This window comes from Aquarana catesbeiana, linkage group LG07 (genome assembly GCF_042186555.1).
Source record: "Aquarana catesbeiana isolate 2022-GZ linkage group LG07, ASM4218655v1, whole genome shotgun sequence".
NCBI lineage: Eukaryota > Metazoa > Chordata > Amphibia > Anura > Ranidae > Aquarana > Aquarana catesbeiana.
In genome coordinates, this window is record NC_133330.1 from 267,163,750 (window position 1) to 267,307,928 (window position 144,179).

Genomic DNA, 144,179 nt, shown 5'->3' on the forward strand with positions numbered 1-144,179 from the left:
TTGTCAGAGTTTCCAGAAGGAACGCTTCGATTGGGATCATCGGGAAACGCAGACCTCAAATGCCGGCTAGGTAAGCTGCCCTTAAGCTTGCTATATTTCTGACTTTTCCTATGTATCCTATCTGTCGGTTCTCAAGGAAACCAGACCACTCTTGGACCTTTCTGGTTGGGTAATGTGTGTGTGTGAATGTGTTTGTGTCCCCCTTCACGGGTTGGACTGTGTGTGGATAGGGAAAAGATATGGGAATTTTTTTAGTCGTTAAATCGTTGGATTTCCTTATTTGAACTTATTTTGTTTGAAATAAATTTTGGTTAAAAATATTTTAATGTGGGGGGCAGGAGGCGGAGCCTAGTAGAGCAGACATGCATTGTTAGAGCTCCACACCGCTGAGGAGAGAAGAGAAGGACAAAGCGGAGCCTGCAGGCTCAAAAGGTATCCATTTGAACCTTTTTGCCCCTGGGAACAAACTGTGAAAGTTTGGGAAGGAAATATGGTACTGGGAGGAAACCGTGGCAGAAATAAAAATCACCTCACAAAGAGCTCACAGGCACTCACTGCAGCTGAAGCAGCTCCAGTCACCTCACAAGATACAGCATCAGGGCGCTCTCACAGACAGAAAATGTCACAGCAAGACTCTCCATTTGAGTCAGATACAGAACAAATCCTCTCACAAACTTCTCCACAAGCCTCCTCAGTATCCCCAGTAATATTATTACAATTTGAAAAGATGCTTCATAAGGCTTTAAAACAAACCTCAGACCAAATAACAAAAAGCCTAACCAAAGAAATAAGAGATCTGGGAAACCGCACCGCAGCCTTAGAAATAAAAATGGATGAAATTGAAATTACAACCCAAGAAAATATAACAGAATTGGAACAATTAAAAAAAGAGAATTTAATACTTCAAACTAAGCTCGAAGATTACGAAAATAGAGCCAGACGTTCAAACTTACGCATAAGGGGAATATCTGAAACTGTGACAGACCTGCAATCTACTATTACTGCTCTATTACAAGAACTAAAGCCAGATATCCCTATTGAACGTTTAGAACTGGACAGAGTACACAGAGCCCTCACAGCCAAAAAGAAAGATGGACCCCCACGTGATATAATCACAAAATTTCATTATTACAGAACGAAAGAACAAATACTAATTGCTGCAAGAGAAAAAAAGGAACTTAATTTTCAAGGACACAATTATCAAATTTTTGCTGACCTATCCCAACTTACTATTACTAAAAGACGATCCATGAAACCCCAACTAATGGAACTGCAACGCCACAACATTATGTATCAATGGGGCTTCCCCTTTTCAGTCAGATTTAACTACCAAGGTACAATTTACAGAAGCAGATCAGCAGATGAACTACAACAAACCCTTTTAAAATTAAATCTGACAGAACCCACAAGCAGCAACTCTCCCACACGCAGAAGAATGGCATCATCTTCACCTTCAGGCAGCACCCAGAAAATTTCAGACCAAAATGGGAATCATCATTCTCACAAAAGAGGCCGTTATGCCACATCATCCATGGACCAAGAAGATTCAATGGACTGACATCCTAATTCCTGATATCTCTTCATTTATTATACTAAGAGATGGTTCTCTATAAAAAACCTATATTTATAACTGAATGTGTGGGATCATGTTACATTCCAGTTATATTTCTTATTACTTCTGATTCATATAGCCTTAGAATATATAAGTGAAATAAGGAAATTCTTGTTCAGTTATATATTATCAGGTAATAACAATAGATTTATTACTTTTTAGGACAAATATGTTCAATAATCCAGAAGTAATGGAAGCTTTTTCTTTCTTTTCTTAAAACAAATATATTATTACCTAACTAGTTCCTAGAATTATGTTTTTGTTTATTCTAATCTGAAGCAATACAACCTCAATTTTATGAGTTAACATATCTAAACAGTTACGTATGAATAAAATATGTAATTGTTTACTCTAAAAGGGTTAAAATCCCAAAATAATTCAAACTATCTTCATCAATACCAAAGTTATTAACAGTACCTTTCTAACTGAATTATTTAGCCCAGGGCAAGACTAACCATATACAACCACCCTGGAATAAATAATTTCAACAAAAACTATATTCTGCACTCCAATTAATGAAACATCATTTTGACATAGCACTTCTCTCCTGTAAGCGGAAGATCCGTGTACCCCCATTAGCCCTCCTCATTCTCCCAACCATATTATGTGGGAGTGTGACGAAGGCACTTATTCCCCTTAGAGAGATATTTATTCTCTTTCACGGGTAAATTGTGATTACTTGCAAAAAATAATTTATACAATGTATCATCTAATCTCATATGTTTTTTGTTTACTCTTTACTCCAGAATTCACTGGTTTCTTTTCTATCTATTCATCTCTTCAGTCCACACAGGTTGATCTGCGAAGTCAGCTCTGCATAACAAAAAGTAAATCAAAACTATATGATCTATTGCCATGGCACCACTGAATATACTTTCCCTGAATGTTCAGGGAATAAATGTCCCACAAAAAAGGACCAAAGCCTTCCATACTTTCCATAACAAGAAGGCTCACATAGTATGCCTCCAAGAAACACACTTCACCAAAGATTCTACTCCAAAATATATTTCTCCTTTTTATCAACAAATTTACACGGCTTCTGCCTGTACCAAGCAAAGGGGAACTCTAATTGCATTTCACCGATCCACACCATTCACCTTATCATCAGAAATTAAAGACCCAGAAGGTAGATACCTGATACTCATGGGTTATATAATGGATACAGCAATCACAGTAATTTCCTACTACGCTCCTAACAAACAACCTACACCATTCCTCTCACATATATTACAAGTGATTAATACACACAAAATAGGAACAGTGATAATGTGTGGGGATTCGAACCAGGTCCTCCTCCCATTTCTAGATAAATCACCTTTTACACCATCCAAAATAACCTCTAGATTACCTTTTTCTCAACTTCTTTCCAAATACAATCTGGTAGATTCATGGAGAGAAAGAAACCCAATGAAAAAGAAATTCACTTATTTCTCGCACCCTCATCAAACCTTCACCAGAATAGATCATATTTTTCTAACAATAGGAATGATACCAGAAATTATTGCATCAGATATAATTCCAATTCCGTGGTCTGACCATAATGCAGTATACACTACTATAGCCTCAGCCATACCAAAAGCGCATGACCCAACGTGGTACTTACCGGACATAATACTCAAACACCCACTACATCAGATGGCCATTGAACAAGCTTTAAAGGAATACATATCAATTAATAATACAACAGACATCTCCCCAATAACACTGTGGGAAGCTCATAAGCCTGTCTTGCGTGGTACAATACAAAGACAAATGGCACTATTTAAACGGGAACGCAAAAATCTAGCAAAAAAACTAGAACTCAATTTTAATGCAGCCTACATATCATTTCAAGATAATCCATCTCAGAGTACAAAATCTCATCTGGAAAAATCTAGATTGGAATACGATCTATTTCTCACTGAGTCAGTTGATAAATCCCTCAAACGCTCCAAACACAATTTCTACATGAATACAAACAAACCAGGTACATATTTGGCTCGGGCATTAAATTCAACTAACAAATCTTTCAAACCAATACGTTTGAAATTATCAAAAAATGTTTACACTTGTAATCCAGTTAAAATAGTCCATAAATTTCACTCACATCTCGCAACTTTATACAAGACAAACAATGAATTTAATCATACAGAGGCTGAATCCTTCTTCTCAAAAATAACCTTACCTGAGTTATCTCAGAATCAAAAAAGCAGTTTGGATGAGCCTATAACTATAGATGAAGTTGCTAACGCCATAAAAGACCTAAAACTTAACAAAAGACCAGGCCCAGACGGCTACTCGGCTTTATACTATAAAACATTCTCAGAAATACTCTCTCCCATTCTCACTGAAACTTTTAACAAACTTCTAGATGGACATTCTTTTCGGCAAGAAACACTAATGGCAATTGTTTGTATGATCCCAAAACCCCTTTCTGATGATACTTCCTGTGTGAATTATCAGCCTATCTCTCTGTTAAACCTCGATATTAAATTATTAGCAAAAATAATAGCAAAACGCCTCAATAGCATTATAGGAAAATTAATACATAAAGATCAAGTAGGCTTCATGCCAAATAGACAGGCAGGCGATAATATACGCAGGGCAGTGTTATTGGCACATATTGCTAAAAAACGGAAAATCCCTTTATGTTTTCTATCTCTCGATATTAAGAGGGCATTTGACACAGTATCCTGGCAATATATGCAATATTCATTACAAAAATGGGGTTTTGGACCCCACTTTTTAACATGGATCAAAGCATTATATAATAAACCCAAAGCCTATATAAAATATGCTGGATACAAATCTGAAGCCTTTAATATCGAAAGAGGTACCCGACAGGGTTGCCCATTATCTCCCTTATTATTTGCCCTTATACTCGAACCCATGGCCCAATACATCAGAACAAACCAAACTATAACTGGCATTGAAGTAGGAGGTATTACACACAAATTATGTATATTTGCAGACGATATATTACTTTTTCTATCATCACCACAGGTCTCTGGTCCTAACTTAATACCAGCTCTTGATGGGTTTGCAGCCCTATCCGGCCTTATGATTAATCCTAAGAAATGCCTAGTGCTTAATATTTCACTCACAAACATGGAATTGATCCCGGCTAGGGCTGCACTCCCATTCACATGGGCAGAAAAATCAATCCCATATCTTGGAATTCATTTAACAGCATCTCATTCTGACTTATTCTCAACCAATTATCCTCCTGTATTAAGACAGATCACAAATCTAATAAAACAATGGTCGCAACTTCCTTTATCCTGGATAGGGAAGATTAATGCAATCAAAATGACTATTCTACCCAAATTGCTTTATCTATTCAGAGTCCTCCCTATTCCAATTCCTTCCTATTTTTTGAGAATAGTACAAAAAAGAGCAACTTTGTTTATATGGGGCTCTTCTAAACCACGTATACCTATACACACACTACATCTTCCCAAAAATAAAGGAGGCCTGGGATACCCTAATTTTACTAACTACTACAGAGCAGCACATTTGGCCAGTCTGTCCAAATACCATGCAAAACAGGAAATCCCATTATGGGTATTTATAGAGGCTTCAGAAAATGACCCTCTATTAATATCAAATTTATTATGGCTTGATCCTAAAGACCGCTTTAAAATTCATAATCCCATAACTAAACACTTCTTATCTCTCTGGGATAAACTAAAAACCAAATATCAGTTACAATCTCCACACAATCCTCTCCTTTCTTTTATCAGAAATCCGGCCTTTTATCCGGCATGGATCTACCCAAATTCTTTTAAAGCTTGGACAATATCAGGCATTCAGACACTAAATGACTTCATAGCATCTAAATCATTCCTTTCATTCCCATCGCTTAGAGAAAAATATGATCTACCAAACTCTGAGATATTTAGATATCTCCAAATCAAAAATTTCTATACACCATTCCTAAAGGGGGATACACCATTATCCCAATTATCCATTTTTGAATCAATCTGTACAAAAGATCCATTTGCTAAAGGTAAAATTTCATCACTTTATAATCAATTATATGGAGTAGCAAATCTTAATAGACCCTCTTACGTTCAGAGGTGGGAGGAGGACCTGGGACGAACTTTAGAAGACACGGACTGGTCTAACATATGGCTCACATCTAAGTCATCTTCACCCAACATCTTAGCACTGGAGACAAATTATAAAGTCCTAACTCGCTGGTACCTTGTACCCGCTAGAGTGGCAAAATATTCACCTAATACCTCAGCTCTTTGTTTTCGAGGATGCCCAGAAATAGGCACATATTTACACATATGGTGGACGTGCCCAGTAATCCAAACCTTCTGGAAGGAAGTCTTCGTGATTGCATCTAAAATATTTAAAAAAATAATACAACCAGATCCATATTTAACTTTACTTAATCTAAAACCGGAATGGTTAACACTCTCTCAATTCAAACTTATGATCCAACTAATAACGGCTGCAAAACAAACAGTGGCCAAGGCATGGAAATCTCCTACATTGGTACTAGCAGAAACAATTCACAGAATGAATAATACAATGTCCCATGCTAAGATGGTAGCCATCGATCAAAATCAAATTCCAAAATTTGAAAAACTTTGGCATCCTTGGATAAAACAACAGTTCCTGTCAAACTTCAATGACTCTGTCCTGTTGCTATGGTAACAGATTAAATGACTTACAGAGACACCCATTCTAAGGCTTCAAAGAGAACTAAAAAGAATAATAAACTGACGAGCGGGACAACCTTGTGGACCATACCTCTACCTTTCAACCCTTTTTCTTCTTTCTCTTTCCTTTTCTCCACCTTACGATTAAAGCTCATTATCAGAATTTATTTGACCTATATACACTCTACTTGTAAACAATATGTATAGTAGGTATAAATCATTTAAATAACTACAAAAGTAACTAAGGAAATGATATATATCTTTAATTTAGGTTTACGTGAACCCAATGTTTAATATTTGAAATTTCATGATATTTACCTATATAAACCCTACTGTAAAACAATGAGCTTACTTTATAGATCCTTGTAAACTTACTTTATGTATCTTTATAACATTGTATACTCAATAAACTTCTTTTGACAAGGAAAAATATTTTAATGTATAGATTGGAGGATTGTATTTGATCACAATATTTATTGAATGATATATTATTTTATATTATTGAATTATAATTGTTTTAGAAATGCCCCTGAAAAATAAGTAGCTCTTACTTTATAGACCAATTGGCTTATCTGATACAGATATGACAATATGCAAATTAGTCATATAGCTAATTCTAGATGATCACAACTGGATCAGTAAAAGATGAATTGCCTTGTGACATGCTTTACACAGTCATCGTTTTTGTAATTAATACGCTTACACAAAGATCTGTTGCAAGCACTCATCTGACTCCACCTTGGCCTGATTTACTGAGGATGATTTACTAAATCAGCTCCCCCGCCCCAAAGCATCCACCCCCCCATGTTGAGGGCATGTAGCCTGGTATGGTTCAAGAGGGGGGGGCGCTCGCTTATCCGCCCTTTCCTGGCCTGCCAGGTTGCATTCTCAGATAAGGGTCTGGTATGAATTTTGGAGGTACCCCACAATGTTTTTATTTTTAAATTTGGCCTGGAGTTCTCCTTAAAATCCATACCAGAGCCTGGCATGGACGTGGGGGGGGACCCCACGCCATTTTTTTCTTTATTTTTTTTTAATATCTAGGCCGACAATTGCAACCGCAAGTTAATTTTAATGTGATTTGATTCTTGTAATTTTTTCTGCAGCAGGTTCTATACATGGTACAGATGCGCCACTTTACAGGCAGACTAAGGGGACCACCCAGGCACTATATTTAACCACTTCAATACCGGCGTATAGTCATATGACATCCACAGATGGGATCTCCCATCCTGGGTGGATGTCATATGACGTCCTGGGATTCCCGGCCGCCTAGGGGGCGCGCGCGTGCCGCTGGGAGCGCGCGCACGCGCCCGCCGCGTTCCTCGGGACCCGGTGCATGTGCCCGGCGGCCGCGATGTCCGCCGGGCACCCGCGATTGCCGGTTAACCGGGGTAAACCGTGGATCTGTGTGTGTAAACACACAGATCCACAGCCTGTCAGCTCTGAGGAGAGCGATCTGTGTTCCCAGAACGGAGGAACACTGATCGGTCTCCTCCCCTTGAGCGTCCCCTCCCCCTTCAGTTAGAATCATTCCCTAGGAAACATATTAACCCCTCCCTGCCCCCTAGTGGTTAACCCCTTCACTGCCTGTCACATTTACAAAGTAATCAATGCAATTTTATAGCATTGATCGCTGTATAAATGTGAATGGTCCCAAAAATGTGTCAAAAGTGTCTGATGTGTCCGCCATAATGTTGCAGTCACGAAAAAAAATCGCGATCGCCGCTAAAAAAATAAATAAATATATATTTTTTAAAAACGCCATAAATCTATCCCATATTTTGTAGATGCTATAACTTTTGCGCAAACCAATCAATATACGCTTATTGCGATTTTTTTTTACCAAAAATATGTAGAAGAATACGTATCAGCTGAAACTGAGGAAAAAATTAGTTTTTTTTTTATAAATTGGGATACTTATTATAGCAAAAAGTAAAAAATATTGTGTTTTTTTTCAAAATTGTCGCTCTTCTTTTGTTTATAGCGCAAAAAATAAAAACCGCAGAGGCAATCAAATACCACCAAAAGAAAGCTCTATTTGTGGGGAAAAAAGGACGTCAATTTTTTTTTGGGTACAACGTTGCACGTCCGCGCAATTGACATTTAAAATGCGACAGCGCTGAAAACTAAAAATTGGCCTGGGAAGGAAGGGGGTGAAATTGCCCTGTATTGAACCGGTTAAGATCATTTTTCATTTTTATTGTTTCACTTTAAGTGGGGTATTTACTTTATAATATGAAAAAGCACTGAAAGGAGATAAAATATGCTGTACCGAAGCCAGAGAGGAAGTAGGGTTGGTTAAGATGAGAATGATATCCTCTGCAAATAAACGTATTTTATGTTCTTTGGAGCTCATACATATGCCAGAAATACTTATATTTGATCTGATGCTTTCTGCTAGGGGTTCAATGATTGGGTTAAAAATGAGAGGGGAGAGGGGGCACCCCTGTCTGGTGCAGTTTGATATATAAAGGGGTTTGGTAATATCAAAGAACAATAAACTTTAGCATAGAGGCATGAGTAGAGGGCCATTATTGAAGAGAAGTTGTGACCTTGAATCTGAGTTAGTGAAGATACCTCCTATGGACTTTATAGAAATGTCTGCGTCCAAAGAGAGGTGCAGAGAAGGCATTCCATGACGTTCTGCATGATAGATTATATTGATCATACTGTCTGTGGCGTCAGACGTTTATTGACCTATGGTGAATTCAGACTGATCTGGGTGAATGAGGCTCGGAAGCAGGTCAATTTGCTACCACTTTGGCATATAGTTTGAGATTGTGATTTAGTAATGAAATTGGGTGAAAATTTTGGGGTGAAGTAGGCTCCTTCCCTGGCTTCAGTATTGTCACAACTAAAGCTTGCAACAACATTTCTTTTGGTAAAGAAGAGGAGGTGGCAGCAGCATTGAAAAGTATAGTTAAATGGGGAAGGAGAATATGTTTGTATTGTTTAAAATATTTGCCTACAAAACTGTCTGGTCCCAGGGATTTGTTGTTCGGGAGGGAGTCAATAGCTTTACCTATTTCTGAGGCTTCGGGGTCTTAAGGCGATGACCTTTAATTTGTTGGGCCAGAAATTTGCCTACATTATTGCCCGATTCATAAAAGGTCATTCTCATACGTTTCTGCAGTTTTTCAAATCTCTCAAGTAATAGTGTCCTAAGCAGCCGTAGTAGCACCATTTTAGATTGAAGGGTAGGGTGAGGTCATTTTATATTTAGAATATCAATGGCTTGGATTTGGGATATTAGTTGATCAATGTGCTGTGCCCTCTGCCTCTCTCCTCTTGCCCCAAATTGTATGAGTAGACCACACATATAAGGTTTGTGCATGGCCCATAGAGTGGTACTGATTCTAAATTGTGTATGAAAAATGCATGCAGATGTTTCCGAAGGTCATAGATCCACACAATAAAGGGCAAGACCAAAATCATCTTCATCTCTAGTTGTCCATTTCACCTGTCCTTTCCCAGATCATTAACAGCATGAGCCCCAGCACAGCCCCTAGCTTGAAGGGGAGAGCATGAGCACTGTCAGGAGGCCTTCTTTATCTCTATCTATCTAGCCCAGATCCCCGACTCTAACCACTTTAAATAGGGATACCCAGGAAGCACTCCACCAGTAGGAGGAGCAACCCTTAAGGGAACCTTTATATACAGCCACCTGTCTACAAAAATATTGTACACATCGCAGGAATTAGCATTGTGTCTCAGTTATAAAAAATTTCCTAACAGCTCCCAAGATATCAAAAGGTTAGTGCCTAATTTTCAGGTGTATAGGCCAAAAAGTGGGAACCAGTAGTGTCTTATCAATCACAGTGAACAGTCAAACTTAATGGCAAAAAAGGAACATAACCACAAAGGAAGTATAAGACAGATAGCCTTTGTAAAATTCCAAAAACCTGTGCTAATACACAAATAAAAAATGTATTATGATGAACAGCTATGCAATTGTTTATAAATAGAGCCCTAAGTGAAGATTCCTACAATCCAAACAATCCTGAAAACCAGCATAGCCAGATCCCCAGGCCTCCACTGCAGTAGGACAATATCAGGAAGCAGTGGAGAGAGGAATCAAAATTTGGGAGAAAGCCTGCCTTAGTCAGACACATGCAAACTAGTAGCAACTTCCTAAATTCATTCATATGTAGCACCCTTCTAGATAGGTGATAAGATTAGTTAGATTTAGTGCTGGCTCATTGTTTTCAGTGGAGCTGTGTGTGTATTTTGTTAGGTAAATTTAGCTTGCCTCATTGTAACCAGTGTGGCTGCAATTGTTGTGTCAGGTAAATTTAGCTGTGCTCACTGTAACCAGTGCAGCTGCCTTTAGTTAGTTAGATCTGTACAGTGTTTCAGCTGCTGCTAGGTTGACTACCTCTACTGCTTTCCGGAGAGCTGTAGAATTCTCTGGAACATAGGTGTGGGGTAATGCAAATAGCAGCATGAACATTTATACAGCCCTGGTCAATCCCAGGGAGGATGGCCCTGAAGGCTGTTGGGAGTCTGTATAAATACCCTGAGGATCTGAGCTCCTGGGTCTTTTCCTGCAGAGGATCAGTCCAGCCTGGAGGGTTGCTGCCCTCCAGGGGAATGCTGCCATGTGCTTGCTGTTCGTGAAGCCTCAGGTGGGTGACCTGAGGGCCTAGATGCTGAAGCTACAGCAGAGAGAGCTGACTGAGGGGCTGTCTGCTGAAGATCTAGTGGTATCACTGGAGAAAGGTGTGGCTTGGAGGTTGGAAGGAGGCAACCAACTGTCCCTGTACATTTTGTGAGTATAGACTACTGTAAGAGATCTTAGAGACTTTTAGGATGCTGCCACCCATCTTGTGTTAGAAAGCCAGCTGTGTGTTTATCTAAAGGTGACATTGGCTGGTGTCCTGAAGAACTCAGTATATTTGATTCTGTGTGAAGGGACTTTGTTCTTTTTGCTCTCAAGAATGAAGTCTGTATTTAACTGTTTCCACTACAAAGTCCACAGTTTGCTATAAGCAAGGACCTCTTACATTTTTCAGAAAAGAGTTTATTGTCCTCAAGCTGTACATAGTTTTATTTTTGATGTATCTCACTCAATTCCCTCAACCCTATCCCAGTTACTCCAAAAATAAAAACAAAAAAAAAACCCTAGATTGGTTATTGAGGAAAAGAGTGACTGTGAGCGTGAGCCTGGCTATGGAGCAATCCACTGGAGAAATGCACATTGCTTGTGTGAATGCAGGAATCTGCCAGTTTCTTTGTTTTTTTTCCATTCAACTCGCTGGTTGAATAAAAAACTGTTACATTGCAGAATCTGTCTCAATAATTCATCTTCATCACAGCCACAACTCCATTGTTACTATGCTCAGTGCTCCCCAGGGCCATCGAGTTTACAATCTATACAGACCAGAAGAGGACCAGAAGAACTTAGCCTCTATGATGGCACAAAGGAATGTACAGAAGGCTGAAGAGCTTATCTATTAAAGCAATGGAGGAATAGCACAGAAGAGGACAGTTGATAATCCAATACTGTATTAGGGATACACAAAACAAAGACAAGTTTATTATCTGTGTGTTAGTAATGCATTTAATTTCTCTTATTAAACTATATGCATGAAAAGGTATAAGTGAAGAGGACAGTAAAAGTTTGATGAATCTTTGAAAAGAGTTGTGTCCAGATTTTTTTTCCTATAATAGAAACCAGTCCATCCAGTTCAACCTGAGTGCGTGTGTGTGTGTGTGTGTGTGTATGTTTATGTCACTATTAATTTCTGCATCCCTGTACATTGTGCTTGCTAAGAAAAATTTCTAAAAGTTGTTTTTATCTGTACCTACACTCCACCCTGATATCACCAACTGTGGAAGGGTGTTTCACTTCCTTATTGCTCTAACAGCAAAGAATTCCTAACTCAATTTGAGACTTAACTGCTTCTCATCCAACTTCATTGTGTGGCCGCATGTCTTCTTTAGAGACCTTCGATTAAATAGTTTCCTTCCAATGCTAGAGTCACCATGCAAAGATTGGTATATTTTGGTCATATCTCATCTTAATTGACTCTTCTCTAGGGACAATAAGTTTACTGTTTGTAGTTGTTTCTCACAACTGGGGTCCTTCGTCCCATAATTAGTTTTGTTGCCCATCTCTGGACTCTATTTAATTCCAGCATATTCTTCCTGAGGCTTAGTGACCAGAACTGGACTGCATACGTGCATACTTAAGATGTGGCCGAACCAGAGTTTTGTAAAGTGGTATAATTATAGTTTTATCTCTTGAATAAATACCGTTTTCAATGCAAGATAATAGTCTGCTTGCCTTGCTTATGGCAGCTTGGCTTTGCGTGCTATTGCTGTGTCTGTGATCAATTAGGATCCCCAGATCCTTTTCCATCCTCATTTCACCCATATGTTTTCCCCACTGTGAGTAACTTGCATCCAAATTTTTAGCTTCCTAGTTCATTACTTTACATTTTTCAATATTAAATACCATCAGTCTTCTTGTAATGTTGCTGTTTCCTTTAGTGAAGTTGCTGACTTGCTTAGTTTTGTATCACCAACAACCACTGATATTGAACTATTTATTCCAACCTCCATAATGTTTATGAACACGTTAAACAGAATTGGACCCAGGACCAATTCCCTTTTCCACAAAAAATAGAAGTAAGTTGGCAATCCTTTGAAGAAGATGATTCATTTTGCCTTTTCGTGCTGTCTCTCTTTCTCTCTCTAAATGTGAAGTCTCAAGTATGAAATGTATGAAACTGATATAAAGACAATAGATAGTAATTCTTTTATCAGTAAATAGTTAAAATTGTGTGCAGAATAATATTGCAAAATATAATATAAGGAGGTGTGTGCTCCATCTGGACCATACCTGAAATTGTGACTGATTTACTAGAGGAGGCTAAAATATTCATTCATTGTTTATGTTTATTGGATTACACTTGCCAGCAACATTACGCAACAAGCTTCAGGCTTCCCAGACCACTGCCACTGTGGCATGGACATTTCTCTGCAGCGATCGCAGCTCTTCCCTGACCAGCCTAGACTGCAGGTACTCTTTCCTGCTATCGTCGCTCAGTCCTGGTGCTGTCAGGCCAGGAACTATAGCATTGTGTTCTAAGCATTTTCCAGTAGGCCTGCTTGTTTTAAGGGAGCCGGAACTACTAAACGTGTGGACAAGGCATGTACTGTTTTTCACATTCTGACAGCTTTCAGGTGGAACATTCTTTAGCCGTGCAGAGGTGTAAGGTTATGTAAAGGTACCAGGCAGGTAAGAGACGCTTGATACAACTGTGATACCATAGTTACCACGGAACAGATGTTGAAACAAATTAAGCTTGTCATTTTGGTGCAGACTGTTGCACAAAAAATGTGAGTGCATGTAGCAGTGGTGTTTGTGTTTGCAATCATAATTAAAAGGTGTCTTTAAAGGTATAATGCTATTTGGAGCACTGCATATCATTTTTACATAGGTGGGTGATTAGACACAGCACAAGCTGATCAGCGACTAATTGGCGGCAAATTGATGTTCATCTGTACTCCAATAAAACTTCTAACAAAGTGTAATGAAGAACTCTAAATCTGATCTGCTCCTTCAGGGTCAGAACAACCCTCCTGAATGTGAAGGTTAATTAGATTTCAAACAGGAACTCCTCAACAGGAATATAGTCCTAGATGTACTGCAGTAAGCTCTCCCAAATAGAGCAAAGAAAAGTCTCTGGAATCCACATGACAGGTACTCGCTTTGTCCTGTATACTGTGTTGCCTCCTGCGGTACCAGTCATCTTCTGTACTTGTTGCCTGTGTCCTGGATCCTCTGATGTGCTTACAGGAGGCTAGGCCAGAAGTTACTAAGCCCAAGCAGGAGTTGGAACCCAAAAATAACTATTTGAAGCTGTAGGTATTCTCTCAGGGATGCCACAACCCTCAGGGTGGGTCTTACTCCCCCAAGAACAAGAGGAAGCTGTTCCGGGTCCTAGCCTATTTATACCCCTCTCAACCCCTTGCTGGTTTCCCACTCTCCTGACCAGGGATTAGCTAAAGAGGCATGAATACGCAGACCAGGGTCAAAGCTTTTCCACACATCATATCAGAGCTCAGCAGGATGCAGGGGTAAAGTAGCTGAACCTGCACCAGCAGAACCTAGAACAAAGGATTACTGCCTCCCTTAGCCAAAAATCTAAATTTACCTAACACTAATAGCCTACTGGATGGACTACTTAATAATAAGTTATTGCAGGCTTAAATGGGAGCAATGACAGGTATTTCTGAGGCCTGCCAACAGGCCAAGTTCAACCATGGGGCGGCACAGTGGTGTAGGAGCGGCACAGTGGTGTAGTGAGTAGCACTCTCGCCTAGCAGTAAGAAGGGTCGCTGGTTCGAATCCCAACCGTGACACTACCTGCTTGGAGTTTGCATGTTCTCCCTGTGCCTGCGTGGGTTTCCTCTGGGTACTCCGGTTTCCTTCCACACTCCAAAGACATGCTGGTAGGTTAATTGGATCTTGTCTAAATTATCCCTAGTATGTATGAATGTGAGTTAGGGACCTTAGATTGTAAGCTCCTTGAGGGTAGGGACTGATGTGAATGTACAATGTATATGTAAAGCGCTGCGTAAATTGACGGCGCTATATAAGTAACCTGAAATAAATAAAATAAATAAACCATGTGCACTGCATTGAATAGCAAGAAGTCCATTGGGAGAGTGTTGGAGGCCAGGGCCGATTGTGCTCTGCTTCTGTATCCAGTGCCTATAGTAGACATGTGCAGTTCATTTAGTTTCAAATCAAAATTCAGACACATTTTTTGTTATCTGGAGATTTGGATGTATTCGAATTTCCAAATTACAATAGTAATTAATTTAAACGAATCTGAAATAATGAAACAAAATTTGTTTCAAATTCTAAAACAAATTAGAAGACAAGTTTGAAATCAAATTTAAAAACAAATTTGAAAATAGATTTGAAATCGAATTTGAAACAAGAATAGAATACTATAGAATAGGATATAAAGGAATATAATAGAAAATAATATAATAGAAAAGAGTAGAATAGAAAATAAGAGAATAATATAGAATAGAAAAAACAATAGTATAGAAACAATTTTGAAAGAATATAACCATCTTCCAAAATTTGAATAGAATAAATTTGAATTAGAATAGAATAGTTTAGCATAGAAAATAAGAGATTAGAATAGAAAAAAACAATAGACTAGAATAAATTAGAAAGAATATAACCGTCTTCCGAAACTCAAATTTCAAATAGAATAAATTTGAATTCAATGACAACAAAACAATTTCTGAAAACAAATTAAATAAATTTAACTAAACAAAATTATTTAAATAATAGATCGAAACAAAACAATTTGTTTTGTTCTGCACATGTCTAGCCTATGGAGACCATGCAGAAATGTTCAAATTGTGCTTGGTACCATTGGACATTATCTGTGGTCTATTATCTGGGGTCTATTATCGGTAGTATGTTATCCATAGTTAACTAAACCTGACTTTGAAAAATAATTATTATTGTGATGTGTATTTGAAATCTCCTTACATAACGTAGTTATATACTGCTAATTTATTTACTGCTTATTTATTTATGACTGCTAAGGGTAAATTCTATGAGAGATGTTAGGCAAGACTTTCATTTTTAAATTAAAACTTAGGGACAGTTAAATTATGTCAAGAATCATGTTAAAAATATAGTACAAACCTTATACTGAAATATCCAGAAGTTAGCCTTCCCAAATAATAAATGTTATACTTTACATCATATTCTAAATATTCTGGGTAAAAAATAACACAACTACACACAATATAATAATTTGAAAGACATTTATTGCTTAGAGAATAAAGTTACAGATAAGAACATTGTGCATATAAAAGAAATAAAATCAGCAAATGTATATTTCATAATTTGATTTTATATATTTTGTTTGTTTTTCATGCATGCTGTTCTATTTGCTACGTTTGAAGTCCAAAATGCACCTAGAAAATACATTTAAATTAGTTATATCAATAAACAACAAAACAAAAGGCATTCAGTACTACAGCATTAAAGTGGTGGTAAAGGTAAAATATGTTTTACCTTAATGCATTGTCTGCATTAGGGTAAAAAAAAAAATTTAATAGTAGCTCCCCCAGCAGCCCCCCATATACTTACCTTAGCCGGATCTCGAGCCAGTGTGGTGCATTTCTGCAGCAGCTCTTGTCTCCTCTCCCATTGTGACAGACCCCCGTACTCAAGATGAGTCTGTCCACTGTAAATGCTTCCTCTGTCAGCTACCACACGGGCCAAGATCCCTCAGAGCACCCAGTCATTAGCTGTAACTCATTGTAGGGTGAAAACAGCAGACTATTTATTCAAACACATGTACAAACACATATACAAATCAGGGGCAATGCCCCCTCCCTTGGATTCAGGATGGGATAAACTGTCCAATCCAACATTTGAACAATAGAGCACCTTATCAGCAGGGAGGGCTGTTGGAGGGATTCCCGCCCCCTCTCTGCCCTGCCCCCGGTTTACATGCCAGGAACACAAATACAAACATTCATCCCATAATACACTTCTCCTAAGACAGACAGACACAACAGAACAATGGGACACAGCCACACACCAAAGGATCCCAGCAAAGAGTCCAACAGCATGAGACAACATACAATATATACATATATACAACATTCCAGTGTGGCTGCACAGCGAGTCCAACTAGCACAGATCAGACTGGGGTTCATGGACACAGGGTAACTTACACATAGGAGGGGCCAGGGCAGCTGGACACAGAGTTTCCAGAGCTCTCCAAGGTAAGCTGGGTTCCACAAACCCCCCACCCAAAGTGACTCCCGCCACACTCATGTCTCACAGGCTTGGCTGAGAACAGAGGGAACCATTGACTCTTGCTGCTTTCAGTCAAAGCCTCTAAGCAACGAACGGGGGGAGCGGCCAAGCTGGGCTGTGTATCTGAATCAATATAAATGGCCTGGCTTGGGATTAAGGCTGTATGTGTGCTTCCGTAGGAAGCGGCTTCCTATGGGGGGACTTGGCAGGGCAAGGGGCAGAGCCAAGAGCAATAGCAGGATATATCTGAAGAAGAGTATTAGGATTGCTTTGTGCAAAGCCAATGCACAGAACAGGTAAGTATGACATGTTTTTAATTTTAAAGCATAACATGTTAGGTATTTATTTACTGGGCGTAACATCATCTTTCACAATATGCAAAAAAATTAAGCTAACTTTACTGTTTTCTTATTTTTTAATTAAAAAAGTATATATATATTTTTTAAAATTGCGTTTGAAAGACCGCTGCGCAAATACCGTGTGACATAAAATATTGCAATGACTGCCATATTATTCTCTAGGGTCTTTGCTAAAAAAATATTGTTTTGGGGTTCTAAGTACCATATTTATCGGCGTATAACACACACTTTTTTCCCCTTAAAATGAGGGGTAAATCGCGGGTGCGTGTTATATGCCGATCCCCGCCGATCCTCCCCCGCTGTTTGTGAGCGGAGCGAGCCGGCCGCCGATATGCATAGATAGCCGAGTGTACTCGGCTAGGTTCGGCTAGCTCCGCTCACAGTCACGCCCAGTCCTGCCCTATGATGGATATAACACAGGGACTGGGCGTGACTGTGAGCGTAGCTAGCCGAACCTAGCCGAGTACACTCGGCTATCTATGTATATCGCGGCGCTCGGCTCCAGGTGGACACTCATAAGGCTGAAAATGTCACTGATAAGGCTGCAGATGACACTGACAAGGCTGCAAATGACACTGGACAAGCATGCAGATGGACACTGACAAGGCTGCAGATGACACCGACAAGGCTGCATTGATGGGCATTTAAATGTAAGTTTTTTCCTTAAAAAGTTTTTTTCCTTAAAATTCCCTCCTAAACTTGGGGTGCGTGTTATACGCCGACGCGTGTTATACACCGATAAATACGGTAATTTTCTATCAAAAAATTCCGATTTTAACTTGTAAGCAACAAGTGTCAAAAATAGGCTTGGTCCAAAAATGGTTAAAGAATTTTGTCAGAACCAGGACATAAAACAGTCACATAGTCACGTAGAAATAGAGATCTCATTTTGTCAATCAGTGCTGCTTCAAATACACTGAGTTCTCTTGCAAACTGTCAGTAACAAGCTCTAATACAACAAGCAATGATAGAGGAACAACTATTTTTGCATGAATAGTTCCTACTTTTAATGCAAGGAGTTCAAAAAGATTATGTCAGCTTTTAGCCATAAAACAACCAGCTCAGGACAGCTCTTGGTGGTATACTATGCATGAGAATACTGCGTGGAGACAGCAAATGCTAGTGTGTCAGGCTGGAACTCAGTTGGATGGGAGAAATACCAGAAATCAACAACTATAGATCATGAAAGTGGTTCTAAACCCTTAACCACTTCAGCCCCGGAAGGATTTACCCCCTTCCTGACCAGAGCACTTTTTACAATTTGGCACTGCGTCACTTTAACTGCTAATTGCGCGGTCATGCAATGCTGTACCCAAACAAAATTTGCGTCCTTTTCTTCCCACAAATAGAGCTTTCTTTTGACGTTATTTGATCACCTCTGTGGTTTTTATTTTTTGCGCTATAAATGGAAAAAGACCGAAAATTTTGAAAAAAAATTACATTTTCTACTTTTTGTTATAAAAAAAATCCAATAAACTCAATTTTAGACATACATTTAGGCCAAAATGTATTCGGCCACATGTCTTTGGTAAAAAAATGTCAATACGGGTGTATTCATTGGTTTGCGCAAAAGTTATAGCGTCTACAAACTAGGGTACATTTTCTGGAATTTACACAGCTTTTAGTTTATGACTGCCTATGTCATTTCTTCAGGGGCTAAAATGGCAGGGCAGTACAACCCCCCCCTAATGACCCCATTTTGGAAAGTAGACACCCCAAGGAAATTGCTAAGAGGCATGTTGAGCCCATTGAATATTAATTTTTTTGTCCCAAGTGATTGAATAATGAAAAAAAAAAAAAATTACAAAAAGTTGTCACTAAATGATATATTGCTCACACAGGCCATGGGCATATGTGGAATTGCACCCCAAAATACATTCAGCTGCTTCTCCTGAGTATGGGGATACCACATGTGTGAGACTTTTTGGGAGCCTAGCCGCGTACGGGGCCCCGAAAAGCAATCACCGCCTTCAGGATTTCTAACGGCGTAAATTTTTGATTTCACTCCTCACTACCTATCACAGTTTTGAAGGCCATAAAATGCCCAGATGGCACAAACCCCCCCAAAGTGACCCCATTTTTGAAAGTAGACACCCCAAGCTATTTGCTGAGAGGCATGTTGAGTCCATGGAATATTTTATATTTTGACACAAGTTGCGGGAAAGTGACACTTTTTTTTTTTTTTGCACAAAGTTGTCACTAAATGATATATTGCTCACACAGGCCATGGGCATATGTGGAATTGCACCCCAAAATACATTTAGCTGCTTCTCCTGAGTAGATGTGTGAGAGAAGCAACAGAATGTATTTTGGGGTGTAATTTCACATATTCCCATGGCATGTTTGAGCAATATATCATTTAGTGACAACTTTGTGCAAAAAAAAAAAAAAAATGTGTCTTTTTCAACTTGTGTCACAATATAAAATATTCCATGGACTCGACATGCCTCTCAGCAAATAGCTTGGTGTGTCTACTTTCCAAAATTGGTTCATTTGGGGGGTTTTGAACTGTCCTGGCATTTTATACACAACATTTAGAAGCTTATGTCACACATCACCCACTCTTCTAACCACTTGAAGACAATGCCCTTTCTGACACTTTTTTTGTATGACACTTTTTGTCAAAATTATTTTTTTTTGCAAGAAAATTACTTTGAACCCCCAAACATTATATATTTTGTTAAATCAAATGCCCTACAGATTAAAATGGTGGGTGTTTCATTTTTTTTTTTTCACACAGTATTTGCGCAGCGATTTTTCAAATGCATTTTTTGGGGAAAAAGCACACTTTTTTAAATTTTAATGCACTAAAACACACTATATTGCCCAAATGTTTGATGAAATAGAAATAGATGATCTTAGGCCGAGTACATGGATACCAAACATGACATGCTTTAAAATTGCGCACAAACGTGCAGTGGCAACAAAATAAATACATTTTTAAAAGCCTTTAAAAGCCTTTACAGGTTACCACTTTAGATTTACAGAGGAGGTCTACTGCTAAAATTACTGCCCTCGATCTGACCTTTGCGGTGATACCTCACATGCATGGTGCAATTGATGTGTACATTTGACGCCAGACCGACGCTTGCGTTCGCCTTAGCGCGAGAGCAGGGTGGGACAGAGGTGCTTTTTTTTTTTTTTCCTTTATTATTTTTTTGCTTTTTTATCTTATTTTTAGGCTGTTCCTTTCATTTTTTTTTAAATCATTTTTATTGTTATCCCAGGGAATGTAAATATCCCCTATGATAGCAATAGGTAGTGACAGGTACTCTTTTTTGAAAAAATTTGGGTCTATTAGACCCTAGATCTTTCCTCTGCCCTCAAAGCATCTGACCACACCAAGATCGGTCTGATAAATGCTTTCCCAATTTCCCAATGGCGCTGTTTACAACCGGCGAAATCTAAGTCATGAAATGCTCGTAGCTTCCGGTTTCTTAGGGCATAGAGATGTTTGGAGCCACTCTGGTCTCTGATCAGCTCTATGGTCAGCTGGCTGAATCACCGGCTGCATTCTCAGGTTCCCTGTTAAGACAGGAGAGCCAGAGAAAAACACGGAAGATGGTGGGGGGGCATTCCCTCCCACTGCTTGTAAAAGCAGTCTAGAGGCTAATTAGCTGCTAGGATTGCTTTTACATGAAAGCCGACCTCTGGATGAAAAGAATGATACCAAGATGATACCTAAACCTGCAGGCATCATTCTGGTATAACCACTTAAAGTCATGAATTGCGTACCTGAAGACAAAAAAATGGTTAACAATAAAACACAGTAAACGGTAAAGCATAAAAAATTGCATACCTGAAAAGCAAACATGATAAAACATAATAACAATAAAACATTGCAGAATAGAATACAGTAAAAAAGAGCAGAACAATAGAGAGAGAATAGAGCGATAGAGAACAATAAAACGACAACTATTTTTTTTTATTTTATATTTTTTTTGTGTTTTTTTTTTTTTCACTTTTTTTTGTAACTGTAACTTTTATAACTGTAACCGGTTCCAGGTTCGGGTCTCTCAAAATGCGATGGCATCTTGGGAGACCCTGTGAAAGTGTGTCCTAGTCTGTGCAATGCTGTACCCTACGCTAATACTCAACTAGTGCATGGTAGCGTTCAAAACATTCACCAATGCAAAGACCAGGATTGTCAGGACAGGAGGGATAATAATAGCGGGTGTCACCCTATATCCGCGCTTGCTGCAGACACAACATCTTTTTTGGGGGGGTTCGTTGGGTAGGGGTACTCGGGAGGACATAAAAATGCCTCTCATGCAGCCGACTGCATTTGGTTGGGGATGTGAATGGGGGAAGTACAGGTGCTGCAGAAGTGGTGGGTTCCCAATTATGATTGGCGAATGCAGCAGGAAGGGCATTATGGGCACCACGGGCCTGTGTTTGTCTTCTTCTTGGTGGCAGCGGGACACTACTTGTGCTTGCCATCTCACCAGCTTGAACTGCACTTATGGGACTCGCCACGTCACCAAGTGTTACCGCAGTGCTGGTTTGACTACGACCGGGGTGTACTAGGCCGCTGATGCTTGCCAGTTCACCAAAACGCTACCAAAAAAAAAAACTGTTAGCGATCGCAGGGATCAGGCCTGACTCTGCGAACGCTGCAGTTATGCATTTAGTGTTTTATAAGTGACAGTGATCGATCGATACTGCACTTGGGTGGGATGGGCTGGGCTGGGTGGAGGGGCAAAACGCAGGTGCTAGCAGGTATCTGGGCTGATCCCGCTAACACTGCGTTTTTGGGAACCCTAAACTGCTGGGGATGCTAGTATAGATCTGATCGGATCAGATATTGATCCGTTCAGATACTATACCACTAAGGGAGGTGTACGGTGTGTGCATGGGTGTTAGCGGTACTGGCGCTAACCTGACGCCGCCTGGGGCTGGTGCTTACCAGTTCACCAAAATGCTACGAAAAAAACTGTTAGTTAATCTGTTAATCTGACGCTGCCTGGGGCGACGCATATCACCGCCGGGCGATCAGGGGGCTAAACCTTTATTCGGTAATAAACTGCGGGTGCCCTGACACTATAAAAATAAACGAACTAACCAGCGTCACCCATAACGGTTATACGGTGATCAGTGGTGAAAGGGTTAACTAGGGGGCAATTAAGGGGTTAAAACATTTATTAGGTAGTATATGGGGGTCCCTGTCGCTATAAAACGCTGATGGCGAACCTAAATATTTACCTCCCTAACTAGCATCACCAACGACACTAATACAGTGATCAGAAGGGGTTAAAACTTTATTAGGGGGGGTTAGGGGGGTATCCTAGACCTAAAGGGGGCTAATCCTAACTGCCCTACCACACTAACTGTCACAAACTGACACCATGCAGTAATCAGAAAAAAAAAACTGCTTGGTGTCAGTGTGACGGGGGGGGGGGTGATTGGGGGGGATCGGGGGGGATCGGGGGTGTTTTGTGTGCCTGGCATGTTCTACTGTATGTGTAGTGTGTTGTGCACTCACATTGATGTCTTCTCTCCTCGGGAAATACCAAGCCGAGGAGAGATGACATCATTTCCTTTGCTTACAGCATACAGCATACAGCAGCAAAGGAAGAAGCTGAGTGACTGGGAGCGATCGCGAGGGGGGGCCACGAATGGATGGTCTCCCCCCTCGCCTCTCATCGCTCCCAGACCAAAGCCGACCACCTCGGGCACCGGGGGGGTCCGATGGGACCCCCCGCCCGCGGGAGGCAGATCACGTACAGGTACGTGATTCTGCCTGCCCGTGCCATTCTGCCGACGTATATAGTCGTGAGGCGGTCGGCAAATGGTTAAGGTTTTTCACCTTAATGCAGTAGTCAGGTGCTAGCCCAGCTCGCATGCTGTGTATCATAAGGAAATGATTCTGCATGACTTCACTTTCAAAAATCCTTTTATTGAAGCATCATATGATCAGTGGTTGACAGATGGAGCAGGAGACAAAGAAGTAGATGCGTTTCACGCAAATGTTAGCGCTTAGTCATTAGTCATTAGTCATGAAGCTTTAATAAAAGGATTTTTGGAAGTGCAGCCATTAGGAATCATTTCCTTATGGAACTCAGAAGTCTAAGTCATGCACCTAAAGTTGTCACTTTAAATAAAAATTTGCTTGTACAAAGTTAATGCATTACTAACTGAAAACAAATACCAGTAACATTTCACATTTATTGATGGAATCTGAGGGTAAGCATTCATTAAAATAAAGTTTCAAACCTTGTCATGTTCTGATATTGGAATCTTTGTTAAAGGGAAACCTAACCCTCCAATACTTACCTCTGCTCCAATGTTGTCCAGGAACTCCCTCACCAGCATTGACATCTTCACCTGGTCTTCTACAAGGTTTGTCATCTTTAATCACGTGATTGGCTGGGTCAGGATGATGTAATTCCCACACACATGCACAGGAATTAATTATTTTCAGCACTGAGGAAGTACACTGAGCTGTGCATTTAAAGCGGTGTTCCAGCCGCAATTTTTATTTTGTTAAAAGTCAGCAGCTACAAACACTGTAGCTGCTGACTTTTAATAAGGACACTTACCTGTCCAGTGAGTCCGCGATGTCGGCCCCCGAGGCCGATCCGTCCATCGGATCGGGTGCCGCCGACGCCATCTTAACGAAGGGAAACAGGCAGTGGAGCCTTGCGGCTTCACTGTCTGTTTCCTACCGCGCATGCGTGAGTCCCAGAAGACAGAAGACAACAGGGCAACTCCCGAAGAGGAGGAAGTGAAGGAACAGTGCCGCGGAATAGGAAGAGGCAGATTAGGAAGACTGCCTAGCAACAGGGGTTTCTGGTAAGTAAAAACATTTTTTTTTCAAATGTTTTTTTTATATATTTTTTTGAGAATATTAATATAATATTTTTTTTTTTTTTAGGGTGGACCTCCACTTGCATTTAAAGAAAGTTTGTGAGCAGGCAGGTATGAATGTTTTATAGAAGAAGAGACATAGTGGGGGAGATTTACTAAAACTGCTGTACACAGAATCTGGTGCAGCTGTGCATAGTAACCAATCAGCTTCTAAGTTCTATTGTCAAAGCTTAAAGAGTAACTCCACTTTTGGTGAGGAAAAAAAACATTCCCCTCTGGGTGATCTATGTACATTGCAGGGATTTTAACAAACTTTGTTGCAGATTCCTACCTTTTGTTGTTCTGAGTAAATTGCTGTTTGTTTGTCTGTGTCTGTATGGAATCTTTATTCCATGCACGGCTCTAATGAGGAAGGCTGCAGGACCTGCATTCCTTTAGACGTGATTTCCCTTTGAGAGTATCACACCAAAAATGTAATTTTTGTTGCAGGGGATGCTCAAAATCTGACTTGTGTCTTAGTGCAGACTTCTGAGAAAATCAGTAAGCCAATCACACAATCAGGAATCTACATTTCTGGGGGGCATTCTGTACACCATCTGTGCACAGAACAACTCCAGGTAGCCATATTGCATTTTACAGAAAATGTCAGTGCTGCAGATTGATAAGGAAAGGTCAGTTTTAATAACATTCAATTACAATATGACTTGTGTCACAACTGTATATGTTATATTATTTTTTTATTTGATATTTTTTTTGCCATGAAAGTTACCCTTTAATTGAATACACTGAAATTAGAAGCTGATTGGTTAATATGCACAGCTGCACCAGATTATGAGTGTCCCAGTTTTAGTAAATCTCCTCCAGTCTCTGCAATAAAAAGTCTGGATGCTGGAAAATGTTTGTTCAGGGGTAAAGTTCTGCTGTAAAGAGATAGATGACCTCTCTGATGCACTGATACTTACCTTGTCATCACTCTACCTACCCTCACCCACTAGAGCTGCTACTAGCCAGTGAAAATCTCCTGTGCTTTAGGTATGAGGGATGTGACCTTCTACCAAGTGACAGTGCTTGGCTCTAGCAATTAATCATTACAGAGGAGTGATATCACTGCTCCCCCTAGTGTCTCACATGGAGGATTGTGAGACAACTGTGATGGAGGAAGAAGTGGAGAGGGAGGCAAAGTGAGTATCAGTGTGTCGGGGAATTCCCTTTGCACAGACATTGTCACTTTGCCCTGAATGGATATGGTGACAGTTTGTCCTTAACCACTTGCCGACCGCCTCACGCAGATATACTGCGGCAGAATGGCACGAGCAGGCAAAATCAGGTACCTATCGGACCCCACCCCAGTGCCCGAGGCGGTCGGCTTCTGTCCGGGAGCGATCAGAGGTGAGGGGGAGGCCATTCGTGGCCCCCCTCACGATCGCTCCCAGCCAATGAAATCCTTCCGCTGCTGCTGTATAGTAAACAGCGGCAGAGGAAGTGATGTCATTTCTCCTCGGCTCTGTATTTTCCGTTCCGGCGCCGAGGAGAGGACACATCTGAGTAAGTGCACAACACACACACACAGTAGAACACGCCAGGCATACTTTTCACCCCCATTACCCCCCGATCACCCCCTGATCACCCCCCAATCACCCCCCCCCACTGTCACACTGACACCAAGCAGTTTTTTTTTCTGATTACTGCATTGGTGTCAGTTTGTGACAGTTATAGGGCGTACACACGGTCGGACTTTGTTCGGACATTCCGACAACAAAATCCTAGGATTTTTTCCGACGGATGTTGGCTCAAACTTTTTTTGTCTACACACGGTCGCACAAAGTTGTCGGAATTTCCGATCGCCAACCACGCGGTCACGTACACCACGTACGACGGGACTAGAAAAGGCCGGTTCAGAACCAAGCACGGCACCCTTTGGGCTCCTTTTGCTAATCTCGTGTTAGTAAAAGTTTGGTGAGAGACGATTTGCGCTTTTTCAGACTCGTGGCTTTCAGATCGTTTTCTGCCGTTCAGTTTGTGCTTGTGGGTTTGTATCTGCTCTTCAGTGCATGCAAGCAAGTTCCGCGTGACTTTAAGTAGTCATTGTATTCTTGTTCGTTCGTTACTGGTTTTCAGGTCACTCTTCACAGGCCTTGCTGTTCTTCAGTGTGTTCTGTTACTTCGTTCTGAGTAGCCGACCGTTTTCTAGCCATGTTTCGTATGCGTACTCCTCGTAGAGTTCGTGCTGTGCGGGGGCTTGGTGTTGGGGTCCTGACCTTGACACAAGTCCAGTCCATGAACAGGGTGGGGAGGAGTTCATGGACCAAGAATTGGTTGCTTCAGCATGACCAGTTCTCTCATATGCCTTTGCTCTGTGAGATCCGTGAGAATAATCATGATGATTTCAGGAACTTTCTCAGGATGACGGACCCCGTGTTTCACAGTTTGTTTGCTTCGCTGACCCCCTATATCAGCAGGCAGGATACCTGCATGAGGCAAGCCATCACTCCGGAGCAGAGGTTGGTCGCTACCCTGCGGTATTTGGCGACAGGGAGAAGCCTGCAGGACTTGAAGTTCTCGACAGGCATCTCCCCCCAGGCTCTGGGTATCATCATCCTAGAGACCTGTTCTGCCATCATCCAGGTCCTGCAGAAGGAGTATATGAAGGTAAGATTTTTATCCTTTTATATCACATTTTATTGTATTTAATGTTTGCTAATATATTGTATTTCTTTCCTCATTCCCTAATTACCATGATTGTAATATGCTGTGAATGTCCCCTTTGTTCTCATGCATGCTGGATTTTTATGTAATTATTATTTTAGGTCCTTCATACATATTTGCCCTTCAATAACCTCCCCAGCATGGTGTCTCCTGGCCTATATTCACCTCATGTAGTCACTTAACAATGTATTTTATCAGCTCTATAGTAGTGCTTTACCCCAAACACCCCCTAAAATGTTTGGAAATGTTATTTTTGATTTAAATTCTGGCAGAGTGCCAGAGGCTTTTTTTTTGTTGGTGTCCCCAAATAATTTTTTGTAACCCTCCCTCCCCCAACTGCTAAGTCAGCTGATCCCAATTCTCTATGTATCCTCAATCATCTATCTGCTGACTTTGCCAAACCCATACACACTATACCCATCTCTTTACTGGTCAGATTTATGGATGAATTGCCCAAAGCATGTAGTGCAAGGGCCTGCCTGTATACTTTCCAATGGTACTGTTTCAAGTTTTTGTATTCTATTATTATCTTGATAGGTAATAGCAGAATGTCCAAATGTCCTCAAATGTGTACAATGTGTATTTATATCTTTGTATTATGACACTTCTTACCTGTCCAGTGGTCTGCCATTAGCGTAACTAAGGAGGGGCTGTTCCAAGTAATACCCATTATTTAGTAATGTTTATTGTTTTTTCCTCAACAGTTTCCTTCCACGCCACAGGAATGGCAGACTGTGGCCTCCCACTTTGCCCAGCGGTGGGACTTTCCTAACTGCGGAGGGGCAATTGATGGGAAACACGTCCACATCGTCCCACCACCCAACTCGGGGTCGTACTATTATAATTACAAGGGGTTCAATAGTATAGTGATGTTGGCGGTGGTGTCGGCTAATTACGACTTCCTGTATGTGGACGTGGGGAAGAATGGCCGGATGTCCGATGGTGGAGTCATCGCCCAGACGGAGTTTTACAGGTGTCTCCAGAATGGCAGCTTGGACTTGCCAGCTCCAGGGGACAATGTTGAAGGACTCCCATTTGTGTTCGTTGCTGATGAAGCGTTTGCGCTGGGGGACCACCTGATGCGGCCATTCCCAATGAGGACCCTCACCCCGGAACAGAGGGTTTTTAATTACCGGCTGGCCAGAGCCCGAAGAGTGGTGGAGAACACATTTGGAATCCTGGCCAGCCGGTTCCGACTATTTCTGACACCCATCCATATGGCGGAGTATAAACTGAACCATATTATACTGGCATGCTGTGTTCTCCATAACTTTTTAAGGAAACATTCGGCCAACTATGCTGGCTCAGTTGGGCCTGAGGCCGGAATCCTACATCAAACCACACTGACGGCGCTTGAAAGTGGCCGTCCTGGCTTGCCCTCCCTGAGTGCCCGTGATTTCCGGTTACGCTACCTGGAGTTATTTGCGGGTAGGGGGGCTATCAATATGCCAGACAATCTGTGAAGCCTTTTTATAATAAAAAAAAATAGAAATTCTTGGTGGACATTTACTGCTTGTGTTTGTTTTAGCTGACCCTGACAGAAATGTGTTGAGTCCAGAAAATGTTGTGATTGTGTAACCTTATACAAAGCACTGTTGGCTGTTATTTCCTAAATGCAAAAACACATTTCACTACAAGTGCACTTGCAACTGCACTGAAACTGCACTTGTAGTGCAAAGAGGATTTGCCCTTAGGAAATAACACCCATTTTTGCAGAAAACAGCAATTACATCACCCCAAAAGTGTTGTATTGTAGAGTTGAGACAATAATCCACACATTCTTGAGTAAGCAACTTTTTTATACCTGCACAATCACGTGTGCATTTACCAAAGGTTTTTAAAACAAACCAACATGTTTGTTGTATAACAATTTTTGCAGTAGCATTATCAAAAATCGAAATGTCCATTTCAGATAAAACAGGCCTGTGTAAAACCAACAAGAAAGCCAAAAAACTTGAACTTACAAAGTTCACATTAGGTAAAACCTGAAGGCTATATCAGACATCAGTATTTAGGAACTGGGTTTGATATAGCGTTCAGATGGGGGGAAATCACCCCTGGAAAAGCCAAATTTGGAAGATGCACACCAATTTACGAATGTCAACATGTGCTATCTGCCATCAGGGAGGATCAAGGGATGTGTTTTGGGGGAGCAAGCCCTTCCTCAACGCTACTTTATAATTAAGGAAGGGGTTGCACCCCCAAAACGCGTCCATTGATCTCCCGTGATGGCAGATAGCACATGTTGGCACACTGTGTGCATCCTCCAAATTTGGCTTTTCAAAACATTGCAAAAATATTTAAAAGATTGGACCACAATCCAAAAAGTGATTTTGTTGGGTTTTAAATTCGCCCCAAAACATCAATGATGTTATTTTTTTTAATAACATCATTGATTTTTTGCTGTATGTTTTGCAGTTCGACATTACACCCCATGATCTCCCTGATCAGGATCTGGGCACTTTCTGATGTGAAACGTTCTGGATCCACAACATCACGATCACCTAAAAAGAGAGAAAGAAAACAAAAACAGGTCTCAAAAATCTGCCACCATCCATCTCTTTTACCTGAGCCTGTGGTCGCAGACACTCACCTGTTGTGGTGCCAATCTCCACCACATCTTCTTCTTCCTCCTGCTCTTCTTGGGTTGGTGTTAGTTCCCCTTCTTCCAGAGGTGGGGGGTCTGTGGTCTCCTCGGATGAGGGGTGTCCTCCGAGTCTTTTCTCCCCTATGTAAAACAAAAATGGTATAATTAGCACACAGATATTTGATGGCAGAACTAGAAATAGGAAACATTGCTTGGAAGTGGGGTACAATTGTCTATTTTAGCCGAGTTCCAAGATGTATTTTTTTTATTGGCCTTTGTCAAGCTGCAATACTTTACCTGTTTAGTACAAGCTTCACAGATGGAGACCCCCCTATAGTATACACTGGAGCACCTGTGTGGCCCCCTAATAAAAATGGTGTTCTTGTGTCCCACACTAGTGCTCCAGTGTCCAGATGTGAAAACAGCTGCTCAGTGTCCTCTCCTTACACACAATCTAGTTGGCATTTCATTCTAGTAACAAACCCATCTACACAAACAACTATTTGGCATCCAAGTAGGCCCAAAAAAAATGTGGGAAAATGCATATGGCCTAAACAATGGTGTTTTAGAGGCCGAAAGAAAAATGTTTGATACGAACGAATAATGGGCCCATGAACATTAATGTTGCCCTTTTAAACTGTACAATTAAGAAAAGCATATGGAGCAGCACAAACGCATTAAAGACAGAAAGAATAGGAACACAGCACAACTACATACTTTTTTGCAGCACTCTCCGGATCTTTCGGTACTGCTCGGGCTCTCTCAATTTCAGGTCCGACCACCGCTTCCCGAGCTGATCTTTCAATCGTCGTACCCCGAAATTCTTCTGCAGACTTTTGACCACTTTCGCCATGATCTTTGCCTTTCTGATATTGGGGTTGGGGTAAGGCCCATACTTTCCGTCATAGTCGGACTTCTTCATGATGTCGACCATCTCCAACATCTCCCAAAAGGACATATTTGTGGCCTTAAAACGTCTCCTTCTGGATCGGGACGTGTCCGGATCTGGGCTTTCCTCCTCCTCCTCCTCGTTCCTGCAATTAGCACGCACCTGCTGTGACTCCGCCATGTGCTCTTCCCCCACTGCGCCGAACGAAAAGGGGCGGGGAATAGACTAGAAAGAACGTCAGGGGCGGGCGGAGTTACACGCATGCGCAGTGTGTATAAAGCGTAACACGCGTGCGTATTACGTACGATCTGTGAGTGGAGGAAGGAGCATTGGACGCGCTGATCATAAGAACAAAGGTAAGAGACAAACTTGTGCCTATACTGCTTCTACATTGAAGCCTATATTGTAACAAGATTAGGAAAGTTTTGTCTGGCATTAGGCTTTGTCTTGTGTTGTGTCTTGCAGTGAACATGGATATCTTAGTGAAAGACAATGACTTCATGTCAGTATTCATAGATATCTTAAGGGAGCTGCCATGTCTGTGGGAGATTAAACACCCCCATTACAAGAACCAAGCAAAGAGGAAGGCAGCACTGGTGCAGTTGTGTGAAATTGTGAAGCAGGTGATCCCCACGGCAGACATCACCTATTTAAAGATATTAATTGGTGGCCTGAGGAGCACATATCTAAGGGAGCGCAAGAAAGTCCTGGATTCACAGAGATCCGGAGCAGCAGATGACATCTATGTCCCCAGAATGTTGTACTACGACAGGCTGCATTTTCTGGCAGGCCAGACTGAACCCAGGCCATCCCTCTCCAGTCTTCCTTCCACGCTTCCTTCCCCCCCGGCTGAGGCTTCTGACGCCCAACCTGGGCCTTCCAGGCAACATGTGGAGGAGCCCAGATTGAGCCAGGTATAGCATTCCTCTAAATATTTCTGCTTGTCCAATCAATGATGTTAACTAGATGTTAGTTTGGAGTACTAATTTAGGATTGTGATTGATGAAGCAAAACATTACAACCATGTCCCTTTTTCATACACAGTGAAGTCTCAGCCAGGAGGTGGCCAGGCCGAGCCGGCTGGCTGATCTGCAGGTTCCTCCACCCCCCCTGAAAAGAGAAAGTGGCAGTAGGAGGAGTGCCCTAGAGGAGGCTACCGGAGGACTCTTTTGGAGGGCTACAGAGGTCCTGGGAGCACGACAGACCGTGGAGGAGGACATTGCTGCCGTCATTGCATATAAAATGCAGAGGATGGAGGAGGGCCAACAAGTCTTGTGTGAGGCGCTCATATTGGAGTTACATAGTTACATAGTTACATAGTAGGTGAGGTTGAAAAAAGACACAAGTCCATCAAGTCCAACCTATGTGTGTGATTATGTGTCAGTATTACATTACATATCCCTGTATATTGTGGTCATTCAGGTGATTATCTAATAGTTTCTTGAAGCTATCAATGCTCCCCGCTGAGACCACCGCCTGTGGAAGGGAATTCCACATCCTTGCCGCTCTTACAGTAAAGAACCCTCTACGTAGTTTAAGGTTAAACCTCTTTTCTTCTAATTGTGATGAGTGGCCACGAGTCTTATTAAACTCTCTTCTGCGAAAAAGTTTTATCCCTATTGTGGGGTCACCAGTACAGTATTTGTAAATTGAAATCATATCCCCTCTCAAGCGTCTCTTCTCCAGAGAGAATAAGTTCAGTGCTCGCAACCTTTCCTCATAACTAAGATCCTCCAGACCTTTTATTAGCTTTGTTGCCCTTCTTTGTACTCGCTCCATTTCCAGTACGTCCCTCCTGAGGACTGGTGCCCAGAACTGGACAGCATACTCCAGGTGCGGGCGGACCAGAGTCTTGTAGAGCGGGAGAATTATCGTTTTATCTCTGCAGTTGATCCCCCTTTTAATGCATGCCAATATTCTGTTTGCTTTATTAGCAGCAGCTTGGCATTGCATGCCATTGCTGAGCCTATCATCCACTAGGACCCCCAGGTCCTTTTCCATCCTAGATTCCCCCAGAGGTTCTCCCCCCAGTGTATAGATTGCATTCATATTTTTGCCACCCAAATGCATTATTTTACATTTTTCTACATTGAACCTCATTTGCCATGTAGTCGCCCACCCCATTTATTTGTTCAGGTCTTTTTGCAAGATTTCCACATCCTGCGGAGAAGTTATTGCCCTGCTTAGCTTAGTATCGTCTGCAAATACAGAGATTGAACTGTTTATCCCATCCTCCAGGTCGTTTATGAACAAATTAAATAGGATTGGTCCCAGCACAGAACCCTGGGGAAACCCACTACCCACCCCTGACCATTCTGAGTACTCCCCATTTATCACCACCCTCTGAACACGCCCTTGTAGCCAGTTTTCAATCCATGTACTCACCCTATGGTCCATGCCAACGCACCTTATTTTGTACAGTAAACGTTTATGGGGAACTGTGTCAAATGCTTTTGCAAAATCCAGATACACCACGTCTACGGGCCTTCCTTTATCTAGATGGCAACTCACCTCCTCATAGAAGGTTAATAGATTGGTTTGGCAAGAACGATTCTTCATGAATCCATGCTGATTACTGCTAATGATATCATTCTTATTACTAAAATCATGTATATAGTCCCTTATCATCCCCTCCAAGAGTTTACATACTATTGATGTTAGGCTAACTGGTCTGTAATTCCCAGGGATGTTTTTTGGGCCCTTTTTAAATATTGGTGCTACATTGGCTTTTCTCCAATCAGCTGGTACCATTCCAGTCAATAGACTGTCTGTAAAAATTAGGAACAACGGTCTGGCAATCACCTGACTGAGTTTCCTAAGTACCCTCGGATGCAAGCTATCTGGTCCCGGTGATTTATTAATGTTAAGTTTCTCAAGTCTAATTTTAATTACGTCCTCTGTTAACCATGTAGGTGCTTCCTGTGTTGTGTCATGAGGATAAACACTGCAGTTTTGGTTACTGAAGCCCCCCGATTCACTCGTGAAGACTGAGGAGAAGAATAAATTCAATACCTTTGCCATCTCCCCATCCTTTGTAACCAGATGTCCTTCCTCATTCTTTATGGGGCCAATATGGTCTGTCCTCCCTTTTTTACTGTTTACATACTTAAAGAATTTCTTGGGATTTTTTTTGCTCTCCTCCGCTATGTGTCTTTCATGTTCTATCTTAGCCAACCTAATTGCACCCTTACATTTCTTATTGCATTCTTTATAAATTCTGAATGCTGTGGATGATCCCTCAACCTTGTATTTTTTGAAGGCCTTCTCCTTTGCTTTTATATGCATTTTTACATTGGAGTTAAGCCATCCAGGATGTTTGTTCGCTCTTTTAAATTTATTACCCAATGGGATACATTGGCTAATGCCCTTATTTAATATGCTCTTAAAGCAAACCCATCTCTCCTCCGTATTCTTTGTTCCTAATATTTTATCCCAATTTATGCCTTTTAGCAAGGTTTGTAGTTTAGGGAAGTTGGCTCTTTTGAAATTCAGTGTCTTTGTGTTCCCTTCATGTCTCCTATTTGTGTGATTTATACTGAAACTAATTGACCTGTGATCGCTGTTACCTAAATTGCTCCGTATTTCCACATCTGTTATTAGGTCTGTATTGTTGGTAATCAGTAGATCTAGTAATGTTTTATTTCTAGTTGGTGCGTCTACCATCTGACCCATAAAATTGTCCTGCAAGACACTAAGGAACTGGCGAGCCTTAAATGAATGGTTCCCTCCGCCCAGTCTATGTCTGGATAATTAAAATCCCCCATTATGATAACACTTCCCATCCTTGCTGCTAATCCAATTTGTGATAGGAGATCCGTCTCCACTTCCTCCCTCAGGTTAGGGGGCCTATAGCATACTCCCAGTATTATTTTCCCCTTAGCTTCATCCCTTTGGAGCTCTACCCATAAAGATTCCACCTCCTCCCTAGCCCCCTCAGTGATGTCATCTCTCACATTCACTTGTACATTATTCTTGATATATAGGCATACCCCTCCCCCTTTTTTACCCTCTCTGTCCTTGCGGTATAGGGTATACCCTTGAATGTTTGCCAGCCAATCATGAGAGCTGTTGAACCAGGTCTCTGAAATTCCCACAAAATCCAAATCCTCCTTGTACAACAGTATCTCTAGTTCACCCATCTTGCCTGCCAGGCTCCTGGCATTGGTGAACATGCCACATAGTTTAGACCGGTCGCATATTGTCCTCATATTGGGTGTTTCAAGATTGCAACTTGGACTTGCTACTATACTCACCTTGTGTTTTTGTGCTTTGGTTAACCTACCACTAATGCCCCCAATACTACCCTCTGGAATATCTTCCGCGCTGGCTATCACTGTCTCTGGACCCTCCCCCCCCATCGCCTAGTTTAAAAACCCCTCTAACTTTTTGGCCATCTTCATTCCCAGCAGATCTGCACCCTCCTCATTTAGGTGCAGTCCGTCCCTTCTATAGTACCGGTTACCGACTGAGAAGTCGGCCCAGTCCTCCAGGAACCCAAACCCCTCCTTACTACACCAGCTCTTCAGCCACTTGTTTACTTCCCTAATCTCCCTCTGCCTCTCTGGTGTGGCTCGATGTACCGGTAGTATTCCTGAGAACACTACCTTGGAGGTCCTTTTCCTCAATTTAGCTCCTAAGTCCCTAAAATCGTTCTTTAGGACACTCCATCTGCCTCTGACTTTGTCATTGGTGCCAACGTGCACCATGGCAGCCGGGTCTTCCCCAGCCCCTCCCAGTAATCTGTCCACAAGATCCGTGATGTGCCGAACCCGAGCGCCCGGTAGACAACATACTGTTCGGCGCTTCAGGTCTTGGTTACAGATTGCCCTCTCTGTCCTTCTAAGAATTGAGTCCCCTACCACCAGAATCTGTCTTTCCTTTCCCTTTGCTGCCCCCCCACTCTCACTGGAGGAGTTCTTCCCCTGGCAGCTAGGAGAGTCCCTCATCTCCAGCAGTGCTGGTCCCTGACTGGTTACACCAATGTCACTCAATGGAGCGTACTTATTGGATGCTCCAGTCCTGGATCGGCCTCCCTGGTACTTCCCCCTCTACCCCTCCTGACTGTCACCCATCTACTCTTTGCTAGTGCCTGCACCTCTTTGTCTCCACCCGCCTCTGTGCTGGCCCCTGCCGGCACCTGCCGTGTACGTTCCTGGCTCACCTTTAGTATGGAGGGACTTCTCAGTGCTGACAGTTGCTTCCCCAGATTCAGAACCTGGGCTTCCAGGGAAACAATGTGCTTACATTTTGCACAGCAGTATTCGCCCTCGATCGGATGATCAAGGAACGCATATATGCGGCAAGATGTACAAAGAGTCGCCTCTCCACACCCGCCGGGCATCGTACCTATTAAATTTGGTGAGGATTTGGGGATTTTACCCTGTCCAAATTACCTAACAACTAGCTTCCTAAAAGTCTCTTAACAAAGGTATGAGGGGCCAAATGACAGCTCAGACACACCTTTGCGATGGTCCTCCTCCTCCTCCTGCAGGTCCTCCTCCTCCTTCTCCTCCAGGTCCTCCCAGTCCTCCTCCAGGTCCTACTCCTCCTCCTGCCACATCTACAACTGCACAGCCACAGCCCAGAATGAAGCGTGAAAGGAAGACCAGAAAGTGAGGACCCTGGATCCAGTCTGGTCGGCCAAAAAATGCAGCCTCTTGTGGTACCACAGCCTGGGGACACAGATGTCATCTGCTGCTATCCGGATCTCTGCGAATTCTGGATCAGACTGCCCTCCCTTACAAATGGACTCCACAGGCCACCAATTTTGATGTTCAAGAATTGATGTCTGCCGTGGGGGTCCCAGGCTTCGCTAATTTCTCCTGTTGATCCAGTGTTGCCTTCCTCTTTGTTTGGTTCTGAGCCCTTAATAAAGGATTTTTGTTTTGAATTATACTCTCCTATGTGTTTTACTTCAAAAAGGACAGTTTGTTTGTGAGGATTCAGGTACATTTCAAATATACAATGTGAAATGAACAAGGGACACCAACACCAAACAATCTCCTTGAGATTAAATAATACAAGATATCAATGGTGTTGGGGTAACTTGACACACAAAACACACACAAAAATATTCTGGAGTAAAAATAACAATAACATTGAACAAAGATCAGCCTTTGAAAAAATTCAAACATTCAAAAAAAAAAAGGCTTAAAATCCCCCAAAAAATTTAATAAAAAAAAAAATTCTGTCAGATGTGACAACTAATAACAATATATTCAGGGAATCCCAATAAAAAAACAAAAATAAAACTTTGTGAGAAGTGTGTGTGAATATGAGCAGCAAAACTACTTAATTCTTGTCACATTATAAAGAAGAAGAGAGTGCGCTGTATTAAACCATTTTTAACATTGCAGCGTGACTAAAGTGCTGTATCCATTGCGAACGCTAAGTTTACCAGAACGAGCTGTTCCGTCTTGGAATTTCTTCTGAGCATGCGTGGCACTTTGTGCGTCGGAACAGGCCACACACGGTCGGAATTGACACGATCAGATTTTGTTGTTGGAAAATTTTATCTCCTGCTCTCCAACTTTGTGTGTCGGAAAATCCGATGGAAAATGTCCGATGGAGCCCACACACGGTCGGAATTTCCGACAACACGCTCCGATCGGACATTTTCCATCGGAAAATCCGACCGTGTGTACGGGGCATTAGTGTGGTAGGGCAGTTAGTGTTAGCCCCCTTTAGGTCTAGGGTATCCCCCTAACCCCCCCTAATAAAGTTTTAACCCCTTGATCACCCCCTGTCGCCAGTTTCGCTAAGCAATCATTTTTCTGATCGCTGTATTAGTGTCATTGGTGACGCTAGTTAGGGAGGTAAATATATAGGTTCGCCGTCAGCGTTTTATAGCGTCAGGGACCCCCATATACTACCTAATAAAGGTTTTAACCCCTTGATTGCCCCCAGTTAACCCTTTCACCAATGATCACCGTATAACTGTTACGGGTGACGCTGGTTACTTTTAGTTACTTTCAGTTTATTTTTTATAATGTCAGGGCACCCACCGTTTATTACCTAATAAAGGTTTAGCCCCCTGATCGCCTGGTGGTGATATAACTTAGGTTTTAGGGTCAGATAGGGTCTACGTCGCCCCAGGCAGCGTCAGGTTAGCGCCAGTACCGCTAACACCCACGCACGCACCGTACACCTTCCTTAGTGGTATAGTATCTGAACGGATCAATATCTGATCCGATCAGATCTATACTAGCGTCCCCAGAAGTTTAGGGTTCCCAAAAACGCAGTGTTAGTGGGATCAGCCCAGATACCTGCTAGCACCTGCATTTTGCCCCTCCACCCAACCTAGCCCAGCCCACCCAATTGCAGTATCGATCGATCACTGTCACTTACAAAACACTAAACGCATAACTGCAGCGTTCGCAGAGTCAGGCCTGATGCCTGCGATCGCTAACAGTTTTTTTGGTAGCGTTTTGGTGAACTGGCAAGCACCAGCATCCTAGTACACCCCGGTCATAGTCAAACCAGCACTGCAGTAACACTTGGTGACGTGGTGAGTCCCATAAGTGCAGTTCAAGCTGGTGAGGTGGCAAGCACAAGTATTGTCCCGTTGCCACCAAGAAGAGGACAAACACAGGCCCGTCTTGCCCATAATGCCCTTCCTGCTGCATTCGCCAATTCTAATTGGGAACCCACCACTTCTGCAGCACCCGTACTTCCCCCATTCACATCCCCAACCAAATGCAGTCGGCTGCATGAGAGGCATTTTCTTTATGTCCTCCCGAGTACCCCTACCCAACGAACCCCCCCAAAAAAGATGTCTGCAGCAAGCGCGGATATAGGCGGTGAAGGCAGTGATTGGTTTTCGGGGCCCCGTACGCGGCTAGGCTCCCAAAAAGTCCCACACATGTGGTATCCCCGTACTCAGGAGAAGCAACTGAATGTATTTTGGGGTGAAATTCCACATATGCCCATGGCCTGTGTGAGCAATATGTCATTTAGTGACAACTTTTTGTAAATTTTTTTTTTTGTCATTATTCAATCACTTGGGACAAAAAAAATTAATATTCAATGGGCTCAATATGCCTCTCAGCAATTTCCTTGGGGTATCTACTTTCCAAAATGGGGTCATTTGGGGGGGGTTGTACTGCCCTGCCATTTTAGCACCTCAAAAAATGACATAGGCAGTCATAAACTAAAAGCTGTGTAAATTCCATAAAATGTACCCTAGTTTGTAGACGCTATAACGTTTGCGCTAACCAATAAATATACGCTTATTGACATTTTTTTTTACCAAAGACATGTGGCCGAATACATTTTGGCCTAAATGTATGACTAAAATTTAGTTTATTGGATTTTTTTTATAACAAAAAGTAGAAAATATCATTTTTTTTCCAAATTTTCGGTCTTTTTCCATTTATATCGCAAAAAATAAAAACTGCAGAGGTGATCAAATACCATCAAAAGAAAGCTCTATTTGTGGGAAGAAAAGGACGCAAATTTCGTTTGGGTACAGCATTGCATGATCGCGCAATTAGCAGTTAAAGCAACGCAGTGCCAAGTTGTAAAAAGTGCTCTGGTCAGGAAAGGGGTAAATCCTTCCGGGGCTGAAGTGGTTAAGTAATTTTTTTTTTTTTTACAGTTTGAGGGGAACAATTGGATGATAGTGACATCCTAATATAAAATATCTAAGATAAAATATCATTACATTTTGTCTGTAAGGATAACAGTATAGAAGCCATCATTGCTGATATGGCTTTAAAGGGACAGGCTCTGAAGTAGTCACAAATTTGAACAAACATGTAACCAGTGTATTTATAAAAAACTAAACTCAGTTCCTTCCTGTGTGCCCAAGGATAGCAATTCACTAGATAATGAATCCAGGATATGGGATGACTGCCCTGGAACCTGCAACTTAAATACCAAGTCAGCACTGGCAGTCTCCATATTTTTTTTTTATGAAGTAAAATCCTGGTAGATGTATTAAGGAATATATATAAAATAATAAACTTACCAAATGGATATTAATGCAGTAAGTAGTTTCCAGCCTAAATTAAGTTACTGGGCAAAGGGTTGATCTTGGGAAGAAAAAAATATATATACATTAACTGTCGATAGAAAACCATATTGCTTCATGTCAGGCTTGCAATATGCAAACTGTTAAAATATACATAGTTACAGCAAACTGTTTTTTCTCTTTGGGATAAAAGTTTTACATAAATAAATAAAAGGTGGTCATTGCAAGCACCCATGTCAGTGTTATATGGGTTGTTTCCATAGGTGTGCGCACAGGGTGTGCCAGGTGTGCCTGGGCACACCCTAATGACCCTGTACTAGGCAAATCCACCCTTCTGCTTGGCTGCAGAGAAAGGGACTGGGGAATTTCTGCCCTCAGTCCCTTTCTCTATCTGAAAAGTGAGACATCAAGGGTTTGTTTAGACCCCTGATATTTCACCAAAGCCCACCAATGGGGCACCTAAAAAATTGGTAACAAACAATAATAAAAAAACATTGTAAAATAAATATTGTAAAAAAATGATCAAGTTAAGTTATTAAGTTATTAAAAGTAATAATAAAAATATATAAAAAATAAACCACTGACACCAATCTCTGCCCTTCTGACACCGTTCACTGCTCCACTAACCCCAACCTCTGCCTTACTGACATTGTTCACTGCTCTACCGACACTGCCCATTGCCCTATATGTATATACACACGCATGTATGTTTGAGCTCTGGGGTGCACACCCTAATGCAATAGGCTGCGCACACCTATGGTTGTTTCAACTCTCTAACTGCTATATCTGTAGGATAGCTTGTTCTGTTGAAAAACAGCAGTCTTATTGGCAGGATCACCTACAGAAAATAAAGGAAAGAAATTCTAAAAAAGAAAACAAATGCAGCCATCACATCTAAAAATTGGTAAGCTGCAATACAATAAATGTTTTCTTTTGCGTTTAATACCACTTTAATTCAAAATACTAGATACTATTGTTTAATAAAGACAAGAACCTTTGGAGACAGAGGCAGACAACAAAACACATAAGGGGTCTTTCACACTGGTGGCAGTGCATACTGTCGTCTGAAAAGCAATCTGTAGTGGGTCACTTTTTAGGGAGGGTGGTATAGCAGTGACAAAATGTTTGTTTTTAATATCAAGGGGAATTTTTGTATTAAAAACTGCACAGCAACCAGTCAAGCGTTGGGCCCACAATTGCAGAGGGCTCACATTGACCTCAGTAGGAGAGTATCAAAGGTGGTGTCACCTGTCAAACTCTGCAAGGTGAGTTCAAATTGCCACATCCACGGTGTGTGTACAGACCCATTTTACTGTAATGTTAGAATTTGGGAGGGTGGCCGGGGGCGCAGTTCATCCGTCTGTTTTTACTGCCCCCTGGCCGCCTGTGTGAAACAGCTCTAAAAGGAATTGAAAATCTTACAGCGAAAGATTCGAAACTTGAGTATCTTTGAATTTGAAAAAAAATGTTAGAAATAATTTAATAAAACATTTAAATATGTCAAATAAAAAAAAAAAATGACTTTTTATTATAAGGACTTTACAGAATACAAGGGAATATGTGCTGTATATGGAGAAAAGGAAATTTTATCATCAGTTTATAAAGAAATTCTTTACAGTAATGCCCCGTACACACGGTCGGACTTTGTTCGGACATTCCGACAACAAAATCCTAGGATTTTTTCCGATGGATGTTGGCTCAAACTTGTCTTGCATACACACGGTCACACAAAGTTGTCGGAAAATCCGATCGTTCTAAACGCGGTGACGTAAAACACGTACGTCGGGACTATAAACGGGGCAGTGGCCAATAGCTTTCATCTCTTTATTTATTCTGAGCATGCGTGGCACTTTGTCCGTCGGATTTGTGTACACACGATCGGAATTTCCGGAATTGTTGTCGGAAAATTTTATCTTCTGCTCTCCAACTTTGTGTGTCGGAAAATCCGATGGAAAATGTCCGATGGAGCCCACACACGGTCGGAATTTCCGACAACACGCTCCGATCGGACATTTTCCATCGGAAAATCCGACCATGTGTACGGGGCATAAGGGTGTAAGCTATGGAATGCTTTACTGCATGATTAGAAAATGGAAAATGCCTTCTCTCTCCTCACAGGACTCATATGTAGTAGGAGAACCCACTGGCTCCTTCTGCTGTCAATTTAGCCCTGTGAGGAGAGAGTGGGGAGTGGGCCAAGCTGTGCTCTCTGTGTCCATAGATGTACACAGCCCAGCTAGGAGCCTAGCGCACCGGCGGGGGACCCCAGAAGAGGAGGTTTTGGCTGCTCTGTGCAAAAACAATTGCACAGAGCAGGTAAGTATAACATCTTTATTATTTTAAGAAAAAAATCTAACCATTACAACCCGATTTAAGTTTAGTGCCCACAAATGTAATATTTACCCAATCTTTTAGTAAAATAAAAAAGATTTGGTGTGTGCGTGCAAAACCCTCTGCTACTGCTACTGACATATGCCATACGTTATTGGCAGTAAAGGGTTAAACATGAATGTAAAAGTAATCTTAATTTATCTACTGAACACTGTTATTATGTATAAAGTCAAACCCTAGCCTTCTCTCACTTTAAGTCAGGATGGTCCAAATGAACTATTACCTTCACTAACCATGGGAGGCGTTCCCGCGACTGCAGCCTTTTCACAATGACAGCTTTTATATAGCTGAAGGCGGGACCACTCGGTGAGGTAACCGGGTGACCCCACCACCTTTCTGACATCATGTGACGTCAGAGGGGGCAGGGTCATATATTTACCTCACCGGGTGGCCCCGCCCTCAGTTATATAACAGCTGTCATTGTGAAAAGTCTGCAGTTGGCAGGACAGAGTTTTCTATTTTTTATTTTTTTCTCGGGTCGTCTGCGCTGTGATTAAAGGTGGCTTTACATCGCGGGACACTTTTTTTTTTTAAATAAAGGAATTGTCCAAAACTGTCTCCAGTCATTTTTACTTTTTTGACACTTTTTTGGTGAATGCGTAGGGGAACAATGTACCCGATACCCATTCACATAGGGGGGGCAGGATCTGGGGGCCCCCTTGTTGAAGGGGGCTTCCAGACTCCGATAAGTCCCCCTGCCCGCAGACCCCCCACAACCAATGGGCAAGAGTTGTGGGGAAGAGGCCCTTGTCCCTATCAACATGGGACAAGGTGTTTTGGGGGGACCCCAAAACGCCTTCCCCATGTGGAGGGCATGTGGCCTGGTAAGGTTCAGGAGGGGGGCGCTCTCACATCCCCCCCTTTTCCCACGGAGTGCCAGGTTGCATGCTTGGATAAGGGTCTGGTATGAATTTTGGGGGGCCCCACACAATTTTTAAAAATGTTGGCGTGGAGTTCCCATTAAAATCTAGAGGGCGCTCGAATTTCCCGCAAACGCCCCATAATGTTCTAAGTTTCGCGAACACCCAATGTTCGAGTCGAACGTAAGGTCGACTTGAACATCGGGCTCATCCCTACTGACACTGTGGAATCTCAGACTAATGATATTTGAAAGATAGCACACGCAAAGCCATAATCACTAAGGAATGCATTTCAAACTTACCATGGTACATAATAACTTGTTAGCCAAATCGACTTTCTATAATAAAGATAAGATACGATAATTATAACACTAAGGTAAAGCTATTTAATAAGTGGAATATTGTTTTAGGTTTTTATACTGTTTTATTTTTGCAACTGTAAATAAATCTCATAAAAGAGGTTACAAGACATTATTTTTCTTTAGCTGTAAAGTAGTTTGGTGAAATTTTTATTCTGGAAAATGTGATAAAAAAAAGTGTTCTTTGATTCCTGGTTGCTTTTCTCAGTCTCACTATACAGTTCCCCCAATGTAATATTAGCTGTATATATCAGAATGAGGAATACATATATAAATCACGAACCAACAAAACATTTTACCCCAGTAAGAAGAAGTAGTTTCCCAACCAGTTGCTCGAGTAAATCACTTCCTAGGGCTCCCAGTAATTTTTCCTTAAAAAATAAAACAAAAAAATTAGTGAAATCCTACACAGAGAATAAGTTAATACAAAGTCCCATTATTTAATGTGTTTTACATCTTTGCTGTATATTTTAGTTGTTTTTATAATTATGTTTTTATTGGATAATTTTAATAAACGCATTTATTGACCTTGGCATTGTTAGTGCAGTGGTGCTCTGTCTTGAAGCTTTTAACACTTATGCCCTGTACACACGATAGGATTTTCCGACAACAAAACCGTGGATTTTTTTTCTGAAGGATGTTGGCTCAAACTTGTCTTGCATACACACGGTCACACAAATGTTGTCAGAAATTCCAAACATCAAGAAAGCGGTGACGTACAACAAGCTGAGAAAAATGAAGTTCAATAGCCAGTGCGGCTCTTCTGCTTGATTCCGAGCATGCATGGACTTTTGTGCGTCGGAATTGTGTACATACGCTCAGAATTTCCGACAACAAGTTTTGTTGTCGGAAAATTTGAGAACCTGCTTTCAAACATTTGTTGGCGGAAATTCCGACAATAAATGTTCTATGGAGCATACACGAGGTTGTCTTTCTGACAACAAGCTCACATCCAACGTTTGTTGTCGGAAAATCCTATCGTGTGTACAGGGCATGACAGTATAATTCTTGCTGTGACAATAAGAGAAAGCTTGTTAAAGTACAGTATGCAGGGGTGAAACATTTCCGGTGAGTGTGGGAACATTGAGGGGACACGGAGCACTTTAAAGCATAAGATCATTTTATGAATGAATTTGTGCACTGAACACTTTACAGTGGAAAATCAAGAAAAAAACTGGAGTGTATAGTGTAACTGTGTATGCACCAAGCACTTATCATGTTTTTTGTATATGTTATTTTATGTACTGTATAGCACTGTATGGATGGGGTTTGGATCGTATTAAGTGGATTAGTGACCAGTACTACACAGAAAAAATAGGAGTAGCACAGGATTTTATTGTTTTTTTTTTAGTTTTAAAGAATGACTAATGAAGGTAAAGATATTTCCCTTTGTTCTACTGAAAAGTACCAGGGGGAGGAGTGAAAAAGGCAGTTCTGTAATTTACAGACACATCTAAAAACTGTAATTTTAAGAATCTGCTAGGAAGAGAGAGCAGTTAAGTTGTTTTCAAGGTTTTCTGACCATAAGAGATTTGCTAAGATTTCAAGTTACTTCCTTGTCTTTTTTAATTTGAGACATTTATTTTTTGCCTATTACTCACTGTTACATTTGTTCTCATATCGATTACAAAAGCTCTTTCTGCATTGTCAACATAGACCATGGCTTTTAACAGCAAGGCTTCAGGGTTCAGCACACACCTACCCACACATCATTCTCCTATATTAAAAAGGATCCAGACTGCTGCCCTGCATATAAATACAATTTAGCTGGGTACTTATTATTGTTGGTGGAATAGCCCAGATAGCAAGGATAACTTGCCATAAATTTGTGGCAGCGTTGAATCGTAATGCCCCGTACACACGGTCGGATTTTCCAACGGAAAATGTGTGCAGGTAATGGAGCCCGGAACACAGAGGTATCAGGCAGAGGACAGAGCCCATGGACAGAGCCCACGGACACAGCAGGGGGACATCGCAGGGTCCTGGGGACAAGGTAAGTGTGGCTCGGGGTTATCGCTAATGGTGCTGAAATTTAACCCCGAACCACACTCGGGAAAACCACCAGGGAGGTTAACTATCTTGCTGTCTCTAAACACTGAACACTGGTCTGATGCAGAGCAATCCCGAGGTGAAGTTCATTCTGAAAAAGACACTTACGGGAGTTTCCATCTCTTGTGACCTTCACTGCACTTAGTGATCCTCCCACCCCCCCCTTATCATTACTGTATACTGTACTGCACCCCATGATAAGTAGACATTGATCATTAATACCTTTTGTGCCTAAATGTTTACAAACAATATATTGTGTTTTTAAAGTGGATGTAAACCCTCACATATACCCAATGAAGTGAACAGCTTCAGATACACAGAGATTGAACAAATCTTCCTACATAAGTTTTACATGTGTATATATATGCTGTCTTCAGCTTGCTATATTCTTTAGAAAGTGCACATCGTGTTAGACATTTTTCTAATTTTCTTTCCTGTTTCAGCAGTGGGAGGGCAGTCTGGGCGCATACACTGTGACATCTGATTGGAGGAAAGGGGCACACACCCCCCTTCACATAGGCAGAGGAAGAAATAAACTTGCAGAGCTGTGCTGTGAATAGACAAGCTCTCTACCAATCTATTTATAGCAACCTTCCCAACACAAATTTCCAGCTGCTTTTATCTCCTATGTCGGAGAAATTGTCAGAAGCTATCATGCTGATAACAGAGGAACTGAGCAGCAGAAAGACTGGGGACTTTGGGCTTTGGAGAGAGATAAGTAAACATTGCAGATATATGTGCCCAGGTCAGATTTCATGAATTGGGTTTACATCCAATTTAAGAATACAAGGTCAAAATCTGTTATATATCTGGCTTAATTTTCCAAAACATTGCATTGTTAATAATGGATTATTTTTTAGCGATGTACCCCTGAAAATGCTTGAAGTATCTCTAAACTGAGGAAATTGTGTCTTTCAAATTCTAAAGAGCCAGGACAATATTTATTCATTCTTCCACCCTAAGCAAACTATCTTGTGCCCACTCACTGCAGAAGACTGACTTTAGTATCATAATGACAAGACTTGACCTCATAGACACACAAGTCACACTGAGGATAGGATTGGAGAAGACGAGCAAAACAGATTCCCAGACAGTACACCTAAAACTGATGATTAGAAGATGAGGCAAACTCTCACCCTGCTCTGCTAGCAGTTCAGTTTGTGTGCTTGCAGTTCATCCACACTCAGTCTGTATATCTTAGTACACTACAAGCAATTGGGCTGCAAGTTTGAAAATGACTTGCTAAGCTATTCCTAGCCAGGCTTATAAGTTTGTTGCACAATTGCAGCAAGTCTCCATTGCATGACTCCAGATCAACTTTCTTTACAAACATTCTGTAAGTCTACTACAAGTTCTGGTTCAGTTATGTTGTGCAATAGTCATCCCACCACAGAGGTCACTGTGGCCGAATTTTCATGCTGTAGACTTGCAGAGCTCTTGCTGTAGACTCACCACTGCAACTTTGCTCTTGCTAGAGACTTGCCATGCAAATTTGCCACAAATTGGAAAAGTGTCAGCTAGAACTTGTGCTTCAAGTGCTCTTTCAAGTGAACGTGTGCAGCACGTTAACAGACTTATGCCCCGTACACACGGTCGGACATTGATCGGACATTCCGACAACAAAATCCTAGAATTTTTTCCAATGGATGTTGGCTCAAACTTGTCTTGCATACACATGGTCACACAAAGTTGTCGGAAAATCCGATCGTTCTGAACGCGGTGACGTAAAACACATACGTCGGGACTATAAACGGGGCAGTAGCCAATAGCTTTCATCTCTTTATTTATTCTGAGCATGCGTGGCACTTTGTGCGTCGGATTTGTGTACACACGTTCGGAAATTCCGACAACGGATTTTGTTGTCTGAAAATTTTATAGCCTGCTCTCAAACTTTGTGTGTCGGAAAATCTGATGGAAAATATGCGATGGAGCCTACACATGATCGGAATTTCTGACAACAAGGTCCTATCACACATTTTCCGTCGGAAAATCCGACCGAATGTACAGGGCATTAGACTGAACATTAATTTACCGGTACATACATTTTCAAGAATATCCTTACCAGTTCTCCATCTTTCAGTCCAAGCTTCTTATCCAAGGCACATTCAAGTTTTTCCTGTTTTAAAATAGGTAAAAATAGGTTTGTACCTGTCACAAGAAAATTAAGTATGGTGGAGCAGGAAAGCAAAAAAAAAAAAAAAATTCAGCAAATTTCAGGAGAGTAATATAATGTAATATATAGACTCTGGACTCCTCTGGCAAACAGTTGCAATGCCAACTATGGACAGCTGCACCAGATTCTGTGCACCTTGGTGTCTGCCAAGGCTCATCTGAACAGTGATCTTTCTCAATTGCAGAGACAATCTGTCTAATACATCAGCAAAAACACCTTGTTCAGACGTTTGATAAACATTGTTTAACTAATTTGGCTCTAAAGCAATTTTTTTTCGTTTTTTGCACACATACAAAAATAAAAACTTCATTTAAGGCAATACAATTACTTAACCCCCCAGAACATTATATATTTTCTGAAAGCTAAGGCTTTGTAGAACAAAAATATGATAATTGCAATTTTTCACTTGATATTTGTGTGTGCCCATGATATTGGAAGAAACTACGAAATCCAAAAATCTCCATAGCTGATGCTTTAAAAGCCTTAACATCAGTTTAGCGGTAACCAGAAGCTATTGTGCTAGAGCTATTGCACTCATTCTGATGTTTGCAGTGATATGTCACACGTGTGGTGCGATTGCTGTTTACATATGTGTGCATACCATGGGCATTTGCCCATGTGTGTGGGGCAACAGTATATTTGTACATTTTTGTTAAAATTTTATTTTTTTAAATCTTTTTCTTTTATTTATGTTATAATTTTTACTTGATTGCTATCTAAACCCTCATGTGATAGCATTGGGCAAGTGACAGGTACTCTTTATTGAGACATTAGGGGTCTAATAAACCACAATGTCTCCCCTGTGCTGCCCTTGACAATCAAACAGTACTTACTGGAGCAAAGATCTGTTTGGTTAGATGTGTACCCATAACCAAGAAATGGGGGACCGGTAATTGGAAGTCATAAAATCAGTTTCGCTTCTGATTTATTTGTTTACAGGGGGAATCAAGGCATCGATATACTTCAGTCTCTCCCTGCTCTCCATCTTGAACCTAGGGTTGTGGTCCAGAGCTCCTGATAAAAGTGAGAGGGTCCAGGAATCATAGGGGGCACTGGCAGAGGGGGGGACATCACTCCGCCCACTCTGTGAAAGTGCTCCACGGCTATAGAGCCATCATATTACTTTCAATTTGAAGCCGGGAGCTGGCTGAACAAACAGAGCACAAGGTAGCAGCCATCAACTAGTGCTTAAAGGTTCACTCTTTGTATGTCCAAAGAGCTGTCTACAGTATTAATTTCACCACTCCTTACTGATTTTGCTCAATGTGATAATTTAGCAACATAAAAGGGACACATTCCAGCCATTTAGAGCAGATTTTACTGATGTCAGGACAGACAGGATGAATTCTAATTGGTTGTTATCTTATAGCAAAATGTTTTTAATACATTGTAGCAAATGTTCAGGATTAAAACTTTTATTCTTCAGTTGTCATTTACCATGGCAGGTTTGGAAATGAATACATATGAACAGTGTATTGTTGCCAAGCTCTATGGGTTTATTAACCATTCCTGGACCGCCCACCGCACATATACTGCAGCAGGGCGGCACGGCTGCATGAACTGACGTATCTGTATGCCAGTCAGTGCACTAGATACAGCGGTTGCGCCAGTGCCTGCCGCACGCCGCGGGAGCTTGCCCATAGGTCCGGTGGACTCTATGTCCACCGGTCACCTGCGATCCCAGTGAGGAGAGGCAGAACGGGAATCTGCCTATGTAAACAAGGCAGATACCCGTTCTGACAGGGGAGGAGAGAGAGATCAACTGTTCCTAGTGTTCAGAAACAGCGATCTCTCTCTACTCCCATTGAGCCCATCCCCTTAACAGTTAGAAAGCACCTCCCTAGGGAACACTTAACCCTTTTATCACCCCTAGTGTTAACCCCTTCCCTGCCAGTGTCATTTATACAGTGATCAGCAAATTTTTTTAGCACTTATCACTTTATTGGTGTTACTGGTCACAAAAAAGTTTCACTTAGGGTCAGATTTGTCCGCCGCAATATCGTAGTCCCGCTAAAAATCGCAGATCGTCGCCATTACTAGTAAAAACAATAGAATATAAATAAAAAGTCCCTAAATCTTTCCCCTATTTTGTAGACGATATAACTTTTGCGCAAACCAATCCATATCCCCTTACTGAGATTTCCGTTACCAAAAATATGTAGAAAAATACATATTGGCCTAAATTGATGAATACATTTGTTTTTTTATTCTATTTTTTTGGATTGTATTATAGCAGAAAGTAAAAAATATTGTTTTTTTTTTCAAAATTGTCATTCTTTTTTTGTTTATAGCGGAAAAAAAAACGCAGAGGTGATCAAATACCACCAAAATAAAGCTCTATTTGTGGGAAAAAAAGACATCAATTTTGTTTGGGTACAATGTCGTACGACTCCACAATTGTCAGTTAAAGTGACGCAGTGCCATATCACATAAAATGGCCTGGTCATTAAGTGGTAAATCCTTGCGGGGCTATAGTGGTTAAATAGGACATTTAAAGTATAGCAAACTGGATGTATCTAAGCCTAGCAATCAGATTTCAACTAATTCCCAACACAGAAATTATTGATAATTGGTTGCGATTCTTTACAATACTTTGCATTCACATTATAAAAGGTTCTTACCAGTAATTTGGTTAGTCCAGCAGCAGCACCAGTTGCACCACTTTCCTTTAACTGTAAAACAGAAAATAATGGATGTAAATGAATATTTTATCCAACCAGAGCCGCTAATAGGGGGGACGCACCGGTCCCCCTGTAGAGGGCCCAGGCAAACAGGGGGCTCGGAGAGCAGGAGGATCGGTGGAGCAGAGAATGGATGACAGCGTCTCTTACCCAGCAACTGAAAGAAGGTTTCTTCCCCTCCCCTTCCAGATGGCTTTCAGCTGCTGGGTGAGAGAACTGGAGGGACAGATTTAGTGGGTGCTGGGGTGGGTTGTGCTGTGCCCATCCTGATTACAGTACTGCCCCCCTAAGCTCCTGCCCCCACCCCCGCCTGCACTCACAGCTGGGACAAGGAGAAGGCAGCCTGGAGGCTGCAACGGTGAGAGAAGGAGAGCCAGCGGGAGGTGCGCTGTGTTGTTCTCTCCCATCCTGTCAGAAGAATGCTGGTCTATACAGTACAGGAGACCGGAACACTCTTACTGTAGATCTCATTGCATTGTATACAGTGTGTATATAGTGCGATGATATCTACGGTAGGAGCAATCCGGTCTCATCTACTGTATAGAATATGCAGGCTCATCTCACAGGAGGGGAGAGCAAAACACAGCGCACCTCCCGCTGGTTATCTGTGATGGCAAATGCAATGGGGATGTGGGGAGGGGGGATATGTGCTAGGAGGAAGTGGGGGGATTTGGGATAATAGAAGGGTTTAGGGGGAATTGTGCTGGCAGGGGGGATTTGGGGGAGAAGATTTGTGCTAGGATAGAAAGTTTGAGAAGAAAGAGTATATGTGCTAGGCAGGTGATTTTTTGGGGTGAGGGAGGGGGGATTTTTTAGAATTTTTTTTTTTTTTTGCACGGTGGGGGGCATCAGGTAGGCTGTATGGGGGCCCCGTGATTTCTAACGGCAGCCATGTATCCAACACAGTGCTTATTGCATTCAAAATACTGATTCCAAGCTTTGTTTTGTTTGCTGGATTTATAGAGTAAATCAATGGTAAAGTTACCCTAACCTGGTCACAGATGTTATTGCTGAAATGGGGACATCAACATATGCCTTTAAGCACCAATTTTAATCTTGAAATCTCTTCTTTTGTCTCTGTGGAACCCCTTTGAGCCCAGGCTGTATACAAGGCTTTGACATCAGTACAGCACGTCTATGCCATTTGACAATTCAACTAAGGGTAGGACTTAAAGGGTAAGTCCTCTTTCAATGAAAAAATGGCAAATAAAAATATATATATATCATATACAGTTGCTACACAAACCATACTGTAATTTAATTTGACTACAAACTGAAAATGTAATTTCCTGCTGGCATGATTGGCTGACTGATTTTCTCAGAAATCTGCACTGCAATGTCAAATTTTAAGCATCCCCTGTAATAGAAATGTAATTTTTGGTGAGATACTCCCCAAAGTTTAAATAAGCGTTAAACATCTTTAAAGGGGTGCAGACACTGCAGCTTTCCTCATTAGAGCACACAAGGCCATTATAATGAATAAGATTCTTACATTCAATCTACAATTGGTGTTGTTAAAAAAACATCTATTTCTTCAGAGCAGAAAAAGTTTGTTAAAATTCTTGCAATGTATATTATTCAACCAGGGAAAGATGGGTATATTTTCTCAACAAAAGTGCATGAGAAAAACAAAACAAAACAAAACAAAAAACAAAACAAAAAAAGATGTTTAAAAAAGAAGAAATGGGCAGACTTAATAAACCACTTTTTTTTTTCTGCTGTCACTTTTCTATGTTTCTATAAAATGTGCAAAATAAAAAATATATTTAGTACCTCTCTCAAATACATGCACATTTCTCCATGATTTGCATGTTTACAAATGCTGCAAGCATAGAAAAATACCTGTTCCTCTACTAAAAATCCAGTGAGCGCATAGCTTCCTGTGTACTCTGCTGCACTGAAACCTTTTGAACTACAGAACATCTCCCCTCTATGCTAAGAAGGCAAGGTGAGGGGGAAGTGTTTTATTGTCTAGATCAGCAGCAAGCAACACAAAGTGATAAGACTGCTCACCCATATATACAGTATAGTAGGAAAGAATTGTCTAATGGAAGGAGCACCAAGTGAAAATAAAAGGAAAACAATAGAAGTCACCACATCTAAGGACTGGTGAGCTGAAATATAATACAATATAATAATTTCTTTTTGGGTTTACATACATTTTATCATCAAAAGGTAGTCTTAATTTCAACTTGGGCAGAAGTAGAAGCCCCATGTACAGGTTGGGTGTAGAATCCAAGGTGTCCCACAGGAACACAGAGATCAATCTGAAGACTATCACAGGTCATGAAGATCATCAATAGACCCCACATGTTGCCAGCTTCTCAGCACTGATATTACCTTAGATAGGTAAGCTATTTGTTTCTATAAATGATTTGATTAGCCAAAAGAATCCCAAACAGTATAAAGCAGTTTTATAAAATCAGATTGTATGAAGTAGTGACACACATATATTTACTAAAACAATGAACAATTAGATTATTCTGGTTTTGCTTAGGGAATATTCCTGATCATTCGTGTTGGATTTTTCCAGAGCTGAATTCCCTAATATTTCTGTTTTAGAATACGGTATAATAATATCTAGGAAAGAATTACCTGACAATAAAGTTTATTCAGCTCAATTAATATGTCCGGAGCAATATTCTGAAATGAAATACAGCAGTTCACATAACAACTCCATCAATCTATCCACATGACAAACATTAATTGAAAAATCACAAACAATAGCAAGACTGTTTATACCTTCATACATTTATGTGAATAATTTATGGCATGCTTTAGAGTTAAATGCCAGATAAATCTATATACTTTTTCACCCACCAAAAGATTTGTCATTGTGTTCATTAGGGATGAGCCGAACACCCCCCTGTTCGGTGCGCACCAGAACATGCGAACAGGAAAAAAGTTCGTTCGAACATGCGAACACCGTTAAAGTCTATGGGACACGAACATGAATAAACAAAAGTGCTAATTTTAAAGGCTTATATGCAAGTTATTGTCATAAAAAGTGTTTGGGGACCTGGGTCCTGCCCCAGGGGACATGGATCAATGCAAAAAAAAGTTTTAAAAACGGCCGTTTTTTCAGGAGCAGTGATTTTAATAATGCTTAAAGTCAATCAATAAAAGTGTAATATCCCTTTAAATTTCGTACCTGGGGGGTGTCTATAGTATGCCTGTAAAGGGGCGCATGTTTCCCGTGTTTAGAACAATCTGACAGCAAAATGACATTTCGAAGGAAAAAACTCATTTAAAACTACCCGCGGCTATTGCATTGCCGACAATACACATAGAAGTTCATTGATAAAAACGGCATGGGAATTCCCCAAAGGGGAACCCCGAACCAAAATTAAAAAAAAAAAAATGACGTGGGAGTCCCCCTAAATTCCATACCAGGCCCTTCAGGTCTGATATGGATATTAAGGGGAACCCCGGCCAAAATTAAAAAAAAAAATGACGTGGGGTTCCCCCTAAATTCCATACCAGACCCTTCAGGTCTGGCATGGATTTTAAGGGGAACCCCGCGCCAAAAAAAAAAAAAAAACGGCGTGGGGTCCCCCCAAAAATCCATACCAGACCCTTATCCGAGCACGCAACCTGGCAGGCCGCAGGAAAAGAGGGGGGGACGAGAGTGCGGCCCCCCCTCCCTCCTGAACCGTACCAGGCCACATGCCCTCAACATTGGGAGGGTGCTTTGGGGTAGCCCCCCAAAACACCTTGTCCCCATGTTGATGAGGACAAGGGCCTCATCCCCACAACCCTGGCCGGTGGTTGTGGGGGTCTGCGGGCGGGGGGCTTATCGGAATCTGGAAGCCCCCTTTAACAAGGTGACCCCCAGATCCCGGCCCCCCCCCTGTGTGAAATGGTAAGGGGGTACATAAGTACCCCTACCATTTCACGAAAAAAGTGTCAAAAATGTTAAAAATGACAAGAGACAGTTTTTGACAATTCCTTTATTTAAATGCTTCTTCTTTCTTCTATCTTCCTTCATCTTCTGGTTCTTCTGGTTCTTCTGGCTCTTCTGGTTCTTCCTCCGGCGTTCTCGTCCAGCATCTCCTCCGCGGCGTCTTCTATCTTCTTCTCCTCGGGCCGCTCCGCACCCATGGCATGGGGGGGAGGCTCCCGCTCTTCTCTTCTTCTTTTCTTCTCTTCTTCTCTTCTTCATTTTCTTCTCCGGGCCGCTCCGCAATCCATGCTGGCATGGAGGGAGGCTCCCGCTGTGTGACGGCGCTCCTCGTCTGACAGTTCTTAAATAACGGGGGGGCGGGGCCACCCGGTGACCCCGCCCCACTCTGACGCACGGTGACTTGACGGGACTTCCCTGTGACGTCACGGGGAATGCCACAGGGAAGTCCCGTCATGTCCCGTGCGTCAGAGGGGGGCGGGGTCACCGGGTGGCCCCGCCCCCCCCGTTATTTAAGAACTGTCAGACGAGGAGCGCCGTCACACAGCGGGAGCCTCCCTCCATGCCAGCATGGATTGCGGAGCGGCCCGGAGAAGAAAATGAAGAAGAGAAGAAAAGAAGAAGAGAAGAGCGGGAGCCTCCCCCCCATGCCATGGGTGCGGAGCGGCCCGAGGAGAAGAAGATAGAAGACGCCGCGGAGGAGATGCTGGACGAGAACGCCGGAGGAAGAACCAGAAGAGCCAGAAGAACCAGAAGATGAAGGAAGATAGAAGAAAGAAGAAGCATTTAAATAAAGGAATTGTCAAAAACTGTCTCTTGTCATTTTTAACATTTTTGACACTTTTTTCGTGAAATGGTAGGGGTATAAGTACCCCCTTACCATTTCACACAGGGGGGGGCCGGGATCTGGGGGTCACCTTGTTAAAGGGGGCTTCCAGATTCCGATAAGCCCCCCGCCCGCAGACCCCCACAACCACCGGCCAGGGTTGTGGGGATGAGGCCCTTGTCCTCATCAACATGGGGACAAGGTGTTTTGGGGGGCTACCCCAAAGCACCCTCCCAATGTTGAGGGCATGTGGCCTGGTATGGTTCAGGAGGGAGGGGGGGCCGCACTCTCGTCCCCCCCTCTTTTCCTGCGGCCTGCCAGGTTGCGTGCTCGGATAAGGGTCTGGTATGGATTTTTGGGGGGACCCCACGCCGTTTTTTTTTTTTTTTTGGCGCGGGGTTCCCCTTAAAATCCATACCAGACCTGAAGGGTCTGGTATGGAATTTAGGGGGAACCCCACGTCATTTTTTTTTTTTTAATTTTGGCCGGGGTTCCCCTTAATATCCATATCAGACCTGAAGGGCCTGGTATGGAATTTAGGGGGACTCCCACGTCATTTTTTTTTTTTTAATTTTGGTTCGGGGTTCCCCTTTGGGGAATTCCCATGCCGTTTTTATCAATGAACTTCTATGTGTATTGTCGGCAATGCAATAGCCGCGGGTAGTTTTAAATGAGTTTTTTCCTTCGAAATGTCATTTTGCTGTCAGATTGTTCTAAACACAGGAAACATGCGCCCCTTTACAGGCATACTATAGACACCCCCCAGGTACGAAATTTAAAGGGATATTACACTTTTATTGATTGACTTTAAGCATTATTAAAATCACTGCTCCTGAAAAAACGGCCGTTTTTAAAACTTTTTTTTGCATTGATCCATGTCCCCTGGGGCAGGACCCAGGTCCCCAAACACTTTTTATGACAATAACTTGCATATTAGCCTTTAAAATTAGCACTTTTGATTTCTCCCATAGACTCTTAAAGGGTGTTCCGCGGCATTCGAATTTGCCGCGAACACCCCAAATTGTTCGCTGTTCGGCGAACTTGCGAACAGCCAATGTTCGAGTCGAACATGAGTTCGACTCGAACTCGAAGCTCATCCCTAGTGTTCATGAAGTATTGAGATGAAGGCAACCTTAGCAGATCTGACTTTTCTCATCTGTTAGGTCACTAACTTTCTACTATTCTGCAGCTGTCACTGTCAAAAACATTTATGAATTTTATTGACTGAATAACTGGATTAAATATTGTTTCTTATATCTGCATGCGGTTCATCTTGATTAAAATAGCATGAAGATGTATTATAATGTTCACTGATAAATCTGTAAAAGTCTCTTTAGAAAAAACCTGTGTTTAGTATAAGACAAATGTCCAAATCATATGTAAAAGTTCAGATTCTGGTCCCATAGCAACCAATAATTCTACACAACATGATACAGTCTAATTTTCTGCCATTTGTAATTTACAGATGATATGATATATACATACCACAAGGGCTTTCTGCAGGCACGGTGATTGTAAAAGGTCCCCTGCCTAATGGAGGATATTATTTCTAATTAGTATATATGGGTAATTAAAGTTATATATATAAAGAAATCATGTAAATCATCATGTAATACAGTTAAGGTGGATGTAAACCCTTGCATATACCCAGTAAAGTAAACCGTCTCATATGATACACAGGGATGAAACAAATCTCCCTACATAAGTTTTACATGTATATCTAATGTCTTCAGCTGTGTGTATCCTTTAGAAAGTGCACATCGTGTTACAGTATTTCTCTTCCTGTTCAGCACTGGGAGTGGATTATTGGCATACAACCAAGACAGCTGATTGGAGAAAAGGCACACACCCCCACTCCACATTGGCAAAGGAAGGAAGTAATGTGCAGAGCTCTGCTGTGAGAAGGCAAGCTGTCTGCTAATCTATTTATAGCAACCTCTCACGACACAAATTTCAGGCTGCTTTTATCTCCTGTGTCGGAGAACTTGTCAGAAGTTATCAGGCTGATAACAGAGCTACGGAGCATGAGAAAGCCACGGGACTCTTTTGAGACAGATAAGAAAACACTTATCCCTCTCAAGAAACCAGCTCAAATTTCATGAATCGGGTTTACATCCACTTTAAGAGGGACATGCATTTGTAAAACACCATTTATTTAATACAATATGAGAAGACATATTGTTGTATTTAATAAATGATATACAGTATGTTTTACAGGAGCAAGGCGGCTGATTTCTTCCTCAAACGGCTGTGGTCTCATAGATAAAGTGCTTGTTTTTGTTATAGTCACAGTATTTCAATGCAATAATATACAAAATTTTATAAAAAGTAGTTCTTGTTAATTGCCTAATAAAAATATATTTACTGAGGAGTGCATTGGAAAATATGATATATAATAATCAAAATAGAGTGTCTCAGTTGTCAATATACAGTTTTGGCCTTACCAATGTGCAAATAAGTTTTGCCGTTGTTTCGTCTAGTCCCAGTATTTGCTGAAAAAGCAAAAAGCCCAAAAAAGATCATTAGCATATTTCTTCACAAAAATGATTATAGTAAGGCCATTACCCTGTCCTCATAGGCTTCAATGGGCTGTATTCACCACCAACTGGTGGTTCAAGTCACATAAACACATAGCCCATTCGAAGACTAATGGTTCCAGCGTGCCTGGGAATAAAGATTAAAACACAAAAAGGTTTCTTCCCTGAGGACAATAATATTGTCATTGGCTTTGTACACCCAATCTTCAGGTTGCTCCCCTTTCTAAGTATATGTCACTTACATGACTCTTACTCACCACTCACCAGTCTCAGCTTTATCCCCTTACTTTCTTTCTTTTTTTTTTTTTTTTCTTTTTTATACTTTTTTGTTTTCACAAATCATTTTTTATTTACTATGCCCGCTTTGAAAAAATTGTGAATTGTCTTCAGTTCCGGTTTGGGTGGGTGCTTTCTCTTTCCATTGGTGTGGCTCGCTGGCGCTCCCCAACACGGGGGGGCCTCCGCTCCTTTTCCCTTGGAGACAGAGGCAGTGTTTTGCAACGTTTGTGCGCACGCGTGGGGTCTTGGGTACCCCGCGCCTGTGCCTTGGTGCTTTCTTCCACTCTTGCCCTCAGTTGCCGCCCATCCTCCATGTCGGCGGCCTGCATCAACGCCTGACGTCATTGCGTCAGCTGACGTGGTGACGCCGGATGCCACGCTGGCAGGGGAGCCGCGAATGGAGAGTTCCCCACACACAGGTGTGGCGCTCACACAGGTGTCTGTGTGAGCTGTGGACAAGTCGTCAGGCTGTAATTCTTTTGTTCTTTTATGTGTGAAACATTCAATCTGCTGGGATTTGCTGCCTTCACTTTACCACTCCCATTTTTGGGCTACTTAATACAGGTATGTGCAGTACAGTATTGCTGCACAGCCCAGACGAGTATTACCCCTGCAAGGATACGAGAGGCCTGTCCACTAAAAGGTTAGAAACAAACACTTCATTTTCCATTTTTTCTCTCTTCTTTTTCTCCTTGTTCATTGATATGGGGCTCTCTTTTCATACATTTCTATATACTTAAATGTCAGATCCACTTTGCTATTTACATAGATTCTTTGCATTACCCCTCAAGGAGACTCTCTGTCTTCTGATCCTTTTATTTATATTCCAGAAGTGCTTGGTACATATATACATACATACTCATGGTATATATGTATACTTATAAATAGTTCCCTTTTCCATATTGTTCTATCCCCTTACTTTCTTGGGACAGGATCTCTTTATATTGGAAGACAAGTGAACCAAGGGTTTTGATTTACTAATGGAATACAGACTGTTTACTTTGCAAATTAAACATTTACTTAACTTAAGCTGGCTATACATGGGAGGAATTTCAGATGATTCCTGCTGAATTGTCCATAATTCAAGCCATAACTGGTCCTTCAAGCACCACCCAGCTCAACAAAAATCAATCTAAAATTGACTGAGCCAGATATAAAATTATCAGCCCAACAGTGTCTGCATCCTATGAGATGTTCGGGTATCCAGGCAGCTGCAGGTGGTGTGATTGGTGAATATAATAGCCAGCAGTTGCGATGCCCTAGACTAACTAGATGAAGCTTTGTTCACTTTGAATGCCCATTCATTCATGTGCAATGGAAATAGACAAACAGGATTTTTGCCTACATGTAATTGGATGATTAAAGTAAAAACAGCTACACCTTATTCATTAAGATAAGTGAAGAGTCTTGATTCCTTTAGTAAATAAACAATTAGCTTTTACTATAACATAAAATAATGTTACTAGAAATCAACTAATTCATTCTTTAAAATCACCTGTCCGCTGTCTCCCATTCTTAGTACTAAGGATGGGCGAATGGTTCGGCTCGAGCATGAGTTTGGGCCGAATACTTGCCTGTTCGGCCGTTCGCCAAACACCGGAATTTGCAGGGTGTTCACTGGGTGTTTACCCCAACAGACACCCTGCAATGTACTGAGCACTGCACAGTGCATTATGCACCCTGATGCATTGATGCAGGATGCATTGTAAGCTGGTTGAAAAGGAGCAGGGCCTGGTAGCCGGCCGCGGCATCCTTAACAACCGAGTCATCAGCTGTCAATGGGTTTCCCTGCTGACAGTTGAACAATTTAAAAAAAGTGCCAGTAAAAAAACAAAGAAAAAAACAACGTGGGGACCCCCCATGCCAGGATTAAAAGAAGAAACTGCATGGAGTCCCCCCAAAAATTTGTGCCAGACCCTTACCTGGGCATGAAGCCTGGCAGGTCAGGAAAGGGGGGATGAGCGAGCGCCCCCCCCTCCTGAACCATACCAGGCCACATGTCCTCAACATGGGGGGGTGGGTGCTTTGGGGGGTCTGGGGGCGGGGGTGCTTATCATAATCTGGAATGTACTCGATACTCATTCACATGGGGGGTGGGATCTGATAAGCCCCCTGTCTGCAGACCTCCACGACCACCAGCCACAGTTGTGGAGATGAGCCCCCCTGCCCCAAAGCACGCACTCCCCATATTAAGAGCATGTGGCCTGGTATGGTTCGGGAGGGGTGCTCGCTCATCCCCCCCTTTCCTGACCTGCCAGGCTGCATGTCTGGATAAGGGTCTGGCTTGAATTTTGGGGGGGACCCCACGCTGTTTTTTTTTTAATTTTGGCATGGGGTTTTTTCTTTATTTTTCCAATAGCCAGGTGTAGGCAATTGCAACCGCGAGTCATTTAAAATGGGATTTTTTTTCTTTATAAATGTTATTTTTGCTGCAGCATGTTTCATGCATGCTACAGATGTGCCACTTTACAGGCACAATAAGGGGACTCCCAGGCACTATATTTAAAGGAATTTTTCTTTTTTATCATTGCACTTTAGGCATAATTAAAATCACTGCTCCTAAAAAAATGATTGTTTTAAAAAAAAAAGGTCTACGTTTTTCCTGTTCGGCTCCCATAGACTTCAATAGGGTTTGCCATTTGGGTTAGAACATTTTCCCTGTTTGGGAGTTCTGCTGCGAACCGAATGGGGTGGTGTTCGGCCCATGTTTACTTAGCACCATTAGTGTTTGCCTAATATTGTAGTGAGATAGACATGCACTTCTGGTAAGTGCATTTTCCCATATTAGTGGTGGTGATCACCTTGGATCAAAGTTTTTTTTACACTTGGAAGAATAATATTGGTGATGGGATTTTTTTAGTTGTTACACCCTTGTTATATTTCTTTATGTGAACTTATTTTTTTTTTTTTTCTTTTTCTCTTTTTTGCCACGTCAGCAAGATGTATTTCCAGGAGTCATGTTTCAGTTATTTAAAATTCAAAAACTTGTCCCTTCACTTCGTCACATCATTGTGGCAGTGTTTTTTTTTCCCGACAAATATGTCACATACAAAACCCTTGATACGATAGACTTCCCTCATTCCACGCATCCAAGGGCAGACCCTACCCACCCCACCCCCCTCCCAACCCCCCGGCTTCACCTCACTTATTTCACCTCCCTCTCCCCAACACCCGCTCTACTCTGCTCCTATCTTCCCCGATGTCTACTCAACGCGCCCTAACTCATTTTTTCAACATCTAGCAATATCTAGACCGCTAGGCTAAATGCCCCATACCTCAGTTGCTTTTAGAGAGTCTTTGTACTCCACCCACTTCCTCCACTTTGTCTCAAAAACTTCCATATCCATCCCTTCGCTAAACCTAAGATATTCCAAACCTTGTATTTCATTAAATTTTTTTTAATTATGAACTTATTTCATTTGAGATTAATTCTGGTTAAAAATATTTTAATCTATAGTATTTATATTATATATATATTTATTGATTGATTTTTATATTATTAAATTAGCGCTGTAATTATTATTTTGTTATATTATTATTATTTATAGTTGCTGGTTATTGGTAGAAGAAGAAGTTATTTGGTTCACAGTTTTGCAATATAATTTTCTTACAATGTATTATATCTATCAGCGCTGAAGGATTTAAACATCTATTCCAATTTATTTTGTCTTATTTTTTTTTTTTTAGAAATGTCCCTGAAGAAGAATAAGTAGCTCTTACTTTATGAACCAATGGGCTTATCTGATACAGATATGACAATATGCAAATTAGTCATATAGCTATTTTTAGATGATCACAACTGGATCAGTAAAAGATGAATTGCCTTGTGATGTGCTTTACACGGTCATCTTTTTTTAAATAAATATCTGCTGCAAACCCTCATCTGACTTCACCTTGGCCTGAGTCACTGAGACCGATTTACTAAAGGAATTAAGAATGTTCACACTATAAATTGAGTGAAGGTTCACTTCAAGAATCCAATTATAAGAAAAGCAACTCCCTGTTCACTTATTTCATCTGCACCTGATTGGGTCATTTAAGTGAATATTCAACAATTTATTGGGTGAACATTCTCAAATCAGCCTCAGTGTCTCTCTGACCGGCTGATATGAACAAACAGAAATGAAGCGAGTGAATAAGCAAACTTACCAGAACCTTAGTAACAAAGTAATAGGCTGCACTTCCAGTTTCTCCAACCCCCTTCAAAAGTTCTTCCTATAAATAAAATGCAACAGAATTGCGTATGCATGCATGTCATATATTTCACTTAATACAGGTAAGGTGTAGCTTTAAAGATTACAGATAACGTATATAGAACAAACAATTTAAAATTTCTGTAAAATGAACTTACAGTATATAAAAAAAAATAGATAAAAAATCTTTTGCATTGTAGTTGTGTGTGTGGTCAGTGCTCATTTGTTTCTAGTGTTGCCATTTTTTAAATATTTGAGCACATTACTGTATGAGATCAGAAAGTGAACACAATATCTACAATATTCACAGTAACAGATCCCAAAATAATATAATTTATTTCTGGGAATGCTCACCTCTAATCCAATCCTGATGCATGCACACAGTATATGAGCTATACCCTCTGCTCCCATATATAGAAGATACCAAACTCGTTCCGCAACACCTCAGGTGATTTATTTAAATATTTGCAAAATCCACAAACTTTACATTGTGATAAATCCATGCAATCTGCATAACATTTTTGAATCACTCATGGTCCTTCCTCAGGTAAAGTATGTATAAAACTGAAACAGATTATCTCCATCTTAAGCCCCTGTTCACACCGAATGCGGCATTGAAATTGCACTATTTCTAACATGTACACCCACACACGGGCAAAAAAATAGACATCAAAGGGTACTACACATGTCAGAGATCTTTTGTAGTTTATACATTACAGCGCCCCTAGGGTTTGTACTATATAGGAGAAATGACACAGAGGATGAAAGATAGATTATCACAACATAAATCCTTTTTCTATGCACAGACAGATATTCCATCTCCCAGCTTAGATTTCTAATCATTGATCATGTTCCTAGATCGCAGAGAGGTGCCAACAGGGAACTACAGTTGAGGTGCAGTGAGGTTAAGCCGGCCATAGTTGGATCGGAATGACTGGGATTCGATCCATCTGTGGGCAGGCTGGTTGTACCAAAGTCAATCCATCAGAAGTGATCATTGTGTTCTGCCAGCTGGGAAGGCTCCCCATCAGCAGAATACATTAGCGCTGCGGGAGAGATTTCCCCATCAACGCTGACTGATGATGGGGAATCAAGCAACTTTTTTCTTTCCGCCCATGGTAGAAGGAAAGAAAATGGTATCTTCTATGGCCTGCATTAAATTGTTAGCTGAACTGGACACTATACAACCCAAAGGGTTAAATGCTGACTTGGATTTATTCCTTCTCTTATGAGATTTATCAGCATTTATTTTATGTAGCTGTTGCTCTTCTCACTCGTGTCATGTCTCACCCTGTCATTCCTTCTTTCTTTTTTAATTTTTTTTTTTTCGGTGAGACATGACATGAGTGAAAAGAGCAAGCCATCCTCCCCAAGCTGTGTGATAGAAGTAACTCTGGAATTTCACGGCTGGAGATCGGATATCATCATAAACCCCTTTTATGCGGTTAAAAAGTGATTTAGCCAAACACAAGAGTGGGAGGCATATGTAGCTGGTGAGTGCGTTTTCTATGGGGAGTGGAATCACTTGCACAGAGGTGTGGTGGAAGCATAGAAATAATATTCACTGGATACACTTCATTGGATTGTTTTACTTATAAGGACTTTTTATGTACATAGGAATTATCCATGTCAAGGACTTTGTTTTCACTTTTTTAAGACTCTTTTTTTCACCTACCACAGGGTGATATTAAAATTGCAGATTAATTCAGCACCACTGAATGTCTGTCATTTTTTGATCACTTGATTGAGTGGTACATTTAGTTATTTACTGCTATTAATAAGTTTGCTATTGATCACCTTTCAGAGGGTGTGGGGAACACTTAGAAGTGTTACTCCACGTACACATGGGTTTTAGCACATATGTGTATGTATTGATTTATTTTATCCTTTCCACCTGATTAGTTATAGTGCCACTATTGGTTCACTGTTTATGCAGGTTTAATAGAGGACACAATACTGTTTACTATCCACTAAATATGACACAGTCAAGTGAATGGGGCCAGTCTACAACCGCCCCACAGCCACATGCAATGCACATGGTTGCAGCACAGTGGTGTGGCATGTATATGGTTAAAAAAGGTGGCGAGGATGCAATATATTTCCTACTTACTGCCTCTCAAACACCTTATCCATGTTGCTCTGTAAGAGCGGTTCTTTTATACAAAATAGTGGAAGGATGTGTGCACAGGTGTTACGTGTTTCGGGTTGCAGTTAACATTTTAAAAGGAATAATCTGTTTCAGCTTTATACATGTGTAGCACCCTCTAGCTAGTGTGCTAGGTGTAAATAGGTTTTGTTAGTGTTGGGAAATTGGCTTGGCTGAGAGCCAGGCCTGGGTTGTGAATCTGGGTCAGGGATGAGTGACTCAGGTGCTGAATGACTCAGTAAGAAGCCTCTCTAGTGCCTCCCCCTGTTCTCTAGAACATTGTAGAATGTTCTAGACATAGTGGGTGGAGGTTAGGAGAAGCTGTTTGGCATATTTTGGGGGTTTGGCCAATCCGCAGAAAAATGGGCTGGCAGGGGGCAATCTCACCTCATAAATAGGCATAAGTCATGCCAGCAGGGGCAGTCGGGTGTTAGAGGAATAAATTCATTCTTTTACACATTCTTTCTTCATCAAGAAGAAAGCACAAGTCTAGATTAATATACACATTATTGTATGCATGGAAGCTATATAGGTGCATATTATTGATTGGTCATATGCTGGATAGGGATGAGCCGAACACCCCCTGTTCGGTTCGCAGCAGAACATGCGAACAGGCAAAAAGTTTGTTCGAACACGCGAACAATGTTATCCGGTTCCCGACCGGCTCCTGTAGATATACGCCGGCAGAATGGCACGGCTGCGCAAAGTAACGTACCTGTACGTTACCTTGAATTTGCCGCCGTGTGTGCGCGCCTGCCGCAATCTCCGTGAGTCAGGTCTCGGGGGTCCCCGCAGACTCGATCGCCGCAGGGATACCCACGATTGCCTCACAGAGAGGACAAATGGGGAGATGCCGTTGTGAACAGCATCTCCCCGTTCTGCCTAGTGACAGTGTCACTGTTCTCTGCTCCCTGTCATCGGAAACAGAGATCAGTGTAGTGACACACAGCCCATCCCCCCTACAGTTAGAAATACTCCCCTAGGCCATACTTAACCCCTCCCCGCCCCCTATTGGTTAACCCCTTCACTGCCAGTGTCATTTACACAGGAATCAGTGCATTTTTATAGCACTGATTGCTGTATAAATGACAATGGTCCCAAAAATGTGTCAAAAATGTCCGATGTATCCGCCATAATGTTGCAGTCCTGATAAAAATCGCTGATCGCTGCCATTACTAGTAAAAAAAAAAAATTATTAATAAAAATGCCATAAAACTATCCCCTATTTTGTAAATGCTATAACTTTTGCGCAAACCAATCAATAAACGCTTATTGCGTTTTTTTTTTTACCAAAAATATGTAGAAGGATACGTATCAGCGTAAACTGAGGGGAAAAATTTTTTTATATATTTTTTGGGGATATTTATTATAGCAAAAAGTAAAAAAATATAGTGCGATTTTTTCAAAATTGCCGCTCTTATTTTGTTTAAAACACAAAAAATAAAAATTGCAGAGGTGATCAAATACCACCAAAAGAAAGCTCTATTTTTGGGAAAAAAGGACGTCAATTTTGTTTCGGAGCCACGTCGCACGACCGCGCAATTGTCAGTTAAAGCGACACAGTGCCGAATCGTAAAAAGTCCTCTGGTCAGGAAGGGGGTAAATCCTTCCGGGGCTGAAGTGGTTGAAAAAAAAAATCAAAAGTGCTCATTTTAAAGGCTAATATGCAAGTTATTGCCATAAAAAGTGTTTGGGGACCCGGGTACTGCCCCAGGGGACATGTATCAATGCAAAAAAAGTTTTAAAAAACGGGCGTTTTTTTGGGAGCAGTGATTTTAATAATGCTTAAAGTGAAAAAATAAAAATGAAATATTCATTTAAATATCGTGCCTGGGGGGTTTCTATAGTATGCCTGTAAAGTGGCGCAGTTTTCCTGTGTTTAGAACAATACCACAGAAAAATGGCATTTCTAAAGGAAAAAAAGTAATGTAAAACTGCTTGCGGCTGTAATGTATTGTTGGGCCCCGGCAATATAGATGAAAATCATTGAGAAAAAAACGGCATGGGTCCCCCCACCCCAGTCCATTACCAGGCCCTTTGGGTCTGGTATGTATATTAAGGGGAACCCCACAACCAAATTAAAATGTAAGCCCTAACATTTACTCTTGGTGGGCGCAGGAATGGGCCCTGCTGTGAAATATTATATCAAGAATTGTAATTGCATGCCCCTGTTAAACAGGGGCAGAAAAATTGGGCCTTTGGTGGTGGTGGTGGTGACCTAAATTAAAAATAATGTTAGAAGCTAGCATCATCAAGATTGAGGAGGAATAGGATAGTCACTCAGCATAGGCAGTCTTCAGGGGGTCCCACAGACAAGAGGGACAGTATCACTGATGCATGCATTGTCGCTGCTCACCGTCCTCGTGGCCTCCTCACATGGTGACAGGACAGTGCATGCATCCTTGATCAGTAGCCACTGATGTGGCGAAAAGAAGCCAAGCTCCCCTGACCCTAGTGCCATACTCACACAGGTACTCATTGATGGTCCTCTGCTGCGTGTGCAGCTGCTGCAGAATTGCCAATGTTGAGATCCACCTGGTGGGCATGTCACAATTGAGGCAGTGGGTGGGCAGGTTGCATTCCCTTTGAATGTCAGCCAGCTGAGCACTGGCATTGTATGACTGGAGATCCTGTAAGCCTGGGTACCTGCTCAAGAACTGCTGCACCACCAAATTCATGATGTGTGTCAAACATGGAACATGGGTCAAGTGTCCCTGTCGGAGGGCGAAGAGAAGGTTGGTGCCATTGTCACATATAACCATTCCTGGCTGAAGCTGGCGTGGTGTCAAAACCTCTGAGCCTGCCCCTGCAGAGCTGACAGAATCTCTGCCCCAATGTGGCTCCTGTCCTCTAAGCAGACCAACTCAAGCACTACATGGCATCTTTTTGCTTGCGTAGCCCTTACGGAGCACCACGGGTTCAGAGGACAAATCTGCAGAAGAGGCCATAGAGGAAGAAAAAGAGGTGGGGGTGGAGGAGAGAGCTGTAGCAGAATCACCACTAGCATTTTGGAGGTGTGGCGGAACAAGCTCCAATAAAACTGAATCCTGTCCTGCATCCTTCAAAACTGCCAGCAGAGTTACCCAGTGCGCAGTGCACGGTGTCGTTGCCAGGTGACCCCACCCCCCTCTGACGCACGGGGACTTCCCTGTGACCTTGCCCCCCTCTGAAGCACTGGGACATCCATAGGAAGCCATAGGAATGTCCCTGTGTGTCAGAGGGGGGTGGGGTCACCTGACGACGACACCGTGTGGCCCAGCCCACAGTTTTAAAAGAGCTGTCATCTGCGAGGATGCGTCGTATGGCGTGTGCCTCCCATGGATTTTTATTATTAATTAATTAATAATTTTTTTTTTCGGTCCATCGGAGGAGGTGAATGGACTACGTGGGACAGTTTTATTTTTTTATTATCCCATGGTGTGTGTTGTTTTTTTTACCATTTGCACACTTTTTTTGTGAAATGGTACGGGTACATTTGAAATTACCATTTCAAACAAGGGGGGGCTGGGATCTGTGGGTCCCCTTTTTAAAGGAGGCTTCCAGATTCCGATAAGCCCCCCGCCCGCAGACCCCCACAACCACCGAGCAAGGGTTATGGGGATGAGGCCCTTCTCCCCATCAACATGGGGACAAGGTGCTTTAGGGGGCTACCACAAAGCACCCTCCCAATGTTGAGGGCATGTGACCTGGTACGGTTCAGGAGGGGGGGGGCGCTCTCTCGTCCCCCCCTCTTTTCCTGCAGCCTGCCAGGTTGCGTGCTAGGATAAGGGTCTAGTATGGATTTTTGGGGGGACCCCATGCCATTTTTTTTTTAATTTGGGCGTGGGGTTCCCCTTAAAATCCTCACCAGACCTGAAGGGTCTGATATGAATTTTAATACCAGACCTGAAGAGCCTGGTATGGAATTTAGGGGGACCCCACGCATTTTTTTTTATTTTGGCTTGGGGTTTCTCTGTGGGGGAATCCCATGCCGTTTTTATCAATGAACTTTTATGTGTATTGCCGGACCGACAATTCATTATAGCCGCGAGTAGTTTTAAATTACTTTTTTCCTTTAGAAATGTCATTTTGCTGTCAGACTGTTCTAAACACGGGAAACATGCGCCACTTTACAGGCATACTATAGACACTCCCCAGGTACGAAATTTAAAGGAATATTTCACTTTTATTGTTTCACTTTAAGCATTATTAAAATCACTGCTCCCGAAAAAACGGCCGATTTTAAAACTTTTTTTTGCATTGATACATGTCCCCTGGGGCAGGACTCAGGTCCCCAAACACTTTTTAAGACAATACCATGCATATAAGCATTTTAAATTAGCACTTTTGATTTTTCATGTTCGTGTCCCATAGACTTTAATGGTGTTTGTGTGTTCGAAAAAATTTTTTGCCTGTTCGCATGTTCTGATGCGAACCGAACGGGGGGGGTGTTCAGCTCATCACTAGTGTACACCACCAGAAAAGTAGCAGCAACTGTACTACAGCTGCACTGTATTGTGTACACCACCAGAAGTGTAGTAGCAACTGCACTACAGCTGCACTGTATTGTGTACTGTGTACACCACCAGAAAAGTAGTAGCAACTGCACTATGACTGCACTGTATTGTGTACTATGTACACCACCAGAAAAGTAGTAGCAACTGCACTACTGCTGCACTGTATTGTGTACTGTATACACCACCAGAAGTGTACTAGCAACTGCACTACGGCTGCACTGTATTGTGTACTGTTTACACCATGAGAAAAGTAGTAGCAACTGCCCTACGGCTGCACTGTATTGTGTACTGTGTACACCACCAGAATTGTAGTAGAAACTGCACTATGACTGCACTGTATTGTGTACTGTGTACACCACCAGAAAAGTAGTAGCAACTATACTACAGCTGCACTGTATTGTGTACACCACCAGAAGTGTAGTAGCAACTGCTCTACGGCTGCACTGTATTGTGTACTGTGTACACCACCAGAAGTGTAGTAGCAACGACACTACGGCTGCACTGTATTGTGTACTGTGTACACCACCAGAAGTGTAGTAGAAACAGTACACCACAGAATGCACTGTAGATATAGGCTACACCGGATGCAGAGTATATATACATCAATATATATATATATATATATATATATATATATATATATACACACACACAAGACTGTATATATATATATTAATACACCGCCTGAAGTGTATTAGAAATAGTACACCACAGAATGTAGATATACGCTACACTGGATGTATATATATATATATATATATATATATATATATATATATATATATATATATATATATATATATATATATATATCTCAAATACACTGCCACTAACTGAATAACCTGCCTGCTTAATCTGAATCAAGCTATCTCTCCATCTACACCAACAATACTACACAGGGCCTCCGTGTAGGCAGCCTTATATAGTATGGGGCGTGAACTTAGTCCCTCTGAGCCATGATTGGCCAAAGGCACCCTTCCTTTGGCCAATTATGGCTCTCTTAGCAGAGGGCGCTGGGATAGGCCAAAGCATGCAGGTCAGGTGCATGCTTTCGCCAATCATCATACAGCAATGCACTGCGAGTAGTAAAAAGTAAATGTCCATTCATCTTCGATCACAGCGCTGAAGGACAGAGAAAAAAAAATGGAAAAACTCTCCCTCAATGGGAGGCGTCCCAGCGACTGCAGGCTTTTTGCAATGACAGCTGTTATATAGCTGAGGGCGGGGCCACCCAGTGACATAAACGGGTGACCCTGCCCCCTCCTTTTTTTTTTTTTAATAAAGGACTTGTCCCAAACTGTCTCCTGTCTTTTTTTCCTTTTTTTACACTTGTTTAGGTGAATGAGTAGGGGTACAATAAGGGGAGGACTGACCATTGAGCCACTCAGGCACTGCCCGAGGGCCCTGGGCCACTAGGGGGCCCCATCAGGGTTGCCAGCCTCAGTAAAACCAGGAACAGTATGTAAAAATCTGTGTTTTTTTACATCTGTCTCTGAAATGTCCCTTATCGACATCCTTTTGGTCTAAAAATCCCGAGATTATAGCTGCCCCACCTCTCCAGTACCTTCTCAGCCAATAGAAACATGTCTGTGTATACTGTGTGTACATGTATGTGTATAGTGTGTGTGTGTATACTGTGTGGCCCCATAATCTCTGATTGCCTGGGGGCCCCATAATCTCCTATTGCCCGGGGGCCCCATGAGTTGTCAGTCCGCCCCTCGGTACAATGTACCTGATACCTATTCACATAGGGGGGCGGGATCTTGGGGTCCCCTTGTTAAAGGGGCTTCCAGATTCTGATAAGCAAGGGTTGTGGGGAAGATGCCCTTGTCCCCATCAACATGGGGACAAGGTGTTTTGGGGGGACCACAAAGCACCCTCCCCATGTTGAGAGCATGTGGCCTGGTATGGTTCAGGGGGTCGCGCTCTTGTCCCTCCCCTTTTCCTGCTGCCTGCCAGGTTGCGTGCTTAGATAAGGGTCTGGTATGGATTTTGGGGGGATCCCCACGCCATTTTTTTAACATTTTGATGAAGAGTTCCCTTTAATATCCATACCAGACCTGAAGGGCCTGGTATGGATTTTTGGGGGACCCCCACACAATTTTTTTTTTACATTTTGGTGCAGGGTTCCCCTTAATATTCATACTAGACCCAAAGGGCCTGGTAATGGACTGGGGGGTAACCCACTCTGTTTTTTTCAATGATTTTTATCTATATTGCCGGGATCCGACAATACATTACAGCTGCGAGTAGTTTTAACCACTTCAGCCCCGGCAGATTTGGTTGCTCAATGACCAGGCCATTTTTTGCGATTCGCCACTGCGTCAATTTAACTGACAATTGCGCGGTTGGGTGACGATGTACCCAAACAAAATTGACGTCCTTTTTTTCCCACAAATAGAGCTTTCTTTTTATTTTTTGTGCTATAAACAAAAGAAGAGCGACAATTTTGAAAAAACACTATCTTTTACTTTTTGCTATAATAAAAATCCCAATTTTTCAAAAACAAAAACAAATTTTTTCCTCAGTTTAGGCCGATATGTATTCTTCTACATATTTTTGGTAAAAAAAAATCACAACAAGCGTATATTGATTGGTCTGCGCAATAGCGTCTACAAAATAGGGGATAGATTTATGGCATTTTTATTATTATTATTTTTTACTAGTAATGGCAGTGATCAGAGATTTTTATCTGGACTGCGATATTGCAGCGGACACATCAGACACTTTTGGCACATTTTTGGGACCAGTGAAAATTATACAGTGATCAGTGCTATAAAAATGCACTGATTACTGTGTAAATGTTACTGGCAGTGAAGGGGTTAACACTAGGGGGCGATTAAGGGGTTAACTGTGTTCCCTGACTGTGTGTTCTAACTGTGGCGGGATGGGACTGACTAGGAGGAGACAGAGATCGGTGTTCATACATAGTATGAACACACGATCGGTCTCCTCTCCCCTGAGAGAACCAGGATCTGTGTGTTTACACACACAGATCCCGGTTCTCGCTCTGTCAGGAGCGATCGCGGGTGCCCAGCGGTCATCACGCCCGCCAGGCACCCACATCGGCTCCAGCGGCGATCTGCGGGCACGCTCGCACGCCCTCTAGTGGCCAAAAGGCAAAGCGATGTAAGGTAACGTTGTTTTGCCCAGGGGAACAAATCTGCCGCAGTGAAACTGCGGCGGCTGGTCCGGAGGCAGTTAAATGACATTTTTTCCTTTAGGAATGTCATTTTGCTGTGGTACTGTTCTAAACACGGCAAAGATGCGCTACTTTACAGGCAGACTAAGAAGACCCCCAGGCACGATATTTGAGTGCTGACACTGTGGAGAGCTGACCTCTGTTGCAGCGGCTCTGTTACAGCGGCTTTGCGAAGCAGCTTTGGCCACCTGGCCACCCATCCCTGGGATCCCGACTTATCCCTGACTCCCCTCGCAGCAGCACACCGGCCCCCTCCTCCCTATCTGCTCCCCTACTCATTCACCGCCCTACATCCGCACGCCGTAGCCAGCAGGCCGGCCGCTCAGGACACTCAGCGACTCCGGCCAGCCCCCCCTGCAGCAGTACCGGACCCACCCCTTGTCCGCACCAACCACTGTCTCTCACCCGGACCCACTCTGCTAGCCGGCCGCACAGGCCACTCCGCGGTCCAGCCCAGCCCCCCCGCATCATACACCGGGACCCCCTCCCCTCCTATCCGCACTCACCTACTCCGGACCCCGCCTTCAGCCAGCCGGCCGCTCAGGAAATTCCGCGGCTCCGGCCTAGCTTCGGCTACTAGCCGGCAGCACTCATCACTTCCTCCTACTACCGTCCGGTCGCCCGATCGGCGGGCCACCCCCCCTTCCCTGTTCGATCATCCTCTCCGGACCACCCGCCCACCTTCGTTGGACGGTCCGGGCAACACCGCAGGACAGCCTACGGCTTGGGCCTAGCCGGCGGCCATCTTGGTACCCCCATCGCCGTCCAGTCGTGGCTCGGGCCCAGCCAGCGGCCATATTGGCACACTCAGGCCGACGGTGCAGCTACTGAGGACCCTGGTGCAGCATCCCAGGACACCCCCCACTCCTGTGGCCACTAACATCCAGCCGCATCACACCTGAGTGACCCGCAATCCAAGGTCCCTCCTTCCAGTCACCCGACCCGCCCCCCCGGGACACCACCGCAGCCGCGGTCTAACCACCTCATTCTAGCCGCTAGATTCGGTGGGACAGACCACGGCTGCGACCTAGTTCCAGCAGCCAGCTACCCACACCCCTCCCATTATTGTCCCACAGAGCACGGGCCCCTCCACACCTGAAATCACCCATCCTGCGACTACTGGACCTCACCGCAGGAGCTCTGGTTATTCACCGGAGGCTACTCAACTTTAATCATCGTAGACGCAGCCACCGCACCACCTACCTGTAAGTAGCATCAGATCCCCCTCCCTTCGTCCGCTGGACCATCCATTCAGGTAAGCACAGGGGTACATTAGCAGTTGATCCAGGGATTCCCGATCGCCCCTGGGGGGGTCAGGAAGGATTTTTTTTCCTCTGCTGCACCATTGGCACTCGCAGCTAGGGGTTTTTCGCCTTCCTCTGGATCAACGACAGGGGGGTAGGTAGCCGCACCTCCTCAAGTACCTCCGCACCAACTCCAGCCCGTCACCACACCACTCCAGTAGCAGTGGGTAGCCATCGGACCCCTCCATCCACCTGCAAGTGTGTCACCACCACATCAGTACCACCATCAGAACACCCTTCCTACAAGCAACGCCGTCTTCCTCATCATGTGCAACTTCAAATACACAGCAGACACCCTCCACAGGCTGAGAAACACTGCCGTAACTTTACCGACCGCCACTCAAAAAAGACTAAAAAAAGAACAATTACTAAGAACCAACCCTCAATCAACCAGGAAATGCAGGGAGACACCGATCCAACCACAACAACTAGCATGCGCCCTGATCAACACCAGATCTGCAGTCAAGCACAGGCTGGAAATCCACGACTTCGTCATCGAAAATAACATTGATTGCCTCTTCATTACAGAAAGCTGGCTAACATCTGACTGCAACACCATCCTAACTGAACTGGTGCCCAAGAACTACAGTATCCTAACCGAGAATAGAATCGGAAAAAAAGGAGGAGGCCTAGCAGTGATTTTCAAATCACATTTCGGGTTCACAAACCAAACTTACAGAACCCAGTGCCTTTCATGGAAACACTCTCACTGCATCTTCAAACAACACCTCAGGACACCATTCACATACTACTATGCTACAGACCACCAGGACCAAAGACCAATCTCCTTACGCCGCTCACTGAATTCTTCTCAATACACACCTTGAAAACCAAAAACCTTCTGGTACTTAAGGATTTTAACCTGTGGGCAAATTCTGCCCAAGACTCCATTGCAACCGCCTGCGTCAACCAAATGGAAGAACTTGGCCTTCAACAACTGATAAATTCTCCCACCCATGGGTCAGGACGCACTTTAGATCTCATCTTCAAACAGAATATGGACATCAAAGTATTTGACAACACTCCACTACCATGGACGGACCACCATGCTATTAAATTTATAATCACCACTAACGGCATCCTCCAAAAACAGAAACACGCAACAGCAACACACTGGAATAGATCTCAGAAGAAACTTCACTCTGATCTCTTCAAAACTACATTATCAAGCAAAATTCTTTTGCTAAACTCAAACCTCTCAACCAAACAAACACTTAACTTCCTAAACAATGTATTACTACAAACAGCAGACTCCGTGGCGCCAAAACGCAGAACACTCATCCGCAAAAAAAACTCCAGTTGGTTTAATGGTACTCTCACCCTATTCAAGCAATAACGTAGAAGAGCTGAGAGAGCATGGAGAAGAAATCCCACTAAGGAAAACCATGCTAACTACAAAACACGCACTGTGAAATACCACAAGGCAATCTTCAAAGCCAAAAAAGAATACTTCTCAGACATAATCTCATCCACCTTAAACCGCCCGCGTGAACTCTTTAAAATAGTGGCTCAGTCAATGAACCCGACCTGCTTAGAGCCCCCATCAAACGATACTCAAGAATTCTGCAATGAGTTATCAGACTTCTTCATCGACAAAATCGACTTCATTCGGAAATCAATCCATCAAAAAATAACAACCAACCTCACTCAACCAAAGCAAAAAGAGGATAGCGTTACGAACTTCACTCAACCGCCAAATTTCTTTTTGTCCCCAATCACCATGGACATGACTAAAAACATCATCAGAAGCCTTTGAGACAGCACATCACCTAACAACATCATCCCCACGAAACTGTTTAAAGAATGTGCCGACATCTTGGCCCCTAACCTAACACATCTCATAAATCAATCATTCAAAGAAGGGACTGTGCCAACCTCCCTCAAGCAAGGCATCGTCAAACCCCTGCTAAAGAAACCCAATCTCGACCCCAAGGACCCTAACTGCCGCAAACCAATAACCAGCCTCAACACCATCTCCAAGATTATAGAGAAAGCAGTAGTACAGCAGCTACAACACCACCTGGACTCACACCAACTCCTGGACCCTCTGCAATCAGGCTTTCGCCCAGGCCATGGCACAGAAACAGCACTTCTGAAGATATGGGACGACGCCCTTGAAGCAGCAGACGACGGAGAACCGAGTCTCCTGGTACTGTTAGACCTCAGCGCAGCATTCGATACAGTGGACCACAATACTTTACTTGTCCGCCTCGCTGAAGTTGCAGGAGCTACAGATTCTGCTCTAAAATGGTTTACATCCTTCTTAGAGAATCGCTCCCAGACAGTGAAACTAGGAACATTCACCTCGAAAACCCGGGCAGTCTCCTGTGGAGTCCCTCAAGGCTCACCCTTGTCACCAATACTATTCAACATCTACATCCGCCCACTTCTCAATATCATCAGGAAAACCGATCTCTGCTTCCACTCTTACGCTGACGACACCCAACTCTACCTTCGCATCAACAGACAAAAAGACCTTCATCAGCAATTACAGAAATGCCTCACTTTAATAGATGACTGGATGACCAGTAGCTCCCTCAAACTCAACGGTTCAAAAACAGAACTTCTTCTCCTACAAGCAAAACAAAAATTCCACAACAAAGACTCCGTGGACACCACCCACCATCCTCAGACAGACCATCTCTCCAAGCACCAAAGCCAAGAGCCTTGGAGTCATTTTTGACTCAGGAATGACAATGGATGCACAAATAGGATCAGTGGTGAGCGGATCACACCATCTCCTCCGCCAGCTACGCAGACTAATCCCCTTCATCCCAGAAGAGGACAAAGCAGCAGTTGTGGGAACAATCATCAATTCCCGACTCGACTACGCAAATTCGCTCTACGTAGGACTACCCCAATATCAGCTTGCGCGCTTGCAACTCATCCAAAACACGGCGGCAAGACTGTTAACAGGAAAAAAACCCTGAGAATCCATCTCCCCAGCCCTAAAGAGCCTACACTGGCTAACCGTGAAGAATCGGATCACATTCAAGACCCTCTGCCTCACCCACAAATGTATACAAGGAAATGCTCCGCTATATCTCCGCAAGAAAATAAAACACTACACACCGAATCGCAGTCTTTGATCAGCCAACCAAAACCTTCTTATCATTCCCAAATACCGCTACAAAGCAAAGGGAGAACGAAGATTCGCAGTTCAAGGACCCCGACTATGGAATGCTCTTCCAACCAACATCCGCATGGAAGAAAACCACCAGGCCTTCAGGAAAAAACTAAAGACCTTCCTCTTCTAACAAGCTGACAACAGAGAATGTATCTCAGTGCCTTGAGGTGATTCAGTTTGCATTTGCTGCGCTTTACAAATCATTCATCCATTCATTCATTCAAAGGAATATTTAATTTTTATTGTTTCTCTTTAAGCATTATTAAAATCACTGTTACCGAAAAAACGGCCATTTTTAAAAACATTTTTTGCATTGATACATGTCCCCGGGCCTTAAGGGGGTGCGCTACACAAGTTTTCCCTAAGGAAAGACTGTGATGGTTCAAGAGATTGCAAGGATTTATCACATATGGAGTTTGTGGATTTTACAAATTTTTAAATAAATCACTGAGGACCTTTCTGAAGAAGTCGGGTGATTGGACCATGTGCGCCATGGGAGTGGGGCTGTGAGGCTGATGACATCAGGCTAATTGTGTGCTGCTAGAGAACAGGAAGAGCTGTGATCTGTATACTACTGTACTGAAGAGTGGAGGGATCAGCACTGCTGGCTCTTTCTGTTCTGCTCTTGTACATTATACTCCTGTGAGTGTTTTTATCCCTTTAATTTCTTCAGTAAAACAATTGTGAGCACTATTTCAGTTTATTCTGTCTTTTACGTGCTGCACTTGGCTCATTACCATGTCTGAACCTTGGATGGCTCTAAGGGATCGCTGCAAAGGTAGTATTAGTTTCCGTAAATTCCTTTAAAGGGAAGGAAACACTTTTGACTTTCACATTTTGAGGTCTGGATTGAATGTGAGCAGCTTCCTCCTCATGCAGTGCATGCATGAGGAGGAGTCGTCTCACTTTGATCACACTAGAAGAATCACTTATTGTGGGAGTTTGGATAATTCACTGTGAATACACATGATTATGTTGGTTTATAGAGTGTTATGGCACAAATATCCTTTCAATGACTGATGCACTTTAATCGGATCTCTTGATTGGATGCTCTTAAGTATTATGTGTATAATATTTGATATTTGAATTATGCTGCACTATTCGGGCAAAAAATCACCCAAAAATCAAGTGTTGCAGAACAGGTAATATATATATATATATATATATATATATATGTAGCACCCTGGTGTTTAGGCAGGGTTGCTCCTAAATTTACCTAAATTTAGCTACCTTGGCTAATTGTTGAGGATCAATTGATTTCACTCTGTCTGTAATTGCTGCACTTCTCTCTTTCGCCGCTAGGTGGCCGGGTACTTGGTGGCATTAGATATGAGAAGGGCAACGCAAGGTCAGATTATGGGTATATGGGGTATCCCAGCCAATGGGCAGGGGTTTTCTTCAAATCCCTTGACCTGCTGGGAGAACCTATGTATTTGGGTAGAGTCAGGAGATCAGGGTTCTGTGCCACCTGGACGGCTGTCTGGGTGGACGTGTGTCGTATTGCCTGGGCTGCTAGGCTGAAGTTTGGGCCTATCCTGGGCACATCTGGCTGCTAGGCTGTCTGAGGGCCTATCCAGAAGCAAGAGCAGTGCAGGGTTGGGATTGCGGCTTGCAGTCCAACCAGAAGTGACAGTTCTGCCGGCCGGAGAACCTGTCAATTTTTGGAGGTAGAAGGGAAGCTGTCGCCACTAAGGGACCGTTTCACCTTATTACCAGGGACCACAGTGAGTAGCTGAAGCAAGTATCAGAGCAGTATTCTTACCAAAAGGGGATGGTGAAGAAACGGGAAACTTCAGTGGGTTTCAAGCCAGGGACCCAGCCAGCAGAGGTGACGCTTGCAGAGCAGACTTGTGCGTCAAGCCAGGGACCGAGCAGGCCAGTGGGGTGAAGCTTGAGAAGTATCTTGAGTGCCAAGCTAGGGACCCAGCGTAGAGTTAAAGTCTCAGAGTCTGCCATTTAATCTTGCAACTACCTAAGGGTGTCCTTGCCCTAACCCTCTCTCCAAAAGTTCTGTTAAAATAAATAAAATTTCTTTTGCATCCAAGAAGTGTCTGGTGCCGAATCAATCTACCTTGCATTATACCCACTATGCCATGCAACTCACCATATACAGAAGGATGTCAGCTGTCTCTGGCCCTGGAGGTTCTCATTAGACCAAAGGAGGCCTGGGACCTTGCTACATATATATTTTGGAGAGGCGACCCCGGGTCATTGTGTATATTAGCAGTTTCAGCTTGGTTTTTACAAAGACAGGCATGCTGATTGCACACCTGCGGGCTGGGTTTATATTCCACTCAGGGAGAGAGCTCAGGGCTCAGACTTGGAGATATCTCCACACAGGAAGTCTGGACTAGGAGGTCAGGAGGGTCCCAGTAGAAGACGGCTCCACTAGAAAGAGACAAGAGGTCTCTGAGTCTAAGGCTACAGGTGGCAGCCTGTGTGTGCACGTCTGTAGCAGGCAGATGTGGACCGCGACTAAAACAGCACAAAGCTTACAGTGAGTAAGCCAGGAGGCTGGAGTGAGTGTTTATACAGTGATGGTGGAACCCCCTGTGAGGGAAGATTACTGTTTGAACTTGAAAAAGCTGTCTGGACTGACGTGTTTCTTCAAATGGCATACACCACTTGAGCTGAATCACCCCAATATCTTACAATATAAGATTACAAATATCTTACAATATATATAAATAGATAGATGTACATACATACATGTACCACAGTGTTTGTATTTATTATTTAATTTCTGTCATTTATTAAAAGTGTTCCCAATCTTTATAAAAAAGTTGGCATTATTTTTACTTAAAAATGCAAACAGCTAAACACAGTGACCAAATGACAATCAATAACCATGTTTGTTTGCTCTGTATGCTGTAATTCAATGAAAGGGAAAATGTAATTGGTTATCATAGATTCCTGCACTTTGCACATCTTCATAGTTCATTGAACTGGTTTACTACTGGATTTTTCTCATGGAGCATGCTCACATTTGAATACCAAATCATGAAGAGAAGCATTTGAAAATAACATTTTGATTTGAAGATTGAAGATTTCGCTTTGTGCGTGATTGGATGATGCGTTATTGAATCAGGATTACTGAAATCATTTGGTTTTCTGCCATTTGTCATGTTTAAATGTGGCTCATGAGCTGGAAACACATGGCATACATTATATTGAAACACGATGTAAAGAAATATAGGTAGATGGAGAGAGACTTACTAAAGTATGACCTTTACCAATAATTTTATCAGGATGGCAGCCTATACACGTCTGCAAAAAGAGTATAAAGTACATTGTTAGAGATACTGTTATTATTATAATTATTATTATTATTATTATTAATAATAAAATACTTAAGTGAAAATGATAAATAGGGGAATTTTATTTTTGTGAATTGGGTAGTATTGTTTTTTCCATGTCTATAAGCTGTATCATTAAAGTGGTTCTAAAGGTAGAGGAATTTTTTTTATGTAATGCATTCTCTGCATTAGGATAAAAAAAAAACTCTTTGTTTTCAGCTCCTTCCCCTGGCCCCCATTATACTTACCTAAGCCTGATCTCTATCCAGTGCCGTACCTGAGAGCAGCAGCTCCCTTCACTCTCTCTCTCCTTTCTGGCCATCGAGGAATCCATCGGCTCCTGATGCTGTCAATTTCAGCCATTGAGCAAAGATCAGAGATGGGGCTGAGTTGCGCTGTGTGTGTTAATACACACACAGAACGCAGCTTAGGATCAAGCTTGCATGAGTGCCACCATAACAAGCCGCTTGCTATGGGGGCACTCAGAAGGTGAGGATCTGGGCTGCTCTGTGCAAAACCATTGCACAGAGCAGTTAAGTATATTATACATGTTTGTTATTTAAAAAAATCCCTTTACAATCAGTTTAAAGCCTAAGGGCAGACAAACTCAAAAAGAAAATTCAGGATAAGGGACATAACTTACATTCAGTAGGATGTGTCCCTTGTGCTGATTCCTTTTCTGGTAAAAACCTCCTCCACCCTACTCCCTCCAACCCCACCACTCTAATCTTCCATTGTGGTAGGGGTACATTTTCTTTTACTGGATAGACTTTAGTAAATATTTTACTATGTACATGTTGACCATAAAAAGAAAAAAAATCTTTTCTTGAACAGCTAATCTATACATAAAGTCTTAAAATTAGTACCCCATACCAGTGCAATAATGTATGGTTTTGCTGCAGCATTGTAATTCTCTTCATTTTTATCCTCCTAAAAAAATAACACAGAGTCAAACTTACTAAAAGGAAAGTGAAAGAATCTGTTGTCATTAATCATATAATACATGGCAAATGGTTTGTATAAAATTAATTGTATACAGTTATTGTAACTGCCCTATTAAAAAATGGATCTCTTAAAGTAAATCTCAACAAATCAATAACACTTTAATGAAAGTCTTTAGATAGGTGCCAGCTGGTTTCTGTGCTCCTGTCTGCAGAAATATTCTATAGTATGGCCATTGGCCTAAAGTGTCATGGCTAATGTAATTTTAAAAAGAAAGTGTCCTAGACACCAAAATGCATTCAGAACACCGAATCCGATCCGTTGTCAGTGATTAAAGTGTCCATTTATGAACCGATATATTCCACAATAGTGACTATCATTGTCTCCACTGTACAGTGGTTTATGTGGCTGTGATGAGGAGTGGAGATGTTGTTCTGTCTCCCACTGCAGCAAAATCAGAGGAAATGATCTCCTCCCCGCTTCTCCACCTCAGAGATGGTAATAGCAGGGAAAGAGAAGAGAAACAGTCACAATGTGATGAGGGAGCAGATGAATGTCACCGCTTGGCAGTAAAATCACCCGACTCATTCAGGATATATATATATATATATATATATATATATATATATATATATATATATATATATATATATATATATGTGTATGTATATATATATATATATATATATATATATATATATATATATATATATATGTATATAATGTCTGTATGTACATATAGAACTATAAATATACATATGCCTATATACATGCCAATTTTTGAGGAAACAACATATCGCCATGCCTCTTATGGCTTTTGAAAGTCAGAGGCCTTTACCCCCTAGAAACATTTCCTAGTGGGTCGTGTCCTTTATATACCCCGAGGTCTAATGTGGGTATACTTTCACACTAGACCTCAATATATTCCCATTCTGTATGTGGACAGTAAAAATAACAATAATTAAAGTCTATTGAAGAGGGACCATGTATTAATATTTGTGTTTTTATTTATATCAAGACCATAGGTGTGCGCAGCCTCTTGCATTAGGGTGTGCACCCCAAAGCTCAAATACATATGCATGTGTATATGTACTGATGGTGTCAGTAGGGCAGTGGACAGTGTAATTTTGTTTATTTTCTTTTCCAAAAAATTATTTTCTTTTGTAACTTTTTTTTTGGGATGAAATATCAGTGGTCTAAACAGGAGGGAATATGCACCACACAAGGCAATTAGGGTGTGCCCAGGCACACCTGGCACACCCTGTGCGCACGCCTATGATCAAGACATTTCAGTGACCAGAGTGTATTTATAAAGCCATAAATACATTTTGTTACAAATGTCACAGGAATGTCTTGAAATAAATAAAAAACAATTTTCCTGCATAGCCCCTGCCCAATAAGTCTTTTATTAACCACTTGCTTACTGGGCATGTAAACCCCCCTTCCTGCCCAGGCCAATTTTCAGCTTTCAGCGCTATCACACTTTGAATGAAAATTACTAATTAGTGTCGTGCAACACTGTACCCAAATTAAATTTTTATCATTTTTTTCACACAAATAGAGCTTTCTTTTGGTGGTATTTAATCACCACTGGGTATTTAATTTTTTGCTAAACAAACAAAAATAGACAGAAAATTTAGAAAAAAAAAACATGTTTCATAGTTTGTTATAAAATTTTGCAAACAGGTAATTTTTCTCCTTCATTGATATGCGCTGATGAGGCTGCACTGATAGGCACTGATGAGGCGGTACTGATGATGAGGCACAGATTAGTGACATTTATAGGTGGCACTGTGGGCACTGGTGGGTGATACTGTGGGCACTGGTAAGTGGCGCTGGTGGGCATTGGTAGGCGGCACTGTTGTGCACTGGTTGTGCACTGGTAGGTGGCACTGGCAGGTGGCATAGGTGGGCACAGATGACTCTGCAGAGGCTCCTCACGATCGGGACCTATGTCCCTCTGACAGCCGCCAGTGATCGCCTTTTTTTAAATTCTATCCTCACGCTATCAGCGTGAGGAGAAAAAATAGTCAATTACTGTCTCTGTTTACATCACATGATCAGCTGTCATTGGCTGACAGCTGATCACGTGGTAAGGGATCGGAATCAACCCCTTACTCCGATCTGTGATCAGCCGAGTCTCATAGACTCGCTGATCACAGAGCGCGCCTTGTGCGCCCTGCAGGGGGAGCGCAGGCCGCACGAGCATGGGAGGACGTCTAATAATGCCCTCCCGGTAAAGTAGGTCCGCGCTGTAGCCATCATTCGGAAGAGGTTAACAATTCATTTTATTTTAACTATTATTTTTCTTGCTTTCCCTGCTTATTTTATTTCTTATTGAAGAGTGTTTTCTCCTCACGTCCAATACACATTGCGGCCAGTCACTGCATATTCCAATACAATTTTTTTAATAAACATGCCCTCCTCTGAGGGATTTATATGCGGTGAATAGACATGATATGTGCAGGTCATATTGTGCCTTGTTAAAGGGACACCTAAGAAAACAAGCAGTGCTTGCCAAGATTAATTGCAAACCTTAAAAACCTCATGACCTTTATTTTTATATCTTTTCCCTACCAGCTCAACGTTCAGAACATCCTGGATTTTTGTTTTATTATTTTCTGTATTTTGTAAATGTTATTAAAGGTTCAGAATTTTCTGTATAGGACCCAAACAAACATCTATAGCAGAAAAAAGCGAATGCATCTCAGGGGCCTTCAGATTCCCCCTTCATCGGGACTCAGCTTTGCTTTAATGGACTAAGATAATCAGATATCAGACAAATCTGTGGTTTTCTGTTTGGAACAGTTTCAGAAAGCAAGTTATGCCAGTGTTAATGAACATATCAAAGGACCCGAGTCTGGCTTTTTTCTGCATTGAACCAGTTTTATCAATAAAAGCTTTGGCTGCTTGTTTGGTGCTCTCATTAGTCTGTATATATATTTTTATTACTGTCTGTGTCCCTGCTAAGAAGTTTCACCTTCCCTGTTTGTTCTGATGACCATTGACGCAGGATATAAGGTGAAGGAAAATGAAAAATGGTTCCAGGACAAGAGTTGAGGGGAAATCTTGCAGTGTGGGGACACCTGTTTCCATAAAATCCCCCCATTATATAGAGCATTCCTCTCACTTCCTGTTGCATCTCCAGGATGGAAATTAAATAGAAATCTCCCTTTTGATACACAGACAGCAAAAAATAAGAGATAAAACAAAGCATAGTGGGTACATTAAACTGTGAAAGATCTTGAAATATTTTATGCTTATTTAAATAAATCTTTATTTATTTATCTTTTCTAACTATTTAGTCTACTTTCTTTCTGTTAATAGGATAATCTCAAGTGAGCTGAGGATAGGGAAAATTATTATTTTTTTAGAATTATTCATATCCATGTTACATGGGATAACATCTCTATTGCATAACTTACATTTCAGCTTCACTTGTTATTCTCAGCTCTCTCCACTCTATTACAGAAACTGCTTCATGAGACAAATATTCACATTTTTTATACATGGTAGTAGTTAACTAGAGATGAATGTGACTACTAACTATGACTAGGTATACCATGACCTAGATAAATGAGATGCGCCACAGGCATTATTTTTGTATAGTGGCTCTTTAGAACAAGTAAACTTACAAACTTGTTATTGTTACAATAAAATGTACCTGAAATTTATTGTATGCACAATAGAATTTGCCAAAAGCGGAAAGAAAATATCCAAATTCCTGAAAATGAAAGACATATGTTAGTGATGAATATATCCAACACTATTAACTTTCAATCTTTTTTATAAAAGTATTGTAAAATACAGAAACAAGAAGAAAAGCATGTAATGAGTATACCAGAGATTTCAGAAACAGGAGAGCGGTATACAACATAGAACGCCCCCAACAAGTCAAGGACCAAGAAGATTAGATACATTTGACACTGCAAGCCAAAAAACAAACAACAGTGATTACATAATCAGAAGGGGCAAGCAAAGTATAATGTCCTTCTCCCAATAAGATGATCATAAGCCTCAGGAGTAAATGAGACATGCAGAGAGTTTAGTCTCTGCCTGAAACATAATCCCTAAGGAGGAAAACGCTAGATGACCTATGCACCCCATGCATCATACCGAGATGGTGGATTAACAAGAATCTGGTTGTCGAATATCAGGATACAAAAACAAAAATGGTGATGGGGAACCATAGCTGAAGCCCCAGGAGAACAACAACCATTTGTGGGAGAGAGTCATATATAAAATTCTTCCTGCCAAGAGTATTTTTAAAGAGTCCTTTAATACAGATAGCTGAAACTGACAAAAAAAAATGTGTCCAGACGAAGTGGAGGGGAAGAAAAGAGAGTCCCACATCCCTGGGATAGGATGAGGGACATGAAGCATAGACACCACACTCCCCTGAACCACCCCACTAGAGCGGGAGAGTTATATTTCAATGTGCCACAGAACGCCATGCTATCACATACTTAAAGATGAGAGGACAATAGAAAAGAGGAAAACAAATTGGGTTCGAAGTGACCCGAGGGGGAAGAGAGAGAGGCAGAAGGGAAGTAGGGGGGAGGTCACCTAGGGCGTGAGCCACCTATGTGTCCAGAAGTCCAGGGTATAGAGGGACCTGCACATATATGGCCCACGGTTCCCATATCAATTCAAAGACCCGGGTTTTGTCCCTTAAAGTGCTTACTAATTTCTTCTGGGCCATGTGGACAAATGTTGGATGGCAGGCTAATAAATTTTCCGCGGACAACGGTCTGTTGTCAGATTTTCCTATTGTGTGTACAAAAGTCCGTCAGACAAAAGTCCAAAGTACAAACACGCATGCTCGGAATCAATGCTCATCAAGCATGAAATTAGCAGAATTTACCCAAAGGGTGGCGCTCAAGAGCTGAAAATCCACGTAGTACGTCGCTACGTTCGTGTTTGTTGACAGACAATTGTGTGCCGTTTGAATGCAACACAATATTTTCTATTCAGCAGAGGTCAACGAGACAGATGGCTTTTCTCAGGCTCTAGTGATTGTAGTTTTGACTCCTAAGAGCATGTAAAATATGAGAGTTTGAGTATGTTTGGGAATCTTTTTGACTGATTTAGGAGAGCGATTTTGGGGTCTTTTGAAAAATCAATACCGGTGATTTACATAGCATTGGAAAAAAGTTTGTTCCAGATTCTCCTAACGTGGGGACAAGTTCACCACATGTGGAACATGGAACCCAGGAGATTTCAACCTCAGAAACACAAAGGGGATGAATTTTGGAATATTTTGGCAAGTCTGGTGGTAACCTAATACCATCATGTAAGATATTCAGGATGCTTCTGAAAAAGCACTGGAAACACTGGAACCACATATCTGGATCCCAATTGTCTCCCACATCAGATTCCTAGTTCCGAGAGTAGGAAGGTTTGTCTAATGCCGCGTACACACTAGCGGACTTTACAGCAGACTTTGCTCGGCGGACTTTTCGACAGACTTTACGACGGACTTGCTGAATGAACGGACTTGCCTACACACAATCCACCAAAGTCCGTCAAATTCGTACGTGATGACGTACGACCGGACTAAAACAAGGAAGTTCATAGCCAGTAGCCAATAGCTGCCCTAGCGTGGCTTTTTGTCCGTCGAACTAGCATACAGACGAGCGGATTTTTCGACCGGACTCGATTTTGACGGATTGATTTAAAACATGTTTCAAATCTAAGTCCGTCCAACTTTTGAGAAAACAAAGTCCGCTGGAGCCCACACACGATCGAATTGTCTGACGAAATCCCGTCCGCCGGGCAAAGTCTGCCATAAAGTCCGCTCGTGTGTACGCGGCATAAGGCTTCTGGGAAGAGTATATGATGGAAATGCCTCCTCTCTGATCCATGATATTGGAGCACCACTATTCATAAGCTGTAAGACTCAAGAGTCTGGTTTGTTGGACAAGATAAAATGTAAAAAGTGTAATATTTGAGTAAAGCCTTGTACACATGATCGGATTTTCCGCAGACAAAGCGTCAGACTTTTGTCCGAAGGGCGTTGGCCAGGAACTAGTCTTGCATACAAACGGCACACAATTGTCTGCCAACAAACACGAACGTAGCGACGTACTACATGGATTTTCAGCTCTTGAGCGCCACCCTTTGGGCAAATTCTGCTAATTTCGTGCTTGATGAGCATTGATTCCGAGCATGCGTGTTTGTACTTTGGACTTTTGTCTGACGGACTTTTGTACACACAATAGGAAAATCTGACAACAGACCGCCGTCCGCGGAAAATTTATTAGCCTGCCATCCAACATTTGCCGGCAGAAAGTTGGACAACAATTGTCTGATGGATCGTACAAATGGTCGGATTTTAGGCCAACAGTCTCTCATCACACAATTCCCGGCGGAAAATCTGATCGTGTGTACGAGGCTTTAGTCTAAACTTTTCTGTTAAGGGAATGTCAAGTTTGCTAACACATAACCCTACTGATAGAGGCCCCATAGAGTTGAACAAATTACCTATTCTGAACAGTTCTTTATTCAGCCACCAGTCTTATACAATTTTCCATAAGTCATGAAAGGTTCCCATGATCTTTTGGGGATTTTATGTCAAAGTTTCTGAGCTAGAACAAATTTTAGGGAATTTTAGGGAAAGATAGAGGGTGGAGTTTAGGGGTCAATTTGGCTGCCAATCTGGAGCCTATTATTTTCATGTTAATTACCACTTTACCTTTATTGCTAGGATCAGACAATTATCGTCGTCTGGATTAGAAACAGTAATTCCTGAACAGCTACTATCTATAATACAATGACATAACATGCACATATATAAAAGGATAAATTACTGCGCCACCTAAAAGGGATAAGCTGCCAACACAACAATAATAACACAATAACACAACAATAATGCCCTGTACACATGATCGGACTTTACGACAGAAAATGTGCGATCGGAGCTTGTTGTCGGAAATTCCGACCGTGTGTAGGCTCCATCGGATTTTTTCCATTGGAATTTCCGACACACAAAGTTTAAGAGCTGGATCTAGAATTTTCCGACAACAAAATCCGTTTGTGTAAATTCCGATTGTGTGTAGACAATTCCGACGCACAGAGTGCAACTTATGCTCAGAATCAAGCAGAAGAGCCGCACTGGCTATTGAACTTCATTATTCTCGGCTCGTCGTACGTGTTGTACGTCACTGCGTTCATGATGTTCAGAATGTCTGACCAACTTTGTGTGACCGTGTGTATGCAAGACAAGTTTGAGCCAACATCCGTCGGAAAAAATCCGATGGATTTTGTTGTTGAAATGTGCGATTGTGTGTACAGGGCATTAGACTTATTGTAAAGGTATGTATAAATAAATGTGTAGCGCTGGAAATATTAACGTGAAAAACCTGAAAAAGGTAACAGGCAAGTGATTATACAATCCAAAACTGTAAATAAATCAGAAGGAAAGCAAATCTATGCAAAAAGTAAGAAATGGGCAAGCTAATACCAAATACATACAGATATATGCAAACTGAAACACACATGTATGTGTTGAGAACACACAAGGAAACATTATATAGTCCACATTAAAAATATCTGGTGCAAAAACATAAAAAAAAAAAATACTTTTTGCACAAATAAAGATAAAATGGATCATACAGTGTGAAAAGAGTGATCAGTCCACAAATTGAAGAGCCAACAAGTGAGGGCAATATAGTAATAAGTCCATATATATGGAACACCAAGATAAAATCGCAATGTGGTCTCAAGTGAAATGGCAGTACTTCATTCAGATGTCTGGTGATCAGAACATTCAACCAATTCAGCAACACCTGGGGTTGTGCCTCCACTGTCTAGGGATAAAGGGCATTCGGTACTCTTACCCTGAGCTGTGGATCCACATGCCAGCGGGGGTGAATCATACAAGCATGGATGCAAACCGGGATTGCAGGTATCAGACTTCAATGAGGACTCGCTCCAGCTCCTTCTCTGATGGTCATCAGGTGTAGAGATCAGGGATGCCAGCAGTCACTGACCACACTCTCCAAACAGTGATGCAAACAGTTGTTTAACCACTTGCTTACTGGGCACCTAAACCCCCTTCCTGCATAGACCAATTTTCAGCTTTTAGCGCTATCACTCTTTGAATGACAATTGCAGGAGCGAGTCCTCATTGAAGTCTGATACCTGCAATTCCAGTTTGCATCCATGCTTGTATAATTCACCGCCACTGGTGTGTGGATCCACAACTCAGGGTAAGAGTACCGAATCCCCTTTAACCCTAGACGGTGGAGACACAACCCCAGGTCTTGCTGAAGTGGTTGAATGTTCTGATCGCCAAACATCTGAATGAAGTACTGCCATTTCACTTGAGACCACGTTGCGATTTTATCTTGGTGTTCCATATATATGGACTTATTACTACATTGCCCTCACTTGTTGGCTCTTCAATTTGTGGACTGATCACTCTTTTCACACTGTATGATCCATTTTATCTTTATTTGTGCAAAAGTATTTTTGTTTTACATTTTTTCACCCGTTATTTTTTTTTTATGTGGACTATATAACATTTCCTTGTGTGTCCTCAACACTTACATGTGTGTTTCAGTTTGCATATATCTGTATGTATTTGGCATTAGCCACACGTCACTGTGTTACTTAGATTGCCCATTTCTTACTTTTTGCATAGATTTGCTTTCCTTCTGATTTATTTACAGTTTTGGATTGCATAATCACTTGCCTGGTACCTTTTCCAGGTTTTTCATGTTAATATTTCCAGCGCTACACATTTATTTATACATAACATACACATAGATTAGTATTTCTTGGAGACCCCCCAAAAATGTGCCCAAATTGTTCTAGCAATATAATAATCTTATTTAATGATCAATAGTGCTTACCTTGACAGTAGCTCAGACCAAACAGTGCAAAAAGCAGGATGACCTTCATTGTACTGATTGTTGATTTCAACTCAGTGGATGATTGTCTGTACATCTCAGTTCTTATTTATAAAGCTTTAAAGTCAGTGACTTCATTAAACACATGACATAGTGCCACACAGTGGCACGTGTCCTAGACATCAAAAAACTTTCATGATGATGAAACATCCAATTAAATCTGTTGGCAGCATTTAAGAAAACAAGTAGTGCTTGCCAACTGCCAAGACTACATTTAAACATTAAAGACAAGACTCTCTTTCCTACCATCTCATCTTTTGGCACATCATGGCTTTTTTACTTTTTCTTTGTATTTTATGATAATGTTTTTAAAGAGGATTTCTGCTAAAAAAAAAAAATAAATAAAATAAAAGTCAGCAGCTACAAATACTGCAGCTGCTGACTTTTCATAATCGAACACTTATCTGCCCCAGGGTCCAGCGATGCGGGGGAACGAAGCCCTGCTTGTCTCCCCCTCCTCTCTGCGGTGCCGGCATTGTCACTGTGGGCATCTGGCTGTGGCTTCACCGCCGGGCACACACTGGGCATACATGAGCCGTGCGGCGTGCTGTGACTGGTCGGGCAATTATCTGGGACCAGTGACATGTCCCAGATGATTGCCAAGAGGGAGGGGGGGAGGTGAACTGACTTCCGGCTCCGCGGAGCCCCAGGAGGAAGTGTGAGCTGGAACCCTCTTTTTAGAGGGTTTCCTCTCCCCCCCAAACAAATGACATGCCAAATGTGGCATGTCAGGGGGTCACCTTCCCTTAAAGCGGAAGTTCCATTTTTGGGTGCAACTCTGCTTTAAGTGTCAAGAATTTTCTGTACCAGGCTAAATTATTTATATTGGTACTTTCCTTTTTGATCCAACTAGACTTTTATATTTTATGGGAAGAATACATTTTGGTTCCAGAGTAAGAACTCATTTTTATATTAAATATTATATAGTGCATATTTAGGAACTTGGGTGGATCCCATTAGTACATATAACACAAAACAGAGAGACAGAGGGCAACACCATCTTAAGCCAGCCATAAACGGTTCAAACCTTGGCTAGTTCAGCAGAAATTGGCCAAGATTCGAACCATGTATGGGCAGGCAAAATATACCCAAGTTGATCAATCAACTTTGGTACAACCAGCCTGTTGGATTTTACATGCAATTATTGCTAGTGGTTGTTTTAGCCACTAGCAATAATCACTGTGGTGGTTAATCCATCCCTGCCGGGATAACACAATGGCTCTGTGGGAGCTGGAAGACTTCCTAGAAAAAGAGTTACCAGGTACCTAACTCTGTTTTCTCAAGGCATCTTCCAGGGCAACATCTGAGAGGATGTAGCAAGGAATACTTACTAGGGGGGGTCCACCGCCTGGAGCAAGTTTGATCTTGGTCAGACAGGCGGTTGATGCAATAGTGCCTCACAAAGGTCTTAAAGCTCGACTATGTCAGTGCCCTGCAGATCTGCTCCAGTGTAGCCCCTGCTTTTTCTGAGAGGCATAAAGAGGGGAGTTTGGGACTTTAAATGAGGCGCACTAGTCGCCTCCATCCCGGAGTCAGGTATATAACAAACAGGGAAGTTGGGACTTTAAATGAAGCGGTTGGATTGCGGAGGGTTAAAAAATATTCATTTAATAGTCATAGTAAATAGAGTAACAAGAATTTCACATATATCAACACACATATATGTTTTTGCATGAAAATGAAGCATATAGTATGGAAAAATACATACAGTAGATATAAAATCATACTCGATAAATGGTAAATAAAAAGCTAATGGTACAACAATAACTGGAATTAATCGCATAGCCATGATAATATTCATAATCATGATAGGTGCCAGAAGTGGCATGCCCGGAACCTGGTAGCTGGAATATAGATCACATTATATTAGTAATGGTCATACTGGGTACCCAAAGTGGTGTGCCCGAGACCTGGTGTAAAAAGGGCACAATAATATAAAGAGTTAGAAAATAATACTGATCACAACAGAGTACAAATAATTAAGGTTGAAGCATCAAGTGTAGCTCGACGCGTTTCGTGGATGGTTTTCTCCACTCATCAGGAGCTGATGCAGTACAAACCTGTAAGATATATAGATATAGTAAATCTCCATCTTATTAGAAAGGAGTAAAATAGATCTAATCACAACATGGTTGGTCAGGAGACATACACTTACCAACCCTGGCACTGAGTGAGACGCACGGCAAATGGCACGGAGTGAGCCAGAGGCAACAAACCCCCGCACGGGAGCTGAGGCAGCATAATATGTCTGGATGGCAACGGGTGATGGAATGGCAGTGTCCGGATAATGGGATGGTGTCCATGTGACAAAGATAATAATGAAGAGCTTGTCAAAATGAAGGGATATCTGGGAACAAAATGTCAATTTGTAGATAGTAAATATTCTTAATATGAAATTAGTATTATTGAATAATGTGTAGATAATGTACCCAAAGATACCCTTGTATATAATGTCGGTAGATAATATTATAGAAATAGTCAAATTAATAATATTGAGTAATGTAAAAATAATGTATCTGCTTTTTCTGAGAAGGAGGAGGCCCATGCTGGTAGAGTGGGCTGTGATTCCGTCTGGCGGATGTAGGTTCTGGGATTGGTATGCCAGTGGGATGCCCATTTTGATCTATCTCACTATAGAGCTCTTTGAAGCTTGCTGACCTTTATTTTTCCCTGAGTATAGGACAAAAAGAGATGAGGTCCTTCACCAGTCCTTGGTCCTTTCTAGATAGGCTATCAGGATTCTTCTGATATCTATTTTGTCATATGAATCCCTTTTGTTGCTATGAAGATTAGCTAGGAGGGAGGGTATGATAATGTTCTGAGACCTGTGGAATATTGAGGGGACTTTTGGTAGAAAGGCCGGGTCAGGGGAGAGGATCTTGTCTAACAGAATCGTACAGTAGGGTTCCAGGATTGACAGTACCCGAACCTCGCTGACCCTTCTTGCTGATACCAGGGATACCAATACCTCAGTTTTTAGTGTTAATGTTTTATCTGAGCATTCGTCTATAGGCTCAAAAGGAGGCCTTTCTACATATTGTCGTGGAGGGACAGCTCTGGCTTTTGTTCTTTTATTCTTAGTGTATCTGTGATTGCCCTCAGTAGTTCCTCTGTATCCAATGTTGGGAAGAGTAACCTTTTTGAGGGTCTTCCTCTTCATCCTCTGAGTCCGAACATAAGCCTTAAAACATGTCGGAGTCAGAGGATGAGGTTGCTGATGGTTTTCTTGGTCAGATTTGTCAGGCTGTTCACTGCTAGTAGACGGTGTGGCTGCCTGACTGGTGGAAGGTTTACTGCTAAGCACTTCTTTGGTGGGGGTTTGCAAGTTTTTTTTATTGCTGTGCACAAGGGGTTAAATGTGTCCCACATTTCTTTTTTGAAAGTTGACAGGAGTTCTTTAAAACACCCCTGTGATTCTTTTGCCACCAGTTTGCTAGTTTTTGGCATAGCAGTTTCGTCCAATCTAACACTAGTTTGTGTTCGCATGAAGCACATGTTGCTCCTGGACCTGGACTTTTTCTCTTCTGGGGCTTTTGTCCATGGAGTGAGATAAAAGGAACCAGAGAGAGAAGGATGCAAATAGTGTGCTGCATACCACTATATAGCCTAAAGGCAATAGTGGTTAGTAAGTGCAAAGGTGGCCTGTGCATGCTGTGGCTTACCTTGGAGCTTTCCTGTCTTGCAGGATCTGCAGGGCAGGATGATGCAGCTTCCGACATTGTTAGCCCACAGAGTCTCCTGTCAGATGCTCTTTCATAGCTCCCTGCCTCTGCTCCGGCTCCGCCCCCAGCCGCCTTGATAGAGGTATGGGTGGACGCATACCTAGTTACATAGTAGGTGAGGTTGAAAAAAGACACAAGTCCATCAAGTCCAACCTATGTGTGTGATTATGTGTCAGTATTACATTATATATCCCTGTATGTTGCAGTCATTCAGGTGCTTATCTAATAGTTTCTTGAAGCTATCAATGCTCCCCGCTGAGACCACCGCCTGTGGAAGGGAATTCCACATCCTTGCCGCTCTTACAGTAAAGAACCCTCTACGTAGTTTAAGTTTAAACCTCTTTTCTTCTAATTTTAATGAGTGGCCATGAGTCTTGTTAAATTCTCTTCTGCAAAAAAGTTTTATCCCTATTGTGGAGTCACCAGTACGGTATTTGTATATTGAAATCATATCCCCTCTCAAGCGTCTCTTCTCCAGAGAGAATAAGTTCAGTGCTCGCAACCTTTCCTCATAACTAAGATCTTCCAGACCCTTTATTAGCTTTGTTGCCCTTCTTTGTACTCGCTCCATTTCCAGTACATCCTTCCTGAGGACTGGTGCCCAGAACTGGACAGCATACTCCAGGTGCGGCCAGACCAGAGCCTTGTAGAGTGGGAGAATTATCGTTTTATCTCTGGAGTTGATCCCCTTTTTAATGCATGCCAATATTCTGTTTTCTTTGTTAGCAGCAGCTTGGCATTGCATGCCATTGCTGAGCCTATCATCTACTAGGACCCCCAGGTCCTTTTCCATCCTAGATTCCCCCAGAGGTTCTCCCCCCGTGTATCGATTGCATTCATATTTTTGCCACCCAAATGCATTATTTTGCATTTTTCTACATTGAACCTCATTTGCCATGTAGTCGCCCACCCCATTAGTTTGTTCAGGTCTTTTTGCAAGGTTTCCACATCCTGCGGAGAAGTTATTGCCCTGCTTAGCTTAGTATCGTCTGCAAACACAGAGATTGAACTGTTTATCCCATCCTCCAGATCGTTTATGAACAAATTAAATAGGATTGGTTCCAGCACAGAACCCTGGGGTACCCCACTACCCACCCCTGACCATTCTGAGTACTCCCCATTTATCACCACCCTCTGAACTCGCCCTTGTAGCCAGTTTTCAATCCATGTACTCTCCCTATGGTCCATGCCAACGGACTTTATTTTGTACAGTAAACGTTTATGGGAAACTGTGTCAAATGCTTTTGCAAAATCCAGATACACCACGTCTACGGGCCTTCCTTTATCTAGATGGCAACTCACCTCCTCATAGAAGGTTAATAGATTGGTTTGGCGAGAACGATTCTTCATGAATCCATGCTGATTACTGCTAATGATACCGTTCTTATTACTAAAATCTTGTATATAGTCCCTTATCATCCCCTCCAAGAGTTTACATACTATTGATGTTAGGCTAACTGGTCTGTAATTCCCAGGGATGTATTTTGGGCCCTTTTTAAATATTGGTGCTACATTGGCTTTTCTTCAATCAGCTGGTACCATTCCAGTCAGTAGACTATCTGTAAAAATTAGGAACAACGGTCTGGCAATCACTTGACTGAGTTCCCTACGTACCCTCGGATGCAAGCCATCTGGTCCCGGTTATTTATTAATGTTAAGTTTCTCAAGTCTAATTTTAATTCTGTCCTCTGTTAACCATGGAGGTGCTTCCTGTGTTGTGTCATGAGGATAAACACTGCAGTTTTGGTTACTGAAGCCTCCCGATTCACTCGTGAAGACTGAGGAGAAGAATAAATTCAATACCTTGACCATCTCCCCATCCTTTGTAACCAGATGTCCTTCCTCATTCTTTTAGGGGGCCAATATGGTGTGTCCTCCCTTTTGTACTGTTTACATACTTAAAGAATTTCTTGGGATTTTTTTTGCTCTCCTCTGCTATGTTCTATCTTAGCTGTCCTAATTGCACACTTACATTACTTGTTGCATTCTTTATAAAGTCTGAATGCTGAGGATGATCCCTCAACCTTGTATTTTTTGAAGGCCTTCTCCTTTGCTTTTATATGCATTTTTACATTGGAGTTAAGCCATCCAGGACTTTTGTTCGCTCTTTTAAATTTATTACCCAATGGGATACATTGGCTAATACCCTTATTTAATATGCTCTTAAAGCAAACCCATCTCTCCTCCGTATTCTTTGTTCCTAATATTTTATCCCAATTTATGCCTTTTAGCAAGGTTTGTAGTTTAGGGAAGTTGGCTCTTTTGAAATTCAGTGTCTTGTATTCCCTTTATGTTTCCTATTTGTGTGATTTATACTGAAACGAATTGACCTGTGTTCGCTGTTACCTAAATTGCCCCGTATTTCCATATCCGTGATCAGGTCTGTATTGTTGGTAATCAGTAGATCCAGTAATGTTTTATTTCTAGTTGGTGTGTCAACCATCGGACCCATAAAATTGTCCTGCAAGACAAGGAACTGGCGAGCCTTAAATGAATGCGCGGTTCCCTCCGCCCAGTCTATTTCTGGATAATTAAAATCCCCCATTATGATAACACTTCCCATCCTTGCTGCTAATCCAAATTGTGATAGGAGATCTGTCTCCACTTCCTCCCTCAGGTTAGGGGGCTATAGCATACTCCCAGTATTATTTTCCCCTTAGCTTCATCCCTTTGGAGCTCTACCCATAAGGATTCCACCTTCTCTCTAGCTCCCTCAGTGATGTCATCTCTCACATTCACTTGTAAATTATTCTTGATATATAGGCATACCCCTCCCCCTTTTTTTACCCTCTCTATCCTTGCAGTATAGGGTATACCCTTCAATGTTTGCCAGCCAATCATGAGAGCTGTTGAACCAGGTCTCTGAAATTCCCACAAAATCCAAATCCTCCTCGTACAACAGTATCTCTAGTTCACCCATCTTGTCCGCCATGCTCCTAGCATTGGTTAACATGCCACATAGTTTAGACCGGTCGCATATTGTCCTCGTATTGGGTGTTTCGAGATTGCAACTAGGACTTGCTACTATACTCACCTTGTGTTTTTGTGCTTTGGTTAACCTACCACTAATGCCCCCAATACTACCCTCTGGAATATCTTCTGCGCTGGCTAACTCTGCCTCTGGACCCTCCCCCCCATCGCCTAGTTTAAAAACCCCTCTAACTTTTTGGCCATCTTCATTCCCAGCAGATCTGCACCCTCCTCATTTAGGTGCAGTCCGTCCCTTCTTTAGTACCGGTTACCGACTGAGAAGTCGGCCCAGTCCTCCAGGAACCCAAACCCCTCCTTACTACACCAGCTCTTCAGCCACTTGTTTACTTCCCTAATCTCCCTCTGCCTTTCTGGTGTGGCTCGATGTACCGGTAGTATTCCTGAGAATACTACCTTGGAGGTCCTTTTCCTTAATTTAGCTCCTAAGTCCCTAAAATCGTTCTTTAGGACACTCCATCTGCCTCTGACTTTGTCATTGGTGCCAACGTGCACCATGACAGCCGGGTCTTCCCCAGCCCCTCCCAGTAATCTGTCCACCAGATCCGTGATGTGCCGAACCCGAGCGCCCGGTAGACAACATACTGTTCGGCGCTTCAGGTCTTGGTTACAGATTGCCCTCTCTGTCCTTCTAAGAATTGAGTCCCCTACCACCAGAATCTGTCTTTCCTTTCCCTTTGCTGCCCCCCCACTCTCACTGGAGGAGTTCTTCCCCCGGCAGCTAGGAGAGTCCCTCAGCTCCAGCAGTGCTGGTCCCTGACTGGTTTCACCAATGTCACTCAATGGAGCGTACTTATTGGGATGCTCCAGTCCTGGATCGGCCTCCCTGGCACTTCCCCCTCTACCCCTCCTGACTGTCACCCATCTACTCTTTGCTAGTGCCTGCACCTCTTTGTCTCCACCCGCCTCTGTGCTGGCCCCTGCCGGCACCTGCCGTGTATGTTCCTGGCTCTCCTTTAGTATGGAGGGACTTCTCAGTGCTGACAGTTGCTTCCCCAGATTCAGAACCTGGGCTTCCAGGGAAACAATGTGCTTACATTTTGCACAGCAGTATTCACCCTCGATCGGATGATCAAGGAACGCATACATGCAGCTAGATGTACAAAGAGTCGTCTCTCCACACCCGCCGGGCATCGTACCTATTAAATTTAGTGAGGATTGGGGATTTTACCCTGTCCAAATTACCAAACAGCTAGCTTCCTGGCAACAGCTAGCTTCCTGGCTACCTCTGCGTGTGACTCCATCCAATGTTTCCAGATTGTCGTCCGTGGCCGGAAGTGCCGCTTTAGCTGCCAGGTGTCCTGGTTTTCCTGTGACCTTCCATGTACAGTTATCCACCAAAAAGATGGCGCCTGCAGTTTTACAGCCTCTGAAACACTCCACTTTTCTAGGGCCTGTAAAGCCTGTCTCATCCATTTTTCAAACTCGTTTTCTCCCGCAGGGGTTGGCAATTGCCCTGAGAAAAATCTAAGTCTTCAGTAACTCTGATTAGCATTCCCAGATCCATTCTTCACCAGGCTAATGACTAATCAACTCATATCCGTGTAGAACGAGGGAGGAGAAGCACTGGCCCCTTGCGAGTCGGTTCCCACAGGTACAGGACCCTTCTCGTGAGTTTTTGGCGAAGGCGACTTCACGATCTCATCTCTCTCCATTTTGAGCGGGAACACCCTTGCTTTCACTTCTTCAGTCAGATGTACCTCTTCCTCCTGAAAGCACACTGGCACCTCTTCCTGCCATTATATCAGTGCTCTGACTTGATCCAACTCCTCTGAGGCTTCAGTTTCCACCAGGTAGGCCCAGACTCCTGGTGCCAGAGTTCTCAGCCACCTTCTGATCTCTCTCTAGGTATGCTAATTTCCATAATGGTGCTTTTGTCTGTTGTGGCCCAATGACTTTTACTCCAAGCAACTGTGGCCATGGAGGCGACCTCCCACGCAAATTGTGGCTCTGGTCTACATTGGCTAAGGCCCGCTGCAGATAGCATCCCGGACAAGCCCCCAAATGTAGCCTGGCCCTCTAGAGGACTGCTTAGAATTACCTGCTCATTTGCACGGCCATGACCTGTTGAACATTCCAACCCACCTGACACTCTGGGTTCAGACATCCTTGTTTCACTGGGGAGTAATAATCAGACAACTCAGCGTATTTAGGTTCTATGAATATTTTACTTGAACCATAAATGGGAAACTACGCTACAAAGAGGAGGTAGTAGATCTGTTGCGTTTTAAGCAACAGCGCCAACTCAGCATAAGAACCCCTCTATAAGACAAAACAAGTAACAAGACAAGTAATAACAATGACAATAATATATATGTATATATGTGTACACTTCTCTAAAAGATAACGTTAAAGATAACGATATTTCAGCAACTGCCTATACTGCCACAGTGTAAAAAATGGATCCTAGCCAGCCTATGACGCTATCCTAAAAAGGGAGAGCAGGTCTAAAAGTGATAATATAGGAGCCCCTTGTATCAGTAATGGCAAAGTTCATGTTGCAGATCTGATATTCTTCACCGGCTTGTTGGAGCTTGTTAACTGTAATCCAATTAGGTGTAGTGGAAACAGTAAATATCTTGTAATGAGGGAGTCTAAAGATAACTAAGCACAGTGTTCAAGTGAATGCAGTAAAGTATTCCTGGGATAAAGATGTCTGTGCAAAGTGTCTCAAAGTACCAGTGACAAGAGTAGGTAAAGGCCGAGTGATTTGCCCTCTCACTAAAGACCACATCGTTCTGATGTCTTCCGGACAGGAACTTGTGTAGCCACACTCATGCAATGGATCCGCTGTCACATTCTTCCGACGTGAAGCTTGACACCCACCAATAGACAGTTGACCGGAGTGATGTTGGAGAGATGTCCGACAACAGACAGCGGAGTTAGTCCTCTCAGGTTATGGGTTGGAAGGTGGTATTCCGCATGGTAGGCCGTGACCTCTCCCTCCCTGTTGCACAGAGAGCTCCATCTTGCATCAGGCCCAGGAGGAAGAGAGCTCTGCACAGGCTTTTGCTTCTTTTATAGCTACTCCCAGCATCCTCCCAATGGCAGCAAAGATCCTTGTGATATGTAGTCCTGGCACATAATCGTGCAAAGCAATTATCTGACGGGAGGACTATTCATCCCACAATCCTTTTGTTTGACACACAGTTATGATGTCACCTGGTACGCTGATCACTAGAGGGACAAGCGATGCTTTGAGACACTGGAAGGTACGGTGCATTATGCTTGTAGTACATATTGCTACATAACATTACCATTTGATTTATGAAAATTAAATTTACAGTTACTACCACTCCAGGCCTAAATGTTTTTCCATGTATCTTTTGAAGCAGTTCTCAGTGGAACAGGTGGTGAGGGAAAATTTTAACATGGGGACACTGGCTCCACTGAGCATTGCTGCAAGGTTGTATAACAAATTGTTATTTTAACAATGCACTACTGTCTCTTTGGTAACTGCTAGACATGTGCACACTGAAATATTTTGTTTCGGAATTTAGTTTTCGTCTGAAAAATACATTTATTTAGTTACTCCCGAAATTAGTTTTTATTGATTTCGTTTTTTGTCAAAAAATGCATTCGTCCGAAAATCCAAATTAATTAAGGTCGAATCATTGAAGGCTTAAGGTGTCTGTCGAATGTTCAAAGAAGATTCGACGGAACAGCTAAACTGTACATGTACATTTCCGGTCGAATTTTCCGCCTACAAGCTAGCTGTAGTAGAATTCTAATGTATGACAAGTAATAATTATATTTATTAATTATTTTACTAGTCAACCAACATTAGAATTTTTCTATAGCCTATGGGCGAATGCATTTGACCGGAAATGTACGATTGTAGCGTCGTACAGTTTAGCTGCTCCGTCGAATCTTCTTAGAACTTTCGACAGACACCATAAGCCAACGATTCGACGTTTGTATGTTTTTCGTTGCTTTGTCGAATCTTCGTTGTTCATGTTGAATGGTCTACTCTACCCCAACAGTCAGCCAACTTTCACATTCGTTTCTCAACCTACAAGTGCAATGGCGGGCGCGGCATCCGACGTTGTGTCAGATATTGATATGGCATTATAATATAAAATCTATAATAATAAATCCCCCCCCGCACAACACGGGCAGCCTCTGAGGCTATCACAACACTAGCAACACTAGTATCACTATCAAGTTCACAACACTAACACAATAGCAGCAGATTATTATGAAAAAGTTAAGTTGAACTGTAGCTTGCTTCACTATTGTTCTGCTGCTGTGTTTATGCTTAATTGCTAAATAATTCAGGTTCTCTGACAAACGGACCAGCTAAGATTGACTGTCTTCTGAAATGATTCAGTGTGTCCTCTGCTAGCAAATCGTAAGTGAAAGTAAGTTGGCTGTTCTTGTGTACTTAGTTCTAGCTATTTTACTGCCCCTCCTCTTTGGTTACAATCGGCCAATAACATTCATCATCATCATTATTTTTATTTTACTTCCCCCACCCAATTCCAGCAGCGATCTTTTCTCTCTATGTCGAATCTTTTCTCTCTATGTAGAATAATCTTGGACTAATAGAGTTATGCCCTATACACACGGTCAGACATTGATCGGACATTCTGACAACAAAATCCATGGATTTTTTCTGATGGATGTTGGACCAAACTTGTCTTGCATACACACGAAGTTGTCGGAAAATCCGATCATTCTGAACGCGGTGACGTAAAACACATACGTCGGGACTATAAACGGGGCAGTAGCCAATAGCTTTCCTCTCTTAATTTCTGAGCATGCGTGGCACTTTGTGCATCGGATTTGTGTACACACGATCGGAATTTTCGACAACGGATTTTGTTGCCGGAAAATTTTATTGCAAACTCTCAAACTTTGTGTGTCGGAAATTCCTATGGAAAATGTGTGATGGAGCCTACACACGGTCAGAATTTCTGACAACAAGGTCCTATCACACATTTTCCATCGGAAAATCCTATCATGTGTACAGGGCATTAAGGTTAGGCACATTCCACCACAGGTTAGATAGACACAGATTGTTATTGTCAGCGTCATGTTGAATCTCTTATCTATATCGATCTGTTGTCGCAATGAAAACGAAAAAAAATTTGCATTTGTTTATGTCGGATCTTTCGGTTTTCACATTCTGCACTTTCGCTATCGTTTGTTAAAACGATAACGGAAATACCTGAAATTCGGACGAAAATGCATTTGGACGAAAACGAATGCACATGTCTAGTAACTGCAATGTCAGTTGTTAATCAATGTCTCAGTGGTCCAGCTGGGGAGATTCACCCTCTATTTGCCCTGTTACCATTACCACCAAATCAAGAACAGAAATTGAGGGGACCTCTATTCTATTGATCCTGGTGACTTTCTGTGGTGGCCAATTGGCTACAGGATGTAGCTTCGCTTCTGATTCATGACTCAAGACTCAAGACTCCCCCCAGCCGAGATGGCTGGCTTCAACATAAAGATCATAGGGTTTAGAAGGGTCAGTGTATGCTAGAACGGTGCTTCTGTGAGACTCCTTTTTAAGTGATGGAAAGCCTTCTCACACTGTGAGGTCCATTGTTTCTGAATAGAGTGTCGGGACTTCCTAGCCCCTCACTTTGTTAAGTTTCCTCTGTTAAGTTTCCTCGGTTCAGCCCATCTGTGCCCTCACCCATATCATTCTGCAATAACTCATTGAGGGGACTGGCAATCTTTGCGAAATTCTATACAAATCTTCGGTAGTAGGAGCAGAACCCCAAAAAGAAACTCAACCCTGTGACAGTTATTGGCCGAGGCCAGGAGGTTACAGCCTTTAGCTTCTTAGGGTCAGTCACCACCCCTACAGCTGGGGCCACATGTCCCAGGTTAGTAGTTGAAATTTGGTAGAACCGGCACTTCTCAAAGGACAGCTTCAGCCCTTTCTCATGAAGTCTCTGGAAAATCCTCTTCAAACGTGCCTCATTTTCTTGTAGCATCCCCCAAAAATGATAATATTGTCTAGGTACACTAGCACTTCTATCAGATTCATGTCACCCACTGTATTTTCCATCAGTCTTTGAAAGGTAGCTGGGACTCCTGACAATCCCTGCAGCATTCAATCAAACTCGAAGAATCCTAACGGACCCGAAGAATCCTAATGGACCTATAAAAGCCGCCTTCTCTCGATTACCAGGTGCATTGGTATCTGGTAGTACCCACTCATCAAGTCCAGCACACTAAACCACTTTGCTCCAGACAAGCACTGAAGGTCATCTTCTTTGTGGGGTGTAGTGTACTGATCTGGGATCGTTCTGTGGTTCGTTATTCTATAATTGATGTACTGTACATCTGAAGAGACCCATTTTTCTTATGCACTACCACTATGCAAGATGCATAAGGGCTTCTGGATTCTCTGATGATCCCAGATTTCTTCAATTCACTCAGCTGCTCTCTAAGGTCTTCGAGATCACTCAAGGGTATCCTCCAGGCTCTCTCCTGAAAAGGCTTGTTTTCGCTCAGCCGAATCAGGTGTTGTGCACTTTTTGCATAGCCAATGTCAAAGTCATTCTTAGAGAACATCTCCTCCCATCTGGACAGCTGCTTTTTGTCCCTCTCCTCCCATCTGGGGGTCAAAGTGGAATACCGTGCATAAGACTGCCCTTTGTGATTTCCGCTGTCCACTCTCTTTGCTGGATCATCTGGTGCCACAGGGGGTGGCTGTGTTCACCCGCCCTATCACCATACAAAGTTTCAGACTAATTGGGCTGTCCGCAATGTTCTGAACACTGACTGGGACTCTTCCTCCATTCAGTGACAGTGCTTTTGTGGGCACTATTTCTGGGGTCAACTCTATCCCTGTTTCCTCTCCAGCTTCGAGAATGACGAAGGGACCTGGTTTATTCCATGATAAAGGCTATACAGGCGCTATTTTTAGCCCAAAAGCGCCTGAAAAACGCCTCAGTTGAAAGGGTTCTTAGTGTTGCTTTAACTTGCAGGTGTTGCTTTAACTGGCAGATATACATCTCACAAAGTGTGCCATAAAGGAAGCCGGACCTGCTAAGAAAAACAAAATGAAAATCGCCTACAGTATTTGTTTTAACCAATGTTCTGTACACAACATAATAATGAGAAATACGAGGAAGGATATCTTGGTGGAACATTCATTCATTGGCAGCAATGACGTGCAAACATGCTGGAGAGATGCTGACAGAGATAACCACAAAAGTTACTGCTGTTTCATAAGACTTTGGTAACTTTTATATTATTATAGAGATGACAAAAGAAATGACCAGATCTTACATTTAAAATAGAGGTTTATGAAAGAAAAAGAAAAATGTGTGGAAACCTTGTTAATTGCAGAACTGATCCCGAGAATGTAAGGTACAGCTTCTTATATAATAATTTACTTTAGCCTATGTTGAGTAGTAGTTCTAATCAGAATTGTAGCTTTAGTAGTCCACTCCCGGGTAACTGTGCAACAGTATACTAACATGAAAATAACATAGTAAAGGAAATCCAGTGGCGTAGCGTGGGGGGTGCAGGGGGGGGCCATGGCCCCGGGCGCGATATTTAGGGGGGCGCCAGTATGTGTCACTGGCTGCCTCCTCCTAATTTCTAATTCTGTGTCCCCGGGCTCCAGACGCCATGTTAAGTGTCCGGCGCCCTGTGATTGGGTGTATGGGGGTCATGTGAGGCATAGGGCTGGCCTGTCCTCGATCGCTCCTGAAGTCCCGCCTCCACACATGACCCCCCATACGCCCAATCACAGGGCGCTGGACACTGAACATGGCAGCAAGCGGAGCGCAGGGGAGAGAATGTGAGCTGCTGCTGTCTTCTCCTCCTCCGGATTGATGCAGCCAGGATAAGAAGGTGAGTGAGAGTCTTGTTACTGCCCGGGGGGGGGGGGGGGGAGAGAGAGAGACTGTAGGCAGGACAGTATAGTTTAGTGTAGTATAGTATGGAGGTCAGTGTAGTGGTCACTATGGGGGGCAGTGTAGTGGACAGTATAGTGTAGTATAGTGGACAGTATAGTGGTTAGCATAGTGGTCAGTATAGTGTAGTTTAGTATGGAGGTCAGTGTAGTGTAGTATGGTGGTTAGTGTAGTGGACAGTGTAGTGTAGTATAGTGGTTAGTGTAGTATGGTGGTCAGTATAGTGCTTAGTGTAGTATAGTATACTGGTTAGTATAGTGGTCAGTATAGTGTAGTTTAGTATGGAGGTCTGTGTAGTGTAGTGGACAGTGTAGTGTAGTATAGTGGTTAGTGTAGTATGGTGGTCAGTGTAGTATGGTGGTCAGTGTAGTGTAGTTAGTACGGAGGTCAGTGTAGTGTAGTGGACAGTGTAGTTAGTATGGAGGTCAGTGTAGTGTAGTGGTCAATGTAGTATGGTGGTCAGTGTAGTATGGTGGTCAGTGTAGTATAGTGGACAGTGTAGTATAGTGGACAGTGTAGTATAGTGGACAGTTTAGTATAGTGGACAGTGTAGTATAGTGGACAGTGTAGTATAGTGGACAGTATAGTGTAGTATGGTGGTCAGTGTAGTATAGTGGTCAGTGTAGTGTAGTATAGTGGTCAGTATAGTGTAGTATAGTGGTCAGTGTAGTATAGTGGTCAGTGTAGTGTAGTATAGTGGACAGTGTAGTATGGTGGTCAGTATAGTGTAGTATAGTGGACAGTGTAGTGGTTAGTGTAGTGGACAGTGTAGTATAGTGGACAGTGTAGTATAGTGGACAGTGTAGTATAGTGGACAGTGTAGCATGGTGGTCAGTGTAGTGTAGTATAGTGGTCAGTGTAGTATGGTAGTCAGTATAGTGTAGTATAGTGGACACTGTAGTATGGTGGTCAGTGTAGTGTAGTATAGTGGTCAGTGCAGTGTAGTATAGTGGACAGTGTAGTGTAGTGGACAGTATAGTATAGTGGACAGTGTAGTATAGTGGTCAGTGTAGTATGGTGGTCAGTGTAGTATGGTGGTCAGTGTAGTGTAGTATGGTGGTCAGTGTAGTGTAGTATAGTGGTCAGTGTAGTGTAGTATAGTGGACAGTGTAGTATGGTGGTCAGTATAGTGTAGTATAGTGGACAGTGTAGTGGTTAGTGTAGTATAGTGGGCAGTGTGGTATAGTGGTCAGTGTAGTATGGTGGTCAGTGTAGTATGGTGGACAGTGTAGTATAGTGGTCAGTGTAGTATAGTGGTCAGTGTAGTATAGTGGACAGTGTAGTATAGTGGACAGTGTAGTATGGTGGTCAGTGTAGTATGGTGGTCAGTGTAGTATAGTGGTCAGTGTAGTATAGTGGTCAGTGTAGTATAGTGGACAGTGTAGTATAGTGGACAGTGTAGTATAGTAGACAGTGTAGTATGGTGGTCAGTATAGTGTAGTATAGTGGACAGTGTAGTATGGTGGTCAGTATAGTGTAGTATAGTGGTCAGTGTAGTATGGTGGTCAGTGTAGTATGGTGGACAGTGTAGTATAGTGGACAGTGTAGTATAGTGGTCAGTGTAGTATAGTGGTCAGTGTAGTATGGTGGTCAGTATAGTGTAGTATAGTGGACAGTGTAGTATGGTGGTCAGTATAGTGTAGTATAGTGGTCAGTGTAGTATGGTGGTCAAGTGTAGTGTAGTATAGTGGACAGTGTAGTATGGTGGTTAGTATAGTGTAGTATAGTGGACAGTGTATTATCTTGGTCAGTATAGTGTAGTATAGTGGTCAGTGTAGTATGGTGGTCAAGTGTAGTGTAGTATAGTGGACAGTGTAGTATGGTGGTTAGTATAGTGTAGTATAGTGGACAGTGTATTATGGTGGTCAGTATAGTGTAGTATAGTGGTCAGTGTAGTATGGTGGTCAAGTGTAGTGTAGTATAGTGGACAGTGTAGTATAGTGGACAGTGTAGTGGTCAGTGTAATATAGTGGTCAGTATAGTGGTCAGTATAGTATAGTGGTCAGTGTAGTGGACAATGTAGTGTAGTGGTCAGTATAGGAATCAGGTAGGTCAGTATTTGAAGGGACTCGGGGATAGCTAAAAGTCCGCAGGTTGGGGGGGGCGCAAATTACTTGCCTTGCCCCGGGTGCTGACAACCCACGCTACGCCACTGAGGAAATCCATTATAGTTAGATCTATTGTGAATTACTTATCTTAGTTTGACAGTTGGGCTAGCAATATGCAGCTTGAAATTCATTAAATTCTTGACGATCTGGCTAATAATCATACCAAAAGTGGCCCTATGGGCACCACCTGGCTCAACAAACTGCAATTACAAAATTAAAAAAAGTGGGTGGAAATTGTCAGCTGAACAGTGACTGAACCAAATCAACTGTTTGGGTATTCAGAAGCCAACTGAACACAATAGCAGGCATTGCAGATTCCTCCATCCTTGCTGTTAACCACTTCAATACAGGGCACTTATACACCTTCCTGCCCAGACCAATTTTCAGCTTTCAGTGCTGTCGCAGTTTGAATGACGATTGCGCGGTCATCCAACACTGTACCCAAACTACATTTTTATCATTTTGTTCCCACAAATAGAGCTTTCTTTTGGTGGTATTTGATCACCTCTATGGTTTTTATTTTTTGCTAAACAAATAAAAAAAAAAAACGAAAATTAAAAAATAAAATAAAAGTTTTGCTTTTGTTTCTGTAAAATTTTTTTGTAAATAAGTAAGTTTTCTCTTTCACTGACAGGCACTGATAAGGTGGCACCGATGAGGTGGCACTAATGAGTGGGCACTGATGATGGGCACTGATATGCGGCACTGATGGGCACTGGTAGGCAGCACTGATGGGGTGGCACTGATATGCAGCACTGATGGACATTGATAGGCCGTACTGATGGGCACTCATGGGTGGCACTGGTGGGCACTGATGGGCACTGATAGATGACACTGATGGGCACTGAAGGCTGCAAAGGTGGGTTCTTATGGGTGGCACTGATGGGCACTGATGGGCACTGATAGGCGGCACTGCTGGGCACTGATGGGAACTGATACATGGCACTGATGGGCACTGATACGCGGCAGTGATACACAGCACTGTAAGGCATCCCTGGTGGCACTGGCAGTGGTAGCATTGTGAGTGGGCACTGATTGGCAGCTGGCTGGCCATTGGTTGGCAGCTGCCTGGGGACAGATTAGTATTTTTCTGGGGGTCTAGGGGGCTTCCCTGGTGGTCCAGTGTGGATGGCTTCCCTGGTGGTCCTGGGCAGCTTCCCTGGTGGTCCTGGGTGGGATCCGAGGGGGGGCTGTGCTGATAAACAATCAGTAAAGACCCCTCCTTTCAGGAGAGCAGCCGATCGGCTCTCCTCTACTCGCGCCAGTCAGACGCGAGTGAGGAAAAAACGATCACTGGCTCTTCCTATTTACATCGTGATCAGCCGTGATTGGACACGGCTGATCACGTGGTAAAGAGTCTCCGTCAGAGACTCTTTACCTGGATCGGTGTTGCGGGGTGTCAGACTGACACCCCGCAACAACGATCGCCGTGATGCGCGCCCCCAGGGCACGCAGCGGCTCAATATCCTGCGGACGTCATATGACGCCCAGTCAGGGTATTGAAACCACTTTGCCCCCGTCATTCTGCTATATGGTGGGCGGCAAGTGGTTAAGCATGGATGGGGAAACAAGTGGACCGTGGAGTAGAATGAGAGAAATCTACAAGTACATAGCTAACGTAAATCATATTTTTAGGAAATAAGGCAATGGTGATTCACTGGAGGACTGAAATGCTCATATATACACTGAGCAAAATTATAAATGCAACACTTTTGTGTTTGTCCCTATTTATCATGAGCTGAACTCAAAGATCTACGACTTTTTCTATGTAGGCCTATTTCTCTCAAAGATGTTCACAAATCTGTCTAAATCTGTGTTAGTGAGCACTTCTCCTTTGTCAAGATAATCCATCCACCTCACAGGTGTGGCATATTAAGATGCTGATTAGACAGCATGATTATTGTACAGGTGTGCCTAACGATCGGATTGTTTGCCAATAAAACCGTGGAATTTTGTCTGAAGGGCTTTCGCCCAAACTTGTCTTGCATACACATGGCCACACAATTGTTGGCCAACAATTACAAACATAGTGATGTACTCCATTGTTTTTCAGCTCTTTAGCGCCACCCTTTGGGCTCCTTCTGCTAATTTCGTGTTAGTAGAAGTTTGTGTTGATTCGCGCTTTTCATTTAGCACTTTTCATTTCTCGCTTTTTGGTTAAGTTCTATTGGCAGATAGCATGTCTAATTTTATTTGTTTTCTTTTTTTAATGCACAATAAAAAAAATTGTGTAGAATAATACTTGGCTATGTGTTTTACTTCAAATGACAGTTTGGGAGTAGGCAGTTACATTTAAAAAAATACCATGTAAAATTGACAAGGGACACCAACATAGTTGTATCTTTGATCTTAAAAACTACAGGATAATGGTGTTGTGGTAACTTGCCCAAATAAGAAAAAAAAAAGCATAAAAATATCATTCTTGATATCACTAGAAAAAAAAAGCCTTTGAAAATTTGTTTGCAATAACTCCATCAGTATCACCAGCAAAGCAGCTTCATTATTATCCCATTAAAGAAGAAGAGAATTGTGCGATGCATTTGGAGATAATTTACCACGTCACGAATGTTAATTCTCCATTACGAACGCTAGTTTACAAGACCGACCGCTTCTGTCTCGTCCTTGCTTCCGGGCATGCTTGTACTTTGGACTTTGTTCGACGGACTTGTGTACACACGCTCTGAAAATCCGACAACACAAATTTGTCCGTGGAAAATGTGAAAACCTGCTAGCCAACATTTGTCCGCGGAAAGTCAGACAACAATTGTCATACACACGGTCGGATTTACCGCCAACAGCCTGTCATCGAACATTTCCCGTCAGAAAGTCCGGTCGTGTGTACGAGGCTTTAGGCTGGCCACAATAAAAGTGGCAGTTTTATCACACAGCACAATGCCACAGATATTGCAAGTTTTGAGGGAGCATGCAATTGGCATGCTGACTGCAGGAATGTCCACCAGAGCTGTTGCCCTTGAATTGAATGTTCATTTCTCTACCATAAACGTCTCCAAAGGCGTTTCAGAGAATTTGGCAGTACATCCAACCGGCCTCACAATCGCAGACCACATGTAACTACACCAGCCCAGGATCTCCACATCCAGCATCTTCACCTCCAAGATCGTCTGAGACCAGCCAGCCGGACAGCTGCTGCAACAATCGGTTTGCATAACCAAAGAATTTCTGCACAAACTGTCAGAAACCATATAAGGGAAGCTCATCTGCATGATCGTCGTCCTCATCGGAGTCTCGACCTGACTGCGGTTCATGGTCGTAAACGACTTGAGTGGGCAAATGCTCACATTTGATGGCGTCTGACACTGTGGAGAGGTGTTCTCTTCTCAAATGAATCCCAGTTTTCACTGTACAGGGCAGATGGCAGACAGCATGTATGGCGTTGTGTGCAGTGTGGGGTTATGGTATGGGCAGGCATATGCTATGTATAACTTATGCTGGCCATACACTATACAGAAAATCGGCCGAACCCATTTTCAAAAAAAGAACATTCGGTAATGACTGCAAACGATCACGCCATCAGGTAAGTAAAGATTTTCGATCGTTAAATCGTTTATCAACAGCAATGTATCGTTTTTTCGTTCGTTTTTTTTCATTTATAAAAGGAAGTGTCAAAATGTGTTTGACCTCTGCACTGTGGCTTCCTGTGTTTCACGAGGAGCAACATACGTTCGTGCGGACGTCGGAACGAACCCTCTACCTACAATATGGATGTGGATGAAAGGACCATTGGCATAGTCATGCTTGGAGTGATGGCTATACAACAAGCAGAGGAACCCATAATCAAAAGGCGAAGGTTATGGAGTAAAGAGTGGCTGAAGAACCGGATGACTTCTCTCATATGAGATTGGTTCGAGAGCTTAAGGAAAACAATCCAGATGACTATCGGAACTATCTGAGGATGCCTGATGAGTCCTTTCAGCTCTTATTGAGTAAAGTGTCACCCCTTATTACCAAAAAAGACACAGTCTTAAGACCAAGCATCCCAGCAGAGCAGAGACTGGTAGCAACACTTCGCTTTCTGGCAACTGGCCGAAGTTATGAAGATTTAAAGTTCACTACCGGAATCTCTGCCCAGCCACTTGGCCGCATCATACCAGAGACCTGCCAAGCCATTATAAAGATAATGCAAGAGGAATACCTAAAGGTAATGACACACTGCTTTTATTTTTAACTCTCAAACACTGTACAGCTTGCTTTGTTTAACTTTGATTTTAGAAGCTCTAAACATATCAGTAAACTCAAACTAGTTCATAACATGTCAAACTGACAAACATAACATATTTTAACCCAAATGTATGTTATTCACAAAGATGTGTACTGATAATCATGTCCCCAGTTGCTTTGTTGACGATCCTGCTGTGGGAATGGTACGTGCCACTGATGCATTTGTTGAGGTACTTGCAATGATTGTGGGTGTGTGGTTTGCAATGATTGTGGGTGTGTGGTTTGCAATGATTGTGGGTGTGTGGTTTTGTGCTCAGCTAAGTGTGTATTTGTGGTCAGCTCCCCCCTTAACCCTTTATTAAGAAGTTGAATGAGTAATGGTTCCAGTAATTGTTTTTGGTCTTCTGACATCCTGCGCATTTTCTTTGCTGCAAATGCACCCAGGTCATCACATTCATCCTTCTTCTGATTTAACGCTGCAGATGCTTGTAGTAGAAAGTTGCCTGTTGCATCTTGCTTTGTCTTTCTCTTTTTGGTAATGCTTACTGGTGGTGATGTGACAGTTTGTGTTTCACTGCCAAATAGATCCTGTATAATAAAGCCAATTGTTATAATTTTTGGACAATTAACCCTTAAATTTTTTTGTAACATATATTTTTATCTTTGCACAGCTGCCATCATCTGTGGAGGAATGGAAATCAACTGCCAAACAATTTCAAGACTATTGGAATTTTCCAAACTGTGGTGGTGCCATAGACGGCAAACATGTTCGGATAATACCCCCAGCAAACTCTGGCTCATTCTTCTACAACTATAAAGGCTACTTTAGCATTGTCCTAATGGCAATTGTCAATGCCAAGTATGAATTTATCTTTGTTGGCATAGGGAAAAATGGCAGAAATTCGGATGGGGGAATAATAGAGAAGACCTCTTTTTTTCAGCACTTAAAAAATGGACTTCTACATCTCCCATCCCAAGAGGACACAGTTGAAGGTCTCAACTTCTCATTTGTTGCCGATGACGCGTTTGCGTTATCTGAGCATATTTTAAAACCTTTTGCCCTCAAAAACCTGACACCTGAGCAAAACATTTTTAATTATAGGTTATCTCGTGCTAGACGAGTTGTTGAAAACGCGTTCGGTATTATGGCCAACCGTTTTAGAATATTTCATACAGCAATAAATGTAGCCCCCCCAAAAATTGACACAATAGTCCATAGTTGCTGTGTGTTACACAATTTCTTACGGCGTACTAGCTCCACCTACATGCCCCAATCCCAGTTGGACCGGAAAGATACTTTGTCTGGGGATGTCACGCCTGGTGAGTGGCGTAATGACACCGAAGGCTTATTAAACCTAGGCCGTGCCCCACCACGTCTCTCCAGTCAAGTCGCTCGCCAGAGTCGCATTGATTATATGCACTATTTTCTGGGTCCTGGAGCAGTAGATTGGCAAAACAATATCTAAATGCTATGTAAATTTGAGTGGCTGCATTTATATATTATTTCATTACTAAATACAGATGTCATGTAAGATTTTTCTTTAAATAAACAAAATTAACAAGTTACATGTGCTTTGATTTTTGGATGTATTCTCTTCAATTTTTAGTTTCAGATGTGTATAATAAAACATAATATTATGACTTTACCTGACTGTCTGCCATTTCGTCAAATGTTCCATCTTCTTCATCTCCTGAAATATTCTCACTGATACTGTCTAAACTTGACACAGAGGGTCGTGCTTCCTCCTGGTCAGTCAGAAAACGTAGACTCTCAAAATACCACAGGCGTGGCAAATATACTTCATCTGCACCTGCACCAGATCTTTTGGATTCATTAATTTTATTTAATTCTTTTTTGAAGATTGTACGCAGATTGGCTATTTTTTTGGTCACATAGGATATATCTGCTTTTGCATACACAACAGTGCATAGTTCCACTAATTTAGTATACGCTTCTTTACGTTTTTGACGATCTGAGTAGTCTTTGGAGCGCACTTTCCATAGACATGTAAGGTCTCGGTACATTTCAATGAATTGTGGCAGGAAATGTGGTGATGTAAATTTGTCCACCATTGCTCCTGTAATAATCAAAAATGCAGCATTGTTCAGTTGCCAAACTACACCTAACAATTAATACCCTATAACTATTGTACTGGTCTGCTTACCTTCAGTTCTTCAAAATCTTCTGTGTATTGGCCCGTGTAATCCTTTTGTCTGGTCAGTGGCAAGACAACGTTCTGTTCGGTCGGACACGATCGGACCTTGCACAAACTTTCCCGTTGTTTTTTTGGAAAAAGGGCCTTGTCTCTCTGAACTTGTATTGCATGCAGACGGTCTGACGTTTATTAAGCAACAAACACGAACGTAGTGACGTTACAACGTACAGATGACACTTCCAAAGAAGACGTTAAATTCTTCGGCGTCACGCTTCGGGCTCCCTCTGCTAATTTCTAATTATACGTTTGGTCAGTGCAGATTCGTGCGTTACTTTGCGTTTACGACCGTTTGTAAAATTGTATGACAACCAGCCATGTTACGCAATCCTAGGAGAGAGTGTGTTGTTTATGGGCTTGCAGTTCTTGCTGTGACTCTAGCCCGGTCCAGGAATAGTCAGAGTAGTAGGATGAGGATTATTTGGGCCAAAACTTGGCTACTTAATGGTGATCAATTTAGCCATATGCCCTTGCTGCGTGAGTTGCAGGAGAATAATCCAAATGATTCTCTGAATTATCTCCGGATGACGGACTCCTGCTTTCAGCAACTATTGTCCTTGCTGTCCCCCTATATCATGAAGCAGGACACCTGCATGAGGGCTGCTATTCCAGCAGAGCAAAAGCTCATAGCTACCTTACGTTATTTGGCGACAGGGAGGGGTCCCCAGGATATCAAGTTTACCACTTGGATCTCTCCCAAGGCTCTGGGAGAGATTATTCCTGAGACATGTAGTGCTATTATCCAAGTCCTGCAGAAGGACTATATTCGTGTAATTTTTTGGATTTAATATCACCTTCGTGTTTTTCTAAAGTATTTTATAAATTTATTATTCCATCCTTCCCATTTTTGTAATATGCTGTGAATGAATGCCCTCTTTGTCCTCATGCATGCTGTAACTTTTTGGTGGTCTACATGCATATTTTCCTTCACTAACCTCCCCAGCATGCTACCCTTGGCCCACACACACCTAGCCTAGTAACTTAAAACTGTATTTTTTTAGGCTTCATTTTTAGGTTTACCACAAACAACCCCTAAAATGTGTCCCAATTTTATTCCTGTCCTTTAAATTCATGCAGAGTGCAAGATTCCCTTTTTGGTTGTGCAAACACTTATCCTCCCCCCCCTAAAAAAACACCCAAAAAACAGTCAATCGATATAACTACTCTATCTGCTGATTTTGCAAAACACATACATAGTATACCTTATTTTTTTAGGTAAGATTGCTGCCTAAATTCTCAAAAGCATGTAGTGCAAGGGCCTGCAAGATTACCTTCAAAAGGTCAAAATGATACGTTCGTATGATGAATTTAGCATTATGAGGGGCTGACACCATCCCTGTGCTGTGCTGACTTCCTGTGTTTATAACTTTATCATAACGAATAATCCTAATTAACGAACATTGTTATTATTTTGTCCGATGTATGTCAAAATGTGTATAGATTTGAACAATGTGCCTTCTTATTTACGGATTTGCCCACTTCTTACCTGGCCACTGGCCTGACAATGTTCTAAAGATGGATGGTCAGGCAAAATAATACTTAATTTATCATGCATTTAGCTCTCATGGAAGTGTAGAGGTTTACTTGTCAAAACCAGCTACCAATTCAACCCCCCCCCCCTTAAAGTTTAGGAATGTGCCACCAGAGGGGGTGAGGGAGCATATAATTACAATTTAGCCTTTTTTGGATGTTGGGATGAATGGACGCCACTCTGATGGAGATGTGATGATACGTACTGAATTTTAGGATCGTATACAAAAAGGGACCTTAATTTTTCAAAATGCTCTGGACAATATTGAGGTACTAAATTTTGTCTTTGGGGCAGATGAGGCTACATTGCCTCAGAGAAAAGTGATGAGCCTTTTTCCCGACCAGCTCAATAGGCTGTGATGCCAGCTATGGAAAGTGCACGTGCTGGTTTGGGCTCAAAGAATGGCCGTCTTGTCAGTGAACAATATATGGACTACTTTTTTACTTGCTGATTAATTATTTTACTTCTTAATAAAATGAGATTTTCAAGGAACTACTGTTGTCTGTTTACTAGCTTTGCAAATAGCCTTGATCTTTTTAATTTTTGCCACTAGTGCAAACCAACCTGATGTGCAACATGAGGTGACAATCTCACTTTGAGCTAACTATTATATTGTGCTGTGTCTCAGCTACACACATTTTAGAGTACACTGTCAATGTAACCACAGCAACTTAACAAATATACTGGTATTGAGCATTGAAATAAAAAAACACACATTGTTTTTTTTCAAAAATGTTTTTATATGTGCACATTCCTGTGCGTTTTTTTCTTTTGACAAACAGGCATATTGTAAAACTGAACTTGGCTAACAACCACGAACTTACAAAGTTCAACATTAACAAAATATGTTCATTTTAATTTTCTTGATTTATTCTGAACAATTTGTTTACAAAATTGTTGCCTAAAAATCTTTATGTAAATTTTTTTTTGATATTTTTTTTTTTTTTATAATTTGTGTGTAATTATTTTTTTGATAATATGTTTTTTTTTTTTTTTTAATTTTTTCTATCATTTTTTTTTACAAAATTGTTTATAAATATTTATATAAAATTTAGGTTTTATTTTTTTTTTTTACATTTTTTTATCATTATTTTTTTCTAATTTTTTTGGTCATTATTTTTTATGAAAAATTTTGTTCATTATTTTTTCAAATTTTTTTTTTAATTTTTTTTTTTTTTTTTAGTAACAAACAGAAACAAACAATAATTTGGACATAATCATGCAGCAGGAAATGAAGAACATGATAGATGTTTATGGACGTCAAAAGTGTTTAGATTCTACCCAAAACATCTATCATGTCCTTCATTTCCTGCTGCATTGTGTTGAGACGATCTCTCATGGCATCTATTTCGCCATTCCATAGCATGATCTGAGCTATGAGCCTTTGGGCGCTGTCTGATGTAAAGTGGTCGGGTGGCTCTTCCACAACCAGAACATCACCTAAAAAAGTGAGAAAAAACATGTATTTAGAAATATGCAGGCATACATAGATTACCTGAAGCTGGGGTGTCAGACACTCACCTGGTGAGGTACAGGCTCCCACTTCCCCCACCTCTCTTTCATCATGTGTGATGCTGGTGCTGGGTTCAGGTTGGGGGTCCCAGCGATGTTGGGGGTCCCGGCGAGGTTGTGGGTCCCGGCGACGTTGGGGGTCCCGGCGAGGTTGGGGGTCCCGGCGATGTTGGGGGTCCCGGCAAGGTTGGGGGTCCTGTTGACCCTGTTGTCTGCGTCTTTGATTCCCTATGAACAATTAAAAAAAGGTATACTTAGCACACAGATATTTATGGCCCGAAATAGGAATATGAAACATTGCTTTCAAGTGGTGTACAAGTGTCTGTTTAGGAAGAGAACCAAGTTGAAGACATGAAACCGAGCCCTTTCTTTGATGGCCGTCTCCATCTGGCCTACCCTACCGCATTTGGGTCGCACGCAATATCTATGCTTGTTGATTGTTAACCATTTTATTGCTCTCTCTATGTATTTAATATTGTGAAATAAAAAGTTTTTAATTTTACATTCTTTTCTCTTATTCACCTGGAATACTTTAGCACCGCTATAATCCCCTGTCCCTTTACTCATTGGTTATGATTAAAAAGACCTTTGACCCCAAATTCAATACTTACCTTTTTGGGCCAAGTTTTTATGGTGTCCCACACTAGTGCTCCTGAGTCCAGATGTGTAACCAGCTGCTGTGTCCTCTCCTTACATTCCACTGAATCTAGTTATCAATTAATTAAAATTTCAAAGACATCTAGACAACAATGTCTTTTAAATTCGTTCAATCACATAAATGATCATGACCAAAACAGTCATAAGCCTATATCAGTTTATAAAAGTCGTATTAATTGGCAAACGATCACTGTTGGTCCTTACGAACGTTATTTCCTACCCGCGAACGTTATTTAACAGCTACGAACATTCAGTATAACAGTCAAGAAAAGCACATGGAGAAGCAGGCAAGTGAAGAATCATAAATGGGACACACAAGTACTTACTTTTTCAAAGTTCCTTCCTTATTTTGAGGTATTGATCTGGCTCCCTGTTTTTCAGGTCAGACCAGCGTTTCCTCAGTTGGTCCTTCTTTCTATGGACCCCAAACTTCCACTCCAAGGCCTTCACCACATCAGTGAGTATTTTGTCCTTGACAAAATTGGGATGGGCATATGGGCCATGTTTCCCATCGTAATCTTGCTTTTTCAAGATTGCAACCATCTCCACCATCTCCTCAAATGACATGTTAATGGCCTTCCTGGATCTGGATTCTGACACATGTGTCTCCGCCATGTTGCTCCTCACTACGCACCGAAGAGAAAAGGGGCGGGCAATATTAAAGAAAAAGAACGTCAGTGGCGGAGTTTCAGGCATGCGCCGCCTATGTCAAGTTGACACGCGGTACGAACGAATGCGTGATGCCGTTCGGGTAGCGGAGTTTTCACGCATAGGTGGTGTATATCAATTGAACGAACGTGTGATGTAAGATTACGTTCTGTTTGTGTGCGAGACAAAGGCAATCTTAGAGTCCCCGCGAAAAGAAGCTGGTTCTAAATTCTGTTGCTACCGTTCGTAATTTTTAATGACATTTTTTGAATTTGAAATGTCATTTTGCTGTCTGACTGTTTTAAACAGGGGAAACATGCGCCCCTTTACAGGCATACTATAGACACCCCCCCTAGGTAATAAATTTAAAGGAATATTACACTTTTATTGTTTGACTTTATTCATTATTAAAATCACTGTTCATGAAAAAATGGGTGTTTTGTAAACTTTTCTGTCCATTCATACATGTCTCCTGGGGCAGGACCCAGGTCACCAAACACTTTTTATGGCAATACTATGAATATAAGCCTTTAAAATTACCACTTATAATTATTCATGTTCAACTCCCTTAGACTTTAACGGTGTTCACGTGTTAAAATCAATTTTTGGCCTGTTCAAATGTTCTGTTGCAAAACTAACAGGGGGGTGTTGGTCTCATCCCTAATGGCAATTAGCTTGCATATTATCTCTTAAAATTATCACTTTGGAATTCTACCATAGACTTTTATAGGTTGGCAAATTAGAAAATGTTGTATGGGGCACACTGCAAACAGCCCCCCCCCCCCCCCCCCACAGCTGCCCTACTGTCAATGCAGCATGACCTGTGCCACATACAGCATGACCTGTGCCCAATACAGCCTGGTCTGCCTGTGCACCATACAGCCCCACCTATGCTGAGGAAGAGGCAAGCTACTAGGATCAGCAGAGAGCGGGATTGGCCACTGTACTAGCTTTCATTATAATTTTCCCGTCTTCCCGGGGCTCATCATCCCCACCTCTTGGCCCGACGCCTTTGATGACGTCACATGTCCCGCATTGGATCGGCGTTCTATCAAATGCACTGGCCCAAAAGGTGGAGCTATGTGACGTGAGCCCCGGGAACATTGGAAGTCCTAATGAAAGCTCTTACATCGGGCAATTCAGCTCTGCTGATACGGACAGCTCGCCTCTTCCTCTCCTCTCTCTTCCCCTGGCTGGGAGACTGTGCTGGCGGTGCTCTTATCCTCACTGGGCCCCACTCGGCTGCGGGCCCCATAGCGCCCGCATGGGTCAATATGGTGGTAGTTACGACCCTGAATGCATAGTAATTTTTTTGGGTTAAAAAAGTGAGTCCCATATCAATAGACAGCAGTGGCCAAAAAGGATTAGGACAAGAATGAGAAATGCTGGAGTCAGAATGATCGTCTTTCCTATTTGGACACATTACAAATTAAAAAGTCATGACATGAAAATTGGTGATGAATGATGTCCAAAAATTAAAATGATGTTGGTTTTACACACACAGGAACTTTAGAGCCAAGAAGAGCCTGGGCCCAGCAGCCAGACAACAACTGAGTGCAGGATCCCTCCCCTGCGTCCTCCCAAAAAAAGGGCCAGGAAGAGCCAACATCTGGATGAGGCCACAGCTGAGTTCTTAACTAGGGCTACCTCTCTGATAAACACAGCACCCGATAGTGCTGAAGGGTTTGGCTGTTTTAATGCTAGTAAGCTCCGTGAGCTTGACACAGATCAAAGGGAGCTATGTGAGGCTCTAATCATCCAGCTCTTCAGCAAGGCCAGGAAACAAGAGCTAACCACTAAATCTCATGTGTGTCATTTGAACAACACTCCTCCACAACAAACCTACCCACCCCAGCAAGCCCACCCACCTGAGCAGCATGGTGGTCAGTGGCAAAAGCAGCCCCAAGGATCCACAACAAGGCCACTGGTGTGGGGAGTTTAGGGGCTAATAATTTAGCAGGTTGAATTTTTGGATTTCAGTATGATTTAATAAGCTATATTTTTTCATTTGATGTGTATCGTTTGCTCTTTTTCTTTTGAAATTATAATTTTTAATTGTGATGACAGAGAACATGTCTAATAATTTTGTAAGTTTATTTATGTTGTGAATGCACAATAAGCAAAATGGCCTTAAAAAAAAAAAATTTTAGGATTGATATCACTAGAACACAAATCCTAACTAAAATATGTTTGTCTGTACTCTGTCAGTATAACCAGCAAAGCAGATTTATTCTTAAGCCATTAAAAATTCGTGATGGTCCTTGCTTCCGACCATGCGTGTTTGTACTTTGGACTAAAGTCCGATGGTATTTTGTGCACACACGATCGGAGTTTGGTTGACAGAAAGTTTGTCCGTTCGTAGCCAACAAAAGTCCGAAAAAAAAAAAAAAATTTGTCCGATGGAGCGTACACACGGTCAGATGTTGCTCCAGAACTGCTAATTTGCATGTTTGTTGTCAAAAAGTCTGATCGTGTGTGCGGGCCTTTATATAGTTGGTGTTGACGATTGGTCATGACGTTTTGACGCAAACGTATTTGACACGAATATTTCCCTTCCGGGTTAAATGATTTTCAACCATGCGCAGTAGCAACCATTCGTTTTTTCACGGACGAAGAACGCATTAAACTTGCAATTTATCGTACGTTCGGCAGAAAATTTCCAAACTTGCCGTTCGTTTTTTTTCCACAAAAACGTCACAAACGATTATCGATTTGTGCCCATTAACTTGCCGAAAAACGAACGAAGTGTCTATATGAGCGATTTTTGGGCCGATTTTCTGTATAGTGTATGGCCAGTATAAGGATGAGCTGAACACCTCCCAGGTTCACATCGCACCAGAACTTGCGAAGGGGCAATAAATTTGGACGAACACACGAACGAAGTCTATGGGACACGAACATGAAAAATCAAAAGGGTTAATTTTAAAGGCTTATATTCAAGTTATTGCCATAAAAAGTGTTCGGGGACCTGGGTCCTGCCCCAAGGGACATGTATCAATGCAAAAAAAAGTTTTAAAAATGGCCGTTTTTGCGGGAGCAGTGATTTTAATAATGCTTAAAGTGAAACAATAGAAATCAAATATTCCTTTAAATATTGTGCCTGGGGGGTGTCTATAGTATGCCTGTAAAGTGGCGCTGTTTTCCCGCGTTTAGAATGGTGCCACAGCAAAATTACATTTCTAAAGGAAAAAAAGTAATTTAAAACTGATCGCAGCTGTAATTACGGTAATTGTTGGGTCTTGGCAATATAGATAAAACTCATTTAAAATAACGGCATGGGTCCCCCCCAGTCCATTACCAGGCCCTTCAGGTCTGGTATGGATAATAAGGGGAACCCTGAGCCAATTTTTTTTTTAAATGGCGTAGGGGTCCGCCCCCAAAATCCATAACAGACACTTCATGTCTGGTATGGATTTTAAGGGGAACCCTGCACCAAAATGTAAAAATAAAATGGCATAGGGCCCCCCCAAAATCCATACCAGACCCTTATTCGAGCACGCAACCTGGCAGGCCACAGGAAAAGAGGGGGGATGAGAGAGCATCCCCCCTCCTAAACCGTACCAGGCCACATACCCTCAACATGGGGAGGGTGCTTTGGAGTTGCCCCCCAAAGCACCTTGTCCCCATGTTGATGGGGACAAGGACCTCAACCCATGCCCGGTGGTTGTGGAGGTCTGCGGGTGGGGGGCTTATTGGAATCTGGAAGCCCCCTTTAACAAGAGGACCCCCAGATCCCGGCCTCCCCCCCATGTGAATTGGTAACCCTACCATTTCACAAAAAAAGTGTCAAAAATAGTCAAAAAGACAGGAGACACTTTGGGACAAGTCCTTTATTAAAAAATTAAAAATGTAGATCCACGCCCGTCACGTGTCGTCAAAGGGGGGGCGGGGTCACCCGTTTATGTCACCAAGTGGCCCCACCCTCAGCTATATAACAGATGTCACCAAGAAGCGTCACTCAGCGGGAGCCTCCCATGTCGCTCTCTCGCCCCCCCTCTTTTCCTGCCGCCTGCCAGGTTGCATGCTCAGATAAGGTTCTGGTATGGATTTTGGGGGGACCCCTATGCCATTTTTTTACATTTTGGCACAGGGTTCCCCTTAAATTCCATACCAGACCTGCAGGGTCTGGTATTGGACTGGGGGGGGACCCATGCCGTTTTTTTCAATGAGTTTTATCTAAATTGTCTAGACCCGACAATTCATTACAGCCACGATCAGTTTAAAATTACTTTTTTTCCTTTACAAACTTAATTTTGCTGTGGTAGTGTTCTAAACACGGGAAAACTGCGCCACTTTACAGGCATACTATAGACACCCCCAGGCAAGATATTTAAAGGAATATTTTATTTTTATTGTTTCACTTGAAGCATTATTAAAATCACTGCTCCTGAAAAAATGTCAGTTTCTAAAACTTTTTTTTGCGTTGATGCATGTCCCCTGGGGCAAGACCCGGGTCCCCATACACTTTTTATGACAATAACTTGCATATAAGCCTTTAAAATTAGCACTTTTTGTTTTTCATGTTAGTGTCCCATAGAATTTAACAGGGTTCCGCGGCTTTCGAATTTGCAGTGAACACTGCATAATGTTCGTTGTTCACCGAACGTCCGAACAACCAAAGTTCGGCCCGAACTTATGCTCGGGCAGAACTGTTCGCCCATCCCTATGGACAACAAACACAGGTGCATTTTACTGGTAGCATTTTGAATGCACAGAGATACTGTGATGAGATCATGAGGCCCATTGTTGTGCCATTCATTCACGACCATCACCTCATGTTGCAGCATGATAATGACGGCCCCATGTTGCAAGGATCTTTTCACAATTCTTGGAAGCTGAAAACATCCCAGTTCTTGCATGACCAGCATACTAACCGGACATGTCACCCATTGAGCATGTTTGGGATGCTCTGGATCGGCATATAGGACAGCATGTTCCAGTTCCTGCCAATATCCAGCAACTTTGCACAGCCATTAAAGGGGAATAGACCAACAGGCCACAATCAACAACCTGATCAACTCTATGCGAAGGAGATGTGCTGCACTGCATGAGGCAAATGGTGGTCATACCAGATACAGACTGACAAAAAGAGAGGGGATAGTAGCGGGACTTTACTTGAGACATGTCAATGGATACAAAAACTGGTTGTTCCAGATCAAAGGGGGTTGACCTGAAACAAGTGTTATATCTGTAATTGGTAAAATATTGTAATAACCATAAATGTACATATAGCCTGGGATACCATAATCTCCAAAGATATTCAAAGTATAAAATGGTACAAAATATTTTAATAAGGTTTGCGTAAAACATACTTCATGGAATACATTGTACAACATGGTTTGACACAGTACAGGCAGTAAGGCAATGGACATAATTCATGTAATCTAGGCAGTTACAGAAAAAAGAGATATTGTTATTCTTATATAAAAAAACAGTATGTGCATCCATAAGTTGGTAACTCTACGCGTTTCTTGGCTTTCTACCAATCATCAGGAGTCAGATGCAAATTAACTAAAAATTAAAACAATAGAGACATCTATTAATATATAATCAGTTATATATAGATAGAAAGTAAGTATAGAAGAAACATATGTTTCAATAATACTTACATACAATTCATTGGTCAATGGCAACCAATGGGCCGGGATATGTAAGTGGTCTGTAAATTTTTCTCCTCTTTACAGCCCATCCTGTGCTCAGCGGCCTGGTTGCACCTTTCCTGCCTGGTGGTGTTCTCATTGGGGTGCTGCGGTTCCTCGGCGGCTGTGGTCCGCGGGTCAGGGGGTATGTGCTCGGCCTCAGCCCCGGGTGAGATTTTGTTGACCCAGACCACTTACATATCCCGGCCCATTGGTTGCCATTGACCAATGAATTGTATGTAAGTATTATTGAAACATATGTTTCTTCTATACTTATTTTCTATCTATCCATAACTGATTATATATTAATAGATGTCTCTATTGTTTTAATTTTTAGTTAATTTGCATCTGACTCCTGATGATTGGTAGAAAGCCAAGAAACGCGTAGAGTTACCAACTTATGGATGCACATACTGTTTTTTTATATAAGAATAACAATATCTCTTTTTTCTGTAACTGCCTAGATTACATGAATTATGTCCATTGCCTTACTGCCTGTACTGTGTCAAACCATGTTGTACAATGTATTCCATGAAGTATGTTTTACGCAAACCTTATTAAAATATTTTGTACCATTTTATACTTTGAATATCTTTGGAGATTATGGTATCCCAGGCTATATGTACATTTATGGTTATTACAATATTTTACCAATTACAGATTTAACACTTGTTTCAGGTCAACCCCCTTTGATCTGGAACAACCAGTTTTCGTATCCATTGACATGTCTCAAGTAAAGTCCCGCTACTATCCCCTTTCTTTTTGTCATAAATTACTGGGATGGAGACATGTCAATGCAATTATTGGTGTGAACAGGTCATAATTTTATTTTCAGATACAGACTGGTTTTTGGACTCCCTGGACCACCCCAATACAGTAAAACTGCACATTTTAGAGTGGCCTTTTATTGTGGCCAGCGTAAGGCACACCTGTGCAATAATCACGCTGTCTAATAAGCATCTTGATATGCCATACCTGTGAGGTGGATGGATTATCTTGGCAAAGGAGAAGTGCTCACTAATACAGATTTAGACAGATTTGTGAACGATATTTGAGAGAAATAGCCCTTTTGCGTACATAGAAAAAGTCATAGATCTTTGAGTTCAGCTCATAATAAATAGGGGCAAACACAAAAGTGTTGCATTTATAATTTTACTCGGTGTATTTAACACTACCATTCACCATCATCATCATGAAGTAAATAAGACTATTTTCATCCCCATATGTAAGAGTTCAGAGTTTTTTACTGACAGAATTTTATACAGAATTTCTAAAGCAGACACATAAATGTAGTATCATACAATGTGCTATCAGAGCTGTCAGAGGTTTGTTCATTAGTACAGCCTGAGATTCATCAGCAATAGAAAGGTTTAGAAGGCTGATACAGATACAGTATGTCCACTTGTAGGTGTTGGTATGTCATATGTGTTCCAGTGACATCCATTTAGAGAGACCAGGGCCATATTTAAAGCCTTCTAGATCTAACCACCTACCTTTAATAAACTCTGCAGCTTTATCCATACACCAGGACACACAATAATGAGTGCATTACATGCTCACATTGCGCAGGGATTAACCAGTTCTATGTGAATATGTAACTGGCAGGTATACATCTCACAAAGTGTAGAGAAAGCTGTGTGAATAGAAAGCAATTACTGTGCTAAACCCTAAAAATCAAAAAAGGAAAAAGCAGCTACATAAAAATGTGACAAACATGTGAATACAGAAAATGACAAAATGTAAACTGAAACTGTACACAAATGATGACCACCATGTGTAATATTACTAAAATTAAACTGAATGTAGTATGCAAACGTCCATCTGCAAACCAAATAATTGTGTGGTAAACCTCAAATGAAAATAAATGCTAAAAATAATGAGGTGAAAGAGGAAAGTTCAATAAATCAAGTGTTGATGAAACGAATCAGGGACAAGACTCAATCCATGATGGAAACATCCAATGGGAGGATCATCAAATAAATCGAGATGTAAATGCTTTTACCAGATATATTGGACTCTAATACCGGCAGCATAGAGTCAAACAGGCAATGTGCCACATCAGGCAAGTGTATGGATGGCCTCCAAGGTAGGATCCCAAGGGATGATGGATGGCTTCCGGATCAACTCGATCTCAGGAACGTCAAGGCTGGATCTCGATGATGGGTGCATAGAACAAACAGCCACTCACATTCAGACAATATGTGGGAAAAAAGGATATACTTCCACATAGTGCAGGTCAAAAAGGGTTGTTTATTGCTAAAAACCACCATACAAATAAAAGTGATCACAAACGATAAAAATGGGAGGCAATGCTGTTCAGGGAACGTTCGACTCGAACATCGAGCTCATACCTAGTAGTGACATAGATAACCTCAAGCTATTGTTGTTGTATCAGACTTTGTTAACTAGGACAAGGTCATAGGATAACTAGGATAAGGATGACACATACAGCCTTCAGCTCAACCATCACCATGAGAAAATATGTTTTCAGAAAAAAAAATTGGGTAACACATTACATACTATGTAGTTCTCTGTTTTCTTTACTGATGGGCTAAATGCAAACATTTTATTTGGTCCTTAATGGAAACCTATAGTATAGAATGTGTATGCTGCAATTGCTGACCCTGCAATGCTAGTTCCCTGACTAGTTCCCTGACTACCATACTGATATATTTGATTTTATGCTTTCTGAGTGATATCTGCTGTGCTTGTTTTAGGTTAGTGAATTATTGAAGCCAAACAGCCAAACAATGTACTTTTTAGAAGGATATCAACAGTAGTTACAACATGCAATTTTCCAATACATTTATTTATCAGGGCCTTTAAGGCTCCCCAGCTCTAACTATCTCTTGATCACTGATCATACCTACTGGCTGGTCCGTTAACTTGTATTACTCCAACATTTTAGTCCAACCAGCACTTGAAGCCCTGATGAAGAAGAAATGCTATAGCACATCTGGGACCTCCAGCACTGTATGTACATAATGGCAGTGGGAGTGCTTGGGGGTGCTGGCAAGCACCCACAAAATGTCACCTGGCACCCTCAAACAGCAGCTACCATAAATAATTTTTTTAATTGTATCCCTAGCTGGCTACAGTGCCTTGAAAAAGTATGCATACCCCTTGAGATTTTCCACATTTTGTCATGTTACGACCAAAGTGGAAGTGGAAGGAAAATGATAAATGGTTTTCCATTTTTTTTACAAATAAATATCTGAAAAGTGTGATGTGCATTTGTATTCAGCCCCCTTTACTCTGATACCCCTAGCTAAAATCTAGTGGAACCAATTGCCTTCAGAAGTCACCTAATTAATAAATAGAGTCCACCTGTGTGTAATTTAATCTCAGAATAAATACAGCTGTTCTGTGAAGCCCAGAGGTTTGTTAGAGAACCTTAGTGAACAAACATCATCATGAAGACCAAGGAACATACCAGACAGGTCAGGGATAAAGTTGTGGAGAAGTTTAAAGCAGTTTTGGGCTATAAAAAAATATCCCAAGCTTTGAACATCTCACAGAGCACTTTTCAAACCATCATCCAAAAATGGAAAGAGTATAGCACAACTGCAAACCTACCAAGACATGGCTGTCCACCTAAACTGACAGGCAAGGAGATTAATCAGAAAAGCAACTAAAAGGGCCATGGTAACTCTGGAGGAGCTACAGAGATCCACAGCTCAGGTGGGAGAATCTGTCCACAGGGCAACTATTAGTCGTGCATTCCACAAATCTGGCCTTTATGGAAGAGTGGCAAAAAGACAGCCATTGTTAAAAGAAAGCCATAAAAAAGCCCTGTTTGCAGTTAGCAAGAAGCCATGTGGGGGACAAACATGTGGAAGAAGGTGCTCTGGTCAGATGAGACCAAAATTAAATTTTTTTGGTCTAAAAGCAAAACGCTATGTGTGGTGCAAAACTAACACTGCGCATCACCCTGAACACACCATCCCCACCATGAAACATGGGGGTGACAGCAAAATGTTGTGGTGATGCTTTTCTTCAGTAGGGACAGGTAAGCTGGTCAGAGTTGATGGGAAGATGGACGGAGTCAAATACAGGGCAATCTTAGAAGAAAACCTGTTAAGTCTCGTACACACGATCGGATTTTCCGACGGCAGATGTGCGATGACAGGCTGTTGGCAGTAAATCCGACCGTTTGTACGCTCCATCAGACAATTGTTGTCGGATTTTCTGCGGACAAATGTTGGATGGCAGGTTTTAAAATTTTCAGCGGACAAATGTCTGTTGTCGGATTTTCCGAGCGTGTGTACACAAGTCCGTTGGACAAAAGTCCAAAGTACAAACACGCATGCTCGGAAGCAAGGACGAGTCAGAAGCGGTCGGTCTTGTAGACTAGTGTTCGTAATGGAGAATTAACATTTGTGACGTGGCAAATTATGAAATCTCAAAATGCAGCGCACATTCTCTTCTTCTTTAATGGGATAATAATGAAGCTGCTTTGCTAATTTTCAAAGGCTTTTTTTTCTAGTGATATCAAGAATAATATTATTATGCTTTTTTTTTTTTTTTTCTTTTGGGCAAGTTACCACAAAACCATTATACCGTAGTTTTTAAGATCAAAGGTACGACTATGTTGGTGTCCTTTGTCAATTTTACATTTTTAAAGTTTTTTATTTTTTAAGTGGTACTGCTTACTCCCAAACTGTCATTTGAAGTAAAACACAGCCAAGTCATATTCTCCCCAATTTTTTATTGTGCATTAAAAAAAGAAAACAAATAAAATTAGGCATGCTACCTCCCAATAGAACTTAACCAAAAAGTGCATTGTTTGCATCCAAAAATATAAAAAATATTAAATAATTTTTATTCAACCAAAAAATAAAATAAAAGCTTCATGCATGTGTCCTGCTTCTTAATATAGGGGGTCAACAATGCCAAGAGTTGGTGAAAGCAGGGGTCTGTCATCCAGAGGTAATTCTGAAAAACATCAGGATTATTCTCCTGGAGTTCCCGAAGCAAACGCATATGACATAATTGGTCACGATTAATAAAGCAACCAATTTTTGGTCCAAGAACTCCTCCTCCTCCTGTTCCTGAACTGGACTTGGGTCAAAGCAATAACTCCAAGGCCAATAATAAATAACACGTTATCTCCTCCGATTCCGCAACATGTCTGGTTGACGAACGGCCGTTCAGAAACGAACTGAAAAGCACTAAATGAAAAGCGCGAACTGAAAAGCCCTAAATGAAAAGCACAAAATGAATAGCGCGAATCAACACTCACCAAACTTCTACTAACACGAAATTAGCAGAAGGAGCCCAAAGGGTGGCGCTAAAGAGCTGAAAAAACACGTAGTACGTCACTATGTTCGTGTTTGTTGGCCGACAATTCCTTGCCATTTGCATGCAAGACAAAATCCAGGCACACGCCTTTGGACAAAAGTCTGAGGTTTTGAAAATCTGATTGTGTGTACGAGGCTTTAGAGTCTGCAAAAGACTTGAGACTGGGGTGGAGCTTTACCTTCCAGTAGGACAATGACCCTAAACATACAGCCAGAGCTACAATGGAATGGTTTAGATAAAAGCATATTCATGTGTTAGAATAGCCAAGTCAAAGTCCAGACCAAAATCCAATAGAGGATCTTTGGCAAGAGTTGAAAATTGTTGTTCACAGACACTCTCCATCTAATCTGACAGAATTTGAGCTATTTTGCAAAAAAATTTGGGCAGAAATTTCTCTCTCTAGATGTGCAAATCTGGTAGAGACATACCTAAAAAGATTTGCAGCTGTTATTGCAGCAAATCAGCGCTGTAAAAGTATGGCGGCAGTGGGGTCCTACCCACTGCCGCCATACTTTTACAGTGCTGATTTTAAAGATTTACATGTGAGTGTATCTCTTATTTTAAATAAATTTGGTACTTGTTTTATGGAATTACACTATGTGGCCTTTTTCCTTCCTGCCTTACACCATTGCTATCTGCTTCTCAACACCCTCCTGAGGGACATACTAGTCCATGGTTCATCCTCGGATTTCCATCTTCACCACCCTTCCGGAACATCTACCATCACCCACCACCCAAGCCTGCTTTGACCCAATTGGGCGTATGTCCTCTCGGGTCCACTAGATCCGGTAAGCCTTCTCATTGTCGGTGGTGGTGTGCTTCTTTTGTCTTCACTCCAGATGTCACGCATCTATTGATTTGTTCCTCACATGAAGTCACTTAATTTATATGGACCATTAGCTTTCATGAGTCTTATAAACATGGAGGACTTTCTTCTAAGTTTCCCTTAGATGTTTTCACCATTAGTTGGACTACATTGTCCTTATGTTGGACTTTTAAGTTTTTTTAGCGCTATACCTATTTTTGTCTTACTGTTATATGCTTATATCCTATCGGCCGTGTTAGCTGCTTATTCGTTTTTTTGGGCAGCGCAGAATTATTTGGTATACATTCATTCACAGGAAACTGTAAATAACAAAAATGGCCTTGTGGGAGGATGTGTGGGTAGCAGGTGTGGGTAGAGGATCTTCTGTCTGCTGCCACAACAGGGGCTCGGGGCGAAGTAGGCAGATGCTTTAGTAACATGTTGCATGATATACCCTGAATATGGGTGTAACACATGTATAATGTTACTAAAAGTGAACTTATCCTTTGAGGTACAAGCAAAGTGAAAAAACACACCAGTAATGCTGTATAATAAATGCTACTTTTTAGAAACACAAAATCTGAAAAGTGCAAAAACTTCTAAGACAATGTGTATATGTTACATGATCATAATAAAATACAAGACATAACCACTCCAGCGAATCAGTGCCAGATTGTGACAAAATGATAGTCATAAATTCAGTATTTTAATGATAAATCAGTTCCCTCCAAAAAAAGTCCAGATATTGATATGTATAAAGTTATAATGTGCAGTCCTACAAAGGTCTCAAGCACATTTTTTGATTGAAAATGTATACTTTATTTTGCAAGAAAATATACAAAAAACAAGTACTTAAACAGGGTACATTCCAATCTGTACTGCAACGCAGCGCATAAATACACTAAATAACAATACATTGCCAAGCATACAAATAAATTACATTCATCCTGCGGTATGATGTCTAATATGTCGTGCAGAGTAATAATACCCCGAAACATCATGCATGACGCCGCATTACCCTGAAAGCATTACTTCAAAAACATGTCACAATGTCACAAAAGTCAGCTCATACAGTCTAATAACATTCAAATGGGCAACGGGTGTGTTGCGGGGGGGGGGGGAGAAGGTGGGGTATGAGAGGGAGAAAAGAGTTCACAGGCCCGAAGCTTTATTTGAACTGCCAAAGGATACATGGGGAGAGGGGGGGAGGGGAAATATTCAGACCTCCTCTTCCTCCTTGAAGTCCATCAAGTGGTAGTCTCTGAGCAGACTATGGACCAGTCTGCGACAGTCCTCGATGGACATCCTCTCCCGCTGGTGGATGAGGCGCTTTCTGCCGCACCATAAAGTGTCCTTAAAGCAACACAGCACCCGCCAGGCACAGTCAATGTCCTCCTGTGAATGAGTTCCACAGAAGAGTCCGTTCAACACACCAAAGTGTGTGATAGCAGACTGTGGTACAAAGTCTTTGAGTTCAGGTTCCAAGGCCCTCAATAGGTCCTGTGCAAAGGGGCACTCCCAGAAAACATGCAGAGCAGTTTCCTCCTGGATGATGCAAAAGGGGCAGTGCCTGTATCTGCACAGGTTTCTGGCATGCATGAATGTCCTGAGTGGCAACCCCCCTTGGATTGCCATATATGCCAGATCTTTGTGCCTGTTGGTGAGTATCTTTGAAGAAACATTCCTCCAGACCACTTTACAAGTGGCTGAAGGGAGGCCTGGAACAGTCTCAACAATGTCCGATGCTCTAATCAACTTGTGGATAGTTTTTGGCTTCCACAAGTCGGGCTTCACTCAATGTAGCCCCAGCTCCTTGATAAACTTGAAGGTGTCTAAGTAGTACCAAGGGGTGTCCCAGTTGTAGGGGATGGAGCTGTCCCATTTGTCCCATCCAAGGGTCCTCCAAAGAGGCAGGAGGAAAAAACGGGACATGGAGTCCACAGTTCTGCCAACCAATGTCCTGCGGATACAGTTACAAGCAAAGCACACCCTCAGTACGCTAGCGATGTCGGGCACGCCCTTACCGCCTTTGAGGGGTTCCTAGAACATAACTGCCCGCTTCACTCTGTCCATTTTGGAGCTCCAGATGAAGTGAAACACCGCCCTGGTGATGGCCTTACAGGTGTTAGCCCGGGGGGGGCCAGGCCTGGGTGAGGTACTGCAACACAGGGAGGATCTTGCTGCGGAGTACCAGTGTTTTACCTTCGATGGTGAGTTCTCTGAGGCTCCAAAGTCCAAACACATGCTACTTGAAATCATAGGATCAGGCTTAAGCATTCCTTAATGGATCCAATCAATCAGGTGTAGTGGTCTCCCCAGCTTCCGAGGGCCTTATGGTGACCCCCAGAGCCAGGGAGAACTGACATTCCTCTTCAGGGTGCAGGTCACTGGGCGTGGTGGGTGTAATGCAAGTTGAAAGATTGGGCATCAGTCACTTTTTGAATGCAACAAAGAGATTTTTATTGTCTCTTAACAAGAACTGGGGGAGAGAGGGTTTAGGGCCAGGCAGATGCAAAAGTGATTAGCAGTCTCCGTGAACCACAAATAGTAATAGGCAGACAGCTATACAGGTAAATTGCCTTTAGGCTGGATGCAGTGCCCTGTATTTTGTAGAACTGCTGTCTCCTATAGCAACTGAACTTTCAACAGTCAATATAGATCTGCATACGTAACTCACAGTATCCCGTTGTAGATCTTCTCTCACATCTCACATTATCCCACTGTAGACCTTCACACTGAGCTCCCAGTCTCTCACTAGACTTCCAAGATCCCAGCCACCACTGGATCCCTTGAGCTCTTCCACAGCTAACCCGCTGTATATTTCTTAAGCTTTACCCCTCACTACCCGCTGGGTCCCTGACTTGACTCTGCTGAAGCTTTCCCACCTCTTCACTTGCTAGTGAAAAAGGTTGCTCTGGTACTTCTTCAGCCTTCATGCACTGGCCTCTGGTAACAGGAGCAGTTGTCCCTTGGTGGCGACTGTTTCCCCTTTACCTTTGGCAACATTCGGTTGCCTGCCTGGTTGAACCTCTGCAACTTGGTTAGGCTCCTGACCTGAAGCCCCAACCCTGTACTGCTTCTCACATTCCTGGAAAGGCCTCAGACAGCCTAGCAGCCAGGTGCTCCCGGATAGGCCTCAGGCTTCTGGCCTAGCACCCGGGAACAGTATAACACATGCCCACCACAGCCATCAAGGTGGCACACAACCCCGATCAACTTACTCCTCCTGAATAAATAGGCTCTCTCAGCAGGCCATGGAGCCAAAGAGACTTCTTCCAATTGGTTGGGACAGCCTATCCACATCTAACCCCAATTCTCTAGGCCCTTGTCATTCTAATGCGACCTAGTGACAGAAGAGTGAAGTGCAACAAGTTCAGGTTTAGGGCAAAAATCAGTGGATCACCCTAACAATCAGCCAGGCTGGTTATCACCTGACAACAACTAAATTTGTGAGCAACCTTGTTCAGGACCTGGGTGCTACACAGCTATATACCAGGCAGGTAGGAAAGACAAAAAGAAATTCATAGTACTCTCTTTAGAAAACAGTTATGATATCACAAAAATACACTCGCATGAGAACAAGGTAATATAACTCAAGGCATAAGAAAGGAAGCAGTGCTGTCTGTTGAAAATAGTAAAAATATAGCAAGACGGGACTTTAAGTATGCATTAGAGAACGCAAACAACTGCAAGTTTATAAAAAAAAATAACAATCTTTATTAATTTACATATTAGAAAAAACATATAGTATAAAACATTGTGTATACCATACAATATAAAATATAGATGTAGAGCTGATTGGTGATTGTACATCAGTCAGTAATTATCCAATATATTGGTCTATGCAGTGTTGTCTGTGTCTCACTCTGCAAAGCTGCTGATCCCAGATCTTTTCCAGCTCACACAACACAGTGCACCTTCTTCTCACAGTGATCAACCAAAATTTGTTGCTGCCGATATCATCAGGGGCATCAATGCACGGTCATCAACATCATCCAGTGCCCAGAGCATAAATGGCAAACTGCGACCCCCTACCAGGTGGAGTAAGGAATGGGGCTAAAAGCTGTGGAAGCAGCAAAAAAACAGTTTGAGAGGAGGCAACATAACATCTCCTCACCACCTGTCACACATCTTTCAAAAGCTACCCACAGCAGATCACTCTTTAGAGGGGTACCACAAGTGTACACAAACCTTAAGTGAAGGAGAGAGGGTCTTAATCATCTCCCAATCCTTGTGTACTCATAGTTCACACCTCAGTCCCAATGCAGCACCCACTGGGAATGAAGGTAGTTTCTCCTTCCCATCTCAGGTCATGTGATATCTCAACATTTTTACTACATGACAAGGGGAGACAGATAGACGGGTAGTGTGCCCACACTCCTCAGAAGCACCCCACTGAGGTGTGCTTCCGCTGCCCACTCTCTTCCACTCACAGCCAACTGCTATTGGAGGGAGGAAAGAGCAAAATCCTCCCTTCAGCAGCTATTGTGCCCCTGCTCCTTCTGAGGCTGTAGTCACTCCTGTCAGTGAGGATTAGGAGAAGCTCCCAGCGTGCCCTCCAGAGATATTATAAAGTTTGATAAACTCCTGGCCAAAGGCACCAACTTCCTATTTGTCTGAAAGTAAGTAAGAGAAAGCAAGATGGGTTTTTGAGGTGTCAACAATGAAAGAACAAATGTTATATTGCAACACTCATAAAATCACATTAACCGCTTGCCGACCGCCGCACGAACATTTACGTCGGCAGAATGGCACGGACAGGCAAATGGGCGTACAGGTACATCCCTTTAAATTTGTCGCCGCGTGGGCATGTACGCGCACGCGACCCTGCCACGAGCTCCGTGAGTGTGATTGCGGGTCCCGCGGACTCAATGTCCATGGGGATACCCGCGATCCTCTCACAGAGAGAAAGAACGGGGAAATGCTGATGTAAACAAGCATTCCCCGTACTGCCTAGTGACACTGACACTGATCACAGCTCCCTGCGATCGGGAGCGGTGATCAGTGTCGTGTCACACGTAGCCCATCCCCCCTACAGTTAGAATCACCCCCTAGGACACACTTAACCCCTGCAGTGCCCCCTCCTGGTTAACTCCTTCACTGCCAGTCACATTTACACAGTAATCAATGCATTTTTAATCGCACTGATCACTATATAAATGTGAATGGCCCCAAAATAGCGCCAAAAGTGTCCGATCTGTCCGCCATAAGTCATGATAAAAATCGCTGGTCGCTGCCATTACTAGTAAAAAAAAAAAAAAAAATAGAAATGCCATAAAAATATCCCCTATTTTGTAGATGCTATAACTTTTGCGCAAACCAATCAATAAACGCTTATTGAGATTTTTTTACCAAAAATATGTAGAAGAATAAGTATCAGCCTAAACTGAGAAAAAAAGTTTTTATAGATATTTTTTGGGAATATTTATTATAGCAAAAAGTAAAAAATCGCTTTAAATTGTCGCACTTTTTTGTTTATAGCACAAAAAATAAAAAACGCAGAGGTGATAAAATACCATCAAAAGAAAGCTCTATTTGTAGGGAAAAAAGGATGTCCATTTTGTTTGGGAGCCACGTCGTACGACCGCGCAATTGTCAGTTAAAGCGACGCAGCGCCGAAACACAAAAAGTACTCTGGTCTTTGGCCAGCCAAATGGTCTGGGGCTTAAGTGGTTAATAAAAACATGGACATATACAATGTTTACATAAAAAAACCTCCCACGGAAGTAGTGACACCAAACTATATCATGGTTACAATAAATTCAATTCTTGGAGCAAATTAGTAGATAGGGTGTCTTCCATGGGTAGATACTTTCTCAATTCCTCAACATTGTTTCACTGGAACAGTTCGCTTCTTCATGAGGTAGGGGAGCTTCAAAAATAGAAGTATACCAATTCAAAATACAAAGTGATAACAAATACATTCTCAATATTATAGTTACACAAAGATCAACATAAAACTCACCAAGTCAGGGAAATCGGGAAGCAAATATGGTCAGATTTGTCACACTTAAATGATTCAGCTCATCAAACTACTTTTAATATTTCACAAAATAACCAGAGTAAATACTAAATGCAGTTTTTAAATGATGATTTCAAAAGCTGTCCAAACATGCCTGGCCTTATATGAAAAGGTAATTGCCCCCCAAACCTAATAACTGGTTGTGCCACCCTTGGCAGCAACAAATGCTATAAAGCATTTGCAATACCTGGAAATTAGTCTTTCACATCGCTGTGGAGGAATTTTGGCTTACTCTTGCAGAATTGTTTTAATGCAGACACATTGGAGGGGTTTTGACCATGAACGGCCTGTTTAAAGTGGTTGTACACCCTTACAATCCACTTTTGACTACAGGTAAGCCTATAATAAGGCTTACCTGTAGCTACACCGGATATCTCCCAAACCTGCACGGTTTAGGAGATATCCCCTGTATCTGAATGTGCCGATGTCACCGGCACATGCGCACTGAAGCAATGGCATGAACGTTCGTGCCATTGCTTCAGTAAGTGTGCCGTTACATGCGGCTCCCACGCTCATGCATGACGTCATCGTGGCTCCGGCCAATGACAGCGCCGGAGCCCACAATGCCCGGAAGTAACTTCGGGAGCAATGTCGCCGGCCGGAGTGGTGTACGGGGACCAATGCGGGGGCTTCGATCTAAGGTGAGTATTTCATAATAATGCTATGCATACTAGCTCATTATGCCTTTGTCTTGCAGGTTTTTTTTTTGTTTTTTTTTTTGTGGGTTTACAACTATCTTCATGGTTGTAAACCATGAACCAAGGTCATGCCACATCTCAATTGGATTCAAGTCCAGACTTTGACTAGGCCACTCCAATTTTTTTTATTTTTATTTTTTTTTAGCTATTCAGAGGTGGACCTGCTTATGTGTTTTGGATGATTGTGCGCTTGAGCTGGAGGTAACAAACTGATGGCCTGGCATTCTACTTCAGGGTTTTTTTGGTAGAGCGCAGAATTCATGGTTTCATCAATTATTGCAAGTTGTCCAGGTCCTGAAGATGCAAAGCAGCCCCAGATCAACACACTACCACCGCCATGTTTTGATCTTGGTATGATGTTCTTTTGATGAAATGCTGTTTTATTTTTACGCCAGATGTAACAGGTTGCGCACCTTCCAAAATGTTCAACTTTTGTCTCATCAGTCAACAGAATACTTGGTCAAAAGTCATGGTGATTATCAAGATGTTTTCTGGCAAATGTGAGACAAGCCTTTGTGTTCTTTGTGGCCAGCATTGCCTTTTGCCTTGGAACTCTCCCATGTATGCCATATTTACCCAGTCTCTTTCTTATTGTTGAATCATGAACACTGACCTTAACTGAGGTTAATATGATTTGTATGATTACAAGATACAATTTCAAGATATCTAAAGCTTCGCCATCACATTCCCGGGGGACCGTGATATTTTGCCCTCAAGATGCAATATCCCTCTGCAGAAGAAAGACACCTAAACTGACTTTTGTGGAAAAGTACCCTGGATTTATGCTTAAGTTTTGTTTTTATAGTTGATCCCTTTTCGGGATAAGAACAGGGATTGTAGGGAATATGCCATTTTGCCTTTAACCTATAATCCTCCATTTTCACTCTGGTATTATTTGCCTTGTTAGAAATTATAAACATGAAGTTAGTTGTAGTTACACCTCAGAATTGTGTTTAGCTAGCCACATCAGATGGACATTGATCAACTTAATCAGGACTAATAAGTCTTAGAATAGATATAATTACTGTATGAGATATATGTAGAACATAGATAAGATTTTGTTTATGCAAGTATGCAAGGTATTTTATCTGCAATGAAGTGATAATGAAGTAATGAAAATTCACTGCATATTGCCTCGCACAGTATATAACCAATAGTTATATGTAATAAAGTCTGAAGAGCGATTGGAGCGATTGAGCGATTGAACAAAGCACTGACTAATGTCTGTTCTTGAAGTACTTCCCGGATGCATCTGTGGGAGCGAGTATACAAGTATATATATATATATATATATATATATATATATATATATATATATATATATATATATATATGACGCGGCTTAAATGCTTAGAAAGAAATAACCTTAGACTGATCAGAATTGGGCCCTAACAGAATTGTTCTCTAATGCCGCGTACACACGGTCGGACTTTTCGACTGGACTTGTCCGACGGACGCCAACAGACCAAATCCGGCGGACAATCCAATCGTGTGTGGGCTTCACCGGACCTTCAGCGGACCAGTCGCAAATCTGACAGACTTTAGATTTGGAACATGCTTCAAATCTTTACGTCATAACTCCGCCAGACCCAGAAATCCGCTCGTCTGTATGCTAGTCCGACAGACAAAAACCCACGCTAGGGCAGCTATTGGCTACTGGCTATCAACTTCCTTATTTTAGTCCGGTGTACGTCATCACGTACGAATCCGTCGGACTTTGGTGTGATCGTGTGTAGGCAAGTCCGGTCATTAGAAAGTCTGTTGAAGGTCCGCCAAAAGTCCGTCGAAAGTCTGTCGAAAGTTTGTCGGACGGGCTGTCGGAAAAGTCCGACCGTGTGTACATGGCATAAGGGTTGTACAAAAATCATTCATGAAAAACAGACGTTGTCAAACAAACCCCATTTCTTTTTATGAGGAGGTAAGTAAAACCTTTTACAGAGGGGTGGCTGAGGACATAGTATACTTGGATTTTGCAAAAGCGTTGACACAATTCTCCACTCACGTCTAATGTGTAAAGTAAAGTCTACAGGCTTGGAAAGATCAGTTTGTAAATGGATACAGAATTCAGAGAGTAGTGGTTAATGATTCCTACTCTGAATGGTCTAAGGTTATCAGTGGTATACCTCAAGGTTCAGTGTTGGGATTCTTACTTTCTAATATTTTTATAAATGATATAGGGTCTGGGATTAAAAGTACCATTTCAGTCTTTGCAGATGACACCAAGCTATGCAGTGGAATAAAATCCTTACAGGATGTCTCTAACTTACAAGCCAACCTCAATGCACTGTTTAATTGGGAAACTATATGGCAAATGAGGTTCAATGTTGATAAATGTAAAGTTATGCACTTGGGGGCTAAGAATATGCATGCATCATACATACTAGAGGGAGTAGTACTGGGGGAATCCATAGAGGAGAAGGATCTGGGGGTTTTGGTAGATCATAAGCTTAAGAATAGCATGCAATGCCAAGCTGCGGTTTCCAAAGCGAACAACATTCTTTTTTGTATAAGTGAGCAAAGTTCTTTCTTGTATTAAAGTGTTTGTTAACCCAGTCCTGCAAATCACTGTCAGCCTCTCTATTATAGCAAAGCATGCCACACTCTATAAGTCTTTTAATAAAAAAAAGGCATGTAAATACCTTTTTAGACCAATCTTCAGGCCGGTCATGTGACTCCCGGCCGCTGTACACCTCCGATTCAGGGCTACTGCAGGAGGGGTCGGGATTTCCCTCTGACATCAGCAGGGGAGGTCACATGGCCACTCAGCTCCTCCTGCAGTAGCCCTGGAGACCGGACAGGAGTCACGTGACCGACCTGAAGATTGTTCTAGAATGGTATTTACATGCCTCATTTAATGAAAGACGTATAAAGTGTGGTATGCTTTGCTATAATAGAGGGGTTGGCTATGTGTAAACTTTTATTTCTTCTAATCGCGGCGGGAGGGGGAGGCAATGACAGAGACACTGACATGGAGCTGACAGGCAGGGAGGAGGGGGTGAGGGGGAGAGAGGAGAGCAGAGAGGACAGCTGCAGATGATGGAGGAACGTACAGTGACCACTGTAGCTCACCAGCCCTTTTTATCGTAGTCAACTCACAGAGGGGGACACAGGAAGTGGCAGGATCAGCCAGGTTTTTTACAGTTTAGAGATGGTCAGGTTACACAGCACGAACACTGTGCTGTTTAATCTGCTTTAAGGGACCAGAATCTAATTTTTTTTTTAGGTTAACAAACACTTTACGAGAGGTATAGACTCCAGAGAGAGAGATATCATTTTGCCCCTGTACAAATCATTAGTAAGACCTCATCTGGAATATGCAGTTCAGTTTTGGGCACCAGTTCTCAAAAAGAATATCAAGGAACTAGAGAAAGTGCAGAGAAGGGCAGCCAAACTGATAAGAGGCATGGAGGAGTGTTGAGTGTTGGTGTTGAGTTATTTACTTTAAGGTCCTCACAGAGGACAAGGGGGCACTCTTTATATCTAGAGGAAAGGGGATTTAATCTCCAAATACGGAAGAATTTCTTCACAGTAATGCCCTGTACACACGATTGGACATTCCTACAATGAAATCCTGGATTTATTTCCGACGAATGTTGGCTCAAACTTGTCTTGCATACACACGGTCGCACAAATGCTGTCGAAAATTCCAAATGACAAGAACGCGCTGACATACAACACGTACGACGGCACTATAAAGAGGAAGTTCAAAAGCCAGTGTGCCACCCTTTGGGCTCCTTCTGCTAATCTCATGTTTATCTCATGTTAGTAGAAGTTTGGTGAGAGACGATTAGCGCTTTTCATCCTCGTGCTTTTCAGATCGTTACTGCTCTTCATTTTGTGCTTGTGTGTTCATATCTGGTTTTCAGTGCGTGTAGTCAGTTCGCATCTGGTTTTCAGTGTGTATTTTTATAGTATGTATTTGATTTTCAGTGCATTCTTGTCCGCTCGTTTCTGATTTTCATCTTGCTCTTCTCAGGCCTTTCTGCTTTTCAGTGCGTTCTGTTAGTTCGTTCTCAGGTGACCTGTCAGGTCACCTGAGTCCAGGTGACAGATGCACCCCGTTGGGGTCTGGAGTGCACCGCAAGGTAGTGAACCCTACGGCTGACTGCTGCGGATGAAACACTGGGTGGTTCAGGAAGGCAGGTCCACTAGAGCAGCAACACAGATTCCACTGAGAACTAGAGCATAAGATTCCCCAGGGTGCGGAGTCTAAGGCTCGATTCACACCTATGCATGTTGCTTTTGGGCGTTTTTGGAGGTTTTTTTTTCATGCTTGCCACGTTTTTGAGCAGCGTTTTTGCAGCGTTTTTGCCGCGATTTTGCCGCGATTTTGCCGCGATTTGCGTTTTTTTTTTTTTTTTTACAGTTTTTTTTTACAGTCTAAAAAAAAATTAAAAAAAAAAAAAAAAAAAAAACGGCAAAAACGCATCAAAAACGCACCAAAAACGCTGCAAAAACGCTGCAAAAACGGTGCACTTGCGTTTTTGATGCTTGTCCATTGAATTCTATTACATGCATTTTGCATGAAAAAAAGTCCCTGACCCTTTCCAAAAATGCAGAGAAACAAAAAGGCATTGATGTGAACATGTTCCATAGGAACCCATGTTAAAAAATTCCCGTGCATTTCTGCAAAATGCAAAATGCATCAAAAAACGCGCTAGTGTGAATGGAGCCTAAGAGTCAGCAGGTGTTCACCAACGCCTCTAGTGGTGAGGATGGACTGCGCTGCAACTGGCTCCAGGTCGCGGCCCCCAGGGTCTCCCAGCTCACGCTCACAGTAGGCTACTGGAGGACAGAGAGGAAGCAGCAGTCCAGGACAACAAGGGATAGTAAGGAGATAAGCCAAAGGTCAGGGCGACTAGCAGACAGGAATAGACAGAGAACACGCCAAAAGGTCAGGGTCACAAGCAAGCAGGAATAGTCAGGAACAAGCCAAGATCAGTAAACAGTATCAGACGTAGGACACAGAGCAATGAGGACATGGAAGCCAAATCACAATATTGATCAGCGAGGTTGGCTTGCAATGCACAGGTTAATATAGTGTTCTCAAATAGAGGCTGGGGTGGAGCTATGCTGAGGGGAGATTATTTAAGCAGCCAGGTGAGAGTGGCTGGCCTCTAAAGGTGAACACATGGAGGAAAGGTAAGCTGACAGACAAACATTACTGCATAACCATGACAGTACCCCCCCTCTTAAGAGGCCTCCCCCTCCCCCGCCTGGGCCCAGGCTTAAAGGGAAACTGCAGATGAAACCTCAACAGACGAGGCGTAAAGACCTCAGATGCAGTGATCCAAGACCTCTCCTCAGGACCAAACCCTTTCCAATGTACGAGGTACTGAAGAATGCCTTTACTGAGCCAGGAATCCAGAACTTGACTAACCTCGTACTTTAGATTATCCTCAGAGATGGGAACCGAGGTAGGCAGAGGACGAGAAGACTTATTGAGGACTAAAGGCTTTTTAGGAATGGGTAAGGGCATGAGAAGACCATCGGGATTCTGAGCAGCTTCCCCCAGACCCTTAAAGATGAGCTGGACATCCAGCACAGGACCATCAGACTGGGCAGAGGTCAGTGGATCCCTGAGGCCAGGTTGGTTAGAAGGTGACGTGTCACAGGAGTCAAGCTGGATAACTGAAACACAAGCAGAATGCAGAGAGCCTAGAAAAAAAGACTGAAAACCCCACCTGGCTAAATGAGGCAGTCTATCCAAAGGATGGATTGAGCCTTTTAAACAGGTTTGAATGGACGTAGTAGTAGTAGGGTGAGGCCAGGTTACAGAAGGTCCTGAATAAGAAAAAGCAGGAAGCTCACTGGGCATAGGCTGGACTGGTGCAGAGGCTGACTGAATAGCATCGCCAGGTGCAGCGACTACCACAATTGCATCGCAGGGCATAGTGACTGTGGAACTGGTGGACGAGTTAGCCTGGGTGCGCGTCCAAGGGAGTTTAGGGACAGGCAAGAGTAAATGGTTATGCAAACTGGAGTGAATGATCAGCTCAGGTTCATAGGTGGTGGGCTCCTCATCCAGAGTGCCACATGACCTAGAGAGTGCATCAGCCTGACTATTGCAAGACACATCCCAGAAATCGCTATATGCAGCGGGAAGAGCAAAAGATACTAGGATTGTGGCAACAGGAAGTTTCTTTTTTGGGGCAACCTTGAGGAGGCAGGATGAGGAACAGGAGGAACCCCAAGCCAGGATCTGTCCAGCAATCCAGTCAACGTGTGGAGAATGGAGCCGTAACCAAGGAAGACCTAAAACGATAGGAGATGAAGCCTTAGGTAAGATAAGGAAGCATATCCACTCCTGGTGCAGTGTCCCTACCGACATCTTCACAGGGAGGGTCTGGAAGCGGATAGGGCCCCCTGGGAGAACAGTGCCATCAATCGCCAAGATCACCAATGGTGTTGTGAGGGGCAAAAGGGTAAGTCTTATGGAAGATGCAGTTCCCCAGTCCATGAAATTGCCAGCGGCTCCGGAATCCAGATATGCCGAGACCAAATGAGAGGAAACGCAAAAATGAAGGAACATAATAAGGAGAAGACGAGAAGTTGAAGGTGATATTTCAGGGTCCAATAATCCACCGTCCAGATATGTTAGCCCAGAGCGTTTTTCCGGACGAAGAGAGCAAGTGTCACGAAAATTACCTTTGGCCCCACAATAGAGGCACAGGCACAGAGTTCTGCGCCTAGCCCGTTCTTCAGGAGATAACTTGGTCCGGCCCAGCTGCATAGGTTCCTCAGCAGGCAGGAGGTGCTCCTTGGGTCGAAGAGAGGAGAAAGGGAACTCAGGCTACCTAAGGAACGAGGAGTGCTGGTGTCTTTTTTCCATGGCCCTCTCCTGAAAGCGAATATCGATCTGGTTACACAAGGTGAGGACACCGTCCAGATCAGCAGGGAGGCTTCTGCCTGCTAATTCATCCTTCACTCTATCAGAGAGGCCATGTAAAATGGTTGCAACTAGGGCCTCGTTATTCCAGTTCAGCTCAGCAGTCAAAGTACGAAAATGAAGAGCATACTGTCCCACAGTAGTGGACCATTGACGGAGACGTAAAAGGGCGCTGGCCGCTGAGGAGACACAACCCGGTTCCTCGAAGATATTCCAAAAAAGTTTCAAGAAATCAGACAGGCTAGAAACTACTGGATCATTCAGTTCCCACAGAGGGGCAGCCCAGGCTAACGCCTCTCTGGGCAGGAGGGACATAATATAGGCTACCTTCGCCCGATAGCACAGGAAGTTTTGGGGCTGGAGTTCAAAATGAATTGTGCACTGGCTAAGGAGTAACGGGACGGAGCTGGCAGTTGTAGTGAATGTGTGGCTGCGACTGTGACCAGAATAGGTGCAGCCGCTGGTTGTACTTGAGGTTGCTGACTCGGGGTTCCCAAGGAGGCCTGAAGCTGCTCAAAGTGGGAAGCCAGATCCTGGAGGAATCGCATCACCTGAGTCTGATTCGATTCCTGGGTCTCAAGTCTGTGGACTATGCCCTGCAATGGAGAATCTGCAGGAAGTGGCACGTCAGCCGGGTCAATGGCTGATCAAACTGTCAGGTCACCTGAGTACAGGAGACAGATGCACCCCGTTGGGGTCTGGAATGAACCGCAAGGTAGTGAACCCTATGGCTGACTGCTGCAGATGGAACACTAGGTAGTTCAGGAAGGCAGGTCCCCTAGAGCAACAACACAGATCCCACTGGGAGCTAGAGCATAAGATTCCTCAGGGCGCTGAGTCTAAGAGCCAGCAGGTATTCACCAGAGCCTCTAGTGGTGAGGATGGACTGAGCTGCAACTGGCTCCAGGTCACGGCCCCCTGAGTCTCCCAGCTCACGCTCACAGTAGGCTACCGGAGGACAAGGAGGAAGCAGCAGTCCAGGACAACAAGGGATAGTAAGGAGATAAGCCAAAGGTCAGGGTGACTAGCAGACAGGAATAGACAGAGAACACGCCAAAAGGTCAGGGTCACAAGCAAGCAGGAATAGTCAAGAACAAGCCAAGATCGGTAAACAGTATCAGACGTAGGACACAGAGCAATGAGCACACGGAAGCCAAATCACAATATTGATCATCGAGGTTGGCTTGAAATGCATAGGTTAATATAGTGTTCCTAATTAGAGGCTGAGGTGGAGCTATGCTGAGAGAAAGGTATTTAAGCAGCCAGATGAGAGTGGCTGGCCTCTAAAGGTGAACACATGGAGGAAAGGTGAACTGACAGACAAACATTACTGTATAACCATGACACGACCATTTTGAAGCCATGTTGCGGGTACGTACTCATCGTAGAGTTTGTGCTGTGCAGGGGCTTCGTTTTGGGGTTCTTTGACCCAAGCTCAGTCCATGAACAGGGTGAGGAGGAGTTCATGGATGAAGAATTGGTTGCTCCAGCGTGACCAATTCTCACATATGCCTTTGTTGCGAGAGGTCCGTGAGAATAATCCTGATGATTTCAGGAATTATCTCTGGATGACAGACCCTGTTTTGTTGGCTTTGCTGTCCCATTATATTACGAAGTAGGACATCTGCATGCGCCAAGCTATCACTCCCGAGCAGAGGCTAGTCGCCACATTGCGGTACTTGGCGACTTGGAGAAGTCTGCAGGACATCAAGTTCTCGACAGGCATCTCCCCCCAGGCTCTGGGGATCATTATTCCAGAGACCTGTTCTGCCATCATTCAGGTCCTGCAGAAGGACTATATTAAGTTAAGTTTTCTCCTTTACCATCACATTCTATGTATTTAATGTTTGCTAATGTATTGTGTTTCTTTCATCATTCCATAATTACTATGATTGTAATATGCTGTGAATGTCCCCTTTGTCCTCATGCATGCTGCAAGTTTTTAAAGTTCCTTTTTTGTCCTTCATGAATTTTTGCCTTCACTAATCTCCCCAACATGCTATCCTGGGCCCATACACACCTAGCCTAGTAACTTAACAATGTATTTTGTCAGCTCCATTGTACTGATTTGCCCTAAACACCCCCTAAAATGTGTCCAAATGTTATTTGTGTGCTTAAATTCAGGCCAGAGGCTTTTTTTGGGGTCCCAAAATCATTTGGAACCCTCCCTCCCCCCAACCGCTAAGTCAACTGATACCAATCCTCTATCTGCTAACTTTGCCAAACCCATACACACAATACCTACCTCTTTTGTGGTCATATTTATGGATGAATTCACCAAAGCATGTAGTGCAAGGGCCTGCCTGAATAC

General features: G+C 42.4%; 1 protein-coding gene across 1 annotated transcript; it reads right to left on the reverse strand.

Annotated features, from left to right (window-relative positions):
- Positions 1-16,060: 16,060 nt before the first annotated feature.
- Positions 16,061-89,140, reverse strand: LOC141102545 (uncharacterized). The gene is made up of 15 exons (XM_073591470.1): positions 89,014-89,140; positions 86,853-86,920; positions 83,823-83,882; positions 80,090-80,146; positions 79,137-79,187; positions 61,602-61,667; positions 57,081-57,128; positions 56,122-56,166; positions 52,505-52,552; positions 49,850-49,900; positions 47,118-47,171; positions 43,306-43,377; positions 42,950-42,985; positions 39,394-39,457; positions 16,061-16,224 (listed from the first exon to the last, which is right to left on the reverse strand). The coding sequence occupies exons 1-14, from the start codon at positions 89,105-89,107 to the stop codon at positions 39,428-39,430; spliced, it is 780 nt and encodes a 259-aa protein (XP_073447571.1). The 5' UTR covers positions 89,108-89,140; the 3' UTR covers positions 16,061-16,224; positions 39,394-39,427.
- Positions 89,141-144,179: the final 55,039 nt, after the last annotated feature.

What these genes read in the sequence shown, in the direction of transcription:
- LOC141102545 (XM_073591470.1), bottom strand. Translation starts at nt 89,107, where the DNA reads ATGTACAGACAATCATCCACTGAGTTGAAATCAACAATCAGTACAATG. An exon ending in TGGTCTGAGCTACTGTCAAG is followed by an intron (nt 86,921 to 89,013) that starts GTAAGCACTATT and finishes ATTGTATTATAG; the next exon opens with ATAGTAGCTGTTCAGGAATT. An exon ending in CAAAACTTATTTGCACATTG is followed by an intron (nt 56,167 to 57,080) that starts GTAAGGCCAAAA and finishes ATCCTCCATTAG; the next exon opens with GCAGGGGACCTTTTACAATC.